The sequence below is a fragment of the Chiroxiphia lanceolata genome, chromosome 1, assembly GCF_009829145.1.
Source record: "Chiroxiphia lanceolata isolate bChiLan1 chromosome 1, bChiLan1.pri, whole genome shotgun sequence".
Taxonomy (NCBI): domain Eukaryota; kingdom Metazoa; phylum Chordata; class Aves; order Passeriformes; family Pipridae; genus Chiroxiphia; species Chiroxiphia lanceolata.
The window spans coordinates 134,263,565-134,375,380 of record NC_045637.1 but is presented as its reverse complement, the minus strand read 5'-3'; the positions used below and the strand labels follow the sequence as shown (position 1 = coordinate 134,375,380).

Below are 111,816 nucleotides of genomic sequence, written 5' to 3'. Positions count from 1 at the left end.
AGATGTTTTTGCTGAAAGGGTAATGTATGTGTGCCTTTACACAGTATAGTAATTTTTAAAGAATTATACGAACTCCATAGGCTTTAAAGTGAACAAAGAATGAAAGTCTTTTACTCAGTTTATACTTTCCTTGTGTATATGTATAAATATATGTGCCTACCAGTGGCATGCATAGATACGATTGTATGCATACATATATGTATTTATGTCTTGATATATATCTATGTATCCTTTTACAATATGCACATAAGGATTGAAAAAGAATAGCAGTGACATTGCAAACACATAAAGGAATGCTTTTCAGGGAGAGGAGATATAAGAAAAGCATGCTTGAATTTTACAATGAATTTTACTTCCATGTTGGTATTACTGGATTTCCATTTTCAATAGTTTGTGTGTATCCACATGCATGTGCATGCATGGTTACAAACATGGTTACATAGTTAGGCCTAATATTCAAAGAGTTACAGTTTCCTATGGTGATCATTTCAGTAGTGTTTATGAAGCCTATGACCAGCCCGAATCCTTCATTTTAATGGGAATTGTATGTCTAAACATTCCTGTGAACACTGTGCCTGACAGCCAGAGGTGCTGAAGTCCTTCAACCCAAAGCCAGCACATCTCAAAAGCAGGATGGCATGCACTAAGCCAGTCTGAAACAGAAGCAGACAAACTCAGGGCACATTTTGACAGCTTCACTTTTGGGACTAGTCTGAGTCACTCTCATACTGAAATAACATCCCCTCACCAGAACAAATGCAGGGCTTCCTGGGAACCTCTCACTCTCTGCAAATATGTGATCCAGTTTTTTGTCTACTTTTCTGAGGTCAAACCCACTCATTTTTATCCTAATTTTCTCCAGCTAAATAAAATCACACTATAAGACACAAGTAATGAGTTCACCTGTCATCTTCTGGGCTTCCCCAGAAAAGTTTCATTCATTCTGTTTTGGAGAATACATTGCAGTTAATGTCTTTATTTGGCATAATGTTTTTAGTTGAAAGCAGAAACTGACGGCATCTCAGTTTTTGTGGCACACTGCTTTTGTACTCTGTTTGATGGTCGTACCATCTTTGTCAATAAATGATCTCAATATATTTTCCCAGTTCCTATCTCCCGTATTCTTTTGCAGTGTACAGGCATTGTAAGAGAAACAGAGTAGTCTTTGTGCCCTTGAGCCTTGAGCTACAGGGATAGCTTGGCTTTTGTCTATGAACGTTGTTCCACAATCCCACCCTTAGCAGATCCTTAAGTTCCTTCCCTCCTGGGGAAAAAAACACACCACGTTTTTGGATTTCTTATTAGTCTCTACCCTGTCTTCCCAACACATAGCCAGAAACTATCTTGCCTTAGTTTTCTTTATGTTGGATGCAGGAGCTGATAATAACACTTCTTTTTTTATTATTATTTTTGGGCTTTACAGAAGGCATACGTTCAGTTGGAGGACTGTTCCTGGAGCAGCATGGGGTGTAGAAGTGCTCAGTAAAGGGCTGTGAACATTCCTTAGGAAGCAGCACAGGGTTTGGTGTAAGATTAAACTGGATAATCCATAACCAAAGCAGGCATATGGTGTGTCAGCATGGTGGGAAACAACAACAGATCAGGCAGAGCCTCTGAATCAAGCTAAATGGAAGGGCCTGGAAAAGCCAGAAGTTTGCTGCCATTCCTAGAAGCAGCTCATCCCTGCTTCAGTGAACAGCAGCGGTTTGTTGCTTGCAGGAGTCTGCTCCGATAGACAGCTATCCACTTTGCCTTTCTCAGAGCCAATCCTTCCCACATGAATATTTAAAGGGTTCAGAATGCCAGACACAAAAGTAATTTCACAACACTTCAGTCCCCACTTCCTGAGGCTCGTGCCTCTTGAGGAAGCCTCAGTTTTTTCCTAAGGAATCATGAGACGAGTCCCTAGCAGCCAGTTCTATTTCTGATGAATTATGATGCCTGGTCTTATTCACTCATGAGACAAATAATACAGTCCTGCCCATCATTTCAGTATTTCATATTACTGTGTTTGTCTTGCATGGTACTTACATTCTGTCTTTTCCAGATGATGAGTAATTCAGGCAAAACCACCTGCAGATGCTCCTTCTCTCACTCCTGCTCCCCTCCCTTGGAAATCTGTGACAGCATTTGATTCAGACAAAGAGTCCTGCAAAAAATTGGGAAGAGCAGATTCTTGGATAGCTAATGAGACAACTGCTCTCCTATTTTTTTAGTGTCATTTAATAACATTTTCAGCAAATGTTCAATTCTGGTACATTTGTAATCAACAGCACAGGGGTCAGGTTTAATTAGCAGTCAGGAATTGGGTTCTGTATTTGTGCTTCAGTCAATATGATCTCCTGTATATCAAGGATAATGCAAACTTACCGTGAAACGTATCACAGTTCAAATGACTATTCAGCCATGTCATGTCATGTCATGTCACAGAATACCCTGAGTTGGAAGAGACCCACAAGGATCATCAAGTTCAACTGCTAGCCCTGCACGGGACCAGGAATCCCACCATGTGCCTATATCACATCTACATGCTTTGGACAAACACAGGGATAAAACAAAGTGCAGACAGAGTTCTATGCACTTCTAATAAGTATACAGGAAAACACAGCGGAAGATATGCGAAACCTGAGCCTGAGAAGTCCTGGCACAAGTGTATAAATATTTGCCAGTATGGTAATTAACTTCTTGGCTGAATCTAGATTGCATAAAATGTTCAGTTTCAGTGCACTCAGAAAAGAAAAGCAGTGGACCACAAAAAAAAAAAAAAAGGCGTTTGAATATAATAATGAATTGCCTTTCAATTTTTAGTCTGCAGGTGAATCCCTTTTATTTTTATCATTTGTATTTTAAACGCATAGAGAAAGAGCTGCTATCTCCTTTTCACTAGAGCAAGGACTAATTTAATTTTCTCCTTAACTCTGGTATAGAGAATACTGTCATCTCTTCTTCCCCTATGCGACAAGACCGCTTCCACTGTTCATCAGTCCATTGGTCACCTTCCTCCAACAGGTTTCTGCTTTGCTTTCCTTCCTTCCCTGCCAGATGCAGCTTTGACACTTGGTTTTATGTACAATCTCACTTCCATTGCTTCACCCCACTGTGCTATGCACAGACAACGAGTGCACTCTGGGTCTTCAGGGGCAGTCCGAAAACAGCAGGACTGCAATTATCTTTACTTCCAGGGAATGGCAAAATCTTAAGGGTGTTGGGTTTGGCTTTTGGTTATTTCCAAAATGATGGGAGATAGCAGGACAAGGAAAAAGCACAAGTACACCAAGATGCTTCCTGAGACAATGAGCTCTGGGAACCATAAGGCTCAGAATAACAGCAAGTAAATCATCAGAACCATTTGTAAACATAAATACATGTGAAAAAAATGAGCAGTTTCACATGCTAATATCTCAGAATTTAATACTTATTTGTCACATGAAAAAACATGGTAGCAAACTCTGTGAGCCTGAAGACATTAGTAATAAGCTTGAGTTTAGCAACAGAAGGGAGAAAATTATGTTGAAATGTGCATCATGTTAATTGTTGTGGGAGGGACAGAGTTTAGCACAAGCTAATTCAAAGCCAGGCCCCTGGGAGCTAAGAAACTAGTTGCATTTGGTGGCACAGCTGTGACTGTCTAAGAGATTACTAACCCCTGATGGGATGTGTGTGGCAGTCAGATTCAGCAGAACAGTCATTTGAGAAAAATTATATCAATAATTGTCTCAATGCTTTGGGTTTTTTTAACTAGGTAGTTAAAATTAAAATATTTCCCAAATTATTTCCAGTAAGAACTGGTGGTAAAATATGGTGGAATGAATAGCTGAAATATTTTAAAAGTAAAGCTTAGATAGAGCCTTGAAAGGTCTACTTTACAGAGGTTCCAGGATTACAATACAATTCTCTGTATTGGCAAATTACCAATAACTGTGAGCTGTTTTTAAGCTGCTGCATAAGTGCATTTGGAAAAAAACTTGAGCTTTAAAAATGGCAAGTGTCTAGCTCTTAGGAAGAAACAATGATTCAAACTATTGCAGCACTGTCCGTTTGAGTCAGCAGGTGTATTGACACCAAACAAAGGTAAGGGATGAATTCTGATCAGTCAAAAAATCCATACCTCAATTTAAATTAAAGAAGGAAAGAGGCTGAAGTAGGAAGGTGTGAGTGGATAGGGAAGAATCTGTAGTAACAGAGATTAGGTAAAATTGCTAATTGTGGCAGTGGGTATGATTAGGATAAAGCAAAGTTTAGAAATATGAACTGGGATAAATGTATGAGAAAAAACAAGTGAGAAAAGAAAATGAAAAAACCATGAAAGTGCTGTTCAGAAGTCTGGGTGAGAAGGAAAAATAAACAGGTTTTAAATGGTAAGGAAAACGACAAGGTTTCTGAGCAGAATGTCATAATTTCCAATTGTAAAACTGATGTGCTTGAAGCTAAAGTTTGAAGTAAAAAAAATTGGAACAGAAAGACGGATGAGATTTTTGGTAAATGTAGGCAGTAGCTGAAACCATGAGAATAAGTGAAGTGTCCTGGGTGACAGGAGATCTGAGAGCAGAGGTAACAGGCACATGGGAGGAAAGGAAGCCACAGAAAGACATAATTGATTTGGGAACTTCGGAGAAATTTTTTTTCAAAATTCTTAGTAAAATTATGGTTTCTGAGAACAATGTTTGCCAGTTTTGTACTGATTTATAAAGTGGTTTCATTTTTTTCCCCCAAAGACTAAAATCTGTACTGAACTTGTAATGACAGCTCAAGGCCATTAAGCAAGACTCTCTTGCATTTTGTTTTTGCTGACTCAAATGAACTATCACCAGGAGGCACAAGGAAGAGCAGACACAAACTCCACGAACAGAGCTGTGCCTGAATGGGTATATCATCATCAACTTCCAGAGCTGTCCTCCTGCAGGGGCATGTTGGGAGACAACTGAGAGCAGTGGTGTGACTGGTGGTGAGGAACTCAGATCTAAACAGATTTGAGTGTATTTCCTCAGAGTGATTAAATAGAGAGGGGAGGCTCTTAAGTGATTAAGAGCTGTGGGGAAGATAATGTTTTTAGTAAGGTATTACACCAAAATATACTTCAGAAAGCTGGGTGTTTTACTGATATGCTTTTGCCGTTCTTTCCTGTAGCACAAAGATAGTTTGGTTTGTTTAAATATGACATATTTTTTGTTGTATCATAAGAGATTTTTGGCAGTTCAGAAAATCAGGTAAGTAGTGTCCAGCAGAGTTTAAATCAAGCCTTCTCCAAAAAACATTTTAAGTTCTCTTAGCTTTTATCCAAATGACAGAGTCATCCTTTCAGCTAAATGGAGCTATAAATAAGAAAAAGGACAAAGAAGGATTTTAATGCTAAATAACAACTTCCTCTTAGTTATAAGTCTGTCTTATAATAATATATAATAATCCTTATAATAATCCTTAGCATGAATGTTGTCATCTTTGCTTCTTTTATTCAGAACTTTGTTATGTTGGTGTTCTTACTAAATCCTTGCTTCTCAGAGTCAAGGGGTCATCTGGAACTCTCAGATATTTTTATTTTAAACTCAGCTTTCAGAAATGCAGGAAAATCTGGAAAGCATAACTACCCTAAAAGTTAAAAAAAAATCATTGCCGGTCACAAAATGTGCTGATATCTCCTATAGCTCCCAAAGGCTCTACAGACCCCACACCCTATTCCTTCATCCTTCTTTCCCCATCCTAACACCCTAACACTTCTCAGTCATCCTTTCATCCATGCTTCAGATTGACAACTCTCTGCTGCTGAATCCAGCCTCCTAAAACCCTCATTTTGACTTCAAGACTCCCTACTAGCCTCTCCTCTGCAACCTTTATGCAATGCTTACAGAGCTTTTTTTTTATCTCAGCCTGGTCCTATTCTGGCAGCTCCCACAAGATACATATAATTTTATTTAATATAGAAACAGGGCATTAAAAGCTACTTTTGGCTCTAATATTTGTTGAAGCCTCGAGCTGGTCCACATTCAGTTGTCTACCAAGGGATTTAATGTGCAGTCAGGTATGGGGATCTATTTCACACACAGCTGTTTCACACTGACTTCTCTATGTGAACAAGTACTTAGGTCTTGCTTAGGCAAGCATTTCTTTACCTTATGAGCATGTGTAGGCACTAGTTGACTCATATTAATGGCACAGCATGTGAGAACTTCAGGGTAAAAGGTATTTATGCAAAAGACAGCATTATGTTTTGGTATCCACGTTCAGTATGGCTACAACTAAAACAACAGTAGTACACAAACACTGCTAGATTTCAGGTAAGAATATTAACTAATTGTTTTCTTGGCCATAAAACTTTGCTTTTCTCTTTGAAACATTAAGGAATAAATAGCTTCTACAATTTTCATGTAAAATGTGTAATACTACATAACCTGTAGCTGGCTCAGTTTATCAGGAGCATTGCAAAATAATCTTCAGGGCTTTGTACTTTGATGTTCACTCTTTTTTTGGTTTAGGTTTAGTTTTGTGTGATCTTCCATATGTAAAATAACTTCTCCACTGGTAAACAAGAACTCTTCTAAAAATAATAAAAGTACTTCCAAAGCAATTCTCAAATGCACACACTGATGCTGCCAACCAAAAAGGCTAGATAACAGTCTGATAGAGATATGCCTTTATTACAAACATTTGCACCTCCTGGTTCAATGAATTCACTTGCTATATAGAAAATATTTAACTGTTAATCCATTATAGATTTGTTGTTGGCTGTCCGAGCACTGCTTTCATAACTTACATTTGTCTCTGTGGAAATAATACCACAGGAAATACGGTACTAGAAGTTGTGAGAGAGAATAGAAAAGAACTAATTAGCCCAACTTTTTGCTTAAGTGTATTCAATACACCATTCAAAAGTGTCTGAAAACTGAAGAATTAAAAATTGGAAATGTTAACTATAAGCCTAACTGCAAAGGAATCTGTATACTCTGCAAGGCACTCATTGAAAATGTCTGTCTAGTAATGGTTGGTACAGAGAGCCTCATTAATAGGTAGTCATGTTGCAAGTATATTAGTATTCATTATGTGAATGGTCAACTGTTTGAAAATGTGTTTGTACAATTTAAAATATAATTTATATTGTTTGTATAGTGGAAAAACGTACTGTATGTAGCTTCACATAGGAAATGCTCTATAAAGGAAAATATTCCCACCTTGGGATAGAAATAGGTCCGGCCATCTAGTTTCCACTGCACTTCCAATGCACCTCCAATGCTCGAGTATTCTTTCTGAACAGAAATCACAGAATCACAGAATGGTTGAGGTTGGAAGGAGCTTATGGAAGTCATCTGGTCCACCTTCCTGCTCAGGCAGGGCCACCTAGAGCCAGTGGCTCGGGATTATGTCCAGGTGGCTTTATGGATGGAGACGCCACAATCTCTCTGGGCAGCCTGTGGCAGTGTTCAGTCACCCTCACAATAAAAAAGTGCTTCCTGATGTTCAGAGAGAACCTCCTGTGTTTCATTTTGTGCCCATTGCCTCTGGTCCTGTCACTGAGCACAACTGACACAAGCCTAGCTCTTTGGACCCCCCTTCAGGTATTAATATACATTGATCAGATCCCTTCTGAGCCTTCTCTTCTCCAGATTGACCTGTTCCAGTTCTCTCAGCCTTTCTTGATAGGAGAGATGGTTCAGTCCCTTCTCATCTTCATGACCCTTTATTGGACTCTTCCCATACCTCTCTTGTACTGAGGAGTCCATAAATGGACACAGCACTCCAGGTTTGGTCTCAGCAGTGCTGAGTAGAGGAGAGGGATCACCTCCCTTGGCCTGCTGGCAATGCTTTGTCTAATGCAGCCCAGGATACCATTCACTGTCTTTGCTGCAAGGGCACACTGCTGGCTCATGCATGACCGGAGTCAGAGCTGAGCTCTCACTACAGCCTGACTTTGGTCATATTATTGTATTAATGTTATTTATTGACACCTCTCCTCTAGTGTTTACTCAGGCTGCAGTAAATTGTCTCCTTTTTTTTTTCTTTAAGGGTGTCTAGCCAGTGGGTGTCAGCAAACAAGGCATGAAAACGTGACCGGTGTATAACTGATATTTGCTTAAGTTTGAGGAGGATTTGAACCGAGCTCTGAGACATCAACTATCCCATGTGTCACAGGGAGTTTTCATCCAGGAATCAATGGCATTACCAGTATGTCAGTGTTAGATACTTCAGTGCTCACTGAAGCAAGGGAGAAAAGATCATTTCAAGAGAAGCTGTTTGGAGGAATAGCTCAGCTTCATTACATGAATGGGTGCATTTATGAGAGTGCTACCATACAATCATACAGATAAATTTAGCTTATTCAGGTAGGAGACAAGCCCTGTGGGCCCAGCATAGTCTGTAAGTATATCTAGTCTGAAATACAGAGTGATAATGCAGGGAGTGTGTGGCACAATATATAGCTTGTGTTTTCAAAATCTGCAGCCCAGAGGTACCTTGGGCTGCATCATAGGAAGTGTGATCAGGTGGTTGAGTGAGGGAGGTGATTCTGCCCTCTACTCCACTCTCATGAGACCCTGCCTGGAATACTGTGAACAGCTCTGGGGCCCCCAAATAAGGACATGGACCTGTTGGAGTGAGTCCAGAGGAAACCACAATGATTAGAGAGCTGAAGCATTTCTCCTATGAAGAAAGGCTGAGAGAGTTGGGGTTGTTCAAGCCTGGAGAAGAGAAAGCTCCAGGAAGACTTTATAGCAGCCTCTTGTACCTAAAGAAGGCCTATAAGAAAGCTGGACAGGGACTTTTTACAAGGGTCTGTAGTGATAGGACAAGGAGGAATGGCTTCAAATTGAAAGAGGGCAGGTTTAGATGAGATATTAGGATGAAATTCTTTATTATGAGGGTGATGGGACACTGGAACAGGTTGCCCAGTGAAGTTATGGATGTCCCATCCCTGGAAGTGTTCAAGGCTAAGTTTAATAGGGCTTTGAGCAACATGATCTTGTGAAAGTGTCCCTGTTCATGGCAGGGAGGTTGGAACTAGATGATTTTTAAGGTCCCTTCCCACCCAAACCATTCTATGACTTTGTCTTCGCTGTGCAATATCTCATTCCTTTTCCAGCCCAGTCATTAAATGTTATCCACTGATGTTGCAAGGACTGTTGTATCTGTACTTTTTTGGGGGGGAGTGGGGGGAGACATGAGGGAGGTGTGTGGTGTTTTGGTTGGTTGGTTTGTTGTTTTTTGGTGTGGTTTGGTTTTGGTGGTTTGGTTTTTTGTTTGTTTGTTTGTTTGTTTTTGTTGTTGTTTTGTTTTGGGGTTTTTTTGTTTTTTTTTTGTGGAAAGTATACAACTATATTCAGGAAAAGAATACAACTATATTCAGAAAAATGCATTTTCCTCTCTGTAACAAATTGCTCTTGCTTTTGTTATGGACAGAAATAGGTTTTATATAAATTTCTAGCTCTGTGCTCATCCTATTTATGCTAATTTAAGTTCATGCACGTCCAGAGAAAAGGAAACAGGTTCTCAAAAAACGATGCTATATGTGATTATTTGCCACATGGCCAACCTTCTTTCTTTAAGAAGGAGTTGCCTCAGTCACTAACAGCTCCTAAACTATGATTAATTTTCTTATAAATCCACTAGGCTCCTCAGGCCATGCTCCATACAAGATAACTGTTCAGACATGCCATGAATTTACAATATTGAAATCTTTGTTTATGACAAGCAGGAGTAAGATCACATGATCTGTATTCGCTCATTTGGTCTTCTCTGTGAACAGAATTGCCTTTTTGTACGTTGTTCTCTTATAGGACCTAACTTTACAAATAAGTCCTCCAAATTCTCAGGATACAAAGATAAAGTTGCTGTGTCTACATGGTATTTATCAACACTCAGAAAATGTATTTGAAAAACTAAACGGTAAAACCAAAGCGAAACATATTGTAATCAATCGTAGTGTCTCTAAAAAAATCCAGAAAATCAGTTTTAATACTTCTGGGGCACTAGAATTTCATAAAATTCATAAAAGGAACAACCTTGTGGTAGGTCATGGTATAGCTACTTTGGTCAAATATTGAAGTGACAAAAAAGTGTACTGCTTTCTAAAAATCAGTGTATAACACATTGCATTTTTATTGACAGATTTTATTTAAAAATAGATATTACAAATAAATCCTGAAGCTTTAAGACACCTTGGGGAGATTAAACCTGTAGGTATACAAACTTCAGACTTACAGGCAAACTGAAGCATTGTCAGTATTTGGGAACAGATCGTGGGAAATTCGTGAGCCAGTGAGGCAGAGGCTTTGCTTTGCACAGCTGTGTAAAGACTTGCCATAATAGCTGTCTGTAGCACCAATCTCTGTGCTGGAGGAAACATGAGGAGCGCCGGTTCTCCCTCCCTTAGGACACATAATGCTCAGCAGAGCCCGAGAAGGGAGGAGTGACGGCTGTGCCCTTGTGTTCAGCCCTCGCTGGCCTGGAGAAAAGCACTCCGAGCGATGCTTTTGTGGAAGGTGCAACACGGCAGTGAGGAAGCCCCAGGGAGCCTGTCCTGCCCTGGGCAGTGTCCGCAGCGCTGCCCCGGCCGTGCCCCGCACGGTGAGAGGCGGGAGCCGCCGTGCCCGATCTCAGCCCTCAACGCCACCGTTTCCAACCCAGAGTTCGCCGTTCCCGTGCAGTTTGCAATAGCATTTTTTAAACAATTTTGCGTTAAAACCAGTAGATGGGTGCATTTGCTGTTGCTTTGTGGTTGGTTGTTTCGTTGTGTTTTTAAAACCCGCTTTAAATACCACAGCAGCAGCAGTAGCGGGGGCCCCGGCCGGGGGTCACGCGTGGCCGTGGGGGACCCTGCGACCCTAGGCGTCCGAGCCGTGGGGGGGAGCGGAGCACCGCGCCCGCCTTCCCGCCTGTCCCTCCCGCTGGCTGCGGCGAGCGGGGCCGGCATCGCCGGGGAGGCCATTTTGCAGCCGTTCGAGGAGGGAGAGAGGGCGGCGGGCGCGGCCGGGCAGGACCCGGCCCCCCGCGGCAGGTAAGCGCGGCAGCACCTGGCGAAGGGCGGCCGGGCCGCGCGGCTGCCCCGGGCAGCTGCCAGGGCGGCCGGGCCGGGCCGGGCCGGGCCGGGGCTCGAGCCGCCGACTCCGGGCAGCCGCGACCCCGCGGCGGGGTAGGGCGGGGCGGGGCGCGGGCGGCAGGGGGCGCTGCGCCGCCGGCGCGAAGCGGGGCAGGGCAGGGGGTGCCGCGAAGGGTTAAGGGGCGGGCGGGGAGCCCGGGCTGCTCCCGCCGGGAGAGCGGGGGGATACACGGCGGGGAATTGAAGAATAAACTCAGGCGGACAGGCAGCGGAGCCGCGGAGTGCTCTCGCCTCCCCCTCCTTCCCCCGCCTCCGCCGCCCGCGGGGACAGCGCGGGACGCGGAGCCGGGGCGCAGCGGCGGGACGACAATGCAGCAGGCGGAGAAAGCAGGAGGGGCAGCGCACGGCAACATGGAGGGAGGCGCGGAGCGGGCCAGCCCCTGATGCGGCTCTTTCTCCTCCTCCTCCGGGCAGCGGCTCCGGCGGCGATTCCCTCCCTGGCGGCGGCTGGCGGCGGCGGGTGGAAATGAGCAGGTCGGCGGCGCTTCTCCTCTGCCTGCTGGGCTGCAACGTGTGGAAGGCGGTGACCAAAACCTTAGGGGCGCCCGAGGCGGCTCAAGGTCGGTGCGGGATGGGCGGCGGGACTGGTCCGCTTTGTGCGGCGGCCCCCAGGGCGGCGAGGGCTGCATTGTGCGGGGGCCGGACCGGGGGTACGGTGGGGAGGGGGGGGCGGCGGTGCAAGACCTCCCGGCTCTCACCGCCAGCCGCAGACCCGCAGCCCGGGGAGGCGACCGTAGCCCTACGGCTGGGGAGCTTTTGTTACCGGCAGGGGCAGAGGCTGCACTGGCCTTATTGTGCTGCCCCCTCCCACCCTCCGTCCCTCGGCGCCGCCGGAGCTGTTGCATTGCGTCCTTCTCCCTTGGTTTCCCCCTCCCCGCTGTGCCCGCTGCAGGGCCCGACGCGGCGGTGAGAGGCGGGCGAGGGGCAGCGGCGGCCGCAGGCCGTGCGGGGCCGCCGGGCTGGGGTTCGCCCCCCGCGCTGGGGTTCGGCCCCCGCGCTGGCGGCGCGGCTCGGCCCGCGGCCCCGGGACGTTTCCGGGCCTCGGCCGGGCCTTTTGTTCGGCGCGGTGGCTCCCGCCGGCCGGGCGGGGTCTGTCACGGCCGCCCCTGGGCAGCCGGGCAGAGACGCTCCCTGGCCGGGCAGGGTCGTCCTCTGCCCTCGCCCGAGCGTGGAGCAGAAGCCACAGCGAGTCCGTGCCCGAGGGGCCGCGGGGGCTCCCCCTCCACCTGGGGCAGCTCCTGGTGCTCCTGTGCTGGGCTCCGGGTCCTGCCCTGGGCTGCGCTGCCCCGACCCTCACCTGTGCCATGGAGCGGCAGCCCCTCGGCCGGCGAGGTGCACCTGCCCTCCAGCCCTCGGTCCTGTTGAAATTTGGCGAGGGGGGAGACACCCTCGTGCCCTGCTCATCCTCCACCTTGCGTTTGGTGGCAGGAGCGTACCCCCTCTGTCGGGCTCCTCCCGACGGACTCCGACAGGGATCTTGCGGCAGCATCGTGCCTGCCGGGACCGTGGGTATGTTAGGAAGCAGAAAACTTGTGTATGAGACGTGCTAGTGCATCCTTACCCGGTGGTCAATGTTGGCCTTGTGGCAGGTGTTGTCAAGTGTCTAAACGTGTCATCTGGGATGACCGATCATACGCCGGCTCAGCCTTCGTGGCAGCGGACTGGCAGCACCCTTCCCGCTGTGCTGGGGTGGGAGTGTACCATGCTAAGGGTAATGTCCTGTTTCCTCAAAGCTTTCCTGCCTCGCATGTCGGTAAGAATCAGTAAGCGATTCCTTGCTGCAAGAAGGAGAACATTAGAGGTAATCTTTTTTGGACTCTTTATTTTGGTGGTTGTGTTTATGGTACGCTGAGTAAAATCTAAGTGGGCCTGTGCTCTCATACAGAGTAGTCAAAAGGTAAAGATGTCTTGTAGGAAAACCTACCATGCTAGGCAGTCTAACATCAAATGTAATGTCAGACTCTGCCTTTTTTTTTTTTTAAAGGACAAAGCAATAGGAGTTTTGGATAAGAAGTACTAAACTATAACTCAAAGGCCACTAAACTCAGGATATACTGAGTGTATTGATAAGCCTACCAGAAAACCAGAGCTGTGTTTTTCCCATGAGGCTATCACTTCAGATACTAAGATAATATAAAAATCTATTGTAATTTCTGTATAATATGGAAGATCTCCTTCATGTATGCCATCGAAGTGGTGAGCTATTGGCAAAATTAGTGCCTTTCAACTGCCCTGTCGATTTCATCTTCTGTCGTCAAACTCAATTCAGATGGTGTGGAAAGGCTTGTCTCTGTAGCTGCTACATCTACATCAAGACTGATGGCTGATTATTTAAGTAATAGCAGCTATGTCAGTGAGTGGAGAACATTTTTATCTAAATAGAATGGTCTAATTTTATCTTCCATGTAAGAACATGTGAGTTTTCAGAGGTATTTTCATTTTCCAAAGCCCAATTACAAGCCTAATCTTTGGTCTTTGGACATGTACATTGGTAAAAGAGGATATGTATAACTGATCTCATATCAAAGTCTATTCTGCTCTCTAGTTACCAGCTACTTACTGTGAATCTCTTTTTGAAAGTTTATGTCATACCAGCTTGTAGCTTTGAGTAAGTTTCTGAATATCAGGTGTGAACACTTTCTGGGGAAAACAGTTTTAGCACCAGGTACATTCCCAATATGTATACACACAGCACAGAAGGGAAGTGCTAAATGGTTGTAAAACGTAAAACAACTGTTTTTCCCTCTTGCCTTTTTAGCACCCTGGTGATAGCTGCAGGTACAGGTGAAGGGCTATTGTGAAAGTTCAGGGATGTTTGCAGGTGACTGGCTTTCCCTTTGTGACTGGGAATATACTAGTTAAAAACCAAGGGATTGGAATAAAGCTGGATGTGAGAAAGCCAGAGGATGCCATTAGGGAATAATTGCTTCAGCTGCAATATTTATTGTTGGACAGTTTACATAAAACTAGGGTGGAGAACCCTCCTTGTGATGGAACAGATTAGATGAGATGCATTTAAGATGTTCAATGTCTACGTTAACAGACCAAATAAATAAGTCTTGGATTTGGAGCTATTTGAAGGGTAGGATTTGTAGTCAGTGTTCTGATTAAGGAAGGGATGAGGAGGGATGCTTTGCATCAAGTATTTCTCTCCTTCATTGCTCTCAGACGGATGTTCAGACAGTCCCAGCTTCAAATTCTCCTCAGCCAGACTGATTATGTAATTTGTGAATATGGAAAGTACTGGTAATTAAGCTCTGCACTTAGCACACTATTTAGAAAATTGAATGACTTTGGCACAACTGTTATCTTATTTGATTCATTATGCAGCTCTGTTGTGGCCTCTGAAGGTCACAAAGGTACCCTCTAACTTTCAGTACCTTGTTTTCTTTCATATGGTAAAATCCTCACAGCTGAGTTGTTAATTTTTGTTGGTGTTGGTGCTTAGAGCCCCAGCACAGAGGTCATTAGACATCCAGGAAGGCACACTTTAGGATTGGTAAGGCTTTCCCTCTGTAACTTCTCGCAAATACGTAAAACTTGACAAGTATTTCAGATAAGGAATAAATGATAGTTTTGAGGGGTTGGTTGGTTGGTTGGTTTTTTTAGTTGGTTTTTAATTGTTTTCTCAGGTATCCAGAGCTTAAACTTGTTTGAATGCTGAAATGAACGTGTAGCAATTTTAATTAAGAAACTCCAAGCCAACCCTTAAACTGCATTGCTGTTGACATTGGTGATTTGTCTGATGAGTACACAAAATACACAGTGCATGTTCTTCACATGAACAGTTTGCTTTTAAACTTAGGGAACCTTGGCAAATAGGAATTTAACAGTTCTATGAAGAGGTAGCACTAACCCAGGGATAATGTAAGCAAAATCAGTGTAATTTGAGAAGGGATTACATTTCTTCACTGCCTACAAACTTTGCTTCTCAGTAAAGATGAGGATCATTCATTTGTAGATACTGGGGAGCCTCTTTTAAGAGAAATCCTAGAATATTGTGTCATTGTGCAGAAATCTGGTATTACTTTTGTCTGCTGTGGTGGGTACTGGTTTTAACTCTTATCTTAATTGATCTTCCTATTTTATTAGTTAGAAGAAGTTATGAATAATAAAATAACATTTGAGTAATAAATAGCACCCAGCTCGAACACTAGTCTATTAGTAGATGAATATGCTCAGGATGTTCTACCATCACACTCCCAGAATGAGATAAGGCAGGTACTTTTTTCCCCAGTATGGTGGTGAATAAAAGTTCAGCTGTTGCTGCTTAGTCATAATTCATAATATCTCCTCCCTCTGTGTGCACAGAGGACAGGAGCATTGATGCTTGAGTGCTGCTGTTTGGAATTGCCTGCTTGCAAGCAGCCATTAGAGTACTTGACACTGTGGAAGCTAACTTCACAACCATTTCAGCTGGACATTCTGCAAGGCTTCTTTTCTGGACAGCACAGTAACAGCTGTGAGGAGGCCCTCAAGTTCTTGGCTTTTTTGTTTTTTAAAACCAGTTATCCCAACCTTGCAGTTTTAGCCATGATGATAGAGTTTAGATGATGCAGAAATGAAGTCTTTCCTCTTGCACTGCCGTATTGTCTCTGCAAATTACTAACGACCTTCAAATGCAAACGTTTATTTCATTGAGACCACAAATGGACTCATCAGAGTAGAAGCTAAATTGCTCTAAAGCAGTGCAGAAGACATTGCTTTATTTTAGTGGAACGCAGCTGCGATGGGCAGGGCACGTCTCAAGGATGAAGGACCACCGCCTTCCTAAGATCCTGCTCTATGGTGAACTTGCCACTGGCTGCCGCATGAGAGGAGCCCCGAAGAAAAGATACAAGGACTCCCTGAAACAACATCTCAGCCTTGGCCATATTGATCACCATAACTGGTCTACTCTGGCCTCAAATCGGGAGGCCTGGAGACACACCATCTATAATGCAGCTGTCTCCTTCGAGAACACACGCAGGATCACTCTCGAGGAAAAAAGGCAACGCAGAAAGAACCGTATCTTGCAAAATACACCATCTAAGGAGTCTTTCTGCTGCGCCTTTTGCAATCGGATATGTCTGTCACGTATTGGCCTCATAAGCCACCAACGTGCCTGTAGCAAAAGTGGATAGTGCCTTCCCAAATCTTCGTTCGCGAAGCCTAGCCATGATTTTAGTGGAGGAGCAAATTGTTTACTTAGTGCTAGATAGTATTGTAAAGTCCTAATGAGAATGAGGTATTTTTTGGTTTTATCAATTGTCAGATCCAGGTAAGCACTAGGTTTTCATTGGTTGGTTTGCTGGTTTTTTTTTTCTTGTTTACCTTGAACTGCTAATGCCTGTGAATGCCTAGTAACTGATTTCTCTCAGTCAGATGAACAAGTTACCTAGGTGATCTGAGGGTTTAAAACTGCAGTCTTTTTCTCCTAAACATTTGTGTTTACCCTTTCAGCTTGTGGTACCTTGCAGTAAGTGATTCAACTTACCTTAAATAATGCATGTATGGCAAATTCACAGGCTGGCTTTCCCTGTGGTCATTTGTCCACCTGCATCTTGAGGTGCTGTAAACTGCCATCTGTTACCTAACACAAAGGTTAAACTAACCTTTTTCCTTCCTCCTCACTTGTCTTTTTTTTTTAACCCCCATACTGATACCTCTTCCTGCTTGAGACTAGAACCCGGTTCATGAAATTTTAGTGACGGCTGCTTTCTGTGCCAACTTTTGGCCAGGTGAATGGTTTCAAATAGCACTCCTGTTTCTGCAGGAGGGGTTTCTGGTAGCAATAAAATGCAATTTTATCATTGTTAGTTGTAATTGTTAGTTTAACAGAAGCCTGGCTATATGTATTTGTGTGCTGGGGAGAAAGAAGGATTGTGCATTTAGATTTGTTGGAAAACTTTGGAAATCTCTAATGGTTTTGGTGCACGGAGGAACAGAAATGTCAATCTGCTTCCTGTTAGTACAAACTTCGGAGTAGTTTTTTACTCTTGTCTTCTGTTGGCCATGACTAGCCAGTCATGGTGCATGAAGAAAACCGAGAGGAAGATGCATGGCAAGAAAACTCAATGCATAGGTTTTGTCAGAATAGGTTTGTGCAGTACCTGGTAGCTTGGTGGTTCAGCTTTAATGGCATTTCTCAACAACCCTGCTTGAAGTCTGGCCATTGAATAGCAGTGTGGTTGTTTCTCTTCCACATTTCAAATCACTCTAGTACATTTGATCAATACATTGTTGCATATCTCAAGCGTATAATTTAGGGAGAGTTATTTTTCCAGTCAGCCAAAGGCAAACAAAGTAATCTCTAAAAAATACCTGCAACTTGAAATCAATGTGTGCGCTTTCAGTATTTCTATTGGTGTATACACTCATTACCTTATGCAAGCTGCATTTTTGTAAGATTAATTTTCCTTTGCTCCAGAATGTATCTGTTCTGCCTTCAGATATGAAAAAAGGCAACTTCTGAGAGAGCTGTTGCTTTGGTATTCTGCTTCTCCCACAGGTCTCAGTGGTTTTACCATTTACCTGCCAGGGAGCACAAATAAGGGAGGCAAGAAGCCTGTGTAAATTTGTTGTATTTTACTAGAACAAATCGGTTTAATAATACTAAGTATAATACACACTAATAATAAACACTAAAACATTTTGTTTTAGGAAATGACAAAGAGAACAGAGTGCTTTTTTTTTACTTCAGAAATTCCAGAAACATTTTCCTGAAAGCTGGTTTACATTAAGCTTTCAGTTAATGCAATGTCTGGCTTATTGTGCATGGGTAATAAGCATTACACACATGCTTTTTACAAATACTGTAAAAATATTTTAGTTTTATTAGAAACTGGAAAATACGTATGTATTTGTTAATATAGAGCCGTAAGAATGTGAGCATACTGTAATTTCTTGTTGCTTTTACTAAGTGCATTGAATCTTTCACTTTAAAATAGTAAGACAGTCACAGCTGACATAATGGCGAATCTGAGCCCTTGAAAGGAGTATTTAAGTATATTTCAACGTAGAGCGACATTTTCGTTTAATGTAAAATGCTGATGTTCTGACTCAGATATACCCATTCCACTCTTGCTAGCTTGGAGAGCAAGAGATCTTGAGATGAACTGAAGGAAAAATTTAATTTATATGCAGTATAGTCTCTAAATTTGGCTCCCTGCTACTTGAGGGATTGGGTGTATTTAAACAGAGCTGCTGTGGATATAAAGTATGTTTTGAATAGAAGCAGTTTCTGCAGGCAGCACACAAAAGTCCCTGGAAATCCAACACCGAAGCTGTCTTTTAGTTGTTCCTACTCTTAGTTATTGCAGTTCTGTGAGCTGTCACTGCCTGTGCCCTACTGTGGAGGCATACTAGGGAGTGAAATCCTGTCTTTATTCATTATTTGTACACCTCGTGCACTGGGAGGTGCAGCCTCCCTGTCATTGTGAGTAGAAATCTGCACCATGGAAAACTCTCTTCTGCTGTAGTTGCTCTTCAGATGGGGAGGCAAGAGCACATAACAGTAGAATGGACACCACATAAGCCTTACTGGAACTGGGGAGACTTGTAGGGGCCACCCTCAGCCTCTCTGCCCTGTAGGAACCTGACTTTGAAGGAGGCACGGTGCAACTGCAGTCAGCAGAGAGGAAATGGAGCATGGGGGGAAGCCAAGGGGAAGGAAGTAGCAGCATCCTTTTGACTTGGGGACAGCAAAGGAGCTCAATCCAATAAGGTGCAAAATACTTCAAGTTTAGTTCTAGCTGCAGGAGTGCTGAGAGCTGCTGTACTGTGTGGTAGGTGTAAGTAATACAATAGCAATTTTTAACAGTAAAAGGAGAGCTTGCCTTGACAGTCAGTGAATGCTGAGATAAATAAGAGGTAGAGGCAGAAAGTACTCCTGTTTTGTAAAAGGAAACGGTGCCCTTTCTTCTTCCTGCAGTAATTAACAGAGGTGATAGTAGTGTTGGGTGCTCCCTCTTATTTCATCCCACTTTTGTGATTGTCATGACTGAAAACAGAGTGTCTTTCATCCTTTATAAGCAAGGGCACATATTAATACTGCAACAAATATTTCTCAAATGATTTAGTGAGACTTGGTAAGAAAACAGCACCATATTAAGGTAAATGCTGCATTTGTACTGCTGGTGGGAGGAAATTAATGTATCAGCAGTTTTATCCAGCCCTCTTGTTCTTCACTATACCGTGAACAGTTGTGCAAAGTGAAAGGTTAAGATCCAAACATGTCATCTCTGTGTGTACTTGCTATGTGGATGTAAGATTCCTCACACGGGGATATGTGATTGTCATCCAGGGTAGGAGGTGTCTCATCTGACTTGGGTGTCTGCAGCGTCTGCATTTTAGCAAGTCACCCACGGTCCTTTTACAGACGTGAATGTCTAATCTTCTCAGCTAATGGAACTGAGTATCATTCCTGTAACCTGGAGTAAGTACATTTGGTAAGAGGAATCCTGCTGTGTGAATCCCTACTGATGAGCATGGCAGCCTATACAACACTGTTTGTGCCCTCATTTAGTCAGATGAATCCTCCCTCAGATACTGTAACTGAAAGTTTCATGAGGTCGGTGTTGCCCTCTGGCTTGGCCTTGAGCTACGGAATATATACAATATAATAAACTGTGTAAAGGAACACACTCTTGGATTACCTAGCTGGGTTATCTTGTGTTTCTCAAGGTTCAAACAAGAGTTATTGTCTATTTACATTTCTAAACCATTTGTCTTTGTAGCATTATGTTTATTATGCTTATTATTATGCCTGCGTGTTTCATTCCCAGGAGTAAATAAACAAAAAGAAATCTTTAGAAACAAATATGGAGGCTTGCAGAGTTGTTTGGACTTGTCTACGTGTTTTTGCTGTGCTTTTAATTAGTTTTGTATTCCCAAGGGTTGATTTATTTTGGATTAAACTGCATTGTTACTCTCACCTTTATCTGTTTTCTCTTACTGGCATCAATGTGGTAAACCAGATCAAGGAAATTATCCAACTGAAAACTGCTGTATGTACCAGTTCTTTCTTCACCTGGATGATTTCCCTGGTTGGATCAATCAGAATTATACAAATGCTATTGCTGGTGCAGAAGAAAGGGCTGAGAGGAGGTGGTAAAGGAAAATAGGGACTTCATGGCAGCAGTGCCCGTGAATGCGTAATTAAATTTTTTTGTAGAACTAGAACATAATATGTAAGGTACAATATTTAGCAAGTCACTGTTTTAAAAGTTACTGCTTAAAGGAAATGGCTATTGTCTGAAAACAAGATAGCACCTCATTGCTCGAAGTAAAAGCATAAAGAATTTCTTAAAAACTAATTTACCTACAGTAGACAAAAAATGCACTGTAGCAGTTAATGCTGGCAGACCTGCACCTGAGTCCTGCCAGATGATTTAAGACTCTTTCAGTTACAACTGTCTATGTCTCTGTCAGAATACGTTTTTGTCCCTGCCTGGGATATTCCACTTTGTACCCTTCATGGAAATTTAAACAGAGTTTCATCCACAGTTTCAACTCAAGTGAACTGTGACATGCAGTGCTCATGAGTGTTTCTCCCATTTGCAGGGTAACAGATGGGTTAGTACCTGGATGTTCTGAATGGCTTGAGAGAGAATGATGTATTTTGGCCCATTTGAATGCCAAAGAAATGTGGTGGAGCAGTAGAGGCACTTAGAATAGCCTTCTGGTAAAGTAACTTTTGCCAGCTAGCCATCAACATATGATTTGGTGTAATTAGCACATGAGGCCTCATAGTGTCTAGTCACTCCTCTGATCTCTGTCAGCTGGAGAGATTCCCACGTTCCTGCAGATAATTGCCTTGCTTTCCTTAGTCACTGCACTTCTGCAGTGATGTCTCTTAGATTGGAGTGTCTGCTGCGAAATAAGAACTTTTCGTTCCTAATCCTACCCTTCCTCCTTCTGTCCTTGTGTTGGCCCTCTCCTGTCCTGAAAGACTTGTACTGCTTTTGCTGATGACAGGCAGGAGAGCCTGCTAGGGACTGCTCATGGCCTTTTCTTGTTTGTGTTTGAGTTGGGCAAGCATTGCTAGGGAAATAAATGGATCCAGGAGCTCTGGAGACAGGACTGATGGTGTGCAGGCGTTGAGGCAGACAAGGGCAGGAGGGGATAAACTTGTGCAGGCATTGAATTGTGTTTGCAGGATGGGAGACATCAGCTCAAGATGGGAGCAACAGCTGCTTGCTTTACTTCCCTCTGAGTCGTGCTCCTGGCAAGTTCTGGAACCTGCTGAGTAGCATGCTGACCTGGGCAAATATTACAGTAATTAAAAAAGCTACTTGTGCTAACAACATTGACAGACACAGTGAAAACCAGCAATATACTTGCTCTTTTAGCTTTACTGCTAGTACCCAGAATATTCTTGCAACTCAGCTTATTTCAGCATGTGCTGTTGCATTTGAGGTCCTGGCAAATAAGTTAGAACCAGTCTCTAGGTTCATGATATATGATTTACAGGACCCATGAACGCAGATGTTTGAAAGGAGAGCTGTAGTTTTTTTGTTCTTTGGTGTACCTGTGTGTGGGACTGTTACTTTTTCCCTACTGTAAAAACTTTAATTTGAAGACTCTCATTTTCTTCAAAGGTTAAAATTTCCTTTGGTCTTATAAGATAGTTATTTCATTATTTAGTATACTGCTAGTTAAAACTTTTTAGAGGGAACTATGGCATTAGACTTACTTAATGTAGGTATTGACGTTAGCAGGTTGCATGAAAATTAAAGATACGCTTTCTTCAAGTAGCCTGAAGCAGTAGGAGTAAGAACTTCTGATGGGATGAATTTCCAGTTTACTTATTGCTGTAAGCTGTTGAGTTATAACTGCAGCAGGCTTTGGAATATTAAACTAGTAAAAGTACTTTAAAAATCAGATGTTAAAGGAAAAGAACCTGATGTACTAAAATTCTTGTCGAAAACTATTAGTTTTTCTAGACATTTGATAAGGCTTCCATCTTTAGTTCAGCTTTGAATATCTACTCTGTGAAGCTTTACGTCAGCAAAAACTACTTGACGTTCTTTAGCTATGTTCAGAATCTTGATGGAGATGTTGTTTTAATTAGTAATTTTACCTATGAGTATGTAATTAATCTTTCAGTGATTCTTGGGGGGTTTTCTTTCATTTGTTTTTTTTTGTTGGTTTTTTTAAGGTGTGGTTTACTATTGCTGTTGAAAGAGCTGAGTGAGCCCTCTCTGCAGATGTTGTCATTAGAAAAGGGATCCAAGTAGTGTCATGTCACAAGCTGACTTTCTATGCACAGAAAAATATCCCTGGGTTTTGAGGGGTGAGAGTCTAGGTAACTGAACAGAGCAGTTTTTGTGGTGGTGTCCTAGAAGGGTAATGTTTATTCCCGTGTGCAAGTTAACGCATGCTTTTAAGAATATGCTGTATTTTAATAAATTCTTTTGTGGTGAAGAAAAATCCAAAAAGAGTATATATAAGCTCTCGAGATCAAACTCATAAATAAGTGATAGCCCTGTAGGTTCCTTCAGAGCAATAGAGAATCTTTGCTTACCATGGATGATTGCACATAAACAAAGATGCATTTTAATATCTAATTCATTCAGGTATCAAGTCTTGCATGAGTTAGCTGCTCAGAATGATCAAGAGTCATCTTCCCTTACCCCTAGCCTAACTGCATGTGGGAAAATGTTACAGGTAAAATTCTTATGGCCAAACTCCCTCAGATGTTTCTTCAGTCCAGGTGCTCTGTGTGCTTGTGGTGATGTTAGCGTTTCCAAGGAGGAATATATTGAATGGGAGGAAAAGCAAATGCTCAGCAGTGTTCCCTGACCATGATGCTGACATGGGGTAGAAAATCTCATTGCCTCACTGCTACTTCATGCAGTTCTGTCTACTGCTATAAGGTTAACAGATACTAAGCATATACTCTAAATAGTCTGTCCTGAAAGAGTTTCACTACATCTGGAGCTGGCTGTAAACAAATGGTATCTGACAGTATCAGGTTGCAGATCATTGCTTACTTTCTGGTGTGTCTTTGTGGAGACAGTAAAGTGCAGCCTTGGTTACTCCAAATGTTGTTAAAATTCCAAACAGCTTTTAACAGCCCAAAGGCTTTGAAGGAGGTGGGTATGTTTGCCAACAGGAATAGCACTTTCTCTTGCTAAGTTGCATCTTTAAGTTATTCTTATAGCCTCTTAAGTGTATAATAAAAGCTAGAATTAATAAAAGAGCGTATCTTCCTTGGAGAAGAAACACTCATTGCTTGCTGTCTAGTCACAGGATGAGGAAGATATGTCTTGTGCAGAAAATAAAGTCAGGAGTAAAGAGAAAGTGCGGTGACCATGATAATCCATTGTCTAGGTCAGGACTGGGAAGTAAATCAAGCCCACACAACAGTTGGGTCTTAATTCATGCCATTTTTACTTTAACAATTAGGGAACTTTTAGTGAATTTACCGATACTCAGTAATGGAGTTTCTACTTGGACCCTTGTGAAATACTTTTCAGATTTATTTACCTTCTTCTTGCAGTTCCACACGTTTCTTCATTGCACTTGCATGAGTGTAAAGGGTAAAACCATATAGCTGCCTGGCAGTGGGCAGCACAGTGGTGTGTCATCTGTCTGGGCTTGCTTTCAGCCTCCTGGGGAGGCAGGCAGCTCCCACCTGCTGCACTGATGTTCAAATTTGAGGTTTTTTTTTTGTGTAAGTACATACACACCCACTTGCCCTCAGAATGAATGGCAAACTTGGTTTCTGAACATATATATATGTTAAGAAAGTAAGAAGATAAAAAAAGGAGGTGAAAAGAGAAAGCATAAAGATGATAGGAAGGCATGTTAAAGTTCCTGTGTAGGAAATGAAATTTGAATGGATTCCAGCTACAACTACTAAGATACATCTTCCTTTTCTCTTTGCTCTTTTCTTCACCTTCCCTTTTCTATGGAGGTGAGCTTAATTTTTAGCTTTATTTCAGTCTGATGAAAGACAACCTACAATTTTAAAGCAGTCTTGTAAACTAATCTGTATTTCAAATGTACTTGCAAACTTGATGTTGCAGGTAACATCAGAATCTCATTTTGTGCTCTGAAGCAGCAGGAGGATAAAACCCTTCAAATTCAAGGTGCTTTTAAAAAGTTAGTACTTGTCTGTAGTTACGAGAAAATACCATAGGAAGCAATTATTTTAATTCAAAGAATGAGGCAACACTAATAAATGTTGATTTCAGGAAGTTTGCTGATAACTAATTACATTCGTAAAGAATGTTCCCTTTGCTTCTAGTATAGTATTTGGTTTCAATTTTGTGATTTTAAACCTAGGCTGATGATCTATGATTTTTATGAGGTAGCTATGTACTGCATTCACTGGACCTCTTAGCCGGAGGGCAAAATAAAAAGACTGTATGTTTTATACCACATTAAAGAAAATAGGGAAAAAGGAAAGAACAATAATAAGTCCATTGATCCCTTTCCTTGTCATGAATTATTCACATACTGGTGTGATTGGTTTTGTTAGGTTTTAGAGGGTTTGTAAAAACCTTGTAAAGAGAAGAACAAACATGAACATGATACCTAGTATCAATATAATACCTAGCTTTCTTCACACCTTAGTTTGTGTTAATTACCGAATTTCTGAGACCAATCCTGAGTCAATATGATTAGTTGTCCTGGACGACTCTGTAAAAACTATGAATTTACTGTTTGTTGGAATCCTCCTGTCTTCTTCTGCTAAGAAACTGGGATGGCTACAAGTGCGGGTTGGAGACCTCAGCCTTCATGCACACATGTGCAGACATGCACACATGTTTGTCCTGTAAGCCCATATGGTATGAATCAAAGCTTACTTCACAGTAGTAAAACTGCAATGCATTTTCCACTATTTTCAGTTATGTGTTCATGGCATGATATTCTGTACTTTGAACAATTTACAGTGATGGTCCTTTGTAAATGGTCATTATTCTATGAAATTAATGTGTTCTCCAGGACACTTGGCTTCAATTTTGTCCTTGGATTGCTGTGGCTATTTCAACAACACCAGAAGTTGCGTCGTCTTTTCTGCTCCCTGGCTTTGTTCAAAGCAGCTTTGGCTTGCAAATGCATACAGATGTGTTTTGTTCTTTCCTGTTTGTGGCAATAGATTTGCAATAAACCCTTGCTAGCAGATAGAAGGCATGTGAACTAATTGAGTGTATGAGTATGTGTACTTCCCTGTTCAGGATTTTTAAACAATCTGTTGAGACCTCTAATTACACTTCACTGGCTTCTGGTTGGCTTTTTTTCCTGCAGTTTTCATGATATTTGCGTACTATTATCAGGAGTTCTTACAAATTAGCAACTTTATTATTAAAATCTATTTTTTTTGGAGAGACTTTTAGATCTTTCACATAAAACTGTATAATTCAGAATTTTTTCTCTCATCCCAATAGTTCAAGACAATTCATCTTTTAGGCTGTGATAGTGCCTTTGATACTATTAAAAATTATCCTTTCTAGAAACACAAGTATGCTTAGCATTAAAATAGACATTGGACCTACTGTTTATCTTTTTTATCTGTTTCAAGATAAGTATAGTTCCAGAGGTAGTTAAAACACCCTAAAATTGACCAGATGATGAATCAGATGTGTGAATTCCATGTATTTCCATTTCTTTTCCCAAAGCAGTGGTGCTTTGTGCTGGAGCCTGTGTGATTCTGTAGTGATGGTTTTATGACCAAAGGAAAAATAAAAAGCATACTTCCAAGGTAGTATTACCTCAAAGTAAGACAAGACATTCAACTAAAGCCGCAATACCTTATAATGAGAGAATGGGAATTTCATGGATATTCTTAATACAGGTAAAAGTGACAGAATAATGTCTTATTCTGCAAGTTACATTACTGAAAATCAGTACTGGTAGATTCTTCTCTTTTCTGGTGATAGATGGTCCTTGACTTCTAACTGCTCCTGTACACCCTGTATACTTGTTTGGAACTGATAGGCTGTCATTTTTCTTTATCGGAAATATAAAATATCAAATAAAATTATACCTACTTAGGTAAATGTGTAAATGATGTGTCTTGTATACTGATCTTTTTTCTAGTTTGTAAACACTCCAAGCCATCCTTTCAGAATATGTCTGGTAGCTGAATCTTCTGCCACACTTGTCATTTTTGACAACAGGACGTCTGTTGCCAGCAGCTTTGGTGCTTTGGTGTAGATACTGGCCTTGGTGGAGTGACCAATAATTTCTTCACATAGCAATGATGACCTTGACTTTCAGAGGAGATGAATGTGTGTCCTCCTCAGTATGCTTCTATGGCTCTCTTAGAGCAAGGGGCACGCTCAGGCCAAAGTAGGAAGGAGATGAATAGTTCATCGGGGAGTATTGCTGAGAGTTGCTTAGTTATTTCCTGATTCTTGTTTCTGGAGACTGTCCATCCTTGTGTCAACTCTGGAGATACTTTATGGTTCGTCAGATTCACCTGAACTTGCTTCTGACCCATGTTTCCAACTGTTCATTGCAGAAGTTATATTACCTGGGTGTTCACTCAAAGAATCATAGAATCGCTTAGATGGGAAAAGACCTTTAAGATCATTGAGTGCAACAGTTAACCCAACACTGCCCAGTCCATCATTAAACCATGTCCCTGAGTGCCACATCTACATGTCTTAAAGCAGCTAGTTGTCCCTGAAAACTTGACAGTGTTTCAACCTGTCCTTCCGGTTTTTTGAAATACATCTGTATTTCGGCTTCTGAAATGTTCTCATCCATGTGTCTTTTCTTCTCCCAGATTCTTAATCCCAATCAGAAGTGATTGAGAAGGATTTGGTTGCTCAGGAGTTCCTGGAGAGAGATGCTCATTGTGTAGGTGGAATAAGGCATTCCTCTGGCTTTTACTACCGCAGAGGGATGTGCATAGATGGGGCTGTAGCGAGCACTGTGTTTCTCTGTGTTGTTCATACTTGAGGGAAGATGGGTTGGCTTGACAGCCGTGGCGATATCCTGTGGCTTCTTATTCTTGTGGTATTGACCAGTCCTTTGTCTTCTTTTTGGCATGTTGCATCCAGACTTAGAAGGTCTGTTGTGTTGGCTTTCTGTCAACTGAGCATCCTAAACTGCAACTTCTTCAGTGTGGGCTGGTACGGCGGAACGTACAGCAATGAGCAGGCTGTGCTCCTGCTCTTCACGCTCACCCCAGCCCTGCTGCTGCTGCCTTTTGAGTAACTCTGCATCCAGATTGCATGAATCTGTGCAATAATTAAAATAAAAGGATGATTCTTATGAACATTTTGTGAACTCATTGGGGGAAATGAAAAGGCAATCATCTTGTTGGCTTCCATTCAGAAGAATGGTGGCTGCTGTGCAGTTGTTTTTGCCTTGCTGCGTGAGCTTGTAACAAATGTCTCATTGTTTTGCTCTCAGTTCTTGCAGATGCTGGGCTTGCACTGCCTACCACTGCTGTAACTTCTTGCTTGGCTGTTAGATATCTGTAAACAGCAGTAGTGCATGAGGGCCCCAGCCTGTGACTGAGGTTCTGCTGGGCTGTAATCTGTCAAGTTTTTGCGTTTTTTAGTGTTCTCCATTGCTAAAAGGAAGGGAGCTAAATAGCAGAAGTTATGCTTCTAATGCTGTCAGCTGTGCAACAGAGAAAAGCAAATGAGGTAGAAACAGAGGAAAAAAGTTCACATGAAAATGCAAATGATTGAAAGAGGTAAACAAAAGAGAAGAGAATACATGAAAGGTACTTCTCTCTGTCTTACTGGCTTTGGCTGTTTGTTCTAAACTGGTAAGGGAGGAATGTGTCCACCTTAATTTGCCAAAGGCTGACATGCTCAGGATTGGTTTAGAACTACTGTCCTGCAATACTGAGTACAAGATTGGAGGGTAGTTTACTGTTCTTTAGTTATTGTTGGCAGCTTGGACTTGATGGAAGTGGGTTCTTATAGAGGAGGTAAATTTAGTGCAAGGTTATGAAATGATGGGGTAGCATTTTATCTATCTTTAGATATTAGCTCCTTTATTCATGTTTGGTTTTTCTGCTTTGAGAGGGTGTTTGTATTGCCCAGACATTAGGGCTTAATGTAGTGATGTGATGTTTGTATGGCTGAATAGCCTTTCTCCATATGTGCAGAAAAGATGAGCTTATGGGAAAAAGGGCATTTCTTTGAAGAATTCTAAACATAAGCATTTCTTACTTGTGTAAAACATTCTGTCCCAGGCATTCTGTTCAAAGACAGTCTGATTATTTGGTGCTTGCCTGGCAGGTCTTGCAATGCTGACCTTGTCTCTGATCCAGATTTGCTGTGGCTGTGTTTTAATGCCATATGTTAATCTTTATTTTCTGAGCACCTTTAACATGAAACTGGTGTGTTGTGTGCTTGAATACTGCTTCAGACTGCTCCTTTTTAATAACAGTGCTCAAGGTTTTATGCTTTTGCTTGTCCCCTTCGCTGAGAAGTGTCATTGGTTCTGTCATTGTCCCTCCTCTCCACATATATTTTCCCTCTAAGAAATCATACTGCTCTCTTCAGCCTTACCCGTCACTTCTATATAGGTCATGTCTGATTCTACGTACTCTCTTAATTTTTATTTCTCTGTCTGTCTGGTCTCAGTCAGCTCCTGGCTACACCATAATTTATTACAAGTGACATATTTGGAGGAGGAGGTCCTCTGCTGTATCATATCTCTGACTGTTGTACTGATGGCAGATGATTGTGCTATGACATTCCTCTGCTTGGATGTTTTAAAAAAGTTCCAGGGTGGAGGAACTGACATGCTCTGCAATTTGTAAAACCCAAAGGAGTTTAAAGTAACAGCTGCCAAACAGCTTTAACTCTTTACTTTCTCTCTTGGTTTATATTATGAATGAAGAATAAAGTTAATATTTTTTTAATAAAAAAAATGGACTGCATTGTGAACTGATAAGAATCAGATGCTGACTTTTTATTGTGTGATTCTTTAAAGAGTTAAAACATGACAGCAAGGGTGTTAATCTAGCAAATGTCTTCCGGTCATGTTTTAAACCCAGCATGAACAGACATGGATGTTTTTAATAAAAAGACAGATATTTAATTCCAAGAAATATACAGGTCTTATGCCAGAAAAAATGCAATTTGTGATTTCTGGTTAATTTTTTATTATTATTATTTTAGAATTATTTCCTTGGGGGCCATTTGTAGACTTTAGAGCACTTCATAACTTTTGCTAATAGTCTCAAGACTTTGTGTATTACATAAACTTCAGATTTCCTTGCTAGTAATCTGTGTTTATTTGACTTTCTGAAAGCTATTATAGGCACCAGCAATAGCCTGTACTTGATTTTTTGGGTTGCTGATTTTTTTATTTTTTAACTTTTTTCCCCACTTCTTTGGTCTCATAGGTCTACCTTGTCTCCTTTGCTTTCAGCCTGGAGCAGGATGATTGTTACCTGCAGAACATGAAAAGCAAATCGTTCCTAGCTGGAAGTAAAGGGAGTCTGTCTCATTTCTCCTTGGTGTGCACCATGATTGCATGTTGTTTTCAGAGTGAGTAGATTGTGTGCATGGTTGCAGTTGGTGCTTGTATGCAGAACAGAAGTGGGGACTAGGTGAAATGCCACAGTATTATATTCTGGATCACACCAAATGGCCCCTCTGCCATCCAATCTGTGAACACAGTACTGCAGAAATTACAGGTGGTGTGCAAGAGTGACCACATCTCCTTTTGTAGACACTGAAAGGTAATGAAGTGCAGCAATATGTTAACTTCTGTGTTTGACCTAAATATGCTTGGAACACAGTTTTGAATATGAATCATGAACCCTATGAAAGTGTGGGAGTATGGTACTGAAACAGACTGGATTTTCATCTCCATAGCAAGTGCCTTGTGAGCATTTCTTGAATCTGATTGACCTCATCTTAAAACGGAGTTCTGCTTCACTTCACCATTGTGAATCAGAGGATATTTCCAAGCATTTCACTGTTATTAGTAATATTGTACTATTCAGTGCAAAATTTTCAATACTTTTTATCTACAAGAGTGACTGAAATAGTAAAGTCATAGTTCATAGAATAAGGCATTTTGCTGGCCTTCACTGCCATACAGGGATGTGGATAGATGGGGCTGTAACCCAACAGCTTGATCCATTTGATTGAGTTCAGTGAAAGTTGCAGTTGTATAAATACCCTCATGTTAGAGAAAAAAAAAAGAAAAACAAGGTAAAAAAGATTAAAATTTTCACAGATTAAAGATTGGGCACATGGGGTCACTACCAACAGAGATACTGAAAACCCTTAGCAATACAGAACCACAGGTGTTCAAAAAAGAAAGCAATTAATTCCTATCCAGTTGGTGATAAACTAGTGAGAGCCTGATAATCCATCATATTTTCCTTCTATGGTGTTATCCAAATGAATGTAGCTTGCACATGGTCCCGTAAAATTGAAAAACAGCAGAAAGGCTTGTAGGCATAAAGATTTTATCCATGTCTCTGACAAAGCTGGTTTTCCAACTTGCACATACCTCAGTACAATTGCTTTGACTTTAATTTGGTTAAGTTAATGCTGAGACAAGTTGAAGAGGGAAATAAGGATGGTTTATCCATTACATTGGGGAAAGGAAGGTGCTGAAACAGCGTGAAGCCATGATTACAGAATCACAGAATGACTGAGGTTGGAAGGCACTTCTGGACCCTGCCTAGGCAGGGTAAATTAGAGCCAGTGGCCTGGGACTATTTCCTGACATCTTCTCAGTATCTCAATAGATGGAGACTCCAAAACCTCCCTGGGCAGCCTGTGCCAGTGCTCAGTCACCCTCACAGTGAAAAAGTGTTTCCTGATGTTCTAAGGTAATTTCCTGTATTTCAGTGTGTTCCCATTGCCTCTAGTCTTGTCACTGGGCACCATTGAGAAGACCCTGCCTCCATCATCTTTCCAATAAAGAAGAAAGTGAGGAAATACTGTGATGTATGGACTGGAAGGGATACTAAGCAAGTTTGCAGGCGACACAAAACTGGGAGGAGCTGTTGACTCCCTTGAAAGCAGGGAGGTCCTGCAGAGAGACCTCGACAAATTAGAGGACTGGGCAATCACCAACCGTAGGAAGTTCAATAAGGGAAAGTACCGGATTCTGCTCGTGGGATGGGACAGCCCCAGGTGTATGTACAGACTGGGGAATGAGATGCTGGAAGGCAGTGCCACGGAAAGAGACCTGGGGATCCTGGTCGATGGCAAGTTGAACATGAGTCAGCACTGCCCTGGCAGCCAGAAGGGCCAACGGTGTCCTGGGGACCATCAGGCAAAGCCAGCTGGTTGAGGGAGGGGATTGTCTCACTCTTCTCTGCACTGGTGCAGCCTCACCTTGAATATTGTGGCAGTTTTGGTCACTGCAATATAAGAAAGATATTAAGCTGTTAAAGAGTGTCCAAAGGAGGGCAATGAAGATGGTGAAGGACCTTGAGGAGAAGCTGTATGAGGAGTGGCTGATGTCACTTGGTCTGTTCAGCCTGGAGAAGAGGAGACTGAGGGGAGACCTCATTGCAGTTACAACTTGCTTGTGGAGGGGAAGAGGAGGAGCAGGCACTGATCTCTTCTGTGTGGTGACCAGTGACAGGACCTGAGGGAATGGCCTGAAGTTGTGTCAGGGGAGGTTTAGGTTGGATCTTAGAAAGAGGTTCTTCACCCAGAGGGTAGTTTGGCACTGGATCAGGCTCCCCAGGGAAGTGGTCACAGCACCAAGCCTGACAGAGTTCAAGAAGCATTTGGACAATACTCTTGAGCACCTGGTGTGACTCTTGGGGATGGCCCTGTGCAGGGCTAAGGGTTGGACTCGACGATCCTTGTGAGTCCCTTCCAACTAAGTATATTCTGCAGTTCTGTGAACACGATTATGCCACATTCAAAGCTAGTTTTTCCAAGTTGAACTTGGTCTTAAGACCAGAGTGGAAAGTTCTATGTTTGAAAAATTATCAAACTTTTACTGATTATTTATTGAGTAGAAGATATCTATCTTGGAAATCAAGCCTTGCATGTTTCCTCAAAATTGTTAATTCCATGCCAAAGCCAAGAAGTTTACAGTATGCCAGGTTATTTTGAGTAGACTTGTGTTGCTTTCATAGCATTGTTGTTAAAACATGAACGGCAAAGATACAAGGTGAACTGCCAGAAATTCTAGATGTTTAACAGTTGCCTTTGGTCTCAAGAACAATGTTTTCACGCTGCATCTGTCTATCCAGTGCTCTGGCTGTGTAGAATTTAATATACACTGAGCTGTGGTGGTGCCCTGATTGTATGCTTTTAGTGCCATATGTGTTGGCATCTATGTCTTATTTGATATGCAATTTTATAACATATTCCTTATACTGTTTCCTCCTTAGTTTAAAATATGATCATATTATTCTTTCAGGTCTGGCAGAGTCAGCAGTTATTGTGAGATTGCTGTTCCACAGTTTGGATAACTTCAGCTGGTTTTCACCTGAAACCTGTCAGCAGTATTGTTGCCTGAAGTCACTCCTTGGCTGCTTTTGCACAGATAGAGATGAGGTGCTCAAGTAATGCTCTGCAGTCCTTCAGCTGTAGGAGTAATAATATTCAGATGAGGGATGGTGCTGTGCAGGCTGGGCATGAGCATCTTCATCTCCTGCTGATGTTTGTGATTACACTGTTTCGTACACCTCTGGTATCTGCGGTGAGCAGCTGTTACAGCAGTATTTGACCCTGTTCAAGAAGCTGTCTTATTCTTTTGACGGATCATAAGGGAATGTTATTTACCTATACAGAAAAGGTTGTCGTTGCTAGCCTGAGCTCACAGCTTGGTGAAGGCATGTGGGACTGTTTTTGTTCTCTTGTTATCAGTTTCTGCCACCTGGCACAGCTCCATCATATTCAATATTTTCTCTTTGCACAGAAAGGAGGAAACAGGCACTTGAGGCCCTGAATAATCATTGAAATATCAGTGTGCGATGATTGGAGATAATAAATGAATTATTAAACTTTATTTTTTGTTCTTGTAATGTTCATTCCTGCCTGGCTTTTGAACTACACATGAGCTTGCTCAGTCATACTTTTTTTCTCATGGCATAATTAACTTAGTTTTCCTCTAGTACAGATTGCTGTGTTCTTTTTTGATTTCATTTGAATTAAAAAAAATGTTGAATTCCTTTGAATGACCTAATTCTGCATTCCAGTACTGTCAGCTGTCTATCCCTCAAAAAAAAAAGGGGGTCAGGGGTTGGGGAAGATTTCTTGATATTTCTTACTCGAGCTGGTTGTCTGAAGGCCAGACTCTGCCATCCCCAGGTTAGTCCCTATAATGTGCTGCCTTGCTTCAAGAATAGATTCCTTGAGTTGTGTTTGGTGTTTGGTTTTTTTATTGTTGTTTGTTTGTGTTTCTTGTTGCTTTTTTTTGTTAGGGAAATTGTCATTTTATACTACTTTTTCTCTTTATTTGTAAGAGTTGCAAAATGGTTGTGACAAAGAATTTTCGTGACTGTTTTAGTTGTTTTCTGCAAAGCTGAAATTTGGATAGATAGACTCCTGTAAAAGCTATTTTGGATCTTTCTTCTTTAACATGTTAACATTGCACATAAGTTTCTGTTAATATTGAATGGGATAATAGTGTTGTTCCTCTTAAGATTATGGAGCCCAAACCTTTCTGTGCATTGCATGCAGTAACAAAGCTGTTAGTAACGTTTCATAAGGATCTTACTTTCCATTTGGCATTGCAAAAGTATTACTTTTTGACCAAACACACTATCCTGTGAATAGTTGCTGAGTATTTGTGCTAGTGTTAGTGGTTTTTCATTCACATTTCTAATAAGGACATTTGTAAAGCTTTGATTTTTGAAAAATTCTTTACAACACGAAGCAACTGTATTACAGGATGAATTTGTGTCTTTTGGGACCAATAACATTAGTTTGTAAGTTGGAGGCTTACCAGCTCTTAGTTATAGGGGAAGAGACAAGAGTTTTGGTCAATCACAGAGCATTTTATGAGTCATCAAACACAAGTGAATGGTGATTCTTTCTGCAGGTATGGAAAGGACCTGTTTAAGGAAAGAATAACAGTTGACAGTTTGGCCTTGAGAGAAATATGCAGGTAAAAGAAATAGCAATTGAGGAATGGGGTCGGATACAGCAGCCAACTGTGTAGGTGTGGAAGATGAGTAATTACTTTTTTAAGATGGAACTTGAAAAGCTTGAGCTTTTTTGTGATGTGTGTTTCTTCTGGTGACAGAGGCCTGGATTTGACTACCCACAAGACTCCTTTATGTCCTTTATTCTAATTTAAAACATTCTTACTAAGAACAAGTTTGAAAAGAATAGAAACGCAAAAAAAAGTAATAGCACAATGAAGATCCAGCTAAATTATTTTTCCTTTGTTTTTAATTTTTCCTTTTCGGTGGAATACAAAAAAATCCCTTTCCTAAAAATGGCCTGAGTAAATGGCCAGTATTTAAATAAAAAACTAAAACCAACACAGGATGTTGAAAAAGTGACTCTCTTATTTCTTGAGATTTACAATTCCTTTTGTACTTGTGTTGCAGCTAATTAGGGATTTTATGTTAGCATTCCATGAAATTTCTATATAGAGATTACTTTTTTCAAAGTAATTTTTGTCCATTCTTGCTGCAAACAAACTTGTACTCTGTTGAAAATAGTTACAGTTTTATTCTCAGTGCATATGGAAAGTCATTAATGTGTTGGATAAGGAACTGAAAAGCAAAACACTGTAACTGCATTTCAGGGCTGATGTAAACAACAGTTGAATATGGAAGAATTTGCTGCCTTGTTTGTGGTGGGTTTGGTTGTTGTTAAAACATTTATACAAAACCACCACTGGATAGCAAGAGGAATGTGAAGAGCAAAGCAAAATTGTAAATGCAGCTCCTAATTTTTGGAAAAGCTAAATATCTGTTAAATGCATATTATATGATCACACAAAGGTGTGACTGCTGCACATGCTGCCTTTTGAGTTGATGGCGTGAAATGTATGTAATACCTGTGTTCTTCAGCAGATCTGTTTGAAGAACATTAGTCTGTGGGTTTCTTTGTGTACTCATTTATTGTGTAAAACATTTGAGTGATAAAGTGGCATAATTTGAAGCTTTAAAAAGACTATCCAAATATTCTGAACACTCGGATAAGAACAGAGATACAGTCCGTGTTTGGAGAGCTAATTAACGTCATATTTAGCTGTAGTTTGATGTTTTGACCAGCAACCGAGATAATTCAGAATTGTCAAAACATTAGATTTTTTTTTTTTTTGCAAATGTGTAAAGTTTTAATGAAGCTCAACTCGTTTATTATACAAATCGGATTGCTTTTGAGAGGAGGTGATCAGATTTGTTTCAAGAAGCTTGTAATGCTTCCAGAAATGGTAATTTTTTTCTTTGCCATTCATAGTGTTTAGGATGGGACCTGGGACAGGTATTAAGTTGGGAACATTATGTTGCTGAGTTTCACAGGAGAGCAGCAGAAACCTCTAGATTTTGGCTGTGGAGAACAGCTAATAGCAGTCTTTCTCTCTGGAATGCTGTACTTCATCCTGGGAAATTCAATCTCCTTTGCGTGCTCCTTTGCCTTTATTTCACATCCACATTTAAAATGTAATATTTTATTTTAGCTCAGTTTTTCTGCGTGGTTCTTAGTGGGAATTTTCCTTCAGGTATTTTGCAAGAATGCTTTGGGTTATGGAATACCCTTCTTCATGAAGTCTCACACACAGCTAAGTCTGTCCAAGTTACTGCAAATAACTATTTAGCTATTTTCAAAAGTATTTGATGTTTTAACACTTTTTCAGCCAAAGAATGTTCTGTTTTTACATTTGGCTTGACAAAATTGGTTGTTAGTTGAAAACCAAACCCAAGCGAAATTGCAGTAAAAATAGATACTAAGAACAAGTTCTTTTTCTGCTGTGTGGCCTTGTCTTGTGCCTTGCTTGCTGCTGTGTCTGAGAAATGCAGATTAGTCACCTAAATCAGTCTGACCTGAGCAACTTTTTACCTGGAAGTTTTTTTTTTCCTCCTGCAGTAAAATGGATGTGGGAATTATTTCCTGGTTATCCAAATAACTCCATCATGGGAAGTTTCTTGATAACCATGAAACATCTTAAAGGTTATATGTTGTAACTATTCTCATCTGCCAAAATGCAAGACTGTGTAAGAAAAATGAATATGCTATTTCTGCATACATGAAAATTGGGATACAGCTCCACTGTTCTTGACCCCAACCACTCATCTCTCTTCTGCACCACCTTTCAGCTGTACTAGCACTTTCACCACACACTACATCGTGTCAGTGACTCGATTTTTTTTAAAAAAAATATCCTTCCCTTCTTAATTAAGTTTTTTAACTAGAGTCTGTTAATCAGCCCATATATATATATGGGGAAGTGGAGTGGATCAAAGGTCTGCAGAGGTTTTTCCCTACTAAATGCAGCTGTACCATGGGTATGTCCCTTCTGGAACCATCTGAAGAATGTCTCTTCTTGCACCCACTGGAAATTTTTTTTCTCCATTAGTTCTTTTAAAAGTGCTTGACAGACGAAGCCCCATCTGTCATTATACCATTATCTGTTGTATTTCTAAATTTGCTCCCACTTGTAGTGCTTGTGAGAATACTTTGGCACTGTTCTTAATTGTTCTTTGGACTGCTTGCAGAGATATAACCTTGAACAGTGAATTAGCTCTTGGACAAATGCATAATTCATTACATGATTTTATGTAAGACAATACACTTGGCCCTATCCTTTGTTCTTTTAATTTCATATGTCTATGTTATGCAACTTTTTTTTTTTTTAATTAGGCTGACTTAGTCACTTTCTTGCCAGTCTACAGTATTGAGCCAATGCCAAAGGCAAATACCACGTTAGATACAGTAGTGGCCTGATCTGGTGTGGCAAATCCTATTTCCATTCCTTAATTGATTTTTTTAAAATATATCTGTTAGTTTAAAGTCTGATTTACTTAAATCGAAGCCACAGTGAAATATTTCTAATCGCCGTGTAATAATTGTGTATTTTGAGACTGAGTGTAGATTAAGCTGTATCTAAAAGTATAAAGGAGTGTATGGCCTTTAGAGTGTCAATATAATGGTTTAGTCAGGTGAATAGGTTTAATTATTTCAGTAGTCACACTAGTAAATTGCAGGACCCAACAAAAGATAATGCAGTTTATAGGATTACTGGTTTGAGTTCAGACCATATACATCATTCAGGAGTCTTTGATCTGTAAACTAATATTTGCAGCTGCCATTAAAAAACCCACCCAAACTGCCTGAAGGCACATTTTAGTGGTTCAGCCTCATTTCCCAGCGTTGATACTTGGTTTTAGTCAAAGCAGTGACTGAGTTCTGTCACAGAGGATCTATCAGGTGCAGTGTACCTACCCTCTGGCTCTGGATAACCCTAAATTTATGTGGCTAAAACCCATCTCAAACACACAAACAGAAATCAATGGGTTAGTCAATTCTCTGCCTCGCTTGTTGTCAGTTAAAGGACACTGTAACCTGCATTGTAGTAGGGGAATAGTTGCAAAATGTTTGGGTTTTTGAGGACAATAGAGTTTTTCAAAGAGATCATTCAATAGTGGAGTTGGTTCATTTTAATATTTTGCTTCATTTTTATTGATATCTTGACAAGTATAAAATGACTGGCCAGTTAAGAGGATATCTAGTTTTAAGTGGTTAGTTGAGAAGGTTGGTGGTAATTCATGCTCTGTTGTAGATATTCCCTTCACTGTCCAGATACAATTTACACTTGACAGTGGCTTACATGGAACTTGAGTTCATATGCTTCCAGAACTGCCTGGAGAAGAGTTTTCTCATTAGATTGTTTTCTTATCTTGAGAAAAAGCTCTTTTCAAAAATCTTATGGTTGAAAAGTGGCTGGAACTGGGATGTCTAGTTGTCTCCTTACACCAGCAAATGTGTTCATTTTGTGCTCTTTCTAATCTGCTGCAGATACGTTCACTGGCAAGATAATTGGGATGTGTGGAATATGGAAAAGTTGATCTTTAAAGTCATTAAAACAACTACCATGACTTATAACAGGAATGTGAATCTACTGAGTAGACACATGGGGACTACTGCTACATTTTTAATCTGCCCATCCTCGCAAGTGTTCGGCTCTTCTGTAGCTCTGGTTAATACACTGTAGATATTGCAGTGATACTGAGCCCCATCTTGCCTCTTTATAATGTGTATACAGAATTTGGACTGTCTTTGTAGAATTGGCACCAGAGAAGCAGCAATTTAAACTAAGGAAGAGCTTGACTTTTGCTGCTTTTTTATGTAAATGATACTGCTAAGAGGTAGGGGAGCAAAAAGCTTATAGTTGGCATAAGAAGAGAGAGGAAATAGATCTTTCTCTCTGGAAAAAATGAAGTAGCTTTAGACCAAGTTAGAATCTCATCTGGAACCTCATGAAGGTCATGGTGCATCAGTATTTATAGCTGATTTCCCTGCTTCCCCACACACATGCTCACACTCACTCTTTTTCATAGCAAGCCAGGGCTTGGAAAAAGTGATAACCAGTATTCCTCAATCCAAGATGTAGACCTCTCCTTTTAGCATTACTTCCTGCAAAGTTGAAGAATCACTAAATGTGATCACAAGGCTACTAAAAGAATAAATGTCTTTATTCAAAGTAGCTATGAATATTAACATTCTTAATGTTTTCTCCTCCTATCCAGACAGTATGGTCATATTCTGATAGCATTGATACAATTAGAGAGCAAGAGAGGTAATAAATGGACAGATCTGCAGACCCTCCAGATCTTTCTTGCCAAGCTTCCTCTGGGAAAAAGGACTGACTTAATGGTTCATTTCACAAAATCATAGAATCAACTAGGTTGGAAAAGACCTCTTAGATCATTGAGTCCAACCTTTCCTTGATATTCATCCTTTCTGTGATGTGTTGCCTAATCTGGAGTCCTGCTATTGCTGAAGGAGCTCGGAACAGTTCTGATACAGCTGAATATGGAGTTCTGTCCATTGCAAGTTAACATGCTTGAAATGCCAATTTTGTTAGTACTTACATGAATTTAGTATCTTGGAGAAAAAATGCGACCATTTAAAAACCTCGGAAATTAATAAAATTACACCTTGAAATTCTGTATACTTTGCTTCCATGTGATAATTGCATCAATGCTGTTTTCCAGTGGTGTGTGCCAAGAGGAGCTTTCTGTCCTCAAGAGAAGGAAACTGTACATTTGTTCCTTTTGTATTCTTCCCCAGCCCAACACATGAAAGCAGATGAGGGATAAGGGGTTGAGAGCTGCAGTATTCTTGTATGTTGTATACCCAGGAGAAAAACATCCCTGCAGTCAAATATTCATGCAGTTAATTGAAGAGATTTTCTGAAGATTTAAATTTACTCTGTCTTCCCTTATGTAGTTTTTTTGCCCCCTCTTCCGTGAGTAGGTTGTCTGAAATCATGTGTACTGTGTAGTTTATAAATGCAGGCTAATGTAGTTAGTGAGTCTTTTCTACGTTCAGGAAAAAAGTCTAATTGAAGGCATTCATTGAATAACTTTCCAAAATATTTACCAAAATTATGGAAGTTTACCAAAATTTTTGTCATTTACTGTAATGATTAAATCAGCTAACAGCCTTAAAAAAGAAACTTTTTAAAAAAGCCACAAAAACCAAGGTGGTCATCTAAGTCAATTTAAATTGGCTTAATGTGAAAGATTATATGTAACATTTGGAAAAAATGGAATTAAGCAGTGTGGGTTTGATTTATATTGTTCTTGACAGGTAAGTGGTGCTGCTTTTGTGTTATCACATTGCCTTTTTGCTTGCTTGTAATATGTTGACTTGTGAGCAATCACATTTTTACTTGAAAGTGAACATTTCATTGCTCTTTAAACCCTCTTTGTGCAAAGCAAGCTTTTAATGAGCACGCGCATTTAACTGTAACAGATTGAAGACAGGAGGACTCTCATAGTAGAAAAATTCGTATTTTGAAAGCTTGCCCACTACTATCCTTTGTTTATGACACTAGTAAACTAATGCAGTGTTACAGCTCTTGCTTCTGCTTGTGGTCAGGCTCTTTTGGTTGTTGTTGTTTGGGAGGGAGGATTGGCTGTAATTAAGGTGATATATCCATTATATTCATATACAGGAATTGTTAAGTAAGATACCTTCACCTTCAGCTAACATTTAATGTGTATATTAAATCAAATGTCAAAGGAAATTGAGGTGCAAACACAGTCATTAGGAGGCATCGGGAATGAAAGCACTAAGGAGAAATGGAATCCAATTGATTTTAAAAAGTGGCTTGATGAAGATAATGTTCTCTGTTAAGTATGGAGAAAAAACAAATTGCTTTTTAAACCAGTTTCCAGACCGCTTCAGTGTTCTGTCTTTTCCATACCAGTCTTTCACTGTGTTTTCTCAGAGGACATCTTTCAGCAAGATCTCTCTTTCACCATGGTTTAGAATAAGATAACGTACTGCAGCACAATTTGAATGAGGCATGTTTCTTGCTATATAAAGTTGTACAGCATCCACTCTTCTTTCTTTTTTAAACATAGTTGACTGCAGGCAAAAAAATATATGTTTGCAGCTAAAATGTCAACCTTCTTTTCTAGGTGTAATTAAAAGGAGAGGGGAGCAAATCAAGTGCAGGAGTCTTAATTTAGTAGGCAGGCTTGTTTGTTACCAGCATGTTTGTGGATTGACTTCATGAAGCTTCTAGGAAAGCTGGAATTGAAACATTTGAACACTAGAAAAGTGCCTCATTTCATTGCCATGGATAATTTTCCTAGTAAACTGTGTGGGTTTTATGCATTGTTTTCACCTTCATAGTGCTATCAATATTGATAACAGGCTAATTAAAGTACATTTTTAGCAACTTTGTAGTGGTCAGAAAGCAAAGGGGATAATACCACTGAGGGTTAAAGATTACTTTGGGAAATTGCTCTAAACTGACAAATAATGATTTGCTGTCTTTGACATCTGTTAAATTAATACAGCTGAACTTAATTAAATAAAGGCAATGCTGCTCAATCAGTCTCCTTTTCCCTTTGCTTACCAAGTTTTTCTTGGAGAGACAGTTTGACTACAAACCTTTTTTCCAATTGCCTTGTGATTTTTCTGCATAAATCTTCAAGTAGGTATGTGCAGTGTTTTTCAATCTCAGTTTTAAGCTAGTATGGGCGTTTAACTTACTTGCAAATAGAAATACCAAAATAAGGATCCTATACTCTTTGCATTCTCACTGGAGAAATACTGAACTTCCCTGAAGATGTTGGATTTGAATGCTTCTGGCAATAAAAACCAGATGATATAAAATCCCCTCATTATATCTCCAGTGCAGAATTTTTATGCTCTTGGAGCTTAGTCTGATAATTGCAGCATTTTTGATCCATGAAGAAAAGAAGTCAGAATAAGATAAAATATCTGAAAAGCAAGTCCAATGTCAGGGAGTACCAGTCCTGCATGGAACAGTCCTGTTGCTTTCTTGTGGTGATGAGCCGCTGAGGAGCTGTAGTCATGGGGAACTACCTCAGGAGACCTGGAGGGTCACCAAAGACCATTGTGGTACGATTGTCCTGCTCACAGCACTGTCTGACAACTCCTGATGTTGGTAAGGGGGAAAGGTGGATCCTCACGGAGTTCTGCTTCTGGCTCTGTCACTGTAAGATTTTACATCAAGGTCATTTTTTATTAGTGGGCATGCTGTGCATGGATGATGTGATTCCAGCAGCCACAGCACATTGCTGGATACATCCTGAGATGTGACATATTTCAATTCTGCAATATATTGTGTTCATATGGTGATAAATAAATATTCCTGGTTTTGAGCTACATCTGGAATCTTCTGGTCCTCAAAATGTCAGATACAATAGTTTTTTACTTGTCACTTACAATTAAACAACCACCAAATTGAATAGTGCTGAACTAAAGTTTGTCTAAAATTGTAGTCTGATTAAGGCCTTTCTGGTTGGGTTTCTTAGCTTATTATTGATACCATATGGTGGAGTATTCCAACCCTGAAGAAAGCTCATGTGAAGTGGAAACTGTGGTTTCTTGATTTAACTGCAAGGAAGTTAGTCCTCAGTCTCCTTTATGCTTCTAAACCAGTACTTGTATTAAAGATGGAATGCATAAGGAGTGTAACGAACTCCACAAAGTTTTGTAGGAAAATAATCTCCTAATTAAGAGAATACACGGCGGCAGTCAAATTAAGGGATACTCTGATTTTCAGATGTTTCAATTCTGGCTTGGCTGAAGGAAATTAGAAACTTCCCATTTAATTGTTTCCTTTTTTACTAAGTGACTTATCTTAAACATTGTTTCTTTCTCTGCATGAAAATACAACTTCAAGATAAGCAATGTGGTAGCATCACCAGTAGCTGTAAAATGTATGAAGGTGTATGCTAATAAAATAGGTTGAATTCCCATGGTGGCCACATTTTACTCTGCCTCTGGCATAAAGCATGACAAAAGCACTTGGTGTGCAGCAGTGGGCTTTTAGTGCATGTCCTGCTGTTACCTTCCCCTCCCTATGAGCACAGGAGGGAAACTGCTACTTTTAAAACACCACCCACAGATTGAATTTTCTACATTACCACAATCTCAGAAACCTATTATCTGTTTCAGTAACTGTCAGGGTATTGACTGTGAACATTTATAATGCAAAATGAAAAACTCTATCATTGTAGACTTGTCAAAAAGTCAAAAAGTTGCAAATCTATTACAAGTTAAAAAAGCAAAGTGTAATTAGATGTCTCAGTGATCTACACAGCCTTTCTTTCTCCTTCATTGTGTTTTCTTCTGTGAAGTGAAAAGAGGCAGCAGCATCTCTGTGCAAAGCAAGTCCAAACCCCAATAACAGTCTTTGTTTTTCACTGAGATGCTGTGCAAGTTTATAGGTCTTGGAGTGAGCCTAAGGCTCTGCTCAAAAAAATCAGCCATCTCCTCAAAGCACAAGAAAAGTCAGGAGTATTTTTCTTGTCTGGTATTATCTATGGGGTCAGGAGTGTGTGTGCATGTGTTGTTTTAAGGCTGAATAAAAGCAAGCTTCAGATTGTGTCTTATCTTTGGGGCTTGGGTGTGGGGAGTCCACAAGATGGTAGAAGAGTGGTTCTTGGTTCCCCATCTGCTGCTGGGTCTCTTGGTTTCAGCAATAAAAGGAAATCTGTTTTCAGCACTCCCACAGGATGATTTCTGTGTTGCTGTGACAGCAAAGCAGGGTGAGAGTTAGCTTCTGAAACAGGCACACGAGGGGTTCGGCAGTAAAAAATCAAGGCAGTGATTAGTGCGTCACCAGATTCCTGCTTGTTCTCGCAAAGAGATTGTCATCATCAGCCCACTCACCCCTTTGTGAGCCCTCTTGAGCTAACTTTGGATAAAAGAGGCATTGTGAACATAGTTGCCAGGGAGTCAGTCTTCCCTTCAACACAATGAAGAAATACTTCTATGTGGTCACCACGCAGTTCACTAAATATCAAGCTCTTATCAATCTCTTAAAAAAAAAATTAAAAAAAAAAGGAAGTTACTAGAAATGTCCATTTTCCTGCAGTCACCTGTTGGTCCCATATGTCATACTGTTGCATCTCTGTCACACTTATCTGGAGGAGCAGTGTGGGAAAGAGCACTTTGACTAGACATGCCAGATTCCTTGACATGAGGAGTGTTGAGAACTGAGAAACTTCTCTCATGTCTGCCCATTCCATCAAACCCCAAGAGTGCTTGTCATCCTTTCTCCCTTATAAAACTTTAGCCAGTCACCTTTCTACCTGACTGTATCCAAGCATAGGCAGAACACAGGCTGAAAACTGGAGAGGTCTGGTCACAACTTCACAGCTGGTTTTACTACATTAAAATTAATATTAAAGTGGTATTCTAGGAAGTAATTTTCATACACGTCAGATGATTTAGAGGTTTTTTTATTATTTTTTAAAGATAATGTCCAGTGAAGAAATTAATGTAGGATTTTTCAGATCAGATATAAATAAAAATAATTTTAAATATCCTCTTTTATGTAGTTTTTGAAGCTCTTTGGTATGAATTTATTAAGTGTGTTCTATTTAAAAACACAGGTTGATTAAATCTTCAGATTGTGGTATAAAGCTTGGATTAATCTCTGTTTATTAATAAGCTGTCCTCACTGATGGCACTTTTGAATCTCTCAAAAATCTCAGTACAGCAAAAGCCAAAATATTGCAAAGGAAGCTTATGAGTCTGTAGAAGGTAGATATAGGCAATGCTACTCACACTTCTGGCACTGTTGGCCTTGGAGGTGTTGTCCATGTGCTTGCATCTTAAAAGCTTGCTTTTCTGGGAGCTCATTTATGGTGGTCTGTCAGCTGGTCATGAGTAGGGTGGAGAGGCAAACAGCTGCCTGGTAAACTCTTTTCATTTTCTATATAGCATCTGGCACTTCGAAATAAAATTATAGTAGTGTTAAGAACTAACTATTTTCTTCTTGTACTAACCTCTGAACGATTTAGAATTAATTTGTTAGATGTATGAAGGCAGAGCATTCAAAAATATGAGCCTAAACTTACACTCCAAATGTTACGTGACTTCTTCCCAAAGGTATGCTGATGTCACAGGAGCGTGAATCCCTACAGCCTTTGGAATCATGGAGGTGTACATGCACAGAGTACTCAGACAACTTAATTTTCTGGACTTGGTAAAGCTTGTGGTTTCTGAAGTAGCTGAACATGCAACTGAGAGTCCTACAGTTGTCCTTTGCGACACTAGTGAACACTTCAGATAAAACTCTGCTGGAAAATTCCTGTATAAAAGCTAGAAAATATTTCACTGTCCATGCGGAACATAATTAAACTAATTAAAAAAAAAAGTCTGTAGTCTTTTACCTTCAAAGGAACCTGCAAAGATTTTTAGAGTCAAGGCAGGATATAAAAAGCAGCAATGACACATTTTGCATACTATTTTACTCGTTTTCACGTTGGCTATTTTGGGGTATTGCTTCATATCTGATTGCTGATGTGTAAAGATGTCCTCCACCACCATTCATCTCTCCAAGTGACAAATCTTTTCCATTTGACTCTTTTTTTTTTATTACTATTTTTTTTCCCCACAAAGTGTGATGTGTAGATCATCTTCTAGCTCTTATGTCGCTACTTAACCTATGGTTTGCTTAAGTGTTTGCAAGAACTGTGTTACTGTTAGATGCCTTTCTCATTGCAACTTGCTCTGGTTTTATCTTGCAAACTGCAAGTGTCCCAGCTGCTGAGTGCTGTCACACAAACTATGCCAAAGCTTCAGGGGGAGATGAGTCCACCATGTGCTTTTTCTGGCTGGGGTGGGACCCAGGTGGGTTATAACTATTTCAAAATTTCATCTTGTGGAAAGCAAGCTGCAGAAGTTAGAGGGATGGCATACTCCTGGGTCTCCTTCCAACATGGGACTGGGATCTGTCAAAGCAGTGCATACAGATCTGGGAGCCAAGGCATGTCCCAAGGTCCCATGACAGAAGATTGGAGTTGGTGTTTGTGCACAACTCTGGTGGTTTCTGGGCACACTGTTTGATATAGCTTCCCCTCTCTAAATATCCTGCTGCTGGTTTTGATGCTTGCATGATGTGGAGTCAGTGCTGATGTGAGTCACTCTGTGCCTCTGAGGAGTGTAATACTCCTGCAATCCCTAAGCAGCATCAGAGCACAATGTGTGCATAAACAAGTGTTTGTATCTCTTAGCCTATCCTGACTACTGCAATGGGAGAATCATAGAATCAACTGGGTTGGAAAAGACCTCTGAGATCATCAAGTCCAACCCTTGATCCAACACCGCCCTGGTTACTAGACCATGGCACTAAGTGCCACATCCAGTCTCATCTTAAAAACCTCCAGGGATGGTGAATCCACCACCTCCCTGGGCAGCCCATTCCAATGTCTGATTACTCTCTCTGTAAAAAATGTCTTCCTAATATCCAACCTAAACCTCCCTTGGCAGAGCCCTCTTGTCCTGCTGCTGGTTGCCTGGGAGAAGAGACCAACGCCACCTGGCTACAATCTCCTTTCAGGTAGTTGTAGAGAGTGATGAACCTCCTCTTCAACAGAGCCTGGGATTATTTGGTCTCCCCTGCCCACCTCAGTTCTTTAGCAGGTAGCTGACAGCCCTGAGGGTGGCAGGGTGAGAGTGGTATCTGCGGGAGATAAGAGACCAGTGTGACCCAGCAGGCAGAAGAGTGCTGACTGTGGAGCTCCCCGGTTCTGTGACCTGGCTCCATGATAGCAGCCTACAGCCCTTGGACTGAAGTGTCTCAGGACAGCAGTGATGAACTTCTCTGCAAATCAAAGGGAACGGCTTGAAATACTCAACTTCTGTCTTTCTTTTCTTTGGTTTTTTTTTTTCCCTCCCCCAACACTCCCACATGCAGGGGGAGATACTTTACATGTACAAAACCCACATGTATAGGAGGATCTTAAACTTGAACAGCCAACTGCTGTAATAAATAAAACGTAGCAAATGATGTCAAAGAGAAAGGGGAAATGGGAGTCAGAAGGCCAAGGTGTTCTGGCCCAAACCAGATGTTGGCAGTGTCTGGGGTTGTATCTGTTGGCAGAGCTGGAAGAGGAGTGAATCTTGGATGATGTCAAGGAAATGTGTAGGCCCAGCAATGGGGGATGGCGCAGCCCCCCCAGCAGAGTGAAGGGAACCCAGCTGCTCTTGCCTGTGGGTGGGGAACAGAGCTGTGTGCTACCTCTGCTGCCTTACACCTCTGTCCAGAGAACTTGGCAGGTAGGGAAAGTGCAGTGATGGGTGTATTAGCGAACAGGGCCTGTGGCACCATGTAGGTGTTAATCTTTCACTACTGCAACAAGGCAAAATTTTCTCTGCATCTTGATTTTCTTAATACTTTTGGATCATTTGTAAAGCCAGTCTAAGAGCAAATTGCAGCAGTCAGTCCAGAGCTGATTGGAATTACTGGAATGTGATAAAGACTTATAAAGGGAGGAGAGTCAGTATTTGGGAAGAAAAGCCCTTATGTTGGACCTTTACCTTTCCTGTAAGCATCTCTCCTCGTTCTCGTTTCCCTGTTGCAGTGGATGGAGATTGTCCACCTCTTCCCATGTCTTCTTGTCCCCTCCCATTTTACCCAAGTGACAGGTACAGCAGGTAACCAGGCGGGCTTTCAGCTGTTAGCTGAGTGCCTGTGGTGTTAGAGTCCAGTTACTGTTCATCCCAGATCAGACCAAAGGCCTTTCCTTCACAAGGATGCATTCACTTATCTTTTTTTTATGGAACAGGAGGTGAAAGTCCCACTGAACACGAAACATTTTGTAGATCCTCTGCTAGCTAACAAACTGTCAGAATAAATTTATTCATGGGCTTTAATTAAACTCATGCAAAAGCTAGATGCTGCTCTATCTTCGTAACATTTTCACCCGCTGTTGTTGTACTGTTTTTTTCTCTGAATTCAGAACTTTCTTAAGAACCCTAAACCAAGAAGCAACCCCACTGCCATCTTAATAAACTCCCTTCATCATTCGGCAGTAGTTTTTAGCCTTTTTGCTTTTATGGATCCTATTAAAAATATGTTAAAAAAATCCAGTAACAGTAAAAATGGCAGTATAACACTGGTAAACCTCGTGACTTGCTCTTTTTCAGATGTCGTTTGTGACTCTCTTGATGTAATCTGTAGGTTTAAGGGCATTATACAGAGCCTGAAAAAAAGCTACCATGGGGGGAAAAAAACCAAAAAGACTGGCAGGTGATTACTTTCTTCAAAAGGGAGTAGGTCAACTAACATCTTTAACTGTTGCAACTGAGTGATGGGCAAGAGCAATTAGGGCTGCCCACACAAAATGAGAGGAAGATGCTGCTTTTGTGTGAGTCTGCTGGAACCTGCATTTCCACACCCTGGATGTAGGAGCTCCAGAACTCTGGTGTACCAAAGGGTCATCCTGCTGCTCTGAACTTCATGATCATACTGTGTTCCAGATATTCAACATATTGTGCTACATGATTTAGTGGGCTTCTTTTATCTCTGGATTTAATGGATTTGGGAAAAAGGTTTGGTACCCTTGCAACTGAACTGCTACAGTTGCTGGAGTCAGCCTGCCCGCTGTTGCTACAGTAAGTAGTCTAAATAGGATGCGTGTTTCAGGAGGACTCTTTTTGGGAGCAAAGTAGCAAGGGTTGCAATGAAGCTGTTGAAAAATGAACAATCTTAATTTAAAAAGCAGTTTCAAATTTCTGTGTGTTTTGTAGAATGAACTTCTGAAGCCTGTTTTTCTCTGCACGTTGATACAGTCTTATGTGAAAATTGGGGTGGTTTGTCCCAAACTTTTGCAGAGAGAGACAAAGTAAAGTACATGTGTTTTGTTGTTTTGGTTTTAAAATGTGGCACGTCTGCTATTTAAACGTATTTGCTTTCACTGCTACTTAAATAAAATGAGGTTTAAACAAGACATATTGCTCTAGTGTAAATGCATTTATTTGAGGTTATTAAAATTAATCACTTGATTGAATTCAGCAAACTTTTCTCCTTTTCCTTTTAAAAAAAATTGTGTATTAGTAAGTAAGGGAGCCTTGGAGCAGGAGAACAGCAAGGCAAAGGTACCTAAATATGAAGCAAGGTGTTTCACAAACAGCTCTGAAAATTCATAGCTGAGGTACTGAACACATCTTGTCATCTTATCCAAGTTATTTCAGCAGCAGCTCATTATGCCAAAGAGGTGGTGGTTTTAAGCCAAATGAGTCTTCAGCACAAGAGTGGAAAGTAACCCAGACCAGGATTCCTGGGTGAGAGACCATCAGCCTGGAGCACCTTCTTACGCTGCTCCAGGGACCTAGGCTTGGGAAGATGCTCTGCAATGGCTCTGCCTGCCAGAGAGGCTTCAGGGCTTGCAGTGCAGCTGCCTTTCACACACCCTTTCTACACATGATGTAGCCTGGGCAGCAGAAATCAGAGAACTATCAACATGAAGGCAACATCTTTGGAGTCCAGGCTTTGTTACAGCTGATGTAACAGGCAGTCCCCAGGGCATTTTTCCAGGAAACCCCTCTAATTTGCAGAAAAGGATAGGCATGGTTCAAAAGTAGCTTATGGCCTGCAAAGCCATCTGCTTCTACCACTGTTTGTGTTGACAGTAAGTTTAGCACTGCATCCCTAAGTGGATCATGAAATCTCACCCATTATGCTTCACAGTTACCTATTTCATTTTTTAAAAGTCCTTTCTACCAAGGGAATTGGAGCAGTGGCTCTTGAAAACACTTTGGCTGAGGTTCCTGGTCGAAAAGAGATTTTAAGTAATTCCACCCACTTCACCACAGTTTTAACATGGCAGTAACAAGAATGAATTCCAAAAACGAGCCTCCAAAGTAGGCAGCAGTGTTTTATATGTAAGCATACCCAATGAAAAGAACATGAACTGTGTTTTGCTTGGCTTTGGTACTGCAGATAACATAAGAATTACCATGTTTTAAATGAGTATCTATACACTGAGTATCTTAGCTGAGTGATTGTCTTTCTGTTATGTGCTGTTTGTGACCCAAGCATTTTGGGCTCTGTGTGAATATAACCACAAAATAATTTCAGCGTAATTTTAATATTCATGTAATGGCTGGAAATATGAACTTAAAGTTCAAATATTAAAGGTTGTCTCATTTGCATTAGCTAGTAATGATTTTTACTTGCCTTGACTTTTCTTTATTTAGCTACCAACTCAGAAGGGAATATCTGATTGAGTGGTCCAAAACTGAAGTTGAAATCCTTCTTGCTCATGTTGAGCATCTTGGCATTAGCATAACTCTGTCATTTCTGGGAGAAACTTGAGTCTGCAGATAAACTGCTTTACTTTGCCATTTAAGGCAATTGGATTTTTAATTGTTTTGTTTGTGGGTAGAAGACGTTAATGTGCCTGTATAATTTTGTTGTAACTGTGTAGAATCAGAACTATTGCTGTTTTGCTATGGTGTGTTGGCTGATCCTGTACTAGAGTGGTGGACCCAAATTCTTTTCTCTTTGTAAACATCTAAGGCAACTCAAGTGATTGTCAGCATCCTCGAACTAGACCTCTAGTTCCAACAGGCTACTGGACTTCCTAACCTCTCCACTTTCTGTGATCTTTAAAATTATGCATATTGTGCTTGTCCAGCTGCTGGCTGAAAGTCTCAGTCATGCTGTTATGGTAGCACAAGGCTACCTGGGAATTCAGGCCGACTTTGAGCAGTAATAGCAATCTGCTGACATTTTATGCTTCCCTTAAGTAATTTTGCAACCTCGTGAGAACAACTGGCCACTTGGGTTATTAAACCACTGTTGAAATAAATACACCTGTAACACTCATGTAATACTCACTGGAATTGTATTTATAACTAAACATGGTAGAATAGGTTTTAAATTTATTGGGCTGGTTTCTTTAAATTCTTGGCTAACTGTTGAATATAATTTTTCTTAGCAGTTCCTTTGTAAATGTGAGAAGAGAATTAATCGCAAACAAAGAGATGATATATCTGCATGAAATATATATTTTCTTAACTTCAAGAAAGTATCTGTAAACTTGTTTTTTGAATGGGTTTCGAGGAAGTGGTATGGACTGATAGTGCCAAGGAAACTTTAAGTAAATGCTGTCATTTTTAGTGTTATTAGCTGTACCTTGTGTTTTCAATTTAACTTAGCGTACATATATACGCATAACATATGTGAACCTTTCATCTGCTAATCATAGAAATTTTAAGGTTGGAAAAGACCTATAAGATCATCGAGTCCAATTGTTAACCCAGCACTGCCATGTTCACCACTAAACTGTGTCCCCAAGTGCTAATAACATTATATTTATTCTGGGCACATAGAGCATATTTTGCCCTTTCAGAAGTTGATTGTTGGTCTTGTATATCTACTTTTTCATTTGCTTCCCAGCAAATTCCACCAACATTACCATCCTGTTAATGCAGCTTCTGTGTATAAGTTTAGCCTCTGTATGAGTTGGGTATTTAGAAAGGCCTTCTTCCTGCTTCCTCTTCAAGCGTTACTTGCATGCAGTAGATCACTTTCCAAACATACAGCTGTTTGTTTAAACCAGTATAATACTTTAATACAAATGCTTGCTTAATGTGTAGACTAAGTGGCGTACAAAATATTCATGTTGCTGCCTGTGCCAAGGAAGCAGAGCACACCGCTGGAATGTTTTCAGTTCTGCATGTCTGCTTGTTAATGGGAAAGTGGCCATATTTGTGAGACTGGAAACGCCAGCGGTCCTGTGTGATAGTGTTACTTACAGGCAGATGTGTGTTTTGCAGCACGAGTATAAGAAATAGACGAGGTAAAATGAAAGAATTTGGGAGATTCTGTGCTGAGGGAGAGACCTTGAGCAGAGTGCTGTTTACAGCTATAAATCTCTAAGATGGGTTTATGCCAGAGTGTAAGCACTAACTCCTTTATGTTGCCAAATGGACAAATTAGTAAATAATGGAAATGTTTGCCAAAGTCCTGCATGCTCTGACCAGACTCTTAGGTTGGCCACGTGTGGAGGGTAGAACATGTAATATCAAATGTATTTATTTGGAGATATTTAACATTACGTGGCATTTTTGATTTAGCACAACAACACAAAATATACTGAAATAACAATACCAATGTTAATAGGAAATACAGTAACACCAAGTTGAGTGGTACATGTTGCTGGTCTCTGTAATATGCTCACCATCACAGTGCTGGGCTTCACCAGCTACCAAGAAGGAATATGTGGGTTGAAACCAGCCCATAGCTGCCTTTGAATTTATTTGTGTTGATAGTTGTTCAGTTTTTATACTCTCTGCTGGTCAGAGTCATGTATACATGCCTTCCCCATGCTGGTCTGGGGGACATTCCCACTCTTTTAATGAACTTGGAGAAATATTCGATCCACTCAACTGTGGTGTAGTCCATTGATTCACTCAAATGACGTAGGCATTCATCTAAGACAAAGGCCACCCTGTGGTCCCATTTGTATTGAGATACAGTCAGCTCTGTTTGCAGCAACTGTGCACAGTCACACCCTGCATTATTCCCTGAGCTTCAGGGCACCTGGCCCTTGCTCATCTGCTTTCAACCTTCTTCTGCCATTTATTGGCCAGTCACAGCACTTCACACTGAGATTGATCTCTAAAGAGAACAGATAATTCACCGATCTGTTTGATCAGCTGTGATTCACTAATCTTCAGCATTTTGATTTGTGAACCCCAAGAGTCCTTCAGCAGAGTGCCATCCCCTTCAGACCCCACTTTAGGAAGACATCAAACAAATACACTTCTCCAAGTTACTTTCACACATTCCCAAAGCTTGGTTCATGGGCCTCCAAACCTTTGTTTCTAGCTACAGAGGTAGTCATAGGAATGTGATAAGCACCACTGGGAATCAGAGCTGCAAGGTGACCAAGAAATACAAAGGTATGTTCCAGTGCTCTTCCCATCAGGGAGAGCGATATAAGGTGTATGAGCAGCTTATCAAACCCCTGTTAAATGTCATTTTTTGGTTTTTATATGCAATGAGTCTGTAAGAAATATGAATATTGCAAGTGTAACTGTAACTGTACCTTCCCATTATGATTGTGAATTTGTGGAAGAGCCAGTAACTTCTGATTTACATAATTGACTTCCAGTGTAGTGGAATAAAAAGTAACTTTTTAAAATTCACAGTTTTAGTCTGATTATAATTTTTTTCTCATGAAATCTTAACAGCCCTAAAATTAATCCCCTGCCAAGAATTAAAATCACCATGGCTGTTATGGTAATTTAAACTGATGCAAGTTTTGGTTGCTGAGTCAGTTATGTTTTCTCTGCATATATATGCAGTCATCATAGCTGAAATATAGACAGTACAGCAGCCTGATTCAAAAATATTAATTGAAAAATTAATTGACTTGGATGAGAAGGTTTCTGCTGTGTGACTGAGATTGGATGAAAGAGTAGACAAAGGGCAATAATAAATGGCCGTGTGTTAAGCTGCAGATGTTTTACTGTGTTAGGATGAAGGGAACTGTAGTGGGTCCTATTTTATTTGAAGTTCTTATTCATTGTCTAGAAGAAGATCAAGATTACAGGTTAATTAAATTTTTAAGCTAGTCCAGATGAGGAAATGTAAATATTGTTTGGAACAGAAAAATCTTGAAAACATGGAAATATAGTAAATATTTTTTGAGAGTAAGAAAGTTTCAATATTGATAAGTTGGGTGGTGATTAAATGCAGGTGCTATAGTGAGAAGAAAATAGAAGTCGCAACAAGTGGCATGTAGAAATGTTGATAAAAGCAATCTTTTTACAGTTAGGAGGAAACAACAGTAACCTCCTCCATCCACCCAACCAGAAATACCAACAGGATTGTAGAGGTTTTTGAGTGTTCAAGAGCGGTTGTAAACACTGTGTAGTGCCTGTGCAGAAGTCTTCACTGCTCCATATCAAACCCTTTCCTGGCATTGTCACAAGCATCCTGTCCTTATGGAGCCAGGAAATTTAACTACTGTGGTACCAGTATGCAGCAGTAGAGGGTGGGAAGCATTTGGGAATCAGTATGGGATTTCGGAGTAATGCAGAATAAAGGTCTGCTGCAACTGTTCATGTCAATACTGACCTTAGCCTTGCCTAGATCAGGAGATGGACAGGCTTCCCTTCCCAAGTGACCGTAGGGGTACAGTGGAGCTGACCTTATTGACCATGAACCAGCAGGGATGGTCCTGAATCCCTTCTTTCCCTCTGCCAATGTTGCACTTGGCCACCACTCTCCACCCCCACACCTACTTCTTCTGCTGATTTTGGCACTTGGGGCTGTGTTGCTTCAGCAGTTCAACCTGATAACCTGGCATTGAGCCATTTGATATGTTAGGCCAGTACTGTGCTGGGTTAGTAAATGGAACCAACACAGTGGCAGGTCCAGGGAACAGTAGGACACCACAAGACAAGGAGCAGGAGTCCACAGCCAGGCCACAGAGATGGGAAGGGTTGTTCCTGGTTTTGTTGTGGAGTAGCTGAATACTAGTGCTGCATTCCTCATCACCCTGCAGAGCTCTCTGCTCAGGCTGGCTGGGCTGAAGAAATGAGGTTGTCACAATGTGTAGTTTCACCTATGATTTAATTTTCTTGTCTGCCAGCTGGGGATAACCTCTACAAGTGATTATAAATTGACTATTGACTTATTTGAAAAAAAGGGAATGTGCAAGTGCCTAGATAGAATTTTAACGCAATAGTTTGCCTCTGTACCATCTGTAAACTCTGATGAGTTTACATCAGTGGAGTACTGAGAAAAGTTTGCACTGCAGGCTGCAATGGGAATGTGGAGGGTTACTTGAGATGGATTTGTTTCAATTGTTACAGTGGTTTGTTTAAAAACAAACAACTCCAGTAAAAATACACTCTTCCAATGTTATATCTAGGTTTGCTTCCACAACAGGTTTTGGAAATAAGTAGAGATTAAACTTAAGATTAAAGCTGCTTGGAAATGAGCAAAAAAAGTGCTTGTCACCTCCCTGCCTCATTGCATACACATTAGATCACTTAAACATGGAATACATCTACTTTAAATTGCTTTCATCACATGCATAGTTTTATTAATAGAGTTAGGATAAGGTTGTTCTGAGAAAATGTAACACATCCATTTGTGGCTAAGCAAATCCAATCTTTCCCTTTCTGCTCCCCGCCAGACTGGACTGATGATGCAGTAGGTATAAAGTTGGTTTAAAATCTCTTGGAGCTGCACAGTGGCTGAGCTTCATGTCATGTTATCCTCAGAGCTGATGTTGCAAAATCAGCTGTGGTCTTGTTTGAGTCAGTGGAGAACTCTAATGCTGAGCAACTGGAAAATATCAGTGCATTAACTGTTCATTCCATATTGATCTCCAAACGGAGTTTCAAAGAACTCTGTTATGAAAAAAGAGGGTTTTAAGCGGGGATTACTTTTTCATGACTTGTAAAGAATACATTATGCATGTGGCAAGCTAAAGCTTTGAAACTCAACTTCCATCTGCGCTCCATGACAGTATTTTATTTAATTCCATGTCTAAGAGACAAGGTTTGGAAATGAAATTAGTTTGTGTCATGCACAGTTCCTGTAGAGATCAAAGGCAGACCTGTTAATGCAACTATTGCTATTCATGAGTTTCATAGCCATGTGAGTTTCAAGTTAATTATAAATGCTTGTTTAATCACTTAACAATAGGGTATCAGAGTCTCATCTGGGCATTATGCATATAGCTCCCACTTTTTTTAATTAAAGCAAATTCCTACCTTTTTTCCCAAGAAATTAATTTTGGTGGTAATGCTCTAGGCTCTAGCAGGTCAGAATATGCAAATCTTCTTTTAAATGTTGGACAGTTGCATGATGAATGTCTTTATTTTATTATCCTACAATGCCCCTCCCTCCTCTTTGAGTACATGGTTGTGTAGTAACCTGGTTGTCACTGTACATGGCATAAATTGCTCTAGTTCATATACTAGAGTTCTTTTTGTGACATTTTATTAAAATGTGTGTGCATTATCCCTAGGAGTTAATGTATTTTGAGATAAACTGATGTATTTATGATTTTGGTTTCCAAATACTTTGTTTAATAGATTTTAAACCCAAAGAGGCAAGGAGGACACCTGTCTGACCTTCATATCATAGACCACTGCTTTATTTGAATATTGAGGATTAAGTCTAATTATTGGATAATTAAGATAAACCATTTCAGTCCCCTGGAAATTAAATTCTTGTGCACTAGAGGAACTAGTGCCAACAATGCCTGAGGCACTTGCAGCAGCAAGGAATATTAGATGAGAAATGCAGATGAATCAACCTGTGCTGCAGAGAAGGGTGAAAAAGCCTCAAGTGCCATCTGAGAGCAGCCTCCTTCGCAACCTGTGCTCCTGCTTGTCCGCAGAGCTGAGATGAGCAAGATGCACAGTTGGGGCATCACATGGGGGCTTCTCTGTGTCAGCTCTCATTGCACCAGGTCTCTGCTGTTTCTGAGGAGGAGCAAGGGGGAGGAATAAAAGGAAAACTCAGAATCATAGAATCAACCAAGTTGGAAAAGACCTCCGAGACCATCAAGTCCAACCCTTGATCCAACACCGCCCTGGTTACCAGACCATGACACTGAGTGCCACATCCAGTCTCTTCTTAAAAACCTCCAGGGACGGTGAATCCACCACCTCCCTGGGCAGCCCATTCCAATGTCTGATTACTCTCTCTGTAAAAAATTTCTTCCTAATATCCAACCTAAACCTCCCCTGGCAGAGTTTAAACCTGTGCCCTCTTGTCCTGCTGCTGGTTGCCTGGGAGACCGATGCCCACCTGGCCACAGTCTCCTTTCAGGTAGTTGTAGAGAGTGATGAGGTCTCCCCTGAGCCTCCTCTTCTCCAGGCTGAACAATCCCAGCTCCCTCAGCCTCTCCTCATAGGACTTGTACTCGAGTCCCTTCACCCAACTCATTTCTCTTCTCTGGACGTGCTCTAGCACCTCAATATCCTTCCTGAACTGAGGGGCCCAGAAATCAGTCAATTGTGCATTTGAGGAAGAAAGTTCCTTCTTGACTTCTGAGGTGTGAGAGTTAAAATTATAGACATCACACTGCAAGTACTCAGTGTGCAAAGGACCATACTGATAGTCTTCCCCATGACCTGTAAAGCACGAAAGTGTTTAGCAAATTCAGATTGCTGTGCTAAAAAGAAGCACCACAGACAACCATTTGGGCTGGCTTCATAAATGTTCTAGAATCAAGCCTTAATTCTCTTAACTCTTAACATTAATTTTAAGCCTTAATTAAACACCTAGAACTAAAATTAAAGCTATTAAAAAAAATTAAGCAAATAAATCTTCCCATAGCCTGAGTGAATCTACCACCTAGTAACCTGTTTTCTTGTTGCACCTGAATTTGCTTAGGTTCAGTGTACAGCTATTGGCTGTCCCTGTCAGCAAGACTGAAGGTCTTCAGCTGACTTGTTTTTTACAGTTTCCCTGGTATGCACAGTGATCCAGCCTTCTCTTGCAGTAACAGGACAGGTTCTTCAGATGGCCAGTCCCAGGGCTGCTTCCCGGTCCCCTGGATTTTTTTGTGGCTCTTCTCTGAACCTCTGCTTTCTAAATCTTTTCTAAATCTGGATCTGAGAACCAAGCCCTGTTGTGTGGTCCTTTCTAGAGTTCTGACCAGTGCAGTAAGGAACTTTCTTCTTGATGCCAGGACTGCAGCAGCCTTGGTATAATTTGGAGAATCACTGAACAGGCAATGAGCAGACTTCCTGCATCCTGCCCTCTGCATGGTTGGATTCCCTGGAAATCAGTGGCAGACACTCACTCCAGTTGAGACCTTGGTCACCTGTGGTGGATGGGAAAGTTGTGTAGCACCACTGATTTTCCTGTAATGAGGACCAGAGCTGGTTCTGAACAAGGGATACCATTGTCTTTGCTGTGAATCTTCTGCAAGCATGCCTAGTTTGCCACTTGAGGTGGTACCTGTGTACTTTTGGAGGGATGTTACATACAGATTTCCTTTTCTTCATATGAACTTACTCTGCTGCTATTTTGAAGTGTGGTTGTCAGTAGAACCTTACTGATGCAGCACATTAGAAAGATATGATGATACATAGATGCTTGAGTTGGCATCTGTGGCTAGGGGATGGGGAACACTCCTTTTTCTAGGAAAATGTTTTTCTTTAGATAAATGAAAATCCTATTGTTTGGCTGAGGATTGACCTCACACATGGGCAAAAGGTTAAGAGGCAGAAAGGCTTATCCATTTGGCATGTAGGATTCAAAGCCAGGCATGTTGCCAGTAAGCTCAGTCAGAGTAGAGGATACAATTTTAAATAAAGTTCATAATGGCATTTTTCAAATGAGCAGGAAGTTTTCTTTTTCTAATCAAAACCTAGATAATTTAAATATCTCTTTCTTTGGTAATATCCTGACATTGTCCATGGATAAAGGACCCCCAAAGGAAAAGCTAAGTGATAATGGCTGCCTGTGTCAGCCTATTCCCAAAAGAGATCATCTGTCCAGCAGACGTCAGTGGGAGTCTGCCTGACAGAGGGGTGTGTGCACAGAAACCAAATTGCAGAATTGGGATCTAAATAGGATTGTGATCTTTGACTTCCAATCTGTCATAATTTTTCTCTGTTTATTCCAGTATTTGAGATTTGACAGTTTGCCTTTGCTCAGATCGCTCAGGATTTTTCTTTCTATGTTACATTACTGACTTAAAAAAACCCAACCAACAACCAACCAAAACCCAAAACCACCAAAACCCAGTGCTTTTCATTATTCAAGGGTTGGTTATAGAAGACGGCACTGAGGATACCAGTTCTGAAGGAAACTATTCCCAAAGTGAGAGTTCACAGCAATATAAAGAGCAGTTGTGAGTCCAAGAAGGGGTTACAACTGCAGAAGTAGTTGTCTTAAGGTTAATTGTATTTCAGGGGAGGCAATAGGGTTCATATAGCAGATGGCACAGGAAGGATTGCTCAGAGAAAGTTTAGACTTAGTAAAATCTCAAAATCAGATTAAGAAGACAGATGGGATTCTGGATTGGAATGCTACCATTTAAGGATTTTTTTGTCTTTTTTTCACTTTCCCAGATTATAACCTTGAAGATACTGGAGTTTTTTATATAGCTTACAATAAATTTGGTACTAGGAGACTGAGAGGAAGTTACACAGTAAGCAGCTGTTTTCATGGTAACTAGTAGTTTTGGTTTGCACTCATTTGAAAAACAAGATGTTATTGCTTGAAAGAAGACAAAGGAACATGACTAAGAGAAAAGACTTACTTGCTTGAGCATACACATACATCAGCCTTGATCTTTTTGTGGAATTTACCCCTGTATTTGCTGGTTTTATTTGCTGTTTTCCCACTAACTTCTTTTCCTGCTTTGCTTTGGGATTTTTGAAGCAGAATTGCAGGTTGCACTATTTAACATCTGTAAGTGGCCCATTCCTACCTGCACTTCTAGACAGGGACACGCAGGCTTTTTGCCCATCCAGGAAGGATCTCTTTGCCTATGGTTTATTTTCTGGGAATGAATGGTTATCATAAGTAGCTCTTGCTTTGGACATGAATCTTTCCTGTAAGAATATAATGACAGGGCATGTGCTAGTGCTGCAGGCAAATGACTCTCCTCTCTACCTGTGCCCACCTGTGCTGCACTGCAAGCCAGCGGGGCAGCACGTGCCAGGACAGCCAAGGTCTGAAAGAGTCACATTCACACCACACTGATCAGGACCCAGGTACATTAGACAGGGCTATCACTCAGGCATAGCCTGTCCTGACTGTGGCTGGCTTGTCTGGGGAGGTGAGAGAGATCACAGCTGCTGTGGGTAAATTCACCAGCTGGGATCTGTCACCTCAGCCACCTCTGCTTTGCTCTTGAATGAAAAAACTTCAGCACTTTTCACCTTTATGTCCCCTTCTACCCTCCAGGACCTCACTAGTAGCTCAGAGCAAAGCTCCTTCACAACTTAGTAATTAAATATTCTTGCTGTACATACAACAGTATGACAAATCTGTGGGAGAATGAAAGAGGCTTCTCTTTAGCAGTTCACGTTCTCAGAGTTTATCTTCTGCAGTGCTCTCAGTTCCCTGCCTCCATCATGTTCCCTGTTTACTGCAGATGTTTTTCCTTCTCTGAGTTCATGTGTCCTTAATTCTCTGTGACCTCCTTGGCTTTGGTAGGCTGTAAAACTCAAGAATAATATATCTGTTTTGCTGAGAGTACCAACTAAAAAATTTGCCAGATATTTTAAACACTCTATTCGTCAGCTAATAATGAGTCTTCTAAGCAGCTTTTTCTAATTAATTTCTTGTACTATACCTAATGTTCCAGTCTAAGATCTCCCTCTTAATTTGAGGTCAGACTGATCGTGGGTCACTTGCTGCCCCTACTCTTCTCTTTTATTTCCCTCCTTCAGTCCTCCCGATTTTCAAGAAGTGTCTGAATATGCAATTATGAAACTGACTGTCTCCCTTTATAGGTTGTTCTCATCATATCACTGTTTGAGATGATGTTTTCTTCAACAATTTCCCTCCAGTTTTAAGATTTTAATTCCGTTGCTGTGGAAATTACAGTGATAATGCAGGTTTAATGTTCATTACTTTACTGCTGCATTAGGTAAGAAAAAAAGGGAGCTGTTGTGTGGGAGAAAGCTCTGAATTAAGCAAGTTGTATACATTTCACACATATGTCAGGGAAGATAACACATGAAAAGGAATTAGGGTTGTTCAGGGTGCTAGAATTTTCTCTATCTTCTCAGGAAAAAACAAGTCTAAATATCAAAAAGGAGGAGAAAAAAGAGCTCAGTGTCTGATCTAGGAACTGTGGTTTGGAACAGCAGTTCCAGTCTGTTGCCTTTCAGGACATCAGTCTTCCATCTTGGATGATGACCTTTGTCATTTCTGTTTGGAAAGAGGATTTTGGAAACCCTTAAATCCCTCCTTACCAGAGAGAAGGATGCAGACAGAAATCTTTACATAGCTATGAAGTTTGTAAATACATGTACAGTGTGTAAATACATAAATACATATGCATTCCTCCTTTGATTAATGTGGCTGCCTTTCACATGCACAAGACATCACAAGTTTCTTGGTGGTCAAAGCAAGGTTTCTAAGGAGGCGTTCTGTATGTGTACATCACAGTGTATGGACACAGGTTTTCAATATACATTGTTTGCTTTGACTACTATATGCAAAACTGGGAAGAAGTCCAGAATCTTTAATAGCTAGAATGTATTTCATGCTGATCCCATCTAAATTGGCATCCTCCATTGCCAAGTTCTAAAGTGAGGGCTGTGATGATGATGACTTTCTCTAATGGGGTTTTTGTTCAGGGCTGCCCAATATTTGTATTTTCAGTACTGCAGGATTCAGATAGAGGGTCTCAGCTTATAAAAGGACCCAATATATTTCTGGCTTAAATGCCTTTAAGACAGATGTGCTGATGTTTTTGTATTAAATTCTGACATCCTTTTAAAATTTTATGCTGTTACGCTGTGTTTCTCAGCATACTCAGTTGTGTCATTTCACTATTGAAACTCAAACCAGAGATTTTGTTCCTTGTTGTTCTTCTTGGTGTTATGTCTTGCCATATGCAAGTTCTTAAAATTGTAAGGCACAGTAGTAATAGAACAGAACTGTACCACCAAAACTGTTCTGTAGAAATCAGTGTATTGGTTTTAAATATATATGAAAAAGGGGTCATGCTCTCTTTTTCTGGGCATCACATGCAGAAATGAGTTGTGCATGGAGTGTAAGCATCTTGCTTGTGAGAGGTTTAAGTCCCCTGACACAAAAAGAGAGTTGGCAAATACCTTCTACTACCTTGGGGAACGTAGTAAGCTGATGTAGGGGACTTCGTGCAAGAACACCAGAATTTTCAAAAATTAGGGTAGGAATGAGAGAAAGGGGAGAATGGGAGAGAAAAGAGGGAGGGAGGTATTCATTTAGGAAAACAAGGCAACTGGAAATGAAAAAAAAACCAAGGAGTGTCTCGGTAGAGGCATTGGATCATTGCATTTAAGTCATAGTTATTGCAGAAAGTCAACAGCTGCTACTTTAGAGCATGAGGCAGAGGAACTATTGCAAGCACAGAAAAATAATCGTAGATACGGAGGAATGACTTCCAGAGGGACTGTCTTGCACAAGCCAGTCCATGTTATGTTACAAAAGCCTGGTGACACAATGCATGGAGTGCCCGGAGTGGGCAAGTATTGTACATCTGGAAACATTTAAACTAGTAATTAGTTTCTGGAAAAAATGGCAAATTACTCAAGGAAAATGTAGTCCATTGTTTTAGCTTCTGAATCATATCTGCAAGATGTATGATTCTCCTGGCTGCCTTAACCATCACTTCTTTGCTTCTCAGGTTCACCAGTAGTATGTGGGGACAGATGATACAGTAGTGTCAGGGCTGACAGGCTGACGCTCCAGGGGCTCTGACATTTGGGCAGAAATGTCACAGAAAAAGGGCTGGTGAACAGAGAGGAGGAGGAAGTGTTCCTCTCTTCCTCAGTCCTAGCACTCTGCACTCCACCTAGTTGTCCTGTGCTTTGAGGACATAGACCTGATCTTGTGGGATTTCACCACCTTGGTTAGACATCACCAGGGAAGTCTTGTGCCAACTGGGGCAATCTCTCCCAGCAGAGTTCTCCACTGTAGCACAGCCTGCTTCAAAGCCCACTTTCTTCTTGGGCTTCTGTCACAGCAGATTTCCTCTGTTTGCTACAGGGAGATAATTGTTTTGGGGAAGGGGTGAGGCAGCACAGCCCACTTCCAGCCTTTCCCTCTCCCCACTGGTGCTGGAGAAGGCTGGCAGGAGCAGAGGCACCAGCAAGGTAGGGACCTTACATGCCATCCGTGACTAATACATGATGTTTGATAGCACACACATTTAGAATTACAATAGTACTGTGTGATTGGTGTGTTGCCCATCAAAAGGAATACTGGCTGCCCCTGGTGATGTGCTGCCCAACTACATGTGGGTCACAGGTGGAATATAGATGCCTCCACAGTTGAAGTTAGCAGTCGGGCAATAATTCAGAATCTGGTCTTCCCTGTGACAGAATCTGCAGTGTCTCTAAAGATTGCCTGCCTGAAATGGAGAACTGCAGGCCAGTACAAGAGGTTGTATGTGGCACCAAAGTGTCAGAGCCCGGTGTCTTTCCAGTCACTGGTGTGCCAGCATGTTCTAACTTCTGCCTCCTGCAGAAGCTTTTCAGATGATAATTGCTGTGGTTGTTTGTCATTACAGAAGTAACGCTGAAGGTCCATGTAAGCGATGCCAGCACACATCAGCCAGTAACTGAAGCCTTCATTGAGATTTTTACCAACCAGATCTCCATTGCATCTGGAACCTCAGGAGCAGATGGCACTGCCTTCCTCAAGTTTCAGTATAAGTTGGGCAATCAGCTGATAGTGACTGCTAGTAAACATGCATATGTGCCAAATTCTGCACCATGGAAACCTGTAAGATTGCCTGGTAAGAGATCTTTATTTTTGTTCTGAGGTAAGATTTTGCATCTAAAGGAAGTTACACAGTTTTTTGTATGATGTGTATCAATGCTTGAGATCCTGGGTGGGAGGAGAAACATCTGCGCCTTTCAAAAATAGTAATGTTTATTCCTCAGTTAAACTGCAGCATCAGGGCTGTGCAGAGATTCACTCTCCTCCTGGCTTGTCCTCAATACAGTGCTACATCAGTTTTCAAACAACTGTTGGTGTTCTTAGTGTTCTTACAGCTCCATAGGAAATGGAAATCCATCCCAGATCTTTTTCGTTATGGGAACTCTGTTTCCAAGAGCTTTGTTTCAGCAGCTGCGAGGCATTAATTTGTTTCTCCCCCAAGGTGTAGCAACAACTGTGGCACTGTAGGCTGTAGGGTACAAGAAAAGTCCTGCCCTTTTAGTTCTTTGCCATGTCCATAGGACAGTTTTAATCTGCAGTTATGTTATCCGGATGTAAGGATTTTGCTAACTTAATTAGCATGGTTTGTTTCTTCCACAGGCAAACAAATATAACAGTAATACTTGCATGTCAGTTTTTATCAGAATGCCTCAAAATTGTATGGAAAGGGGGATACTTGACATTAGTTGTACATGAGGGAAAACTGAGTCATGAAACTTATTTCTGTACCTCTAAATAGAAGAGATTGAGGGTGGCTTTCAACCCTTGAGATGTAACATCTATATGAAGGTCACATCCCTAGTTTCATCTGCCTTTCCTCTAATCCCCAGCCACAAGTAGAGTCCAAGTAATTTGGGAACGGTCCCATGCTTTATTGTACCCAAATCACACCTAAATATCACCTCAGATTTGATAATTAGCGTGGGCCAAAGCCATGACAGGTTTTAAGTGCACTAATATTTAAATAGTATACATGTTCCCAGGGCAGAGTTGAATTCCATGCCTTGGCTCTATTTTATTTATTAATATCGACATAGCCAGAAGGACTGCGTGACTTGCTGCAAGGTCAAGCAGCAAATAAATTTTCAGTAGGGGAAAGGAACGTGAATCTCTTCAAACTCAGAATTATGCTTTAGGCATTTCAACATGCTGTTTACTTATCTGCATTCACTTGCTTCAGATAAGACTGACTTCTTCTACGTTTTCTGTCCTGTATTCTACCATGTTTTTCAGCTACTTAATGGAGCAGCAAAGACTAAGCCAGGCTCTTTGGGGTGTAGTGAAAGAATAAGAAGTAACTGAAATGAGTTGCAGCTAGGAGAGTTTCAAATAAAAAAAAGGCAGTAATTCTTTACAGCAGCAGTAGTCAAAGATTGGAATTTCACAACCCAGAAAGGTTGTGAAATTTCCATCTTTAAGGACATTCAAAACTCTACTGGATACCCCTCTGCTTGGTGGAAGCAGGTGACGTCCAGAGATCCCTTTCAGCAATAATTGTTCTGTCACTGTTCAGAAATTTCCTTGGATTTTTTTTCTATCTAAATAAGATGAAGTGCATCTTCCTCAGCATACTTCATGTGCTTTCTTAAGACAATCTTAAATGATTAAAGCATGCAACAACCTTTTCTTGCCTTGTGTCTCTTGTCTTTCTTACTCATACCCTAGATCTTTTGAATGCAATGTACTCTTCCATAGCCTGGAGTTTGTTTGTTTAGGGTTTTGCTTGTTACTTTTTCTTAAATATTGGTTTTGAGGGAAGAGAATGAAACAGGGCATTTTTGTTTTAGTAAGTCATTGAAGTTTAAAGAGCAGTAATTGTATAGGTTCCACAAAATCTTTCTTTCCATGGCTGAAACATGAGCTTAACTCAGAAAATAGATTCCTTTCACCTCAGATTCTCACCCATTGAAACCGGTAGGTACTTTGCCATTGATTTAATTAGAAGTAGAATCCTTTCATTTGCTTTCTGTACCTTGAACTTAATCCTTTCTTAGATTAAAGAAACAAGTTACAACTTGATACACCCCGTGTAGACTTAATAGGGTTGTTCTTAGAATGTCCTGAAAAGGGATGTGGCATAAAAGTTGAGGCCCAAGATAATTAGGCTATTATTTTTTGTATTGACTAAGATGCCTATAGTCTTTAAAAAACTTTCCAATAACTGTTTGTATTTAAATGCCCTGTATTTAAAGGCCTATCATGCTTGTAATCAGCATAGTAGTTAGAAGTTTTGAAAAATGAGCAAGTTGTCTTGTTGTTATTTTTTAAGCTGGTTTGAATGAAGGGAAACAGGCAGCATATCTCAGTCTTCATTCTGCGTTGTGCAGTCTGGGCACACCCATACAGCTGGATCCTCACTTCCTGAAAATGCCTTTTGACTGTTCTAGGAGCTGTCACCCACAGAGCAGATCCCCCACTCGGAGCAGTGTTCTACCCATGGCAGTGTTTTAAGCTGATGTGCCATCCTGTGTGCTCTGGGAAATGAACTGTGGGCATATTTACTTCAAATGTTGAAATGATAACCACGAGCAGGGAGTAGGTTTGAAAGCTATAAGTTGGTAATGTATAAAGTACTGCCACAGAACTTTGCCAAAGGATCAGGATTCTCCCATCACAATCAATATGCAGTAGTTATAACCTTATGCTGGAAAGCTGTGCAGCCACTGAACTTGTGATATAATTGTGATAGCTTCAAGAAGTAAGCATCGAGGGTTTTCTCTTCTCATAATTTGGCAAAAATGAACTTTTCTTATATTAACCAAAATTACTAACTCTTTGCCACTTAAGCAGGAGGATTATTTATTTACATAGTGATAAATGGTAGGAGGAAAAGATTAAGATCTCTTTTTCCATTAAAATATTTATCAGCAGAGCCATGATTCCACTTCTTAACAGTTCATTAATTTAACATCACTTGAGTTGTTGAAGTGTTCGTGATGGAAGCTGTTTTCATCAGTCTGCTTTTAACTATGCATAGATTTTTCTTTGTAAATAATTTGGAAGAATACATTTGTGATGGGTAATACTTATTTAAAAGGACACTTTTTTGGACTAGTGTATGCAGTGAAGAGAGGACAGTTGCTGAGACAGCACAATTCAGACTAGGTGGTAGGGTCAGTGTCATGGCTTAACTCCAGCAATCAACTAAGTACCAGGCATCTGCTCACCCCCACCCAGCCTCGGTGGGTGGGGAGTAGAATCATAAAAGGGTAAAAACCATGGGTTGATATAAGAGCAGTTTAATAATTAAAATAAAGTAAAATTTTGTAATAATAATAATAAGAGACATAACAAAAAGAGAGTGAGGAGTAAAACCCAGGTAAAACAAGTAATACACAATACAATTGTTCAACCCGTTTCTGAGCAGCAGTTGACCCCTCCCAGAAGGGGACCTTCTGTGGTGTGGAGCATCCCTTTGTCCAGTTTGGATCAACTGTCCTGGTTGTGCTCCCTCACTGTGCTTCTTGTGCAGCTCCTCATTGACAAAACATGGAGAACTGCAAAGTTCTTGACTTAGAGTAAGCACTACTCAGCGACAACCAAAACATCAGTGTGCTATCAACATTATTGTCATATTGAATCCAGTGCACTGTACTCTACCAACTGCAGAGAAGAAACTAACTCTAACCCAGCTAACCCAGGACAGTCATGGGAAGGCATGGCAGAGGATGATGCTCATGGTATTTCTGGGAGAAGAGAGCTCATCTGGAATAGTTTAGCTGTAAAAATAAGGTAAAAACTGAGAAGGTGGAGTATAGTATTTCAGGATTTGTCCTTGGTGCAGCCACTCAGGGAAATGTGTGTCCACTTCTGGATCCACACTTCAAGGAGAATGTTTAAAACTGCAGTTTTATCAGGAGTGATTAAAAGACTGGAAGGTATGGCTTACAGGGAAAGACTTTCAAGTGCTTAATTTATTTTGTTCACTAGAGAGAAAGTTCATGGGGTAATTTGATCATAGTCTATCAATACCCTCATAGAGAACAGGAAACTGGTAAGAGAGAATTCTTCAGTCTAGAGGGCTTGTGTAAAAAGATCAAATGGCTGGAAATCTAATCTCAATAAATTCTGATGGGTAAAGAGGCACATAGTTTAGCCGCGCTCGTAATTATTCACTAGAACATTGATGTTGTGGTGTGTTCTTCACTGCTGGACACCTGTAAAAGAAATTTAGATAGTTTTTCTACCACATGTTTTCAAGTTTAGGTACAGCTATTGAATCTAAAGCAGTAATTAATTCAGGGAATGCTGTAGTTATACAGGAATAAGGCTGGATCATCACTGTCATCCTTCTGGCCTTGAAGACTATGTCTTTCTGTCTTTGTCATGCTGAGAAATGATTGTGCAGAAAAGCCCTGGGGAAGTTTAGAAGTTATATATTCATTATAGTCTGGCGTATGTGGACAAAGATGCTGGCATAGTTTACTGTATTGAGCTCCCCAGGGTGTCTAAATTATATTAGCTTTCTTCATACAAATTAAGTTTCTGGAGTAAAGACAAACAAATTTTGTAATTGTGTGGCTTTAGTGCTACTTATGCTAGGCTTTCTTACTTATGTTGCTTGATGTGTAGATCTGTTTATATGTAGGTTGTTGGAAAGAAAATTCTCAGCTGTACTTGCAATAACTTAATTTATTTTATTTTAATTTATTTTAATGTTCATTTGTATTGTTAAGACCATCTTTTAGATGGTGGTTCTTATCAGTGTGTTTCTCCTAGTTTCTTCTCCTTTCTCCTTTACTTCTTCCGAACACTAAAATTTCTGATCTCTAAAAAGAGAATATATTTCTTAAAACAGAAAAACAGTAGCCTCCCTATTGGTAGCTAACATTATAGTGGTTCTTGGATTAAGTAATATGTAATAATTTAGGGGAAATTGATGAAGTTCCAGAAAATCAGAAGAGTTTGCACTGTTCTTCTACTAACTCGTTCTGGGAATGTCTTCCTCAGCTTGTGGTCACTTCAGACTGGGATGAATACTTTCCAAGTGCAAATGTAGGATGCTGCCCAGTTAACAAAAATTACTAGTCTGCATTAGTCTTCTCCTTCTGTCTTTGAAAGCCACAGGTGGACTGTAGGCAGTCATTCTCCTTACTGTTTTCATGGATGTGGGAGTCAGGTGTGCTCGGTGGCTAACTCCTTCCAGATTTCTGGTCTTTTGGGTCTGAAGAACTCAGCATGAAATTAAATCCTGTTTTTCACTCTGCAAAGATGTGTGTGCATATAGACACAGCCCCCTGTAAGGAATGTCAGTACCCAGTGGAAAGGGAGGTCCTTGCAGGCAGACTTCTTGCAGCAAATATCCCCTTGCAGCAAATATGTCCCCTTTTGCACCACTGGTAGGATGACAGTACTTCTGCTATATATATAGCACTTCTCTGGTGTAGGTGGTGACTCAGCAAGGACATGCTGTATTTTAAAGCAAATTATTCTGACTTATTCATCATGCTTTGCCTTTCTGCATGACTTATGTAAGCATCTCAAAGTACTTAAAAGTTAGGTTTCATTAAAATCTTTCTGAGGTAAGAAGTATAGCCGTTGTACAGAAAAATAAATCAGCCAGACTGTTAGTGTTTCTCTTCTCTTTATGTAATGGCATTGTCTTTCTGTGGAGCTGGGAATTGCTCCATGAAACCCTTCTTTACACTGTGCACTTCTGTACTTTGAGCTACTCTGCAGAATGTGCAGGAGGCAAAGCATAGAACATGTTGTTTAGTTCAATAATAATTACTCTGGCAATGTAACTGGTTTAGAAAGTGTGTGTGGTTTCTGTCATGTATACAATAGATTTTAATAGTTTCTGTGGCCTGCTTTTGCAAAAATGTAGAAGAGAGTAAGTGCTGTTGTTGGGTTATGTTTATAAGAATTTAAATATATCCCACTTAAACCCCTTCTCTCCCACAGTGTTCTCTTCACTGAGCCTCGGCCTTCTTCCTGAACGCTCAGCTACTCTGATGGTCTATGATGATGTAGTCCAGATAGTCTCAGGATTTCAAGGTATGCTGGCTTTTGGAAGTTGGAATTGAAATCTGAGGGGCACTAAACAAAAAGCCTGACAGCCTGATACTTTCTGAGCTGTTCTGTGGGTGAGACTGGTATTCTGTGGGGAGTTCTGAGTTCCCTGAGGAATGCTTCTCTGTGGGATGGTTTTACCAAATTAATAGCTGAATTCATCCCTAGCTGCTGTGACTAGAGAATTCAAGTTACATGGTAATAAAGGAGTTGGGACTTCAGTGTGCTATTTGAGAGGTAGAGATTAAATTTCATACACTATCTGTTGGATGTTTTTTCATGTAGCCTCATTTAACCATCCTTGCAGTAGACATTTTGTGATGTTCTTATTGTCTAAGAATTTTCCTTGGTTCCATTTCGTTTCTTGCTTCTTAGTGTGAATGACTTAAAATTTTGGGCACAGAAAAACTGAAAATTTATTGTATTTGCATTGTTGTATACCCTGTATAAACTTGTTTTTCTTAAGTATTTCCTTGGACCCTTTGTCAGACTGCCTGCAAACACACATAGTACAGGATGAAACTTACTGTTTTAGAAAAATAAAGTTTGAAAAACTTCTTTGTAAGGCCAAACTCAGATGTTAAAGCAACTTTAGTATCAGTCAGATGAACAATGTTTTCTGAACTGCACAGTAAAGAATATAATATTCATCTGACTTAGGGATCCAACCTAAAATAGTCTAATTGATGTGATAGCTGAGGTTAACAAAAGAACAGAAGCTTTAAAAGATACCTTGATGAACCAGAACAAGGGGACCTCCTTTCTGTGAGCACTCTTATTGTGCATAAATGGTGTCTTATTCACGTGTCTTATGCTTACCATCATTTTAAACTCTACTGGATAGTTAATAAACAAGGGAATACTGCCCTCAATAATATTCCAAGATAACCTTGTTGTATCGGAGGGAATATGATACAATTATGCCTTCCTGACTTTTTTTTTACAGTTAGAAACCATCCAGACGCAATAGGCTTTTCATTAATGATAGCACTAGATGTGACTGGAGCTGAAAAAGCATTAAACAAATTAGCTAGCTGATGGAATGCTCAGAAGAAGCTGGAGAACAGCACAGCTGCTGTACATATATTCTGCAATTTGAGACCTGACATTGTCTAATGGGGTAAATTAGATGGACAGTGAACTGTGTTGAACCACAAGGGCTTCCATTAGGCAAAACATGAACCATTGTTTACCAACAGCATTCTGCTATCATGGTGTATTAAATACTCTTATTCTTTTGCAAATGTGCTAATATTATACAATTAACTGAAAAAGGACAGTATTTTCATGTTTACAGCTTCCTTCAAAAAATAGGTGATACTTTTAAAGGACTAGAGGGACATTTAACAGCTGAGTGAGACTCCTAAATATTTTCCACATGATGTTTCTCCTTTCATTGAATTGATCCAGTGTGTTCCCAATATATTTAAATTTGAATAATATAACTGGTTTTGCTGGGATAGTAGAGAAAGAGGAAGAAGTTGGTACCTCGGGTATTCTAAGGGTTGGAATTTGAACTCTCAGCCTTGCCCAGTAAAATCTATTTTATAGGTCCAGTCCACATTTCTTTTCTTGGGAATTCTCTTGTAATGAAGCCTAAATGAAAGACAGCCTAGACATTGTTCCAGTATTTGAATGGAGGCTCTCTAGTCTTGATCCAAAATCCTTGTGACCTAGTTTTTCTCTGTTATTTCTCCAATTTGCTTCCCAGTAACCTCGTGCTGCTTCAAAAGAGCTGATCAGGAATTACCTTAATGCAAAAATGAGAGCAAACCAGAACTCATTATACCAGGAACAGGCTGGAAACACTGGTGTTTGAAGCACCAGTCAAAGGGAAAGAATGGCCTGTCTTAGTACAGTAAGTTACCAATTGCATTTGAATAATTAATCAAGCAAGCAACTTATTATGCAATTGAGAAGTTTGTCTGAATTGATGCAGGCAGCTTCATTTTCATGATGGCATTACAATCCACTGCTGTGCTCTGTCAGTAATTGTGAGGGATGGAGCTTGCCAGCCACTGGGTCATTTAAGTTATTTAATACCAGCACAGTGATGAGCTGAACTTCAGCATTCAGTGAATGGGAGCTGTATGGGGACCCTCTGTCTGCCTCTGACCTATGAAAGATGAGACATAATGAATTAGTGAGACTTCACATTTTACTTCACATGGATTAAAGCTCAAATGCTAGTGTTGTGCCACATGTCACACATCCAGCATGACAAGAGGTGCCTTACAGGGACTCCTTGAGGTTAACATCTTCACTGTGCACTGGCAAACTGGAGCTGACAGCATTTGAATCATGGCTGATGTGTTGACAGTGGGATGTTTAAAGAAGATCAGTGCTCAGCAGTCCTTTACCTCACGGCACTAACCAAGTGGAAAGAGCTCACATGCCCGTTTTAGACTTGAATGTGTTTGGGTGTTATAAGTAAAAAATACGTATCTTCAGTAATAGAAGCAATACTAGTAATCCACTCCCAATGATAAGTGATGACTTGTTGAAAAATACTCTAAGAGTCTGGTCAGCACAAGTTTCTCCAGTTTACCACTTCTAATTCCCTCAATAAGTCTATCCCCAAACATATGCCCCGAAGTCCGCTATGACCTCTGGTAAAGGAGTACATTGGATTATCTTCTAGCAAGGTGTTGAGAGAAGGTGAAAGCCTTAGTAGCTCCTTCCCTCACAAGCCTTTCACTGGTGGCTCCTGGTCCTCTGCCCCTTTGAGGTCTCTTGCTGGGTGTGGGGAGACCCAACTGAGAAGACGAGGGGAAAGTCAGGATGAGTGACAGGTTTCAGGTGAATATCAGTATGAAGGAGTTTGTTAATCTAGGGTGTGAGTTAACTGCTCTGCACTGATTTATTGTATGTATATGCACTATCTACAGAGGAAGCTCTTTCTTCACCCTTAAAGCTTGTATCCAAGTTGATTGCAGTGCATGTTTCCTGCCAGGTTTGGGGCTTAGACGTAAGAACACTTTTTGGTAACTGTAGAATTCAAGGCCATTGAGGTTGGCTTCCGGAGTCCTCCTTACCTAGTTAAAGTTTGGCAGCTCATGGCTCTCCCAGTACTAAAATCCAACCATTTTTTTAGTAGAAAGCCCATAAACTACTGTATTACAGACTCAACAACAGTTACTTTGTTTTTAATTTTTCATTAGTTGGTATCTTTGGAAATATAATACCACTTCCTGACTACTTGAGTAATGCATCTTAACCGGAGATTTAGGCAGAAAATCCTAAAATTTTACATCGAACTGTTAGTGATAATCCTAATGCCAGTTTATTTGCTGAGGTTTTTTTTCCTGTTTTGTTACTGTAGATGTTTATCCCCATGGGCCTTAGGAGTCTGCTCAGCAGTGTGGTCAGAGGTTTCTAGGTACCTGAGCAGATCTGTCCCTGAGGTACAGCAAACTGCTGCAGCATTGCAGAGCACTCAGGAGATGAGTCTTTTCTGAGTTTGTTGCAGCCAATTTATTTAATGTTTTATATTGTTTTCCATTTAAGTCTAGAAATTGGATAAGGGAGATTTCTTCCCATGTCACATGGGTGCTGTTTAATGACTCTTTTAAACACTTCGGATGCTACCAGTCTTGAAAGCTTGCTGTAAACACTTAAATGTTTCAGAAATTAAAAAAAAAAGTAATTTATAGCTTTTTCTTGCATAATTGTCAAAGAAATGACAGCTAAACAATGATCAGCTCTTTGGAGGTACTTACACAAAAATTTTTTTGGCCTATACAAAGGTTTTTTCTGTTGAGTTTTATGTCTTCATAGCTAGAGTTCCTGATAGAAAATTATGCAAGAACATATTTCAGTCTCTAGGTTAATGACACTGGCAGTTATAAAGATTAGGAGTGAGTCAAGCTCTATTTTTCCTCACAGTGAAGCTACATGTAACCTAAAAGTGCTGCCAGAGACTAACAGGGTAAAAGATGCAGAAATATATTGAGTTGACATCTTTGAATCGCATAGTCAAATGTGAATTAAGAAAAAAACTGCTTGCCTCTTGATTTTGTGCTGTGTGGGAAGTGTTCTGTGAGTATGCAAAATGAGCTCTGGAGAATACAATAGCTTTTGATTTAAAAATTAATTTGCATGTTGTGCACACAAACTTGCAGATGGAGTCTTGCTGTGTGTTGCTAAACAGTATTAATGGTGAGTATCCTTTGAAAAAAACTATTGACTTTATAAACTGGGATTTAAATGAGACATGAAAGGCATAGTGCATGAAACAGTCTTAAATCATATTTCAGCAAAGACCCTTCATTAACACCTAGTGATCTTTAAAGAAACACTAACAGTATACAAGACAGGAAAAGAGAAATCTTACATGCCAATCTGGTTCTGTTTACATGTGTTCTTTGTGTGGGAAAAATTGGAAAATCTTTTCACTCAAGGTTTATCAAGTGAATCTTTTCTTCCAATGGTTTAAATAGAGTGACTGGTTTCAGTTCTGGAGATAGTCATCATGGCCAAAGTTTTGTAAAACCTGAATACAGAAATTACACAAGTTAATTGAGACTGCAGGTAGAACTGTCTCTTAGAAAATAATTTTAAAGAGTATAAACTACATTTATCTTGGTATTTCAGAAAAAAACAAAATTTAAACAAATATGGTGAACTGGATACCTTTCTAAGCTATCACGTGCCCTACCTCTAAACTTAGTTTTAGTTACAGTTATACTCATTAAAAGAAGCATGTAATGAAATTGGAGGTGATCTGGGGAAATAACATAGTCAGAAAAGCTTCTGACATTAGCTACTTCCACACTTTTGGTCTGTAATACTTGTGAAGAAATAATGGCAACTTCAAAATAAATGTAAAAATACTGGTTTTCCCTCTTTTTCATAATAGCCTTCTGATGTCTCTGTCCTTCTCAAACTACTGCAATTTATAATGAAAAAAAATGTACAAGTTCTTCCATAAATATGAGCACCTAAATATTCTGTCCACCTTGGATATAAAGTCACTTTTAATATTTTCAGGTGCACGGACTCAGCCACAAGTTCACTTTCAGAGAAGATCTGTGAAATTACCAGAGAACACTAGCTACAGTGACTTGACAGCATATCTGACTGCAGCCAGTTCACCCTGGGAAGTGGACAGTTTCCCTTATTTGCAGGGATTAGATGGAAATGGAACAGGTAACCCACTACTTTGGTTTTGCTCTGATTTCATATTGGTCCAGGGCTTGACTTTTGGTCATATAATTTTTTCCATTCCCCATTCCAGCAAGAGTTCTTTCAAATTTGGGTGACATGTTAAGTTCAAATGCCCTACCAAAATACTGTTCCGATGAGCAAGAGGGCAAGGTCAGCTATCCCTTAAATGGGGCCACTGAATAGCAAATATGAAAGCTCCTTGGCCTTGGGAGATCAGGAAAGTTGGTTACACTTATAGTTCAGAGCTGAGTCTCCAAATGCATTGCATGTGCACATACAAGGTTCAATACTAATGTGTAGGAACAAGAGAGAATTTAATTTAAGGATGCCATAGAATTCTTGTTAATCTTTTTTTCTAAAAATAAATGAAATGCCTATATATCAAGGATTTAATACTGTATTGTTTCAATGACCTTGTTGATACTTTTGAATCTAGCTTCCAGCCCAGATGTGCAAATTTGTCTAGCACCAAAGGGAAAACAATGAAAATTTATAGTAGAAACACAACCACTGTTAAATTCACAGTTATGATACATTTCTATGACTACAACTGCCTGTTATTCTTCCACTTTTCATTCAGTCTTGATTGAAATAATTGGCACTTTGTAGGTAAGAGAAAAATAGCAGAATCAGGCACAAAAGCCTTCAAATTCTTAAAATGCTGGTGTGACAAGGAGAATAATGTTTTCTCTGTGCCCGTATTGGGTTAGAAAGATATCAGTGGCCGTGCAGTGTAGCAAGAGAGATTCAGGCTAGTGATCAGGAAAACCTTGCTATGGTGAGGATAGTTTAAGCTGTAGAATCAATTGCTTGAGGGTGTTGGACAGAGTTAGTGACTTGTGAGGATGGCATAGGCAGAGCTGAGCCTACTTTGAAGCAGGCTGAATATTCCCTTGAGGTCTCTCCCTGCTGTTTCTCAGGATGCATTTACTTGTGATGTGTTGATCTAAGTGACTTTGAACACTAGGTCATGTGTGTAAACGGTATCTTGCTAGCTTCTCCCTTCTTCCTTTTGTACAAATCTGCATATCTCCTTTTCTATTATAACGAGAAATGTGTCTGGTACCTTACCCCCATCCTTCTGTCTGCTCCAGTGAGTACATCTTATCCTATCTCATTCTATCTCTCTGTCATTTTCATATTCTCATCTTCAACCTCCAATTTTCTCTGACTTTTCATACTCAGACACGATCAAATATCTCTATCCTTTTTAAAATGAAAGAATGCATTTGATCTCATTCAATTGTCTACTTCCTCATCTCCTTTCTTTTTATCTCTAAATCAACTGAACAAACTGTTGACAACGTGTGTGGTATTTCTCTTTCCCAAATCTTTCCTTAGTACTCTGCAACCCATTCTTGCATTTATTTAGTGAGAACAGGTCTTGCCAAGGCTTAAGGTGATTCCATCTCATGGGAACAGCACAACTATGATATTGTCTTTCTCCTGTTTCACCTTCTATCCTCCTATAAAACATATGAGTGCACTTTTGGCTTTTTAGTCTTCTGTATGCTTGCGTGACAGAAACTTTTTTACTTGAGCATAGGGATTCTGGATTGGACTTTTAGCCTTCAAGTAAAAGTGTATCACAAAGACCAAAATTATTGGCAAAGAAATGAGGTTTAATGGGGTTCTAAACATAAGAAGTGCCTTGTCTTCTGAATACTGTAGTATTCCATATAATGTAATACAGACTACAAACACAAGATATTGTAATATGCACTATAATATAGGTAAAATGTCCTCGGTCTTTAGTAGAAGTTTCTCTTGATGTGGAAACATGACACTTTAAAACCCTAAAGTTGGATTGACTTTCTATATCTGCATCTCCAAGTGACTTAGTGAAGACTTTGCCTGGAAAACTTCTGAAGGAATAAGAAATTAGGTCAATACCTGCTGAGGATTTTTTAATATTTCTGTTCTCAAGAGAAAAAAAAGTACAAATTTTAGAATTCCAAAAACCTTAGCATTAATTGACATGGGAAATTTGGGAATTTGGCAGAACACTGCCTCTTCCTTTCTCCCACCTCTCCTTGCCCCCCAGTTATTCCTCTGTGCTTTCACAGTTTATTTACATATCTGTAGGGTTTTTGAGAGGTCCCTTCATTTGTTTCAAACAGATCAGTTCTCTGGCTAGTATTTGTCCAGAGTAGTTTTAGCTAAAACCTGTTCTCTATGACTTCAACAATTACCATAAAATCCCAACTGGGTGTTGAATTAGTAATATGGAGCAGTGAAAATTTAATGCATGAATCAGCATGTTCTAAACATAAAAATTTGAAGAATTTCATTGCAAGTAGTGACAAGCCTGTGTAGTGTTAGCTTATTGTTTATATTAATCACCAACTGGAGAGCAGTAGGATGATTTTACAAAATCTTGTCTTTTTAACCCAACTAAACAAAACTTTCCATCTTCTGTATCAGTGGACCAAACTGACTAATAACCATTACTCCTCCTGCTCTTGTAGGCTGCTTGTTTCTTTATAAAGAGTCGTGTCCAAAGTGACAGTGGATTCTCCTCTGATTATTTTTAGAGCTCTTTACAGGTCACCAGATGTCAAAAATGACAAGAAATAAATGAGAGCTGACATTTATTGAAGTTCCGTTCCCATTTAATCTGTGTGCGCTTATCAGTTTTATAGGATGTGAGAGTTTCATAAGCATTGATTTCAATTTGCCTTCACAACAGAAAAGAGAAACATTTTATCTTTTTAATGAGCATTAACATACTGTACAAGGTGGCAAAGTGAAAAATTATTTCTTCTTGCTAGAGATCAGTGGATTTCAGAAATGTCTTCATTTTGTACTATAACTTGTTCAGCCCAGTACTGAGCAAAGTGTCAGTGCATCTCAAGTAAAAAAGATGCAAGCAGTGTTTCACCATCAGAATGCTTTTTCTGGGACTGAAAAGTCATTTTTACAGATACATGCTTTATCAAGACAGTAATAAGAGAAAAAATCAAAAGTTTTAATATCTAAAAATATGTTAAGTATAAAGCATGATTTAATCTTTTATATTAGTCTAAACTCTGAAGTTTTACCTTTTTGCAGTTGGGATTTGCGTAAGCCAGAACACGGTCAGGTTACAATGCTCAGCCAAAGGAATTAATTTCTCTGATACCAGCCTGAGAACCTTAGTGGCCCAAGTCCTGGGAACAAGCATCAGTTTGACAGAAGCTAAAGGTGCATGGCAGAGGCAGTGTATCAAACAATCAGGAATAAAGGAACAACTTTTCCCTCACCATTTCGTTCCTCTGTCTCTCTGTTTCATATTCTAAGGTGTTTAGGGGATGATATTGTGAACCATTGGAGCCTGTAATATACAGATGCATGGGCAGGCTGGCAACTTTCTCTTATGCCCTAGCTGAATTTTCAAACCTCATATTCTATTTTCAGTCTTTTAGCTCTGTGGCTGTCTTATATGGCCCTCTTCACAGAGCCAGTTTTCTCAGCTCTTCAGTCCCTCCGTAAGAAAAGCATCTGCACCTCCATTCACAGTTGGTGAAGGCAGCGTGTGTCCCTTGCATGTCAGCTGTGCAACGCTGACACTCACCTGGAAACCCGGGAAAAGTGTGTGTCAGAGTAGATGCTTTAGTAAATAAGCCACATGCAAGGTTCCTTGTGGTTATTTTCCATTTCTTCAGTTTGGCACCTCTTGCAAAATCCAAGGAATTTAAAGTTCGGAGGAGTTTTGTCACCTTTTCTTCCCTTCCCTTTACCACTCTCCACTCCTTCCTTTCCTGGTGATATCTTAACTTTGGTGAGCTGTTATTCAGAGACATCAAATTTAGTAAAGGCCATGCCTTGAGACTTACTCACTGTTATGAGAAATCATAAAGGTCTCACTGCTTTCCCACCATTCCCTCAGGTGTACTTGTCCTAATGAACACTGTCAATGAGATGCAGCATGTTCCTGAGAACCTCTTGTTGTGCCACCACTGCTGGATGTGAATGTGCTCTCACAGGCAGTTTATGCAATGTAAGGCACCAGAGTTACAGCAGGGGCAGTACCCCCTCTCTGCCAGCCAGGCACCCCTCTTCCTCCTTTCTGATTAGCCCCTCAGCAGGACAAGCAGCTGCAGAGCCCCTGGAGCAGCACAACCGAGGCAGCAGGGATGGTGCTCTTAGCAGGCATGTGGGCCTGTGGGGCTCAAGCCCCTTGAAAAACTGGAAGCTCCAAATCTTCCAATTAAAACTACTCCCACTATTTCTTTGAGCTCTAGATCTCTTTCGTTTTAAACCTCAAGTTTGGGTTTTTGTCACCCGAGTACATAGATACATCTGGGGTATTTATCCCTGTCATTGGTTAATTTGGTTAAACGATTGAAGGGTTATAATGCTTTTTTAAATCATGTTGTTATGAAGTTACATTCATCGGCATGCAGTTTAAACATGAAGAATAATTATAGTCTTACATAGATAACACTGTATATCCTAATAATCCATTTAGGTTCTTTGCAGTGAAAGGCCAAAGGAAACGCAGCCTCTTAAACACATGACCGATTATCCTTCCAGTGCTGCTGTTTATTTAGGTGTTTGTTAGTTATGATATATGCATGTAAGGCTATAATAAAGACCTGTAAGATAATTTGTTTTTGTTGTGATTACGGCTGTGATACTCATACAGGATTAATTAAGAGGAGAAAATATATGCAGGAGGTTTTTACATTGTAGTTTTCTTGTCTTTAGATTTTTTCCAAAATTAAGTGAAAACCAGACCCATATACATCTTTCTTGGAGTTTGTGGTTTGGGGGTTTTTTGGCAGGGGGAGGGTTGTTTGTTGCTTGGTTGGTTGGTTGGGTTTTTTTTTTCTGTAAGGAGGATTGGGGAGGATTGCTGCTACCATCCCTTGAGAATTGTGTTGATGCACTACTGCGGTGTTGAACCACATGGGTGTATCTTAAATTCTGGTACCTTCTGTAGTCACAGTGTTCATTCCCTTTCTTGGTAGGAAACAGCACTAGGTATGACCTCACCCCTGTCACTGCCGTCAGCGTTCATCTCCTCAGCAGCGATGGGACCCCCATCCCTGTGAATGGCCCCATCTATGTAACAGTGCCTCTGCCAGCAAACAGCAACTTGAAACACAATGCACACGTCCCAGCATGGAGGTTTGACCAAAAATTTGGTAGGTAACATCTCATTGTGGTTCCCTAGATGGCTTCACTTCTCTGAATCTAGTGTCTCACTGCATTTATTATGTTAATATAATAAGGTCTTCACTGGAGTGTACGGAAATCTGTTTTCTGTCTAAACAAAGCGAAGACTGAGTTTTACTTATCAAGTAATATATATGCAAATATACTTGACTAGCATTGTGTGCCACTTTTAGACAAATTTTTTTTGTAAATGCACCATTTTGCAATTATTAAATATTTTATTTAAAAACTATCTTGAGAGAACTGGATTTCACCCACAGACTGAGAAGCAGAGAGATGTATTCACTATGGCATTGCATTGGAAGTCTGGAGAAATGGAAACTTGCCTTATCTTTGTCAGCAGCCAGCTATCTGACCTTGGGTCCCTCTCTTGTCTCGAGTTCCGTTTCCTGCCTGTCAGATAGGAAACATAGTACTGACTTCTTTTGTAAATCACTTTGAGATTGACTAATACTATCAAGGAAAGTACATGTAAATAAATTTTAAAAAAATTTAAATGTAAATAAAAGAATTTTTAAAAAGAAAAAAAAGCAGGAAGAAAATTCATTAAATATTTTGAAAGGACAGAATGACTAATCAATAAAATCTGTAAAATGCACTGTTCTTTATATTGCGGAATATTGTTTGCCATTGTGAACAGGAGTTTTCCCAGAAATTTGTAGTTAGGCTATCTTTTTTAATTTATTTTCTTTATTTTGTTGCTTGCTGGTATACTATACTGGCCTTCTTTACAGCTTCAAAGTTTAAAGGATTAAGGAGTGCATAAGTTTGTCCTGGTGATCCACCTTCAGTTGTTGCACTATGTTTTCTGAAATATATACCAGAGGAGTGTTAAGAAAAAGAAGAGTGGAAGGTGAGAAAGGTAAATGCTGTGAGTCAGGAAGATAGGAAGAAAAAGGAGCCAGAAATATGAATCTGTATAGATTTTGGGCTTTGTCCCTGTAAGGCAAGTGTTTTGAGCCAGTTGATGATCACATCCAGAAGCAGAGCAATAAGCATGAAAGCAGCATGTTGGAGAAAGGGAGGAAGAGAGAGGTGAAGGGGAAAATAGTGTTTTTGCTTCCTTCCTCCCTCTGTTTGCTGAAAAAGGTGATGTATGCCTATGAATCTTTTGTCAGAAGCTGGCTATATTAGAAAGTAAAGCAGCAGGATTTAATGAAAAGTAAATTTGAATATTATTTAAAATGGAATAGTAGAAAAAGAGTGCAGTTAATGGATTTGAGGTTCCCTTAACTGTGAAAATTACACTTTTGTTCTGTCCTGACAGCAAGTTTCGCTACATTCTTCCTGAAACTGATTTCGATTTGTGATTCTAGAAACCGTTTTGTTTTCCCTTGTTCAAAAAAAGACAAGGAAGACTGACTCACATTTACTTTCCCCAGAAGAAGCAGTCCTTCCCCAATCCTTCCTGTCAGCTCTAGAGGTTCAGCCTGCCTTATTGCTAGTAACTTATTGCTAGTAAAATGGTTCTGATTTTGATTATGGAACTTTCTCATTTATGGCCAAATTTCCATGCCCCTGCAGTTAGGCCACAAAAGCTCTTTCTTAGTATGGAATATGATTTTTACTTTTGTCTATAAAGAGCTAGTTATCCTATTGTGTGTAGTATATATTAGTATAGATCAATACAGCTTAGTTGATGTTGCAGGCTGAGGCTCCCAATCTTGAGACAAGTCCAGCCTTATTTGATTCATGACAAACTACTAGACTACTTGTGTTTTTGGAAGGAGAAGGCATGAGGACTGCTAAACAAAATCTTTGTCAGGACACTTAGCTTCACAAAGCTGTGGAGAGGAAGATATTGAAGGCCTTATGCTTCGGCTCCAGCTCACACTTCAGCTGAAGTAAGCATCTTTCCGTGCAACCAGAAATGTTGAACAAAGATGTATTTTAAGCCCTGACTGCAGCGTGCCAATTCTAGTAGAATTTTGGCCACATCCCAACCAATTTAAATTAGAGTAGCCTAATTTAATAAATATACCAGCCACACTATCTTGTGCAGGCTACATTAGCACCCTAAGGGCTGTCAAAGTAGCCATGTGTAGCATGAACATGGTGGGGTTCTGTCATTCCCCACCCTGATGTGCTTGGATGTGAAAGGAGGAGGATGGATAATGACTGGGATGGCTCCATGCTGGAGAAATCCTTAACTGGCAAGTAAGTTGTTGTAACCCATTTGCATCATCAGATCTGTGTCTTGTCAGGATAGGACCTCTAACCTTATTATTCTGATTTTGTCTTTCATTTCAGGGCTGCTTTTTTCCATGCTAGTTATATTGAGGTCTCTCCTTAATAGATTTTCAGTGGCTTAAATTTTCACACTTGTATCTGAACATTGAATAAATGCCAGAGATGGAAAACTATGACTATATTACCAGGCACTAACACAGTGCTTCTCTCTCATGTATTAGCAGTACAGTGGGTGCTTGTTCGTGCAAGCCATTGTTTTTGTTTAGAAACCATGTGGTTGTCATCATTACTGCATGAAGAACAATTTCTGCTCTAAAAAGCAGAAATATTTTTCACTTTAGAGGGAGTGGAGAAGGGACAGAAATGCTGCAAATACATTTTAGTCCTTAAAATCTCATATGTTTTGCTGACCTCATGATGTACTGATATGAACCCAGAGGCATCTGATTGGAAGTGCAGAGATTTTTATAGTTTCTACAAAAGTGAGGCGTATGATGGCTGCCAAAAATAACTAATGGCTTTCTAGGATGTTTACCATAAACAATCTGTATTTTCATGACCATAGTTTCTGTCCTTGGGAGAGAAGGGGGAGAAGCAGCATAGTCTGCTTAGTGCCGAGAGTGGCTCCACTCACACTGATGAAACACACAGACAGAAAATATAGCCTGACATCAAAATAAGACAATCTGCTGCATCTATTTTATAATGTTCCAAATGAGATTTTTCATTATGAAACAAACTTACTGCCTTATGTGCACAGCAAGCAAATTAAATTAAAGCAGTAATATCTTTTGGAACAGTTAATAAAATGAAGATCAGCTGTCAATGCCCTGGAGATGTTTTAAGGGTAAATGAACCTTGTTAAGGGTAAATCTAACCTCGTTCTTGTGTTGGTGCACCACAGTTTTCTGCAGCATTTCTTAGTGATGGTAATAGTAAACACAGACACATTGATGTTATAGAGACATATATGCTAAAATGCAATTTAATCATTCCATGCTGTTGACATACCATGTCTCTTGTGTTTCACACTATTGTGGGAGAGTGGTTTTATTTCATAGTACACACTTAAAGGTTTGAACTTAGAGAAATGGATTTTCATTTCTATAATCAGGATTGCTTTGTGAGGTTTTCTAGGGTTTTGGGTTTTTTTTCCTGCCAAGTGCTGTCTTGTTTTTCTCAAAATCTAAAGGGGGCTGAAAAACTTTCTTCCCTTTATCCATAAACAGATGGTTGGGATCATGACTTCTTCTCTGTATATTTGCCTTGATGTCAGTAGGATTTACAGCAATATAATTAATCTCTCTGTTCTTGGACACCAAATTTCTGTTCAAGACTTCTTTCTAGCCTTGTCCTCTTCAGTCAGAAATAAATACCACAGATCCCAGTAGAAATGAAACTTTGTACCTCATGTGTCATCTCCAGCTCCCACCAGCTGGACTGAATAACACAGCATTTGCTCAGCTGTATTCTCCTCAGTCCCCATTTAAAAGTTTTTTTGGGTCTTTTTGATGTTAAGGTGTCTGGTTTTCATTGGATTCAGTGAGCAAAAATCTATTCTCCATTTTAAGTCCTCAGTTTCATACTGTGTGTGGTATGGAGGATGGAGGCACCTAGACCTCTGGCTCCACAATTGGAGCTGTATGTAGGACTTCAAAATATTACCAAATATTCCAAAGTGCATACTACAGAAATGTGATTTATTAATATGATGCAGCTGCTAGTTTATTAATCCCACCAAATAACAGGAAAATGTTCTGAACACTGTTTTCAGCTTTGTGTGCCAAAGGACTCTGTAGGGAAGGGGTCAAACCTCCACTTTTTTGTTCATCTTCCCTAAAATGTGTTATTTCTTGCACACTACATGTAAATGAAGTTCAGAATACTGTTCTTCTGTTATTCTCCCCAAGCACTTGGTGTACATCTTTGACATGACCTTGTTGTCTTTAAATGACTAGCTTTCTTGAAGAGAATGTTTCCCCAGTGCCTGAAATTTCAACCATGTGTTATTGTAAAGTGGTGGCAGAATATGGAGATGAGTATCTTGGGAAACTCTTTATAGCTTTATGAAACACAATACTTTATGTACTCTGCTGTTCTTGGTCAGTGCTTTCTGACTGCATTTAATGCCATAATAGAGTTCTAAATACATTTAAAAGCCTGGTACTTGCTTTTTCTAGTTGACGTCCTGCCTTCACTGGTAAAATTTCCGTTGATTTTTGTAGTCAGAATTTCCTGATGTTCCTTCCTCAGCAAAATGAAGATAATGTTTTCTGTGCTCAAGTCATGAGGATATACTTATGTATAAACAGGATCAGTACCTACTTAAACTTGACTGCAATATGGTTTTCCTGTATTTCATGGAGGTGAGAGGATGCTTGTTTTTTGTTCATAGTGTTTATAGAGAGAGAGCGACAGCTACTGTCAGGCAGAGAATGTAAGAGGATTACTGTACATCTACCTGTCTAGTTCACTGCACATTGCTTGCAAATAAGTTGATTTGTAAAATTCTCTGATTTAAGCTTCCCATGTGGTAGCAACAATAATCCACCCACTTAAAGATTGACTTACAGTTTAAAAATAAAATGTGTTTCTTTTTGTTGTGAATGTAATTAACTTCTGATTGCCACCACATTCATACCCTGCAAGAAACAGAAAATAATCATTTAACAGAAACAGTCCATCTCTTGATCTGACACTGAGTGTGAGCCCCTGAACTTGGATAGATGGCCTGAATTTGGATTGCAGGCAGCTGCACACACTGCCTGGGACTTCATGCACTTCTCCACGGGTTTCATTGGGTTTTCTATGTGTAAGAAATGGACGTGCTTAGGAAATCACATTCCTCATCCCCAAAAGCTTGATTTTCGTATAATCAGCTCCAGAACACATGGGTCTAGACCAGATTCACTGGTAATGTGGAGATTTGTTTGCAATTGCAAGGAGAAAACAACAAAAGCTCATAGTTCCACTATTTCTGTAGTTTACAAATTCCTTGACAGTTTGATTTTGACTTCCTTTTTTATCTCAGCTGTGAAGGTTAAATTATTCTTTAAGACTAAATACACTAAGGAATAAAAATTCATAACTAACTGCTCTCAAAGAATTTCATATTTTGTGTGTTGCCATAGAAATTGCAGCTACCAAACCCAGCTTTTTACCATGTACAATGTCTACATAATAGGTGCAGATATAATTGCACAGTATTAGGCAGACCTCATCATTGAAAGGAAAAGAAGCTCTTCCTCCAGTCCTTCACAGTGTAGCTCCCTGAGGTATGTTTTCACTGTCATGATTGCTCTGGAGAGGATCATAGGAGACAGTTGTGTTTATTTATTAATATGTGTGTTTTTAAAATGGATGTTGTGGCTTACACATGTGAAAGTGATGTGAATGAGTTGTTTAATCCTCTCCCCACCCCATACACCATCTGAGTTGCATGTATGGCAAAGCAGACGTGATATGGCATGATGGTGGAGCTTAAGGGGACATTGAAGGAATCAGGTTGGTGCCAAAGTGTAGTGATGATATGTGCAAATAATCTACTAATATGTAGTCAATACTGGAAATACAGGAAATAAAACCGGAAAGAAATCCCATGGCTTCTGGGAGCAGGTTTTCATGGTATGTGTTGTATCATGTACATGACCCTGTAGCTCCACCTACAGAAGCCATGGAGCAGAAGATGGGAAGAGGTGGACAACAAAACTTCCGAAGTGGAGAAAAGACATTTGTGCTTGTGCAGTTACAGAGTTTGAAGAGGATCTAGACATTGGTGGAAATCCAAGCAGGAGTGCATAGAGCAGGAGTGGGAAGTGTCTGGGAGGAGCTGGAAGAGGCTGAGGAGGACCTGGGACAACCTTCCTCTGCAGCCTTGTGATGTTAGATCAAATCCCATTATGTGTCTGCTTCCACTTTCCAGTTTGAAAAATAGAAACTGAATGTGAGTGTGATGTGAGGCTGAAGGAAGGAAAAGGCATGCAGTGTTTTGAATTGCTTTGTGCTTCTATTTATTACTTGTTCTAATAATCTTGTCAGTAACTGACTGAATGTGATTAATAATGTGGTAAAGCAAATTTTGAAGGCGTTGTGTTTCACGTATACCAGTAACGAGGGATGGTGGTGCAGCAAGCATAACTAAGCTTTTCCTTTTGAGATACAATTGTTAACCAGTAATTACGTATGGAATTAATTTTCTTTAATAAGTCTCTTCTGTTCTGGCATGCTGGAAGGAAATACTGAGAGGACCAAAGCAATGCAAACAGTTCTGTGGACAGCATGCCCTGCCTTCTGCCCAAACGTAAGATTATTAAATGTTGAAAACTATTGTGTTCTTTTGTTAAACACTTGACAGGTGATTTCAAGGGGAAAAATGAGAAAAGATGGCAAAACCCACAGAGCTTCTCAGACATGAGCAGTAAATCAAACCATCAGATTTCCTTGCCAAAATCTTCAAGGTATGATGGTAAAAGCATTTACCTTATAGTACACCAAATAATAATGGTGCTACTAGAACAAGAGCAGAATTTAGCCCTGAAAGGCTTGTGTAACAAATTCGGGAAGAGTAGAATAGTAATGAAAGTATGGGCTCAGAGCAGGGATGTTTATTTTTTGATATCGCCTAGCAACCCCAAAAACAAGATTGTAATATTGATTTAAATACTATGAATTTTTAAACCCGTGTGTATAGAGGGGAAGGTGAGGAGGACAATAAGCTCTACCAATATTCAAGAAGGAATTTTTCAACTTCAATTTCAGTGGCTTTTAGCTTTTTAGAAAATGAATAGAAATAAAACCAAAAGTCTCATCCTTCTGTAGTAAAACTTCCCCTGCTGATGCAGATTAGAGGTGATTTTTGGTTGGAAGAAGGAATCTGATAAGCAGCTTTCAACTGGTGGAATGAAAAGCTACAATTTATGTATGTCAGAACATGCTTTAGGAAGTTGTTTTCACAAACCTGCCCTTGATTAACTCTTCATAATAACACTGCCATTTGAAGTGTCTAAATCAATTACTTCTCGAAGCACTGTTAGTATGTTTTGAATCTCCTTTGCTGTCCCACACTGTCTGATAACAACCTGCTTCATTCCTTTTGACACCTATATCTCCATTTAACTATGAATCTGCCTAATCAGGGCAGTCTTACAAGACATCGTAGACATCACAGAAGAGATCAATGCTGAAGGAAAAGCACTTCTCATTATGGAATATTTATTTAAAACATCTATGCTATTTAGTAGTACACTTAAAAGTATCTTTCTTTTCTTTCCAAAGCTCTTTTGTCGAGGGAAGATAATCTTGTGAATAAAAATAAATTCGTATAATGGGATTATGTTTAATTTGCTCTCTGACTAATTAAATCCTCTTATTTGTCAAACATATTGGGTAAAAATAATTCATGTTGTAAATAGCACTGTTTTGGTTCCCCGCTTCAGTGGGATTGGATGATCCTACTGCTAGTTTAAAGAAACAACATAAAAAGCAAACAGTATTTGATCAGTGGGAGAGTTTTCTACCAAAAATTCACATCTATAAGTAATTTATGGAAATAAGCCACCATAGCTACCATATATTTAAACACTAGCAATATTTAGGCTTTATGACTCTCCTTAGGGGAAGCTGCTGGCTACAACACATTCCTCTGACAGCCATTTACCAGAACTGTTTTGATCAGTGATAGAAAGAATACACAGTCAAAATCAGCAGAAGTCCCTGCAGATCTAGGAGGCTCTGGAATGGTCAGCTTGGGAAGTTAAACCTGAAGTAATCATCATTATATATCTTCCCGGAGATCCAAGCTCTGTGCTGAGATGCCAGCAAGCAAACTCCCCTCACAAACAGAAGACAAGAAGAGGGGAGTTTGTCTCCTTTCTTCTTGACTGTAACAAGAGTCATAGGCATCTCTCTCTAGAGGAGATGGCCTGGTGTGGTAGCCTTGCCTGGACAAAGTGTGGTCCTGCCTCACATAGGCCAGTAGGAATTTTGCCATTTGCTTGAGCTGGAGCAGCGTGGGATTGTCAGCATGCACAGTCACACACATGGAAGCCACAGAGACGTACGATTCCCTGGATTTCACTACAGATTAATTTAAAATCATAAGGTCTACCTCTAAAATATGGAAGCATCCTGTATCAGAGGCATCCTGTATCTAGAACACACAAGCAGATCCATTCATGCTGCCTGGTTCCAGCAAGCTGTCACATTGAATAGTTGGTGTCTTTGAAGACAACAGGACATCTATTTTCTGGGCAGACCAGCCGTACGTGCAGTGACCTGATTGTGCAGGGAAATAGTCTAGAATAGCTGTTCTGTAATGGCTTCTCTGCAATAGCTGCCCATCTGGGCACTCTCCTTGCTGAAAGTGCCATTTTTCAGTCTGATTCAGAAGTAAGTTAAATTAAATTAAATTACAAAAAGGCATTTTTAATGCAGAATGTGTGTTGAAATGGAGATTTAATGTGCAAACCTTTTGCTGTTAAATTTACTCATGATAACCCCTCCTTGTCTCCACTGGCAAGTCCTAAAAGTTTCCAGAGATAAATAAATGTGTTCATCAGTATCAAAGTTACTGCAAAGTATTAAGATGCTTCTCTCTAGCAGAATTTATTTTTCCTGCTCTGCTGAAATCTTGGACTTGTTTCTGGTATTTTTGCAGCCAGATGGAGCTCAGCTTTCTTTATCTGATTGTTTTTTGATTTGTGTATCTTTAAAGTACTCTGATTTTTATATTCTTTGCAGTGTTCTCTTACCTTGCTTTAAGTTCCATCTACAAAGGAGTGATGGGTAGATGTTTTACAAACTTATAAGAAGAAATGAAGAATAAATTTGTTAAATTACACCATTTATTCTAAAAAGCTAGTAACAGGCAATATCATTTCGGTGAGGAAGGTGTTAAACTTCTAGGTTCTCCCCCTGCCATTAGTGTGAGCCAGGAGACAGCTCCTCTGACTTGAATCTTGGATCAGCATGTTGGCTAAACTCAGCAGTAATAGAGGAAAAAGAGGAAGAGAAATGTAAAAATGATCTATAAGCAAAAATGTCTCTATATATAGAAGTTTTCCATGAAGCACCAGACAGTCTTTAGAATTAATGGTGAATTGGACCAAATCATGCAGTGCTTACGGGCTTGCTGTTTCTGCTCCAAAGATGCATTGACAAGTCTTCTTTGGAACTGCAGAATCTTAAACCAAAAATTATCAGTTCCATTACATTCAGCTATTTTACTGGTGTGGGTTTTTTTTTAATATAATCCTATACTGTTTGTTACTTAACAGTTATTGCACATCAAATGTAAAATTTAATAAGCAGTGAGACTTGTTGGTTGTGCTGACTTGGTTGGGAGATAAAGTAGATGTTATAGGATATTTGGAGAATAACAAATTAAATTATTATAACACAGCCATGCAGGATGGTAAGACCTCTCTTCCCTCCTAAATCCTCCTGGTTAGTTCTCCTGCAGTTGTAATCCTGACCACACAGAAAACAATGAATGCTGCTTGCCCTTCTTCAGTTTGCAGGCTACTGCATAGGAAAGGACAGAAAAACGGACAAAGTTCTTTACTCGCTGCCCCTCAGTCTCCTCCCTTGCTTACAGCAGCAAGTATGTGAGGACACAGGATAATTAGCTTCATTTTTAGAACAGGAAAACATCTTGTTTCCCACTCCAAGGAAGAATCTGGAATAGGATATGGAACTCCTTCTCAGGGCTGCACAGCAATGAATTCTTGGTCACTTAAGGCAGCTTGAAATGCTGGGAGCACGGTCAGTACCATGCAATTGGGTTTTGCTTTGTAGAAGATCCAACATTAGTCATTACAGCAAGGCATTGCATGTAGGGAGCTACAAGAGCACTCCTTGTTTAATGATACTTGAAAAGCAACCGGGATATTAGAACCTATAAAGGATGAAATATGAGAGAGACCTGGAAATGCTCTGATGGATTTGCAGGATACTGGAAGCATGTCAGTTCTGTCCAGTAATACTAGGTTGGCTTTCAGCTATTTGATCACAAAAGAAACAATACAGGACTTTGTGCTTCACTGTTTCCACTCAAGCATGTTTTGTCACTGCTGTTGTGAAGGATGAAGTTCTTATTCTCTTCATCTAATGATGCTCTCATTCAGAGCATCAGGGAGGATGCTCTGTTTTATTAGTGGGACTGTTGGTAAGAGATGGTGAAAGATTAAGAGGAGAATTTAGCACTGAAGTATTGGACCAGGAAAGTATTAAAAAAGGGAGATGATGAGAACTCGTTGTTCCCAGGAAGCCACACTTGGTGTTGTCCTGAGGAAGGAATGTGGGACAGTGCCAGTTGAAAAGTAATTATTTTCTGTCATCATATACTAATTTGTAGGGTATGGTCAACAAAAACTTCATCACTTTTGTTTAAAAATGACCGATATTAGCTATGTGTGCTATGCTTTTTAAATTCTTCACTGAGAGATTCATAACAGAGGGAGGGAATTTACATTTTTCCCTAGTTTATACAGACCAGTACTTGCCTTCTGTGTGTTCAGTGGTTAGCAGAAACAGGTGACCCAAGTGAGCAGAAGACAAGCATGAAACCTGACTGACCTTGTGCAGTGGACTATTGTTTACTTCCATTGCAAATACAGGGATTCCTGCCGTTGCTAAAATATGAGCAATCTCAGCTGCTGCTTGTTTGGCAGGATGGCAGCAGAGCTCTGCTCAAAGCGATGAGTGCAGCCTCTGTTAGCTTCTTGATCACTGCATTATGCAAGCAGAGTATTACTGAGCAAAAGGCTTTTAAGGAGGCATCAGGAGGACTGTGTTCTTTGGAATGCAGTATAATGTGGATAAGGCACGCTGGACACAAGTTCCCCCTAGTGAGGGAATCAGTAATAGCTTCTGTTCAAGGAGGTAGCTGTAAAAATAGGCAACAAAGATAATGAACTTTGCTAAATTACATACGTCTGTGTTCTGCCTGTGTGTGAATTTAAAGGGCTTAGAGATGGTAAGAAAAGTATAGGAGACATGATGAATTCATCACCCAGGTCCTTCCATTCTTTTTTTTTTAATCAGCACTTTATACCTCTGTTGAAGTTTTGTTGCACATTGTTGTGTATTTGAATAGCTCATCATTGTGTATTTGCATATTCTCATTGTCTGAATCTTGCAGAAAAAAAATAATTACAAGGTTCAAGGTTACAGAATTTTTACCAAATGGCATTTTAGATACAAGATATATGCAATTTTTAACCCTAAGGGCTACTTTTCACCTTGTGGTTCAGGGCTATTAGAATGACATCTTCCCCAAAACTGCATGGACAGAAAATCTGATGGGTTAGCAGCCACATTAGTGGAGAAAAAGAAGTCTACGTTTCCTAGTTTTTCCAGAAACTTCACACATAACTGTGGACAATTCCATTCTATTTTTCCTGAAAATGTTTCCCTAAAAGAGGTAAACTCGTGGCTACATCAAGGTGTTCTGCTACAACAGTTTCAGATGCCACATGTGCAAATCTGTGTACACAGATTTCTGTACTTTTGGTACTGTGAATTAAAATTACTTGTCCTGTGTGAATTTCTTTATGAAATAACAGATTATTGCTACCCTATACAAACTAGAAATGATACTTGGAAAACTGAAAATTCCTTTCCCTTGTTGCCCACAACAAATTCAGTTTGGTTGCAAATACCGTCACTGTCTGGCAATAGTAGTCACCTAGATCTAGAAATCCTCTCAACCATGTATTTTTCTAAACCTTTCACTATATTAAGGTGGGTTTATTATTAGCCTAAGATGGTGGTCTTACATAGGAAAAATCAGTAGCAGGGAAGAAATAAATACTCAGAAAAGCCATTCTCTTATGTTCAGGGTTGGCATAGATGGATAATCTAAGGAACACAGAAGAAATTATCAGGGTCTTGGTGGTATTAAGAAAAACAAACACAACTGCAGCATCTCTTCTGCACTCACTGTACTGTGTTCCGTACTCACTGCTAAGTGTTCAGATGACTGTAATCCACAAATTCTGCTGCTTAGTCCTGAGTGTTGTCTGATGAAAAGCACCATTTCGGGAATTACATGCAGGAGACTTATTTAAAGGAAAGAGAGTCACAAGTACGTGATGCAGCTTACCTTTCAAGTGAGCATTTGAAGTGAGTAAGGGAAATACAGCATTCTGCCCACCCCCACCCCCCCCTGCACAGAAATAGAGAGCTGTGCTGCACAGGTCAGCATACTGGTAGTGGCCACCAAAGTGTGTGAAGAACCTCCTTAAGGATGTCATGCCCTCTGTTATGGCACCCACTAGAGGTGCCAAGCCAGGACTGCAGCTTTGGGAAGCACTGCCTGGCACCAGGGGTGGCTTCTCAGTGATTGCTCTCAGTGTCCAAGCCAGCAATTCTGTGTTTCTTTCAAAGAGAGCAAATACAGGAGCAGTCTACAAGCTATTCTGGACACTTAATACATCAGAAACTAAGGTGATTTTTTTCTCCTACAGGCCCAGAATCAGGGGTCTTAATGAATTACAAAAAGGTATTCAGCTGATTCAGTTGTAAAGTTTTTTTCATACCCCAATTCTTGCAATAAAATTAATCTTCAGGAAGTAGAGCAGCTCTCAACTAGTGCAGATTGAATTTAAACACATTGCTTTAAAATTTTTAGTCTTATTTATCTTGAAATTATCATTTGATAATTCTAAAAAGATATATTTCATTTCCTTTAAGAAACATATTTTAAAAAACTCATCATCTGTTACCAGTCAGTGTTCCTGGGGATACTACACACATTCTGAATGGCTAATGGAGTTGAATCAAAGTGATGGTGCAATGTAATTCTACAGTCATTAGCAGTAACAGTCATAAGCTTGTTTTCTGTATACGAAAACTAACATTTTTAGGAAATGTTTTCTTCTGTCTTCTAGAAGTTGACAGCCAGAGCTGGTAGAAAGGTGGTATGCAGAACTCACATGTGGTCTGGGAGATGCGATGTCTCTTGAAATACAGTGTTAAGTGGGTTGTCTATATATAATCAGCTTCAGGAATATGCTTCTTCAAAAATAGAGGAATCTAATATGACAATAAATATTTTCTTTTAGCAGTTTTTGAAAATTTATTAGTTTTATTTATTCTTAAATGGTTTTGTTTGGTTTTTTTTTGCTACTGTGAAGGCCTGGAGGATGACTTACTTGTGGGAGCTCTCAAATGCCAGTGACCAGAAGGCACAATTGCACTTCACAGCAACACACATAATCCCTACAGCTTATTGATAGCTTTTGTTACCTCTTGCTTTTCCACTTTTTAAAAGAGGAATGTGTAAGTATACCTGTAACATCTTCCTGCAACCTTTGCATTTACAGGGACATGGCTGAAGAGTAGTTTGGGCATTGTACAACAAGAAGGAAATCAGTTGACTTGGACTTACATTGCACCTCAGCTGGGCTATTGGGTTGCAGCTATGTCACCTACTATCCCAGGTAAGATGGAATTGAATTTTATTGATACTTGCAGCACTGAGAAATTATTTATTCACATATAATATTTATATTTTTCAGAATGACCTCATCTGAGATGCCACAGCTTGATCAATAATGGATTATTAAAAAACAGAAATCCAAAAGTAACAGGCTAAAATCTTTACGGGATTGTGGGGGGCAACCCTTGTGGTCAAAATATCTGAGTCATTTCAATGGGGAACTTTTGAAAGTGTTCCTTCTTTGATGCATTTATGTCACCATTGCCTGGTAGAGCCATTGCTAGAAAATGAGGGGAGTTACAGCATCAATGTACTGGTGTTACAGCAGCATCTAGAAAAACAGGTGCTGTGAAGTTTCTGCACAGAAGCTCACAGAGATACGGATTCACCTAAAACCAACATCATCCTGGGTTAGATGTTTACTAATGGTTTGATTGGTTGATTGATTGTCACTTTTTTCTTTTTGCACTAAAGATGCCCATTTTGCCCTGACGTATGCTTTGTGTCATCTCAGTGACTGATAAGTTTACACCATTAAAAACAGTGTAGAAGTTCTAGGAAGTGTATTAGAGTGGCATTAGTAGATGAACTGACCAGTTGCCATCTGCAAGCCTCTTGGCATAACTGTAGAAAATGGCTTTGAACTAGGCATTAATTACATGTGCTTCTGTGCCTGTGGAGATTATTAATGTTGCAGCTTGCTCTTTCTTTTTTTCTCTCTGTGGCTGCCTCAGATTTCTTGGTAGTAGTTCTTCAGCCACCAATAATCTGAGATACCTCTGTGTATAAAAGAGCCAATCAATTAAAAAAAAAAAACCAAAACAAAACAAACTCCTCCTCTTACAGATTTTCTTTTTTAGGTTTTCTGGCTGAAAACCTAATCCAGTAGAAATGAAAACATTCTTGCCCTGGCTATGCAAGCAAAGTAAACTATATCTAACCAACAAACAAACTCTTACATGAGGACAGGTTTTAAAGTCTACTCATATAGGCCATGAAGTTGTTTCATAATATGCAAGCTTTTTATTTGAGGTTCTATTAAATGAAGCTGCTGGAATATTCATCTGATTCATTGCTGAAAAGAGTTTAGAGATAGGTGCAGATCTGAATAAGCTATCATATTGCATTTAATGGAATTTTATGAAATAATCATACTTTAAGAAAAAGGAACTGCTCTGAGCCAAACATTTCCCAGTACAGCTCTGTCCCAGATTGCAAGGAAGTTACACCAGTCATGAAATTGTGCTTGTAACTCTAAGGTTACAAGGCCTGTAACTCTTAACAGGAGAAGGCTTATTTGTCCTTGCAGTTTACCTTGTTTGGAAGAATTTCTGGTTTTATTTTACTTTTCCTTCTTTCTGAGGGCTGGATCTGGGTTTCTAAACTTTTTGCAATGGAAACAACATTTTCATGAAAAATTCAAGTGATTATCTCATCTTCTTTTTGCTTAATGTCCTGAAGCAACAGTAACAATCAATTATGTAAAGGTAGTAGTGGGACAGAGTGCATAAATACTTAGATTTCCCAATGCAATAATTTATGATATTTTAAGGAGTTGATGTATTTTTGCATATTTTATCTTCTAATTGAATCTATTTGATTTCATATCTCAAAAAATGGGCAAAAATGACCTTTGTATTCCTAGCAGTGGCTCTACAGACCACTCAAGATCCACAGATGAGGTTTTGCAAACCTCATGACCTAGAACCTTCAAGTTGGCCAAGTTTGCTGTCCTTCACAGTACGTGCACGTTAGTCTGCCAGCTGATGCTCTACGTCCTTGCCTGCAGATGAAAATTTGGGTCTTTATTTCAAAATCATCATAAGGATTTTACAAACCAACAGGGTAACACATGCATAATTATGAACAGATGTTGCCCACATGCGTGCATTCCTTTGTATGTTAGAACATTTACTAAGCATTATTTAAAACTGGAGTTACAATGCTGTTTCACTAGTGGCCTGTTTTAAAGCTACTGAAGATCTGCTTGGCTTGGCTTGACCTAGACTTTAGAGCACCAATACATCTTCCAACGAATCCCGTACTGCACTGTATGTACTGTTCAGTGTGAAGCACCACAGATGTTAAATAGAATTGTTGCCCACAGTGCTGCTACTTGCATTACGGTGATGGAAGATGCTGTGATGACTTTTGTCCAGCGGTGAGAGCTTTGGCACACTGTGTCAGCATTAGACCTGGAAGGCAGCATTCACTAATGCATGCTCCCATTGAAACTAACTGCTTTTCCACAGAATGATCTAGTTGAAGTTGCAGTCATGAAAACCAGCACATGCTTTCTCCACAACCTGCTCCCTCCTCCAGAGACGGTCTGCTCAGTAGGCACCAGAGCTATGAGTGGCAGTGTTGCTTAGCACCCTGATAACAAGGGAAGATGTCCCTCTCCTTGTTTAAGTGTTTTTCCTCTTCATGTTTGCAGGTTGTTACAGTTCTAAATTCTCTTTTCTGGCCTTCCAGGTCCCGTTGTAACACACGACATTACCAGCTATCACACAATGTTTCTTTTGGCAATTTTAGGAGGGATGGCTCTCATACTTCTAGTCTTGCTGTGTCTTCTTTTGTATTATTGCAGGTAAGATTCACCATCCTGATTACTTAGTTCATGTTAGAAATACAATCTTTTTTGTGCTTATGAAATTAAAAAACTTCTGTATTGAAACATTTTTACTTTTGGCAGGGGGGGAAGCAAGCAAAACTTGGAAAAGAAAGAAATAGTGAGATCAAATTTCCTGTGTTCCTGGTTACGTACAGTTCCTGCCTTTGTTAGGATGGTAGTTGAATGAATCACACACATCTGTACCTGTGTTGTCTGTGTAACTTCCTATCAAACATGGGCATAGGTTCAAGATCTCTGTCATTGTACCTGTTATGCATTTGCAAATGATCTTTATATTAGCCTTATATTAAAATGAACATTAAACTTTTATTAGCAAGTGTCTATTAATGAGTGATTTTATATTTGCCTTCTCCAGACATTTGCTCTAATTTGTAATTGATACTTGAGATATTTCCCAATTGACATTAGTTATTCTTTAATTTTGTCTTTGCTGCTGAGATAAGCTTTTAATTGTTAGGTTATGTAATAAAAGTTCAATTCCCCTAATACTAATCACTGCTTAAAAATCTGCCGTTAAGACACTCTCAGTGCTTTTGTTTCTGTGTACAACAGTCATAAATGTCTAACTTCTTTTGTTACTGACTTTTATAGAAGAAAATGTTTAAGACCACGTCAACATCATAAGAAACTGCAACTTTCAACAGCACTGGATACTTCTAAGAAGGATCAAGCAACCTCAATGTCCCATATAAATTTAATATTTTCACGTCGTGAGTCAGAATTTCCTGGTGGGTTGTCTGTTGCTAGCAATGGACACACGGAAAACTCAGGGGCAAAGGAATTAATCAGTGCTGTCCACATGGAGATGGTATCACCTAGTGGAGAAGCAGATATGCATACACCTATGCTCAAACACTCCTTCAGTACTTCCCAGGAGTTTAGCTCCCGAGAGGAACTGCTCTCTGACAAGGAGAAAGACAAGAGCAGAATTTCCTTGGATGACCTGACTCCCAGTGGGTCTCTAAGAAAAGACTACCATAAATCAGCAGATAGTTTTCCTTTAAAGGCAAGAAAATCTACAGAAACAGCTGAAGGCTATGAGTCCCCTATCAAAGATGAGTATAGGAGAAGTTACAATGCTATGTTGTCTCAGCCTTTGTTTGAAAAGCAGGAGAGAGAAATTCAAGTATCTATGAACCATATTGCTACTGGAAGTAAATACAATATTCAGGAACAAATATACTCCACACCTTCAGCCCCTGAAAAAGAGCTGCTGGACTGCAGACCTACTGATTGTATGATGTCTCGTTCAGTTGATCACCTTGAAAGACCCACATCCTTCCCTCGACCAGGTCAGTTAATCTGCTGCAATTCTGTTGACCAAGTCAATGACAGCGTTTACAGAAAGGTTTTGCCTGCACTGGTCATCCCAGGTCATTATATGAAATTGCCTGGAGAACACCCTTTTGTTAGCCAGCCTCTGGTTGTCCCAGCTGACCAGCAGATTGATATAGAAAGACTTCAGGCTGAGCTTCCTAACCCTCATGCAAGGCTTTTCCCACATCCCCCCCAACAGCTGCAACCCCAGCAGTTGGCATCCCAAGCAATATCTCAGCAACATTTGCAAGATGCAGGTGCAGCTGAGTGGAGTCAGCAAAATGCTTCCATGTCTGAATCTATTTCCATTCCTGCCTCACTTAATGATGCATCCCTGGCTCAAATGAATAGTGAAGTGCAGCTTCTTACAGAAAAGGCTCTGATGGAATTAGGAGGTGGAAAGCCATTGCCTCATCCTCGAGCATGGTTTGTTTCTCTAGATGGACGTTCAAATGCTCATGTTAGACATTCATACATCGATCTCCAAAGAGCTGGTAGAAATGGGAGTAACGATGCCAGTTTGGACTCTGGTGTTGACATGAATGAACCAAAATCTGTCCGAAAGGGAAGAGGAGATCATCTGTCTGCACCACAGAGTCACCCACCAGTGCAGGAGCACCAGCAGAGAGAGCGGAAGGCTTCAGATAGCACAGCTTACACACAACTTGTGTACTTGGATGATATGGACCAAAGTGGCAGCGAGTGTGGAACAGCAGTTTGTAGCCCTGAGGACAATGCTCTCCGATGCCTCCTGGAAGGCACCAGTAAGAGAAGTGGTGTGCAGCTGCCCAGCCTGCAGGAGGAAACAAGAACTGTGGATACCAAACCAGAGCCATTAACTAGTCCTGAACACAGAACATCCGTTCAAGATGATGATGAGGACGAGGAGGATGAGGAAGATGACCAAGGTGAAGATAAGAAGAGTCCTTGGCAGAAACGAGAGGAAAGACCACTAATGACTTTCAATCTAAAGTGAGATATTGTGAAAATCCACCCTTCAGTGGAGTATAAAATTGCCAAATATCCTTTCTGTGGAAGTGCTTGATTTTTTTTTCTGTTGTTTTTCCTTTTTGTTTTTTTTGTTGTGGAGAGAAAAGATAAAAACAAACTGTGGTGAGCAACATTTGAAAGAACTTCAATGCATTACTGTGTAAATGTTAGAAAAGAATTAAAATCATTCCTCTGATTTAATGGCTGTCTCTGGTGAGATAGCTGAACAAAGAGTGTGATTGTTATTCCATATACTTGATATTGGTCATCCAGGATGTCGAAAATACTGACAAATTGTTTTGGTTGGTTTATGACCTCAATCTCCTTGTGAATGGGAGCTGGTAAAGCTTTTTTTTTGTAGGCCAATTTTATGTTGATAATGCTACTGAAAGTATCTTAAAAACAGAAGTTGGACACATGGTGTCCAAAATTGTGCATTATCTCAATGAAAGGCTATGCATTGCTGCTTTTAGTAATACTTTGCTTATACTATGCTTTTCTTAATTTTACAAGTTGGTTGTAAACATTTTATGTCCTTTATTATAAACTACTCAGCAATTTATTTTAATATACAACTGCAGGAAACTTGAGTAGCATCCCTTAGCATTGAAGCCTTTTTATGAAACCAAACTGAACTTTGTGTCGACTAAGATTCCTCCAATTCTGGTCCCATTTTCTCAAAGTGCCTTTTTTACAGTAACAATGAACAGTCCCTTCTTTTGCTAAGTCCTTTTAATTGACCCCATTTGAGATTTTATAAACTTCTGAACTTTTACCTTTTATTTTAAGCTGCATGCCAAGAGTCCCATTTTGTGCTGAGCATTTCTCATTTCAAAACAGTGTATTCTGTAGTTATCATGTATATTGTGGATTCTGTTTAGCCAGGATAGACTTAGAAGACATTTTAAAGGGCCCAGAGTAGCCAAGAAGATAGTTTCATTGACTGTATATATTGTTAGTTTCCTCTGGAATCATATGAGCTAATCATGCTCATATAAAATGGACTATAGACCGAGCAAGTGGACTGAATGTGTCTAGAAAAATTTTGGGAAAAAAAAAAATGTACTATCCAAAAGTGCCAGAATTACTCTTCTGTGCTTTCTCCATACAGAGCTGCTTGCTTATCCAAAAATTATAATTGAAAATAAACTGCAAAAAATATCTTTGTGGATTTTTTCCTCTGTTGGTGGTTATCACATTATTTTATGTTATTTAATAAGAAAAATACTTTGATTTTACTTTTCATGTGCATATTTATGCTTGTGTGACTTACACACTTTCTTTTGCAGCTCTCATGAACTTCAGTCCATACTGAAATTTAGATGCCTTTTCAGAAAAGCATCCTCCATATCTTGATAAATACTAATGATTTGCTTAAGTATCACTGAAGACTTTGGAAATGAAATCTTGCTATCACCAAAATTCCCTGTGGAGTCGCACTTTCCATGGGACCAATTTTTTTCTGTGATTCCTGTGGGTACTCACATTTATTGCACTCTTCTCACTTTGTCATGAATTGGGTTCAAAGAAGGAAAAGAATGTGACTTCCACTTTTGTGGAATCCTTCATGTACGTTCAATTTGTCATGTTTCATTCAATTATTTTTATGCAGCATTAGCAGCAGTCATGCTTAATAAAGTTAATTATTAAGTAATCTCTAAAGTGACTAGAGAAAGTGCTATATAGTTCCTATTTAATTTTTAATAATAAGTCCCAACTCAGATTCATTGCTTTATTTTCAGTGGATTCCAAGGTTTTCTTAGAGGCATGTGTTGTAATTTTCATCTTACTGTATGTCTTACCTGGGAGTCTGATCTCAAGCCAGGAACTGAACCACAATTCCCAGTTCCCAGGCCAGTGCTCCTCTCCATCCACAAAGCCATATCACCTCTGTTTTGCTTCATCATTCATGTTGGGAAGTGGTATGTATTGTAAAAGAAATCTAGAATATTTGTGGAGTGCATTGAATATTGACATCACCATATTATCAGTAAGTTATGTTTTACTTATCATGTGTGTTCTAGGTCCTTTCCTGCTCTGTTTTTTTGCTACTGACCACCTGTGAACTGGTTTTGGGCTCTGGGTTACTTACTGTCTGTCTGTGCCAGGTCACTGAACAGAAAAATACTACTTTAAAGGAATAGTATATGTCAGATGTCAGTAAGTGCTGGTAATACAGTGTCACTTATTAATCAGAATGCTACGTAAACATTCTGGTTAAAATTTCTGCATACTAGAATTATTGTGCTATTTAATTTTCAACTTTCTGTTGTCTTAAATCTGTCATTTTTAATTATATACTTTTTTCACATTCCTTTGCAAAGTTTCCATCGTTACTATCTTGTAAAGTGAGATTGTTGCTATTAAATTGCAGTGATTTGTTTCTTTAATTGTGTTGGGTTTATGTTCAAAACATAGTTTGATGGTTTGATGATTTGTGGTCCTAATACAGCAAATATATTTGAACAAACACAATGTGGGTATGTTGCAGATTTTCTTTAAAATAGCACTTTTTAATTGTTGTAATATCACCAGCCACCTCATAGTTTGATTTTGCAGAATATATAATTTATGAAATTTATTTCTCAATATATCCAACACACCTGAGCCATAGTAATTGGAACAAAGTAACACAGATCAGATAATAGGCTGAGATTAGAGTGCGTTCACTGTATGCTTTGCTTAATCTTAAAGTCCAGTGATAAACTCCATGTTTTAATTTTCAAAAACTTACCTTGAAAGATACCTTGGTAAAATACAAATGAGTTTTGTTGCTTGTATTTTGCAGTTGCACAGTGAAGCAAGTAACAATAAAGCTTATAAAACAGAGAGAACAAAGTATAACTTGACTAGGTCTTGGCATCAGCAACTCCAAGTGATCTTAGTCCATGTAGAAGATCATCTAGAAAAGCAATTGTTTTCTTGTTTTATTATGGCAAGTGTTAGTGGGTAAAAAATGCAAGAGTTTGTAATGACAAAGCTTACAAAAATAATGAAAATATGTTGGTCTTAAAAAAACACTAGGAACAGGTCTTCAAAGTCCATTTGTATCACAGTCTGTGAAATGTTAGGACTGTTGGGAGTCAATGCACTCATTAAGAGTCCATTTACTTGGTGGTTGTCCCCCAGTTCCCACTTTGTTCCTACTCAAATACTTGATTCTCAAAGTTTATTAAACTGTCTGTAAAGCATCTTGACTTATCACAGTAATGGCCTTTTATTACTTGATTAAGTGCTTTGTCAGGGTACCAGCATACTAAACCCTCTGCAAATACAGAGACAAAAACTGGATCTTTCCCCAGAGCAGGATCTAATTTGCCCCATTTGTAATCTAAGATGTTACACAAATTATACAAAATTGTGGTACTAATCTGATACAAACAGATTACAACAGAAGCCCAGCATTTGGAAATTGCTCATGATGCTTTTCTCTGTTACAGGGAGGACTGAGTAGCTTTAGCAGAGTGATTTAAGCAAATACGTTGAAATACCTTGGCAATATTTTCATTTTCTACCTTTCATTCTATGCATGAATGCTCTAGAGAACTAATTTTATTTCACTGTCCCAAACCAACGTGGTTGAAATTGGTAATTAAATGTCCCATGTAAGGTTTAGCCTATAGAACAGTACAGGTATAAATGAGCAAGAATTGGGTTAGATATTTACTCTTTCTCTAGAAAGGTCCCTAGTGAACCAAAAAGGCATTTTTTTCTTGACCAGCAACAATTCATATGGGAATTAAAATTTATTAAACATGGTACCTCTTAAACTATCAACAGTCTGTAACGTGGGGCATAGCAGCATCCATCCAGTACATCCTTGGACTTGGTCAAATGAGAAGAGTGTCCATTTGCTCTTTTAAAATATATGGGTGATGGGTAAGGTTTTTCTGAATCAGTGCTGCCGTTTGGGTCTTTAGCATTTGAAATTCGAGATGTTGTATCTGCCACCTGGTGGTGAACTGCTTCTCCATGTGTACTGTGTGTAAAACACAGTTTACAATTTCAATATAAGCCCAGTTTAAAACATCAATAACACCACAAGGCAGCTGGAACAAGATCATCAGTTGTTTTCTGGGCCTGCTGTCAGTCCAAGTGCAGAGATCCTTCTCAACTGCGAGACCTTGCCCACCCTTCTAGCTGGGGCAGGATTCAGCTTATGACATCTCCATTCAAATCAAAACGCATCATCACTGATCACTGATGGCTGTGTATCACTTCTGCCTCCTGAATAGCACCTTGGTTTTAGGTTAAAATAAAGTAAAAACAGTTTAAACTACTAATTGTTTCCAAAGTTAAGAAAAATAAGGGCAACTCAATTATTCTTTTCCTGTTCCTCTGCTTACGGACAGATGTAAGCTGTCAGGTTCAGTGCTAACCTTACACACATATATAGATACCTATGAACTGTAATACATAACATTATGATGTATCATATACTCATGGCTGGGCTTCGCGAACGAAGATTTGGGAAGGCTCTATCCACATTTGTTACAGGCACGCTGGTGGCTTCTGAGGCCGATACGTGACAGACATATCCGATTGCAGAAAGCACAACAGAAAGACTCCTGAGATGGTGTATTCCGCAAGACACGGTTCTTTTTGCGTTGCCTTTTCTCCTCGAGAGTGATCCTGCGTGTGTTCTCAGAGACAGCTGCGTTATAGATGGTGTGTCTCCAGGCCTCCCGATTGGAGGCCAGAGTAGACCAGTTATGGTGATCAGTATGGCCAAGGCTGAGATGTTGTTTCAGGGAATCCTTGTATCTTCTCTTTGGGGCTCCTCTCATGCGGCAGCCAGTGGCAAGTTCACCATAGAGCAGGATCTTAGGGAGGCAGTGGTCCTTCATCCTTGAGACGTGCCCTGCCCATCGCAGCTGTGTTCTCATTAACATGGCCTCAATACTTGTGATTGCTGCTTGTTCTAGAACAGATGTATTGGTCACAAAATCTGACCAGCGGATGTTTAGGATTGTACGGAGGCAGCATTGATGGAAGCGTTCTAGGAGACGCAGGTGGTGGCGGTAGACAACCCGTGATTCGGAACCATATAAGAGAGTAGACAACACTATGGCTTTGTAAACACTGATCTTGGTACTTTTCTTCAAGTGTTTATTATACCATACTCTTTTGTGGAGTTTTCCAAAAGCACTATGTGCCTTTGCTAACCTGTTGTCTATCTCTCCGTCAATCTTACCATCCAAGGAGATGAGGCTACCTAGAACTGCTGGACTGATATGGGGATGATGGGGGACTTCCTGAGGTGCTGGTTGATGGAGGACCTCTGTCTTCTTTAAGCTGACTTCCAGCCCAAAGAGCTCAGCAGCATCTGCAAAGCAGGATGTTAAACGTTGCAGAGCTGCTTCTGTGTGGGCAACAAGGGGGCGTCATCAGCATAAACCAGCTCCCGGACAAGATGATTTAAGGTCTTGGTGTGGGCCTTCAGTCACCTTAGGTTGAATAGACTTCCATCAGTACGATATCAGATGTAGATACCGTCCTGATCATCGAGGTCTGCCGTGGCCCTTTGGAGCATCATGCTAAAGAAGACGGTGAATAGGGTAGGAGCGAGAACGCAGCCTTGTTTCACACCATTCTTAATTAAAAAGGGCTCAGAAAGTGCGTTGCCATAACTGACTTGCCCGTGCTGATCCTCATGGAGTGAGATGATCATTTTAAAGAACTTGGGGGAACAACCTAAACATTCCAAAATCTGCCACAGACCTTTTCTGCTCACAGTATCAAAAGCCTTGGTGAGGTCGACAAAGGTTACATAGAGACCTTTGTTCTGTTCCCTACACTTCTCTTGCAGTTGTCTGAGGACAAATACCATGTCTGTGGTGCTCCTGTTGGCTCTGAAACCATATTGGCTTTCAGGTAGGATTCCTTCTGCTATAGTGGGTATTAGTCTGTTCAAGAGTATTGTTGCCCGGATTTTGCCAGCAATGGAGAGCAGAGTAATACCATGGTAGTTTGAGCAATCTGATTTAACTCCTTTCTTCTTATACAAAGTGATGATGACAGCATCACGAAGGTCTGATGGTAGTTCGCCGAGCTCCCAACAGTGCACCACAAACTCGTGAAATTTGGTGTGGAGTGCAAGGCCCCCATGTTTCCAGACTTTGGGTGGAATTCCATCAACCCCAGCTGCCTTGCCGATTTTCACCTGCTGTATGGCCTTGAGGGTTTCTCCCAAAGTAGGGACAGTATCCAATTCATACTTTACTGGTTGTTGTGTGATGGACTGAATTGCTGAGTCTTGAACTACACGGTTGGTACTGAAAAGAGTCTGAAAGTGTTCAGACCATCGATTCAGAATGGAGGTTTTATCTGTTAGAAGCGTTTGACCATCAGCGCTGAATCATATACTGTGATATATATATATACACACACTATATTTTCATCATAACTGATATTTTCATTTCTATTCCAATTTCAGCTCAATTGGAATTGGAGCTTCAGGTAGACAAGTCAAGTATCATTTTCAGAACAGAGGAGCATTTTTTTATATTACCCATGTAATTCCAACTGGTAAATTGAGACCAGGTACTGTTTTCTATTTGTCAGTAATAACAGAAAGGGTATCTAGTTCTTTATTGCTGTAATCTGATTTCTACTTTGCAAAATGGGGTGCCTGATCTATTATCACAACTGAAGTACTTCTTGTTTTATTGATGTTCTTTTCTTCTAGGAATTAACAGTGCCAGTTAGTGTGTTTTATCATTAAATAGCTATTCTGCCTTGGAAACTTATAGCACACAGGGAAGGAAAATGTGATGACAACAGGGAGGTACAAATGGAATACTTGTTTACAGGTTATTTTTGTAATTCTGTAGAGAAGGACTTTGTGTTCACATGACTGGAAATACAGACTCCTCAGTAAAACAAATGGAGGAATGCTCCTCCCAGTTTTATAAAGGTAGGAAATGGTATTTGAAATACTGCTGTGAGATGAGAAATCCCACTTCCAAAGAAACAGCTGGTCCTGCTGCAAGAGATGTTGGGCATCAGAGCTGGAAGAAATTATTTCAAGGGGCTCAAGGGATTACAAACATTGTTTTTTTAAAGGGTTTTAATGGTTGTAGGGAGATTAAAAAGCCTCAGGACCGTCTTCTCCCCATCCCTTGACATGTTTTCACAAGCCCACTACTCCCAGTAATGTTGGCTCCTTAGCTTCTCTCCCTAAGCAGAAACACACCACTGTCCCGCTCTTACACTGGAGCGGGACAGCTCTGGCTGTGGCATATGCACCACAAGCTACTCCAGGTAGGTTCTGTTCCCTACACATCTTTTCTGGGAGTTTTCCATCAATAAAGGAAGAGGCCAGAACCACATGGCAAACTCAGGAAAATCTGCATAAAAAAGAAAGTAACACAGCAGGAGATGTGCCCACACTTCCCTTACTTACATGCTTAGAGCTGGGCATTTGTCCCAGTGTTCCCTGTCCCCGGAGATGAGAGAGGCTATGGACCTTCGCTTCTCTCTCCACTGTCTTCAGGAAATGCTCCTTCTATAAACACAACTCCCGGATCCCGCCTTCAGTTTTGTGCTATGCTGTGAGGCCAATATCAATGGGACATACAATGTGACACTGCAATATTAGACTTTTCAGTAAAGCTACTTTTAGGCCTTGGCGAGGGTGAGCTTTCTTAAGGTATCTGCATCTTTATAACTATGCTATTTGCTCTAACTTGTATTTAACACCTCATAGTTCTGCATTAAATAACACAATAAAAACGAGAGAAGCAGAACATGATAGCCAAGTTCCCCCATATGAGGAATGTTTTTGTCTTGACAGCTGGATTGGTCTTTTATTCCTTGAAATCCTTGAAAGTATACCTACATAAACGTGTGTGTGCATGCATACATGTACATGCATACACATTCACAAGTATGTATATAAATGCATTTAATAGAAAGGTTTATAAAGCTTATAAAATTAAATACTAGTTACAGCATTTCAACATCAAGCAATGCCAAAATAAAGGTTGCTCACCTAGACTGACTGGAAGAACCGGCATAAGAGCCCATAAAGGCTTGTATTAATTAACTTAATTGTCCTTGTGGTCTGACATTGCAGGGTCAAAACCATGCTTGATGCTGAGTTTCTGCCATGCCTGTGCCTTCAGCTTCCACAAGATATATTCACACTTGCCTTCTAGCCTAGACCTGATGTCTAAGTTTTGTGATTAAAGGTTGTCTAATATCTGTATTTTAAGTAAATTACTCTGGAATTGTTGCACACTTGAGAATGCACAAAGTTATAAAATTCTGAAGGGTAAAATCGTACTGTTAAATCTAAAAAAAAATTGCATGGAAATGGAAGAGTTATAATAGAGTCTGACTTCCCACTGTCATCATAGGGAAGACACTGTGTCTATGAGACACTTCTTAATTCAGTATAATTCTCCATGCAGTAGGTGTGCATTCTGACTGAGCCATCCTGTTAGTCTGTTTTTAACCACCCAGAAGGCATGCAGAACCTTTATTGGCATTACCCCTTTATCTGATTTGTAAGTTAATGAATATTTCTAGTTGGAGCAACCATTGGAAATTATTTTCTGTTGGCTATCATGGAAATGTGAGAAATACAGCATCTACCCAGAAGTAACAACATACTGTGACTGAGCAGGTTGTCACCACAGGGAGCATTCTGATTGTCATAAAATACTATTCTCATCCAAGGTCTGCTTGTTGTTTATGCTAATGGAAATACGTAATGAATACTACAGGATTTGATGGACATACTATTTCTTTGGGGATAGCCAGACCTTTTGGTTTCCTTCTCTGGACCTGAAGTTTGAGAACTATCCTACCCAATATTATGAAGGTTGAAGGTTTCCAGACTCTCATCTCCATTGCAGGATGTCTAACAGTGTTAAATACCCTATGGCAAACTGGGCATGTAGGAGCACCCTAAGAATTGTGTAACAACTCAGAGTGGTAGTCAGGCTATAGCCTCTTCGCTCCAGCAGGAAAAAATTTACATCTGTCACAGGAAAGAGTTCCTTTTTGTTTGGAGGTAAAGAACTATGTGAAACAGACAAAAAGAAAACTCAAAAAACTTTGATTTTGGAAAAATACTGAAATGGTCAAGAGATGAAGAGTAATTGTTATCTATCACTCCCTTCATCCAGAGTGAGGGAAAGAAAGCATCTTAGCTGTATCTGCAGCTTCCCTGCAAAGAGAAAGAAACAGCAGGTACATTAAGGGGGAACTGTAAAAGGCTGGTGAGAAAACTGATTGCAGAACTGACAGGAGTAAATTGGATTGATTTGGAGATTGGATGGGCAGAAGTAATTGCTGAGTGTTGGTCTGAGTTTTTGCAGCACCAGTGTCAACACCATCTTTGTCAAAGAATCTCTCACCAGTAATTCTCACTCACATATATAGTTTGAAAAAGGTCTTAGAATAAAAATAGACATTAAAAATGCAAAAGATGTATATAGTTGTAATTACTTGTGTCAGTTCTGATTATTAAATATCTTTTATGGTAAAGCATGATTTATTTTTATTTTTTTTTTACCTTTTGGGGCTAGAGACCCTAGGAACTGAGGAATTGCAGCACTGGAGCCACATTGGACCTGTGTGTTATCTAAGACTTGTATCCTGCTTCCAACAATTATCAAAAACAGATGCTTCAGAAAACTGGGGAAGAAATCTCCACCAGCGATAATAACAGGATGGAAGTCTTTCTATCCTTATCACTTATACCCTTAAGCATGAGGGTTTGTATTTATCATACATATTTTTTAATGCTACGGTATGTTTTCACTGTGCGTGTCAATGTCTAACCCTTTTCAATGCTGTATAACCCACAGCCCTTGCCAATGCAAGCACCAGCATGGAGAAGTGAATGACTCTGTGCAACGGTAAGATGTAAAATAGAAGAGCTGTGGTATGATCTGCATTTTAAAATGGAATTACACACAAAAAATAGTTGAATGAGAGTGTAGCAGAAAGAGTGGGATGTTTTGAGAGTGCTTGTCCCCCAGTTTGAATGCTGCAGCCAGTACAGGCCATCAGCAAGTGGGCTGTGGGAGACGGGCGAGGCTGCAGCTCACCAAGCGTGGTATGCAGCAGGAGGCTAAAAAGAGGTAAAGTGGGTGAGACAAACCATAAAGATCAGAGATGTGATCTCACATGAATACAAGTGTGCAACATATGGGATCACAAGCTCATTTCATTCCCTAACCATTTCTACCTATCCTATTGTTAACTGTAACAGCTAACAACAGAGAATTGTTTTGGTGCATTTGTTCTGTTTATTTTCAATCTGTATTTTCTTGCCCTTGCCTCTCATTTAGAATGAGATTTAAGCTTTCACCATAAAGAGCAGCCTGTTAAAAAAACCATTGTGAGGTAGTACTAGTAGGCACTTGTATGAAACAAAGTCTAAATATATTTGTTTGCTCATAACTTTTTTTCATGTGAATTAGAAAATAGGGAAAACACTACACTATTAGTTAATTTTCAAATGAGATCGGTTTTGTTTCCAATTTTGTTTCCAATTTTTCCAAGATTAAAAAATGGTCACACCAAGTTGTTTATTATTATTACTTGCAATCAAAATCCACATTAATTTATAAATGTCACGAATATTTCAAAGTGATGTGCAAAGGTAGGAGCAATCCTAAGACTGCATGAAAATTTCAGGTACTTTTCTTCTGCAGTGTTTAATACATGATACACATAGACAAAATCAGACGATGCCAATGGCCTGAATGCTGGATTATATATCACTAGCTCCCAGGGATGTAATTAATACTTGTCGCTAGGCAGGTAAACAAGTCTGGATTATGCCTGGCTGCTTGAGAGAAACAGTATCTGTGCCTGGCTGGCTTCATTCAGTCGCAGAAGAGCAGAGGGAAGGAAGGTACAACCCTGACCATATGCTGCACAATCTCACTTGATGGTTCATACAGCAGGTGAGATGTGAAAAATATGTTCAGCCCTGGGAGTTTAGGTTTACCAATCCCCAGAATTTCTTACCACCAAGCTTAGATGGCTCCTCCCTCAGTAGCTCAGGGTTCTTTTGAGCTCATGTTGTCACTGAGATGCCCAAAGTATTTGAGTGTTTGTAGGGCTTTGTTTTGAGTCCTCGAGTTTGCTCTGGGAGTCAACTAGGAAAAGTGAAACATAGCACCATCGAAGTCCATTTGTGGATCTGGGCCTATACTCATATACTTACAGTCACCTCATGCATTTGAGGTGGCTCAAAGCCTCTCAGAATTACAGGCACAGGTTAGTTTTGTTTAGCCATGACTGACCCACAATCACATTCTGTTATGAAAAGCAGAGGAGAGACAGAACTTGGAAGGAGAAGTAGAATGGGGAAAGAATCAGAAAGCTGGGATTTATGGTGGTGTGGTGGGTCTGCTAGACACTGGTCTGTTCTTTGGTGGCTGACAGTAGTGGGAGCAGGTAGGCAGAGCTACATCTGAAGTAATTTATGTGCCTTTTTTTCTTCCTTTCTTCCAATTTGTTGCCATAAGCAACTGGATATTTTGTCTACATCTAGCAGGAAATGTAGCATAGGTCTCTCTAAGGAGACCTATGAAAATAACCAAGCAATGAATAATTCATGACATGCTGGAATTATTTTAATTGATTTCATGATATGCTGTTTAGTATTAAGTGAAGCGTATCTCCTCCAAAGGAAGTCTGGTTTCCTTTGTTATTAATTTTTTAGCTTTTGTGTAAAATGACTGTGCTTTCCTCTTTTCAATCTTTATAAAATAATAAAAAAAGGCTTTTATCTTCCCTGTACATCTAGGAAGAAGTCTTTTAATCAGTTAAGAATAGTAAGTTCACACCTTCACAAATGCTGGCTCTTTACCTGGTAAATTTAAAATGAAGCATTTCTGATCGCTTTTGATGGTGTGCTTAGACTGGTGTGTCTGTGGGCTGTGTCTGCAGAATTCATATGCAGCATTTTGGGGAATTCCTGGACATATCCACATGCAGCAACAGAGATCTTGGAAGTACAGATGCCCACAGAGAGACTGTTTGGGCACAGCAGAAGCCATTCTTGCTGCTCACTATCCTAAACGTACATACTCCTTTAACTCTCTGTGGTTGAGCATTTGTGGTCCTGAAATTCAGAGGTACATTTTCTTACCTTGCTGCTCAATTTTCGGAAGACATCATTAATATGATAGCCAACATCTATCAAGTAGTGTAACTTCTGAGCAGCTTCTGTAAAGTGAATTTAAATGCTCTGGGGATCTGTCTGATAATTTCAGAAATGCAAAGCTACATTAGAAATCCTTAATGCAGGACAGATGCATAACTCTCGCTTCTAGCTTTCTACTTGTGGTATAAGCAAAAGTCGCATATTCATGAAACACAAAGCACAACTCAGTGTTGTCATTTGACCTTGTGACAGTCAAATCTGGATAGTAATCTTGGTTGTGCCTCTCAGGATATAAGCTACTATCCATAAGGATATTCTTCATGCATGCTGTGAAGTATAGAATAGCAGCCATTCTGCAGCTATACTCCCCCTTCCAGGCAGACCCCTTAGCAGGGGACAGCAACAGGTAGCTTGCTGGGAGAGAGTCACATTGCCTCTTTTATTGTCACTATGAACTGCAATGAGAGTCAGGATTCAGGCTTCCTATAATCTATTTGTCTCAATGAAGTGAAGAAAAATGTGGTAAAGAACAGAAGATGGTTAAACCCACAGCTTCTCCAACACAGTGATTCAATATAGCTGTTTAGTCATTGACATACTGTTCTTCACTTTCTCCTACACATTATTATGAGGGAAAAAAGTCATTAGTAATCACTGGATTAACTTCTCTCTGGGCCAAGGGACAATTGCTTTTTGTTACTGAAAACTATTGGGTATTGTGCCTTTGTTTTGAGATTTCCTTCCTCTCCTATGCATTACAACTGAATGAAGGTTTACTCCTAAAGGTCATTTCAAACTGTAATAACATGGTAGGCACATTTCCCCTCTGAACTACAGTGACAGCTTGACACTGGGAGGTCATACTTGGCCAAGTGAAAATTACAGACTCCACCTTATGCATTTGAATTACAAGTTCCTGTGGCAACTCACAAGTTGTAAAGGACCAAGTGCAGTGGGACACAGAGCAGCCCCAGTCTGGTGCACAGTACACAGAGGCTCAGAGTTTGACAGTAGGAGGGACATCTAGCTGTCTTCTGCTTGGCCAGTAAGATCTTTTACTTGACATGTCACCTGCAATACATGATAGAACAAAACATAACACCACCTTAAATCAAAATGGGAGGAAGCAATAGCCTCCTCACATTAAATTACTTTCCAGGGGGCAGTGGAGATTAGGAGAAATCACAACTGTTTTATGTTTTAATGTGATGTTCGGCAGCACTGCCAAAGCAAGCATTCAAAAATTCTGAATCTCATCCAAAAAGTTTGATATGACCCTGAAAATCAGGATAGTTCAAATAATTAACACCAGTGGCTCTTTATTTCTTTTCCTGGGTTCAAATCATTACCATTCAACTCCAGTTTTTCTAGCATGGAGCTTGTAGAAATACAAAAGGCTTATGGAAAACAGCAAGTGCTGTGAGAGCGGGTGGCCAATGGCCACTGTGCTGGGATCGCCCTGACAGTCTCAGCAGCCTCCACCAGCAGCAACTTGTGTTTGTAGGGCTTTGTTTTGAGTCCTCAAGTTTGCTCTGGGAGTCAACTAGGAAAAGCGAAACATAGCACCATCGAAGTCCATTTGTGGATCTGGGCCTATACTCATATACTTACAGTCACCTCATGCATTTGAGGTGGCTCAAAGCCTCTCAGAATTACAGGCACAGGTTAGTTTTGTTTAGCCATGACTGACCCACAGTCACATTCTGTTATGAAAAGCAGAGGAGAGACAGAACTTGGAAGGAGAAGTAGAATGGAGAAAGATCCAGAAAGCTAGGATTTATGGTGTAGACACTGGTCTGTTCCTTGGTGGCTGACAGCAGTGGGAGCAGGTAGGCAGAGCTACATCTGAAGTAATTTATGTGCCTTTTTTTCTTCCTTTCTTCCAATTTGTTGCCATAAGCAACTGGATATTTTGTCTACATCTAGCAGCAAGAGTAGAGTCACTGTTAAAGCTCTAAGGAGAC

General features: G+C 40.0%; 1 protein-coding gene across 3 annotated transcripts; it reads left to right on the top strand.

Moving 5' to 3' along the window:
- Window positions 1-11,224: 11,224 nt before the first annotated feature.
- FAM171A1 (family with sequence similarity 171 member A1) lies at window positions 11,225-100,109 on the top strand. Of its 3 annotated transcripts, XM_032695320.1 has the most exons (8): window positions 11,225-11,643; window positions 62,658-62,885; window positions 68,714-68,806; window positions 73,811-73,969; window positions 78,940-79,116; window positions 92,662-92,778; window positions 95,253-95,367; window positions 96,004-100,109. In XM_032695320.1, the coding sequence occupies exons 1-8, from the start codon at window positions 11,550-11,552 to the stop codon at window positions 97,703-97,705; spliced, it is 2,685 nt and encodes an 894-aa protein (XP_032551211.1). In that variant the 5' UTR covers window positions 11,225-11,549; the 3' UTR covers window positions 97,706-100,109. The 3 variants fall into 3 exon arrangements, with proteins under 3 accessions (XP_032551211.1, XP_032551214.1, XP_032551221.1); XM_032695323.1 differs by lacking the exon at window positions 62,658-62,885; XM_032695330.1 differs by lacking the exons at window positions 11,225-11,643; window positions 62,658-62,885; window positions 68,714-68,806 and adding an exon at window positions 72,382-72,979.
- Window positions 100,110-111,816: the final 11,707 nt, after the last annotated feature.

Bases quoted from the DNA above. Each gene is read 5' to 3' on its own strand.
- FAM171A1 (XM_032695320.1), top strand. From the start codon at position 11,550: ATGAGCAGGTCGGCGGCGCTTCTCCTCTGCCTGCTGGGCTGCAACGTG. The intron at 11,644-62,657 runs GTCGGTGCGGGA...TTGTCATTACAG, and splicing joins GGCGCCCGAGGCGGCTCAAG to AAGTAACGCTGAAGGTCCAT. The intron at 68,807-73,810 runs GTATGCTGGCTT...TAATATTTTCAG, and splicing joins GATAGTCTCAGGATTTCAAG to GTGCACGGACTCAGCCACAA.